Source organism: Pelodiscus sinensis, chromosome 12 (genome assembly GCF_052426305.1).
Source record: "Pelodiscus sinensis isolate ZL-2025 chromosome 12, ASM5242630v1, whole genome shotgun sequence".
NCBI lineage: Eukaryota > Metazoa > Chordata > Testudines > Trionychidae > Pelodiscus > Pelodiscus sinensis.
Genome location: NC_143063.1, coordinates 52,004,364 through 52,142,006, shown reverse-complemented (window position 1 = coordinate 52,142,006; position 137,643 = coordinate 52,004,364). Strand labels below are relative to the sequence as shown.

Sequence of the window (137,643 nt, the reverse complement as noted above, 5' to 3'; positions counted from 1 at the left end):
CCACGCACCCCCACGGACCCTCCTCTATGGACCGCCCCACGCACCCCCCTCTATGGACCGTCCCACGCACCCCCACGGACCCTCCTCTATGGACCGCTCCACGCACCCCCACGGGCCCTCCTCTATGGACCGCCCCACGCACCCCCACCGACCCTCCTCTATGGACCGCCCCACGGACCCCCACGCACCCTCTATGGACCGCCCCACGCACCTCCACGGACCCTCCTCTATGGACCGCCCCACGCACCCCCACGGACCCTCCTCTATGGGCCGCCCCAAGCACCCCCACGGACCCTCCTCTATGGACCGCTCCACGCACCCCCACGGGCCCTCCTCTATGGACCGCCCCACGCACCCCCACGGACCCTCCTCTATGGACCGCCCCACGGACCCCCACGCACCCTCTATGGACCGCCCCACGCACCTCCACGGACCCTCCTCTATGGACCGCCCCACGCACCCCCACGGACCCTCTATGGACCGCCCCACGCACCCCCCTCTATGGACTGCCCCACCCACCCCCACGGACCCTCCTCTATGGACCGCCCCACACACCCCCACAGACCCTCCTCAATGGACCGCCCCACGCACCCCCACGGACCCTCTATGGACCGCCCCACGCACCCCCCTCTATGGACCGCCCCACCCACCCCCATGGACCCTCCTCTATGGACCGCCCCACGCACCCCCACGGACCCTCTATGGACCGCCCCACGGACCCTCTATGGACCGCCCCACGTACCCCCACGGACCCTCTATGGACCACCCCACGCACCCCCACGGACCCTCCTCTATGGACCGCCCCACGCACCGCCACGGACCCTCCTCTATGGACCGCCCCACCCACCCCCACGGACCCTCCTCTATGGACCGCCCCACGCACCTCCACGGACCCTCCTCTATGGACCGCCCCACGCACCCTCACGCACCCTCTATGGAACGCTCCACGCACTCCAACACACCCTCTATGGACCGCCCCACGCACTCCCACGGACCCTCCTCTATGGACTGCCGCATGCACCCCCACGGACCCTCCTCTATGGACTGCCCCACGCACCCCCACGGACCCTCCTCTATGGACTGCCCCACGCACCCCCACGGACCCTCCTCTATGGACTGCCCCACGCACCCCCACGAACCCTCTATGGACCACCCCATGCCCCCCCACGGACCCTCCTCTATGGACCGCCCCACGCACCCCCACGGACCCTCTATGGACCGCCCCACGGACCCTCCTCTATGGACCGCCCCACGGACCCCCACGGACCCTCTATGGACCGCCCCACGGACCCTCTATGGACCGCCCCACGCACCCCCACAGACCCTCTATGGACCGCCCCACGCACCCCCACGGTCCCTCCTCTATGGACCGCCCCACGCACCCCCATGGACCCTCTGTGGACTGCCCCACGGACCCTCCTCTATGGACCGCCCCACGCACCCCCACGGTCCCTCCTCTATGGACCGCCCCACGCACCTCCACGGACCCTCCTCTATGGACCTCCCCATAGACCCTCTATGGACTGCCCCACGCAACCCTACAGACCCTCTTCTATGGACCGCCCCATGTACCCCCACGGACCCTCCCCTATGGACCACCCCATGTACCCCACAGACTCTCCTCTATGGACTGCCCCATGGTCCCCACCCCAACAGACCCTCTTCTATGGACCGCCCCACGCACCCCCACAGACCCTCCTCTATGGACTGCCCCACTTACTCCACCCCCACGGACCCTTCTCTATGGACCGCCCCACGTACCCCCACAGACCCTCCTCTATGGACTGTCCCACGTACCCTACCCCCACAGACCCTCCTCTATGGACCGCCCCACAGACCCTCCTCTATGGACTGTCCCATGTACCCCCACAGACCCTCCTCTATGGACTTTCCCGTGTACACGCACCCCCACGGACCCTCCTCTATGGACTGTCCCATGTACACCCACAGACCCTCCTCTATGGACTTTCCCGTGTCCATGCACCCCCATGGACCCTCCTCTATGAACTGCCCCACAAACCCACATCCCTATGCACTCTCCTCTATGGACTGCCCTACATACCCCACCCCCACGGACCCTCCTCTATGGACTGTCCCACGTACCCGCATCCCTATGCACCCTACTCTACCACATGTACCCCCACAGACCCTCCCCTATGAACTGCCCCACGTACCCCATTCCCATGTACACTTCACTATGGACCACCCCATGTACACCCACCCCCATGGACCCTTCTCTATGGACCACTCTATGGACCACTCTGTGGACCCCCACGCCACATACCCTCCTTTATGGACAGCCCCCACCCCATGGACCCTCCTAGATTGAGGTGTCATTAGGGGAGCTTTTGGAGCAAATTGATACACTTAACAGTAATAAGTCATTTGGACCACATGGCATTCATGCAAGAGTTCTGAAAGAACTCAAATGGGAAATTGCAGAACTATTGACCTTCGTTTGTAACCTACCCTTTAGATCAGCTTCCATGCCTATGACTGGAAGATAACTAATGTGACACCAATATTTAAAAGGGGCAATCCTGGTAATTACAGACTTGTAAGTCTAATGTCAATACCAGGCAAATTAGTTGAAACTATAGTAAAAAATAGACTTGTCAGACATACATATAAACATGATTTGTTGAGGAAAAGTTAACATAGTTTCTGTCAAGGGAAATCATGCCTTACTAATCTACTAGAATTTTTTGGAGGGTGGGGGTCAACAAACACGCGGACAAGAAAAATCCGTTGGATATAATATACTTAGATTTCCAGAAGACCTTTGGCAAGGTCTCTCACTAAAAGCTCTTAAGTAAAGTAAATTGTCATAGGATGAGAGGGAAGGTCCTTTCATGGATTGATTACTGGTTAAAAGACAGGAAACAAAGGCTAAGAATAAATAGTAAGTTTTCAGAATGGAGAGAGGTAACTAGTGGAGTCCCCCAAGTGTCTGTACTGGAACTAATCCTATTCAACTTATTTATAAATGAGCTAAAAAAGGGGTAAAGAGTGAGGTGGCAACATTTCACAGAATCATAGAGCTGGAAGAGACCTCACAAAGTCATCAAGTCCAGCCCCCTGCCCTAGGAAGGACCAATGCCAACTAAATCAACCCAGCCAGGGCTTTGTCAAGCCGAGACTTAAACACCTCTAAAGATAAAGATTCCACCACCTCCCTAGGTAACCCATTCCAGAGCTTCCCCACCCTGTTAATAAAATATTTTTTCCTGATATCCAAACTAGACCTCCCCCACTGTAACATAGACCACTGTTCCTTGTACTGCCATCTGTCACTACTGAGAACAGCCTCTCTCCATCCTCTTTGGAACCTCCCTTCAGGAAGTTGAAGGCTGCTCTCAAATCCCCCCTCACTCTTCTCTTCTGCAGACTAAACAGACCCAAGTCCCTCAGTCTCTCTTCATAGATCATGTGTTCCAGCCCCCTAATCATTTTGGTCGCCCTCTGCTGGACCCTCTCCAATGCGTCCACATCCTTTCTATAGTAGGGGACCAAGAACTGGACACAATACACCAAATGTGACTTCACCAGAGCTGAATAAAGGGGAATAATGACATCTCTGGATCTGCTGGCAATGCTCCTCTTAATGCAACCTAATATGCCATTAGCCTTCTTGGCCACAAGGGCACATTGTTGACTCATATCCAGCTTCTCATCCACTGTAACCCCCAGGTCCTTTTCTGCAGAACTGCTACTTAGCTGGTTGGTCCCCAGCCTGTAACAATGCTTGGGATTCTTCCGTCCCAAGGGCAGGACTCTCACTTGTCCTTGTTGAACCTCATCAGATTTCTTGTGACCCAATCCTCTAACCTGTCTAGGTCATTCTGGACCCTATCCCTGCCCTCCAGAGCATCTACCTCTCCCCCTAGCTTAGTGTCATCTGCAAACTTGCTGAGGGTGCAATCCATCCCCTCATCCAGGTCATTAATAAAGATATTGAACAAAATCGGCCCTAGAACCGAACCTTGGGGCACTTTGCTAAAAACTGACCACCAACCTGACATGGAGCTGTTGATCACTACCCGTTGGGCCCAACATTCTAGCCATCTTTCTATCCATCTTACCGTCCATTTTTCCAATCCATATTCCCTTAACTTGCTGGCAAGAATATTGTGGGAGACCGTATCAAAAGCCTTGCTAAAGTCAAGCTGTATCACATCCACTGACTTCCCCATGTCCACTGAGCCAGTTACCTCATCATAGAAGCTAGTCAGATTGGTCAGGCACGACTTGCCCTTTGTGAATCCATGCTGACTATTCCCGATCCCTTTCCTCTCTTTCAAGTGCTTCAAAATGGATTCCTTGAGGATCTCCTCCATGATTTTTCCAGGGACTAAGGTAAGGCTGACCGGTCTGTAGTTCCCTGGATTGTCCTTCCCTTTTTAAAAGATGGTGTTGGGGGCCACTTCCACCTGGCCCTCCTGCCAGACCTCTTAAGTCCAAGGCCCTCCGGCCTGAGTCCCAAAACACAGTTCAGAGTTGTAGCGGGGACACACCCCAGGTAGGGGGACCCGGGCCCACCCTATTCCACCGGGTCCCGGCCCAGAGCCCTGAGAGTGACCGGATAGTGGGTCACTCCCTTGGCGGGGGAATCTAACTTAAACGCACTGAGGTTCTTGGGGCGGGAGAGGCGCTTTCCACTTCTGCCCTGGGCCACTTCCTACCTGGTTCACTGGGGTTCCTTCCCATGAACTTGTCCAGCTTGCTGCGGCCTCTGGGCCGGCATCTCCTCAGTGGGCAGTCCCTGGGATGCACCAGCTTGCCTCTGCATCCTCACCGGCCCCTTCTAGAGTCTCTGGTGACAGCTGTGCGGGAACTCCCTTCCCAGGTCCTTCTCCGGTTGCCACCCCGACTGAGTCCTTCCGAGGCTTTTATAATGGAGCTACAACCCGGGCATGCTCGGTAGGGCTGTGGGGGAGGGGCCTCTGCAGCCAGGTAACCCTGGCTGGGCCCTGCAAGCTCAGTGCAGGGCTGCCTCGCCCCATCACATATGGGCACTACATTTGCCTTTTTCCAATCGTCCAGGATCTCTCCCAGTCACCTCTACTCCCCCTACTACTTCCTCCCTGTTTGTGAGCAGCAGGTCAAGCTGTGCACGGCCCCTGGTCGGTTCCTTCAGCACTTGTACCAAGAAGTTATCCCCAACATTCTCCAAAAACTTCCTGGATTGTCTGTGTACTGCTGTATATGTCTCCCAACAGATGTCAAGGTGATTAAAGTCCCCCAATTGAACCAGGACCTATGATCTGGAAGCTTCCCTCAGTTATCTGAAGAAAGCCTCATCTACCTCATCCACCTGATCCGGTGGTCTATAGCAGACACTGACCACAACATCACCCCTCTTGCTTCCACCTCTAAGCTTAACCCATAGACTCTCAGCAGGCTTTTCTCCCTCTATATATTGGAGCTCTGAGCAATCATACTGCTCTCTAACATACAATGCAACCCCTCCTCCTTTTCTTCCTGAACAGTTTATACCCTTCCATAACAGTGCTCCAGTCATGTGAGTCATCCCACCAAGTCTCTGTTATTCCAATCAAATCATAGTTCTTTACTGGGCCAGGGCTTCTAATTCTTCCTGTTTGTTGCCCAGGCCTCTTGCATTTGTGTACAAACACCTTAGATAACCAGTTGATTGCCCTACCCTCTCCATCCGAATCAAGGGTCCTCCTTTGTTGCTCGTTCCTCCTGGGGTTTCTTCCCGGTATCCAACTTCCTCACTTACCTCAGGGCTTTGGTCAGCATCCCCCTGTGAACCTAGTTTAAAGCCCTCTTCACTAGGTTTGCAAGCCTGCCCGTAAAGATGCTCTTTCTGCTCTTCGTTAGATGGATCCCATCTCTTCCTAGCAATCCTCGTGCCCAGAACAGAGTCCAACGGTCGAAGAAATCAAAGCCCTCCCTCTCACACCACCTGTGCAATCACTCATTTACTTCCTTAATTCGATGATCCCTACCCGGACCTTTTCTTTCAACCGGAAGGATGGACGAGAACACCACTTGCACTTCAAATTCCTTGATCCTTCTTCCCAGCGCTACATAATCTGCAGTGACCCACTCAAGGTCATTCTTGGCCGTACTGTTAGTTCCCACATGGAAAAGCAGGAAAGAGTAGTGATCCGAAGGTTTGATGAGGTTTGGAAGAGTCTCGATCATATCCTGAATTTGAGCTCCTGGTAAGCAGCACACTTCTTGAGATTGCAGGTCTGGTCAGCAGATGGATGACTCATTCCCTTAGGAGGGAGTCCCCAACCACCACCACCCGTCTTCTTCTTTTGGGGGTGGTGGTCGTGGAACCCCCATCCCTAGGACTATATATCCCATGCCTTCCGGTAGATGATGTTCCCTTCTGATTGCTTCCCCGAGAGGTCTCTGCCAAAGCATTCTCCACCGCAGTGCCTGTGCAGAGAGCCTGATAGCGATTACTTACCTCTACAAGAATGGGGGATACCCAAGTTGGATTTCTTCTTCTAGAGGTTACATGCTGCCAGTTCTCTTCCTTGTCCTGTACTGCCCTCACTGGCTTTTCAGCCTACTGTGCCTGCAGGATTAAACGCTGCCTTCTATCGAGGAAGTCTTCATCCTCTCTGATGGAACGTTGGGTTGATACTTGGGCCTCAAGTCCTCTAATTTTTTCTTCCAAAATGGCGACCAGCTTGCACTTGGTGCAGATGAAATCCCTTCGTTCTTCTGGGAGGAAGACAAACATGGTGCATGCTGTGCAGGTAACAACAGCAGGCTTATCACTATCCATACCTGCCTTCCTTCTGAGAGAGTCCTCAGATGTTTTTAAATGCCTCCTGAGCTCCTCTCGGACGTTTCCCAGGCAAACTCACTTGCTGGCTGCTGCTCTGTTTGCTGCTCTCTGCAGATGACACCAAACTGTTCAAGATAGTTAAGACCAAAGGAGACTTTGAAGAACTTCAAAAAGATCTCACCAAACTAAGTGATTGGGCAATAAAATGGCAAATGATATTTAATGTTAATAAATGTAAAGTAATGTACATTGGGGAAAAAATAATCCCAAGTATACATACAATATAACGGGGACTAAATTAGCTATTACTCAAGAAAGAGATCTTGAAGTCATTGTGGATAGTTCTCTGAAAACATCCATTCGGTATGCAGCAGCAAACAAAAGAGCAAATAATGTTATGAATTATTAGAAAAGGGATACAGGATAAGACATAGAATATCTTATTGCGTCTACATAAAACTATGGTACACCCACATTTTGAATTCTACTTATAGATGTAGTCACCTCATCTCAAAAAAAGATATATTGGCATTGGAAAATGGCAATAAAAATGATTAGGGACTTGAAACGGGTTGCATATAGACTTTTCAGCTTAGAAAAGAGGAGACTAAGGGAGGATATGATAGAGGTTTATAAAATCATGACTGGTGTGGAAAAAGTGAATAAGGAAAAGTTATTTACCTGTTCCCACAATATAAGAACTAGGGGTCACCAAATGAAATTAATGGGCAGCAGGTTTAAAACAAACAAAAAGAAGTTTTTCTTCACTCAGTGCACAGTCAACCTGTGGAACTCCTTGACAAAGGTTGTGGTGATGACTAGGACTTCAACAGGGTTCAAAAAAGAGCTAGATAGACTCATGGAGGTTGAGTCCATCCACAGCTATTAGCCAGGCTGGGTAGGAATGGTGTCCCTAGCCTCTGCTTGTCTGGAAATGGATGACATGAGAGGGATCACGTGAGGATTCCCTGTTGTGTTCCCTCCCTCTGGGATACCTGGCATTGGCCACTGTGGGCAGACAGAACACTGGGCTAGGGGGACCTTTGGTCTGACTCAGTCTGGCCGTTCTCATGTTCTTATGTTTTGTTTTTATTGGAATATTGGTATAGAAGGGTACAGCTTGTTCAGGAAGGATAGGCAGGAAAAACAGGGAGAAGGTGTTGCCTTATATATTAAAATGTGTGCATTTGGACTAAGGATGTTAAATATCGATTAATTTACTAGTCGAGTATTTGATGGAATTTCCATCAATCACTCAACTAGTCGATAGGCTCTTCCGCATTCCTCCTTTGAAATGTACAAGAGCCCCAACAGGGGCCCCTATGCATTTTAAAGTTGGAACTCTGCTTGCAGCCCAGGGCCAGCAGGAAGTCCCACTGAGTCCAGGCTCAATGCGCTTTGAAATGCACAAGAACCCAGGGGCTCTTGTGCATTTCAAAGCGGAAGCGCCCACATGGAGCCTGGGATAAGCGGGGGAATCAGAGTTTCCCACTGACTCCAGGCTCCATGCAGTGCTGCTACTTTGAAACGCCACCACAGAGTTTCAAAGGGGCAGATCCACATGGAGCCCAGGATCAACTCTATGCGGCGCTGCCCCTTTGAAAAACCGCATGGAGCCCCTAGCAGGCTCTGTGTGGTGTTGCCACTTTAAAGTACCCCCTCTTTCCCCCCCCCCCCCACTTTTCTGCCTCTATCTGATAGAGGCAGCAAGGGGGGGAACAACTAGTGGACTCAACTATCTGATAAGCATTTGCTTATTGGATAGTTGAATAGTCAACTAGTCCTTAACATCCTTAATTTGGACTGAAGTGGAGATGGACATAGGAGACAGACTTGTTGAGAGTGAGAAGGTTACTCACCTTGTGCAGTAACGGAAGTTTCTTTGAGGAGTGTCCCTGTGGGTGCTCCACCTTAGGTCTTTGGGGCACTGCTGTGCACCTAGTCAGAGATTTACAGTAGCAATCCCCTCTGGTGGGCCATGCATGCGAGGCAGATGGCGCACACAGTGCCGCTACCATGCATGCACGGCAACCGTCCCCTCAGTTCCTTCTCTGCCCTGTAAGGGAAACCGAAGAAGTCCAAAGCAGAGGGGAGGAAGGGTGGGTGGTGGAGCACCCAGAGGGACAACTAACTTGAAGAACTTCTGCTACTGCATAGGGTGAGTAACCTTCTCTTCCTCTCTGAGGAGTGTCCCGGAGGGTGCTCCACCTCAGTGACTATAGAGCAGTACCTGAAATATGGAAGGTGGGCGCTTCGGCTATTTCCTGTGTTGGACCTTGGTCAGTACCGAATGCCTGAACTCAGTGCCTCATTTTGGGTAAGTATCCAGGACATAATGTCTGGTGAAGGTGTGAGCAGATGGCCAAGTTGTGGCTCTGCGAATGTCTGTGATGAGAATGCTGCTAAGGTAGCCTGTAGTGGTTGCCATGGCTCCTGGGGAGTGTGCCCACAACTGAAATGGAGATTGCTGGTTAAAACTCATGTAAGCCAGGCACATGCAGTCCACAATCCATCTGAACAGTCCCTGGGTAGGTATTGGCATGCCCAGGGATGTTTTGGCAGTGGAAATTAAAAGTCTGTTTGTTTCTTTCCAAATAGAAGGCAATCGTTTGGCACACATTACGTGTGTGCCATTTTGTTTCTTCAGCGGTGGCCTGAGGCTTCGGACAGAAGACAGTTGCAATGAAAGGAGGTAGATATCTTCAGTAAGAACTCTGGGTGTTGTCGCAGAACCATTCTCTCCTTATGGAATATTGTGAATGGTGGGTCAACCCAGGGCCAGCTTTAAGAAGAGCAGGGCCTGATTCATGGGGTTGGCGCCACACATGCACCGTGCGCCCAGGGCGGCACCACGCATGCGTCTCGCACCCGGGGCCTGGGGCACCGCTCATGCACCACGCGCCCGGGAGCAGGGCCGTCTTAGGTGCGGGGCCCCCCTCTTAGGTGCAGGGCCCGATTCGGGGGAATCAGGGGAACCAGCCCAAAGCCAGTCCTGGGTCAACCGATTCACTCACCCTTCTGGCTGACGTATGAGCAACCAGCAAAGCCACCTTCATTGAGAGGTGAAGCAGCGAGCATGTAGCCATAGGCTTGAATGGTGCGTGGGTGAGAGCGCGTAGTACAAGGCTGAGGTCCCAGGCCAGAACTGGGACTTTGAGCGGTGGGAATGTGTTTGAACACCCTTTAAAAAGCACTTCATTGTTGGATGGGCGAATATGAATTTGTTTTTGATGGGCTGGTGGAAGGCTGTTATGGCGCGAGATGGACCTTTAATGAGCTAAATGAAAAACCCGAGTGGTTTAGGTTTAACAGGTACTCCAATATGTCAGCCAGTGGGATTGCTGCTGGATTTGTGGATTTTTGGCTCTCCCACAGGGAGAACCTGCGCCACTTGTGGAGATAAGACTTCCTTGCTGTCGGTCTGCTTCTCTTGATCTGTAAATGTCACTTCTATTGAGGAGAGCCACTGAGGAACCATGCCCAGAGGCGAAAGGTCTGGAGGGATGGATGGCAGATTTGACTTTGTTGCTGAGTTAGAAGATGGGGGACTATCAGGAGTCGCCGTGGGGTCTCATGGACATGTGGAGCAGGTAAGTGTACCACGTCTGATGTGGCCATGCTGGAGCGATAAGTATGACTGATGCTGCCTCTGCTTTTATTTTGTTGACCACCTGGTGAAGAAGCAGGAGTGGTGGGAAGGCATATAGAAGGAGTGCACTCCAAGGTATTGTGAAGGCGTCCCCCAGAGAGTGTGAGCCAATGCCGACATATGAACAGTATTGCAGACATTTCTTGTTTGCATTTGTGACGGGGCAAGCCCGCACCACGGGGGGACAGCCCCCCGGGAGGCGTTGTGGGGTGGGAGGCTAGGCAGCCCCCGGCGCTGCCCCGGTTGTTCGGCAGCCGCGCAAGCCGCCCCCAGCCCCAGCGCGGCGGGTGACGTCAGCGGGAGCGTGCCGCGGCGCCGGCCGCGTTTCCGGGGCAACGGACCGATGCTCGGGTGGAGCGTCGGGGACGCCGAGACGTGCTGGCGCCAGGACGTTGGCGCCAGATTCAAAAGGCCGGAGCAGGGAGAAGGAAAGGGGGAACGCACCGGGACGGAGGCAGGCAGCCCGTAAAGGAGTCGGCGGACCCATCCCCAGCAGTTCCTCCGAGCGGGCTCCGATCGGGGACGGAGTGTCACCCGGTGTCGGGGTTGCGGGAAGGGAAGGAAGTGGCCCAGGGCAGAGTCAGGAGCGACTGGTGGGCTGTCGAGTTAAGGGTGTACACCCCGTCAGCCGGGGCGGGTTGAGCCGAACCCGCACCCTTAGGGCCCTGGGCTGGAGCCCATGAGAGTGGGCGGGCCCGGGCCCCCCTTCCCCTCCTGCCTTGCCTGGGAGAGGGAAACCGAAGATAAAGCCAGCTAAACGAAAGACTAGTAGCACGGGTGTGGGTGCATAGGACCGCAAACCTTGGGGGCGACGCCACGGGGCGGCGGCAGGGCGTCACAGCATTGGTTGCAAATAAGTCCACTATGGAGAATCCCCACCGTGTGACTATCATATGTAATGTCCCATCATCCATATCCCATTCGTACCTGAAGGTGAATTTCCTGCTGAGGGTGTATATAGTAAAATTGTCCCTGCCCGGGAGGTAAGCGGCTTTATGTGGCCCTTGTGCTCTGTGCACCATGACCATAGGAGGACCACCTCTTTGCACAGGTGATGAGACCTGGCTCTGCCCTGTCAGTTTATGTAGTACCTTGTGGCTTGATTGTCCATAAAAATCTGAACGTGCTTGCCCTGTATCTGGTGTAGGAAGTGCTGGCATGCGTAGCGTACCACTCTGAGTTCTAACTCATTGATGCGCAGGGAACGTTTGTGAGGATTCCATCAGCCCTGGACTGCGAGGGGACTGGAGTGTGCCCCCCAGTCCAGGAGAGAGACATTCGTCATGATCGTGCCCGTCGGGGGACTTCAGTGGAAGGCTTCTCCAGCACACACATTTTTTAGGTCCATCCACCAATTTAATGAGTGTGTGATTCTGTTTGGAATTGTGCGCCTTTGAGCCACTGCTTCATCAGTCTCATGTGTAATCTGGCATGTGCCACCCCCGGGGTGGGCGCTGCCATGTGGCCTGGTAAGCAGGCTCTGGTGAGACTTGTGGACTGGTTTGTGTCAGCTCGATAAGGTGCTTGATAGACTGGAACCTCTGCTGCAGAAGGGAGGCTTCGCCTGATTGTGGTCGGGATAAGCGCCAATAAATTCTATGGTCTGCGCTGGTTAGAGTTTGCACTTGGAAAATTTATCTGAAGCCCCAGAGTGTGGAAAAGAGACCTGGCCAGGGAGACAGCGTTGTGGGCTTTTTGGATTATGCCCGCTCTGACCAGACAATTGTCAAGATAGGGAATATGGATACTCCACGTCTGCGAAGGTGCGCAGCCACCACTGCGATGATCTTTGAGAAGACCCTTGGAGCTGTGAAGAGTCCAAAGGGGAGCACTGTGTATTGGAAATGTGTGTTGCCCAGCATAAACCTCAGGTATTTCCAGCATACTGGATGGATGGATACATGAAAATAAGCATCTTGGAGGTCAAGTGTCAATAACCAGTCCCCGTTGTTTAAGGCTGGTATTATGGTAGTTAGGGTCACCATCTCGAAGCGTTGGAGTTGTATGTGATGGTTGAGTCTCCTGAGATTGAGGATTGGTCTTCACCCTCCTGATTTCCTTGTTCACAGTAGAATCTAAACATTACCTTAGTCCCTACCTCCCATCCTACATTATTTAAATGTCCCAACCTTTTAGCAATTGCTTGGTCTTCTTTAATATTTGGCCACCATGCTACCCTAAGAATTCTTTCCAAAGTTTTTGCAGATGCATAGTGGCCTTGGCTATGTGCCAATTCCACAAGCTCCTTCCATAAACTACCAGGCACCACCAGAACTGGCAACCTATTGTCCTAGGTCGTTGACTGAGCCAGAACTAATCTATCAGGATGTTTGAATATGGAGTACCCGGGGGAGTATTGTTCTCCTTCAGAGGAGCCTTTACTTCTGGGTCTTGATTCTGTAATGCCAGGATATCTGCGGCTATAGAAACATTTGGAAGGGGCATTTTGGTCAAAGTTGTTGCAACAGGGGTTTTGCCCCATACAGATTCAGGTCCCAGTTGTGCCGCTTGTTTGGCTAACATGTCTGTCTGCTTGATGACTGAGATGGGCCACTTCTGAGTGCTGTTTAGTGTGAGCCCTCACTTTTAGCAGTGATGTCGTACCTTCCCGGTCTGAGGCTAACTGCCAGGCTTAATTTAAATGAGCAGCATATTTTACAGGCTTCCCATCTGAGGTAGCCATCCCTTGCCTTTTCCAGACTGGCATCCGACTCGTTAAGGTCTGGACAACCCAACTGGAGTCTGAGCAGAGGCACAGGTTTTCATCTGGGTTACGTTGGTCAATGAGTTCTGCTGCCTGGGCCGAAGGAGGTTTAACTGATCCTTGCAGAACATTTCCAGTCCTCTCCTGGATAGCTGCATACCCTGCTACTGGATGACCATTCAGGTAGTATGCACTACCACCCACTGCCCAAATCTTAGCTGGCCTCCACTGGGCCTCTTCCCACGAAGTTTCCAAGGTGAATGGAGATAACAATTCAGGTTCTGGTGATGGCAATGGACACTCATGTGCCTGGCCTTTGGTGATCAAAGCATAAGCCAACACTTCAAGATGTGGAACCTTCTGTTTTAATCTCCCGATTAATAAAGCTCAGGTCCATCCTGCAAGTCTTGGTGATGAAACTCTACCCTCATGAATGTGACCAGAAATTACATATTTCACTGGCATGTGGCAAGTACGCACCACGATGGGAACCATACCTGTGAGGTACTCCCAGTGTGCTAGAGACCAGACCAACGCATTCACCTCCTGTTCGCATGGGGTAAAGTTGGTTTCTACCGCACTGAGTACCTTCAATCCGTAAGCAATTGGTCTCAGTTGCCCTCCCTGTTCTTGGAGAAGGACTGCCCCAATACAGTTGGAAGTGGTCGCTAACTGAAGATGGAATGGAACTCCTTCCTTCAGGTAAGCCAGTGCTGGTGCTACTGCTAATCCCTGTTTTAAAGCACAGAAAGCATCTTGTTCATCTGGTCCCCATTCCCAGGACTCTCCCTTGCAAAGTAGACAATAAAGGGACTTAGCAATTCCTGCATAATCCTGAACAAATTCTTGGCAGAATCCAGTCAGGCCTAAAAATGACTGAAGAGCTGATACATCTCTTGGCACCGGTAATTTCCCAATTAGCTTGACTCTATTTTTGTCTGGAGATCTTCCATCCTGACTCAAAGTAACTCCCAAATATGTCACAGACTGTTTGACTAACTGGGCCTTTTCAGGGTTGATTAAGAACCCTGTTTCCTGGATTGCTTGAATAACTTTATCTAAAACCCATAGATTTTGTTCCCGAGTGGCTGTGGCTATTAAAATATCATCCACATAGCTTAAAACCTCATGATGAAATCCCAATGCTTTACACACGGCATGCACTTGCTGATGGCAAAGTGTGGGGCTATTATGTAGGCCCTGTGGTGTCCGTGTAAATGTCAGTTGTCTTCCTTCAAATGTGAAGGCAAACTTGTACTGATCAGACTTTTGCACTTGGATACTAAAGAAAGCATTGGCCAGGTCTAAAACACTAAACCACCGGACTCCTCCATTTATGGCAGCCATCAAATCTTGATATTTAGCAACGACAGACGATATTCAGGGAGTGACTCTGTTGAGCTCTTGATAATCCACGGTGTCTCCCCAGGTGTGATCGTCGGCTTTTCTCACAGGCCATACTGGAGAATTGCAGGGTCTGCTTATGGGAGTTAGCACTTCTTGGTCTTCTAATGATGCAATAGCCCTTTTGACACTGGGAATTGCTTCTTCAGGGAATCTGTATTGCTTCAGCAGCCGAGGATCTGGTCCAGGTATGCTGATCTCTCCATGTACCAGGCCAAAATGCATTTTATGTTTGGCAAAAGCACTTGGGTATTTACAAAGGACTGCCTCGACCTCAGGCTCCTGAGGAGGTGTATGGTTTTCCTCTAGAGCTTTGATAGCAGCAACTCAGTGGGATGCTGGCATTACAGTTCCCACGTGGTCCATTGTAGAAAGGAGTCGTAGATTTGGCAAATCCACCATCACTTGGAGTCTTTGTATGATAGCAATACCCAATATCCCGGTTCCCTCAACTGGTGAATCCCAAAGGAAGCTTTTATTTCCCAAGTTCCAATTTTGCAATTCACTGGTTTAGTGAAAGGCATCGCTATGCCATCCCCTCCTGCATAGCCCTCCACACTTAGGTGGGAAGCCACAGGAAGAGCAGCTGCTTCACCATCCCCTTCACAGCAAAGTATAGATACTGTCACCCCAGTATTCGCAAACATGGTCTGCACAAATTTCCTAAACCTCCCAGTTATGGTCACCACTGCTACCTGCCGACCCCAGACGTCATTATGTAAATTGGCAGAACCCGGAGTGGCTGGGAAGTTAGGGGAAAGTCATAACAAATTTGGGGTACCATCCCCTGAAGATTTTCCAACCCGCTGTTGCTGGGACACCAACTGTCGGTTAAGTTCAGGGGTAGAAAGCCCGTCAATGTCTGATTTCTTTTCATAGACTAACAATCGGTTCCATATTGGCCTACGAAAGACCTTGCAGCCATTATCTGGCTTCTGGACAGATTGTTGATTTTGATTGGGCGGCACACCTCTGAACATGACCTGTTCCCTTGGAGCGGTTCTAGGACTTCCTTTGTGCTTCCCAGCTATAGGGTTGTTACCTCCCCCTTTGGCTGGGATTAAAGTTGCAACCTTCCTTCCCTTAGGACCAACTGGGAAGGCTCCCCTCTGAAGCTCATACCCCTCCCTGAGCTTTGCCTCCAGTTCACCCAGGGAAAGCATGAGGATCAAGGGGACCCATGGCAATCCAAAGGGGAGGGTTCAGCCCTTGAACTACTGATTCCTTAAAATCAGTGGAGTCCCAGCTTAGACCACCAGCCAGCACATACAAGATTTTCTTCCTTCCTACATATTACTCTGGACGTTCTTCCATTCGCTGTCTCTCAGAGTAGAATCTGCCGATTACGCTACTCCTGGGAAAGAACGTCTGACAGATACCCTGATACATTGCCACAGGAGATGGGGCACTAGCTGTTTTTATCTCAGCCGGGAGCCCAAGATACTCCTCTGTCCTAATGCATTCCCTGACCAGAGCAGCTATATCCCCCACCACTAAATTTGGGATGGCTGAAACCCTTGCTAGCCAATCCACAGCAGTCTCATGAGTCAGGGGGCCTACTGACTTCCCTAGAACCCGTGCCTGTTCAAGAGAAGATTCCTTGCTCTCATGCCTTGCTTCCGCCCCCTGCTGGTTGCCACCATCTCAAGTTACTACAGTGGTTGTAATAGTGCTAAGGGCCAAGAAGGGATTGCTACCACAGATCTCTCTGATCTACCCTCAACACGGGGAGCTGATGGTATGGATGCCCTATTTCCCCCCAGATTTACAGGAGTTGGACTGATGGCATTCCTGGTCCATGGGCATTCCACCCTCATCACTGTCACTCTCTGAGGAGCTGAGCTCCTGTGGGAAGGGTCAGACTGTAGGGCCCTCATTGTCCCTTTTGTACGGGCTAGCTTGGCTCGTAGCCATGCCTCTCGTCCCTGGCAGCCAGCATGATCTGCTGCCTCACTCAAACCAGCCTGCATAGTTTTGATTAGCTTACGCAATGCTGCGTGAGGTTCCTCAGGTTGGATATTTAGTGAGGCTATTATTCTGTCCTTTTCGGACACACAGTCAGTAAGGCCCTGAACCTGCACTGTGAGCCGACTAGATTGAGTAGCACATGCCATGGCTTGCTCCTGAAGAGCACTGATTTTAGAATGGAGCTTACCCAACTCAGCCTCTTTGGTGCTAACGTCTGGGTTGGCCTTTAATATGTGATGGTCCTGCTCAGCCACAGCTCCCACCAATTCCTCAGTGGCTGAAAGGAGGCCATATAATAAGGCTCTTTTCTGATCTTTCCTTGAGGGCCCTGGCTGTCCTGCCAGGACACACAGGAATGTCCCTGGGATGTCCCTGCTCTCCATGGCTCTTTGCCTTTTGCCAGCTTGTAAATCACGTGACGAATGGGATTTCCCCCTGGCCGTGCGCACATGGTCCCCCCCGGTGAGCAGCCCGCCAGCCGATGGGTGTTAGTGCCCCAGCAAGCTCAGCGCCTCTCCAGCCGGGAGCTCCCTGCCTCCCCGACCCCTTGCGCGGCGCTCCTGGGTTGCACGTGGGCGCCCTCTGCCGCTCTGCACTGGAACTGCAGCACTTCTGTCACCCTCTAGAGTCGGCTGCTGCTGCTCCAGTGTCAGAGCTGCCCGACCTCGCTAACCGGCGCTAGCTCTGCGAGAGGCCAGTTGCCCTAGAAAAGGCTCTGTACCGGTTAGCTAGGCCGGCTACCTGCCTTTCTGCTGACGGCTCCCCTCCTGGACCCCGGCCAACAAGAGGCTTGGAGCTACAACAGTTCCAGTGGGAGTTTGCTGCGCCTGCATCCCTTTGAGATCGTTGCAATAGGAACCCGGAGGTACAAGTCCTCTAGGGCAGTGGTCCCCAACGTGGTGCCCGTGGGTGCCATGATGCCCGCCGAGTGATCGGGGCTGGCCCTGCCCCTGGGCGTGCAGCACATGGGCGGTCCTGCCCCGGACACGCGGCGTATGCATATCCCTGCCTCTGGGCACGCAGCACAGGAGCAGCGCCAGCCCCGGGCATGCAGCACACGGGCTGTTCCGGCCCCGGGTACACAGTGTATGGGCATCCCCGCCCCGGGCGCACGGCACAGGATTGGTACTGGCCCCGGCCACGTGGCGTATGGGCATCCCCGCCCCAGGCGCACGGCACAGGATTGGTACCGGCCCCGGCCACGTGGCGTATGGGCATCCCCGCCCCGGGCGCACGGCACAGGATTGGTACTGGCCCCGGCCACGTGGCGTATGGGCATCCCCGCCCCAGGCGCACGGCACAGGATTGGTACCGGCCCCGGCCACGTGGCGTATGGGCATCCCCGCCCCGGGCGCACGGCACAGGATTGGTACCGGCCCCGGCCACGTGGCGTATGGGCATCCCCGCCCCAGGCGCACGGCACAGGATTGGTACCGGCCCCGGCCACGTGGCGTATGGGCATCCCCGCCCCAGGCGCACGGCACAGGATTGGTACCGGCCCCGGCCACGTGGCGTATGGGCATCCCCGCCCCGGGCGCACGGCACAGGATTGGTACCGGCCCCGGCCACGTGGCGTATGGGCATCCCCGCCCCGGGCGCACGGCACAGGATTGGTACCGGCCCCGGCCACGTGGCGTATGGGCATCCCCGCCCCAGGCGCACGGCACAGGATTGGTACCGGCCCCGGCCACGTGGCGTATGGGCATCCCCGCCCCGGGCGCACGGCACAGGATTGGTACCGGCCCCGGCCACGTGGCGTATGGGCATCACCGCCCCGGGCGCACGGCACAGGATTGGTACCGGCCCCGGCCACGTGGCGTATGGGCATCCCCGCCCCAGGCGCACGGCACAGGATTGGTACCGGCCCCAGCCACGTGGCGTATGGGCATCCCCGCCCCAGGCGCACGGCACAGGATTGGTGCCGGCCCCGGACGCGTGGCGTATGGGCATCCCCGCCCCAGGCGCACGGCACAGGATTGGTACTGGCCCCGGCCACGTGGCGTATGGGCATCCCCGCCCCAGGCGCACGGCACAGGATTGGTACTGGCCCCGGCCACGTGGCGTATGGGCATCCCCGCCCCGGGCGCACGGCACAGGATTGGTACTGGCCCCGGCCACGTGGCGTATGGGCATCCCCGCCCCAGGCGCACGGCACAGGATTGGTACCGGCCCCGGCCACGTGGCGTATGGGCATCCCCGCCCCGGGCGCACGGCACAGGATTGGTACTGGCCCCGGCCACGTGGCGTATGGGCATCCCCGCCCCAGGCGCACGGCACAGGATTGGTACCGGCCCCGGCCACGTGGCGTATGGGCAGCCCCATCACCGGGCGTGCGGCACAGGATTGGTGTCGGCCCCGGCCGCATGGCGTATGGGCATCCCCGCCCCGGGCGCACGGCACAGGATTGGTACCGGCCCCGGCCACGTGGCGTATGGGCAGCCCCATCACTGGGCGTGCAGCACAGGATTGGTGTCGGCCCCGGCCGCATGGCGTATGGGCAGCCCCATCACTGGGCGTGCAGCACAGGATTGGTGTCGGCCCCGGCCGCATGGCGTATGGGCAGCCCCATCACTGGGCGTGCAGCACAGGATTGGTGTCGGCCCCGGCCGCATGGCGTATGGGCAGCCCCACCACTGGGCGTGCAGCACAGGATTGGTGTCGGCCCCGGCCGCATGGCGTATGGGCAGCCCCACCACTGGGCGTGCAGCACAGGATTGGTGTCGGCCCCGGCCGCATGGCGTATGGGCAGCCCCATCACTGGGCGTGCAGCACAGGATTGGTGTCGGCCCCGGCCGCATGGCGTATGGGCAGCCCCATCACTGGGCGTGCAGCACAGGATTGCTGCCAGCCCCGGCCGCGTGGCATACGGGCAGCCCCATCACTGGGCGTGCAGCACAGGATTGGTGTCGGCCCCGGCCGCATGGCGTATGGGCAGCCCCATCACTGGGCGTGCAGCACAGGATTGCTGCCGGCCCCGGCCGCGTGGCATACGGGCAGCCCCATCACTGGGCGTGCAGCACAGGATTGGTGCCGGCCCCGGCCGCGTGGCATACGGGCAGCCCCATCACTGGGCGTGCAGCACAGGATTGGTGCCGGCCCCGGCCGCATGGCGTATGGGCAGCCCCACCACTGGGCGTGCAGCACAGGATTGGTGCCGGCCCCGGCCGCGTGGCATACGGGCAGCCCCACCACTGGGCGTGCAGCACAGGATTGGTGTCGGCCCCGGCCGCATGGCGTATGGGCAGCCCCATCACTGGGCGTGCAGCACAGGATTGGTGTCGGCCCCGGCCGCGTGGCATACGGGCAGCCCCATCACTGGGCGTGCAGCACAGGATTGCTGCCAGCCCCGGCCGCGTGGCATACGGGCAGCCCCATCACTGGGCGTGCAGCACAGGATTGGTGCCGGCCCCGGCCGCGTGGCATACGGGCAGCCCCATCACTGGGCGTGCAGCACAGGATTGGTGCCGGCCCCGGCCGCATGGCGTATGGGCAGCCCCACCACTGGGCGTGCAGCACAGGATTGGTGCCGGCCCCGGCCGCGTGGCGTATGGGCAGCCCCATCACTGGGCGTGCAGCACAGGATTGGTGTCGGCCCCGGCCGCATGGCGTATGGGCAGCCCCACCACTGGGCGTGCAGCACAGGATTGGTGCCGGCCCCGGCCGCGTGGCGTATGGGCAGCCCCATCACTGGGCGTGCAGCACAGGATTGGTGTCGGCCCCGGCCGCGTGGCGTATGGGCAGCCCCATCACTGGGCGTGCAGCACAGGATTGGTGTCGGCCCCGGCCGCGTGGCGTATGGGCAGCCCCACCACTGGGCGTGCAGCACAGGATTGGTGTCGGCCCCGGCCGCATGGCGTATGGGCAGCCCCATCACTGGGCGTGCAGCACAGGATTGGTGTCGGCCCCGGCCGCGTGGCATACGGGCAGCCCCACCACTGGGCGTGCAGCACAGGATTGGTGTCGGCCCCGGCCGCATGGCGTATGGGCAGCCCCATCACTGGGCGTGCAGCACAGGATTGGTGCCGGCCCCGGCCGCGTGGCGTACGGGCAGCCCCATCACTGGGCGTGCAGCACAGGATTGGTGCCGGCCCCGGCCGCGTGGCATACGGGCAGCCCCATCACTGGGCGTGCAGCACAGGATTGGTGCTGGCCCCGGCCGCATGGCGTATGGGCAGCCCCACCACTGGGCGTGCAGCACAGGATTGGTGCCGGCCCCAGCCGCGTGGCATACGGGCAGCCCCATCACTGGGCGTGCAGCACAGGATTGGTGCCGGCCCCGGCCGCGTGGCATACGGGCAGCCCCACCACTGGGCGTGCAGCACAGGATTGGTGCTGGCCCCGGCCGCATGGCGTATGGGCAGCCCCATCACTGGGCGTGCAGCACAGGATTGGTGCTGGCCCCGGCCGCGTGGCATACGGGCAGCCCCATCACTGGGCGTGCAGCACAGGATTGGTGCCGGCCCCGGCCGCGTGGCATACGGGCAGCCCCATCACTGGGCGTGCAGCACAGGATTGGTGCCGGCCCCGGCCGCGTGGCGTATGGGCAGCCCCATCACTGGGCGTGCAGCACAGGATTGGTGCCGGCCCCGGCCGCGTGGCATACGGGCAGCCCCATCACTGGGCGTGCAGCACAGGATTGGTGCCGGCCCCGGCCGCATGGCGTATGGGCAGCCCCACCACTGGGCGTGCAGCACAGGATTGGTGCCGGCCCCGGCCGCGTGGCATACGGGCAGCCCCATCACTGGGCGTGCAGCACAGGATTGGTGTCGGCCCCGGCCGCGTGGCATACGGGCAGCCCCACCACTGGGCGTGCAGCACAGGATTGGTGCCGGCCCCGGCCGCGTGGCGTATGGGCAGCCCCACCACTGGGCGTGCAGCACAGGAGAGGCGCTGGCCGCGGGAGTGCAGCGCATGGGTGGTGCTGGCACAGGGTATGCGGTGTATGGGTGGCCCCGCACCCAGGCGCATGTGCGGTCCTGCCCCCAGGTGCCTGGCGCGTGAGTGGTCCCACCCCCGGGCGCCCAGCAGCCCCAAAACGTTGGGGACCACTGCTCTATGGGGTCTCAAAAGCCCCAAAACAGTCTCCTGAGCAGCTAGCACAGAGACTCCTCTCTGCTTCTGGCACTCACTGTTTTGGTTTTTTGGCTGCTAGCCTCTGTGGCTTGCCCCAAATGGGTTTCAACAGTCTCCACACCACCAGCTGCTTGACCACCTTCCCCGCTACTCCCAAGTCCCGAGTGTGCTTTGGGACAGGCAGACACTCTTCCTCTCACACAGGTATTACACTCACAGCCTTAGTCCAGTGGGACTAAGACCAAATCAATCATAAAAGGAACCAACAACACAAAAAAGGAAACGCCTATAAGCACAGGGAAGGGGAACAGGAAAAGAACCCCACAAATGTGTTTTGGGGTCCTGCTGCAGTCGCCAAATTTGTAAGAGAAAGGAGGACTCCCGGGAGATCCACCTGAGCTTTTAATCTGGTTCCCACCCCCTTCACCCGTCTATCAGGGCACCAAATGAGGGGTCCACACACAAAATTATAAAGGAAATTAAACTTTATTACCTATAGGATAGGGAAGATAAAAAGGACTAGGGAAGGACAGAATAACTGGGTCTGGAAACTGCAGGAGTCACACACAACAGGCACACAGAGGAGGGTAGCCAGTGTTAGCCAGTGTTACCCAGCTCCAGGGAAAGCTGACTTCAAGTCTCCTCTCCGGATGGCAGGGATCGGGAATGACTCAGCGACAGTAGAAGCTTAGGCTGGGCCCTAACTCAGACCCCACCCTGGCCCCTTTGCACCGTCTCGGGTGTGGGCTAGCCCTGTCTGGTCCGACGAGCCGTGCGTGCGAGTGTGCTCCCCAGTAATCAAATACCCCGTCGGAGGTTACCCCGCCGAGCTCCTAGCTGACATGCCCAGCCAGGGAGCAGCTGTCTGAGCAGCACTCGCTGCACCCCTCGGTGAGCAGGCTGGAGGAAGAGAGCCCCAAGCACTCTGAGCACCCCTGCTTATGCACTCCTGTTGCCTAGCAACACTTTCCCTCTCTTTCCCTGTTTTCCCGCCTTCTCCATGAGCAAGGAAGAAGACTAATTGAAATGGAAACTCACCTGTTGTTCTAAACAGAACATGGTGAACCCACAACCAAACAACTGAAACCATTTCAACTTAACTGATTACTAACAAAGTCTAACATTTATAAAGAAGCCCACATCAGGGGCCTGCCTACGTCTAGTTTGCCGTTGTCTTCACCTGTTGTCAAAATGCCTCTGAGTCTGATTGAAGGGCGAAGATTTGGATCTGTAGTTAAAATACCTGTCTTGTTTGTGTCTGGCTGCAGGTATGCAAAGGGTTTTCAGTGTCATCCTGGGATCCTTGAGAGAATGGAGAAACGCGTCCGTGGTATCAGCAAACAGCTTTGATCCCTGGAAGATCTTCCACTGTGGCCTGAACCTCATGGGGAAAACCTGACAAGCGAAGCCAAGAAGACCTCATCACGATGGCCATGGCGATGGATCGTGATGTTGTGTCGGATGCATCAAGGGCAGCTTGTAGGGCCATCCAGGAGATCAGCGTTCCCTCATTCATGTTGGTGGAAAATCCTTCTTTTCTGTCATCTGATAGATTGTCAATAAAGAGTGAAAGCTGCTCAAAGACATGGTAGCTGTATTTTGCCAACATTGCTGTGTAATTTGATATATGGAGCTGAAGAGAGGCCAAGGAATAGGCCTTTCTCCCCATGAGGTCTAGCCACTTTCATTCCTTATCATATGGGGTATTGCATGTGGTGCTCTGTTTGCCCCTCTGATTAACTGCATCCTTCACTATTGAGTTGGGGGATGGATGGCAGAATAAGAAATCTATACCTTGTGGGGCCATGTAATATTTATGATCAGATCTATTGCAGACCAGTGGGATCGTGGCTGGTGTCTGCCATGTGACCCTGGCAGGATCTATAAGCGGGGGGGCATGTGTAAGGCCAGTTTGGAGGCCGGCGAGGCGTGGCGTATGCTGGTTAGTTTGTGTTGAATTTCAAGAAGGCTGACCAGGGAGACCTCAAGGACATCTGCAACCTGCTTGCAGAGTTCTTGGTAAGAACAGAAGTCGTCTCCTGCCGTAGGAGGTGGGGGTATGAGGGTGTCATCGGCAGAAGGGGAGGGTAAGTGTGTTGCAGGAAGGGAGGGAGCAGAAGACTCCTTGTCACTAGATGCTAATTTCTCTTCGTCTTGGCAGAGCGACTTGTCGAGTGATGGCAAGGATGCTGCTCTGGACAGAGGTGCAGTTGACATGTGTTGTTGCATCTGTTGTGGGTGTTGGGCTTGATATGGTGCCCATGGGTCCCAATAAGGCCAATTGGAAGGAAGTGGCATGGGAGGGTGTGACTATTGCAGTGGTTGTTGCTATACCACTGAATGGTGTAGTTGTGGTTGAGGTTGCTTCGGGGAGGAATGCCTTGGCCCCTGCTCTTTGGGCGCCCCATGCTGCTGAGTATTCACCAACCACTGTCCAGGTCCGGGGCCCCACTCCCAGCATCCTGCCTTGGGCCCCGCAAACCCTTTGGCCAGGCCTGGCCTTGGGGTATGGGTGCTGACCAAGGACTCCTCACCTTTATTGCTTGATAACGGCAGTGCCAACCCAGGAGTAACTGAATGTGAGAAGCTGCCCGACGCGGGCGTGCCAGCGGAGCCAAACAGTGGTGTTGTGAGCACCGAGCATACCCTGAGCTCTTCCGCAGTGGCGAATGGGTGGCCTGTATAGACGCAGGGTAGCTATTTTGGGATACTTCTGGTATCCCAAAATAGCCGTGCAGTGTAGACCTACCCATAGAGTTCGTGATTCTAAGGAACGGTAGAAGGGAGAACAGCACAATAGAGACAATGGATTTCAGGAAGGCGGATTTTAGTAAACACAGAGAGCTGCTAGGTAAGGTCCCATGGGAAGCAAGACTAAGAAGAAAAACAACTGAAGAGAATTGGCAGTTTTTCAAAGGGACATTATTAAGGGTCCAAAAGCAAACTATTCTGCTGTGTAGGAAAGATAGAAAGTCTGGCAAAACACCATCTTGGATCAACCAGGAGATCTTGCCTGATCTAAAAATCAAAAAGGAGTCATAGAAAAAGTGGAAACTAGGTCAAATTACAAAGAATGAATATAAGCAAACAACACGGGTATGCAGGGGCAAGGTTAGAAAGGCAAAGGCACAAAATGAGCTCAAACTATCTGAGAATAAAGGGAAACAAGAAGACCTTCTACAAATATATTAGAAGCATGAGGAAGACCAAGGATAGGACAGGACAGGCCCATTGCTAACCTAACCCAGAGACTCTCAACACGTCTGTCTCCTACATCCATCTCCACCTCAGTCCAAGTGTGTTCATTTTTAATATATAGGGCAACACCTCCTCCCTTTATTCCCTGCCTGTCCTCATTATTCACCAGCTTGGCACACAGAGATTTGAAAGGGAATGTCCAAGGCAGGTTATAATCCAAAACAGGCAGGTCATGCCCAAGATCAGGGCCATCCAGACTGGAGCTGCAGACCTCAGTATTGCTACTCAAATTTCCCCTGCCCAGGACCAGGTCATAGAGTTCCCTTATAGCTCTCTGGCAGGCTGCTGGACAGCATGGTAATGCGACAGCCCTTCCGTTTATCTACTGCACAGAGCTGCTTTGAAATAAAATTCCCGATTTCCTACGCGTACCCAGTGTGACAGACCGCTGGCTAAGCCAGAGCTCTGCTAGTAGAGCCTGGCTGATAAGGCTCATGGCAAACAGCTGAGCGAGCCCAGGCCTGAAGGGCTAATGGAAGCAGCTTTGGGTCTCATTAGCCAGAGGGCTAGATAAGCAGCCAGAGGGGATGTGAAGAGCCAGGGTGTGGCTGAGTGTGCTCCGGAGGCTGAAGGGGAGCTGGCTGAGTTTGCTGTTATCTAAAACTCTGTATATAGAAGCTGGTGTGAAGCTGACAACAAAAGGCACAAGTGACTGCACCAGAAGGGGTCTCTGGCTGATTTGTGGACCACAAGGTGTCCCAGGGCCAGGGGCCTGAGTGAGGACCTCTGGGTGCTGTACGCCCTCGCAGACTGTTTGGTCAGGCTCAGCTGGACCCTGACTGAGCTGGTCAGCTTCGGGTGGGGACTACGTCAGGGATGTCCACTGTCAGGCCAGCTGTACGCCCTGGCGATTGAGCCCTTCCTCTGTCTCCTCGCGGAGCCCCTGCTCCACAATCCAGCCTTGGGTGTGCTGGTGGCAGAGCCTCTCACAGTGCACAGGAGGCTGATCCTGGCAGAAACTACCTCCTGGACTATGACAGAGGGGGTTGGGTGGACTCCTGAGTACTCACTCAACGCATGGGGCTCTCCACCCCTCAAAGCACCTTGTGTGTCCAGAGGTGTCGCAGCTCGCTCTCGATTTCCTGCAGTGAGCCCTGCCCCCCTTCACTGCAAGCCCTCCAGCCCTTGTTATGAGGACCCTGTTCCACTGGCCCCCTGCTTCCCCATCCCTGGGCCCCCAGCTGAACCACGCCCAGGGACCCCCTGTACACGTTCGCACTCTACACATTGCATTTCCTCACCCTCCTGTCCCGCCCCAAGACCAAGTGGCAGGACTACCTCAGACCTGAGGAACCCCGATGGGCCAGTGTTTATTCCACCTTAATCCCACGGTCCATCGGGGCCAGCAGTTGGAGGCTCCTCCATGGAGCCGTGAGCACGGGCGTGTACCCGGCGCGGTTCACCCCCATCCCGGACACCTGCCCCTTCTGCGGCGTGAGGGAACACCTGGCGCACGCGTATCTGGAATGTGCCAGGTTGCAGCCCCTCTTCTGGCTCCTCCAGAACCTTTATTGAGGTTCTGGCCGCACTTCTCCCTCCCCTTTTTATTTACGCACACCCCATCTGCGGCCCCACAAAGTCACGAGACCTCGTCAACCTCCTCCTGGCCCTGGCGAAAGCCGCCAAACACAGCACCAGGAGGAGGATGCTGGATGAGGGGGGCTCTGCGACTGGGGGGCCCACTCCTGTTCCTCCCTGGTCACACATATCTGGGCAGCGTTCCTCTGGGCAGCGTCCACTGGCTCCATCAACAGCTTCGAGGAGCAGTGGGCGCTGGCCGGGATTCTCTGCTCGGTGTCCCTGTCCAGCTCTCTCATTTTAATCCTTTACCCACATCCCCTAACCGTGTCTTTCATCATTTGTCCCCCGGAATCAGTTGATCCCTAGGTTCAGTTGTCCCTCCCACGAGGCTGCGGGGGGGCCTTTAGAAGTGAGTGGGCTGATGCCTGCCCACCCCTGGGGTTTCAAATAGTGCCTCACTACAGGACGCTTCACACTAATTAAGGAAACCCTGACAAAGTGGGGGTTTGCCCATGAAAACTTATGTCAAACAAATCTGTTACGCTTTAAGGTGCCACAGAACTACTTATTTTTGAGGAAACCCTGGTAGATTGTGGATTTCAGTCAACTAGGACAGCTCAAAAGTGTCAAAGAAGGTAATACCTCTGGAATCAGAAAACCTCCATGTGTGTTAATACAAACTGTGGATTGTAGTTTTATAACTTCTATTTTGCATTTTACATTCTAACACACTTTTCTTTCGTTATGTTTTGAAAGATGTTTATACATGTTAGTTAATGTGCTTTGTATAGACTATTTGATAGATAAGGAGTCTTTAACTATAAATTGTAAAATATTAAAAATAATAGGGTGTGGATTTAGGAAACCTTTGATCAAAAGGGGCATACACACACATACACACATGCACATATTTGAGAAAAGGCCTGATTCTGTGTAAGGTTGCTCTATATTCAGGCTCTAAGAGGAATGATTTTTACAATGTGTTATTAAAGCTAAAACTCAGATAATCAAAAAAAAGCATCAAAGCATTCGTTCCATTATTGTATGGACGATGTCAGGGCTAATCTACACTGACATTTTACTGTGCTGGAACTTTCTCACTTGGGGATGTGAAAAAATGCCCCCCTGAGTGCAGCTAATTGCAGCGCTGTACAGTGCAAGCATGAGCGGGCTCCCCAGCCCTGGGAGTTACACCCCTCGTTCAGGCGGTTTACATAGAGCCAGCATTGGTGCCCTCGTCGGACTGTCACTTTACAGCACTGCTGCAGCACTGTTTTAACCCTTTGAGCACAGACTTACTTTCAGTAAGAGTCTTTTCTGCAATATCTTACACCTTTAGTCCTAAAGTTAACTGAACCAGCTGCAAGCATAATATAATATAATTAAGCCATCAAAATGAACTATCAGAGGGGTAGCCGTGTTAGTCTGAATCTGCAAAAGTGGCGAGGAGTCCTGTGGCACCTTATAGACTAACTGAAGTGTAGGAGCATAAGCTTTCGTGGGCAAAGACCCACTTCGTCACATGCATGTAGTGGAAATTTCCAGAGGCAGGAATAAATATGCAGGCCAGAATCAGGCTGGAGATGACCAGGTGGATCCAATCAGGGAGGATGAGGCCCACTTCTAGCAGCTGATCTGGAGGTGTGAATTCCAAGAGAGCAGAAGCTGCTTTTGTAGTTAGCAAGCCATTCACAGTCTTTGTTTAATTCTGAGTTGATTGTGTCAAACTTGAAGATGAACTGTAGCTCAGCAGTTTCTCTTTGAAGTCTGGTCCTGAAGTTTTTTTGCTGCAGGATGGCTCCCTTTAGATCTGCAATTGTGTGTCCAGGAAGATTGAAGTGTTCCCCTACAGGTTTTTGTATGTTGCCATTCCTAATATCAGATTTGTGTCCATTGATTCTTTTACGTAGGGACTGTCCAGTTTGGCCGATGTATATAGCAGTGGGGCATTGTTGGCACATGATGGCGTATATTACGTTAATAGATATGCAGGAGAATGTACCAGTGACAGTATGGCTGATCTGGTTAGGTCCTGTGATGGTGTTGCTGGTGTATATATGTGGGCAGAGTTGGCACCGAGGTTTGTTGCAAGGATTGGTTCCTGAGTTCGAGTTATTATGGTGCAGTGTGTAGTTGCTGGTGAGAATATGCTTCAGGTTGGCGGGTTGTCTGTGGGCAAGGACTGGCCTACCTCCCAAGGCCTGTGAAAGTGAGGGATCATTGTCCAGGATGGGTTGTAGATCACTAATGATGCGTTGGAGAGGTTTTAGCTGGGGACTGTAGGTGATGGCCAGTGGTGTTCTGTTAGTTTCTTTCTTAGGCTTGTCCCGTAGCAGGAGGCTTCTGGGTACATGTCTGGCTCTGTCAATCTGTCTCCTCACTTCCTTGTGTGTATTGTAGTATACAGAATGCTTGTTGAAGATCTTGTAGGTGTAGGTCTCTGTCTGAGGGTTTGGAGCATATGCGGTTTTACCTCAGTGCTTGGCTGTAAACAATGGATCGTGTGGTGTGTCCGGGATGGAAGTTGGAGGCATGCAGGTAAGTATAGCTCGGTAGGCTTTCGGTATAGGATAGTATTGATGTGACCGTCACTTATTTGCACCATGGTGTCCAGGAAATGGACCTCCCGTGTAGACTGGTCCATGCTGAGGTTGATGGTGGGGTGGAAGCTGTTGAAATCGTGGTGAAATTCTTCCAGAGTCTCCTTCCCATGGGTCCAGATGATGAAGATGTCATCGATGTAGCGTAGGTAGAGAAGGGGCGTAAGTAGACGAGAGCTGAGGAAGCATTGTTCCAGGTCAGCCATAAAAATGTTGGCGTATTGTGGGGCCATGTGGGTGCCCATAGCAGTGCCACTGGTCTGGAGGTATATATCGTCACCATCTGAAATAGTTGTGTGTGAGGATAAATTCACAGAGTTCAGCCACCAGTTGTGCTGTGGCATCATCAGGAATACTGTTCCTGACAGCTTGTACTCCATCTGCCTGTGGGATGTTTGTGTAGAGAGCCTCTACATCCACAGTGGCTAGGATGGTGTTTTCTGGAAGATCACCAATGCATTGTAGTTTTCTCAGGAAATCCGTAGTGTCACGGAGGTAACTGGGAGTGAACTAGTAGCTGCAACCTAATCTGGCTCCAGGGTTAACATTTGACTAGATGTAGGTAAACACACAAATACAATTGGTACTTACTCTTAATTCTCTAATACAGGGTTGAATTTCAAAGCTCTAATGACCTAACAGTGGTTGAAATGTAGCCATGTTAGTCTGGTGCAGCTGAAACAAAAAACAGGACTATGTAGCACTTTAAAGACTAACAAGATGGTTTATTAGATGATGAGCTTTCGTGGGCCAGACCCACTTCCTCAGATCAAATAGTGGAAGAAAATTGTCACAACCATATATACCAAAGGATACAATTAAAAAAAGATGAACACATATGAAAAGGACAAATCAAATTTCAGAACAGAAGGGGGATGGAGGAGGGGAAAGAGGGGGGAAGGTAAATGTCTGTGAGCTAACATTATTAGAGGTGATAATTGTGGAAACTATCTTTGTAATGGGTAAGATAATTAGCACCTTTATTCAAATTTGAGTGTAAAGTGTCGAATTTAAGCATGAATGACAGTTCAGAGGATTCTCTTTCAAGTGTATTCTTAAAAGGTCTTTGAAGCAGGATGCAGGTAATCAAGTCATTGAGACAATGTCCTTTCTGGTTGAACTGGCAAGAAACTGGTTTTTCTTTGTGATCCTGTCTAATGTCTGTTTTGTGGGCATTGATCCTTTGGCGAAGTGTCTGAGACGTTTGTCCAATGTACAAAGCAGACAGACACTTTCGGCACATGATAGCATAGATTATATTTCTGGATGCACAGGAATATGTGTTCTTGATCTTATAACTCACTTGGTTGGGTGAGTGTCATATTTTACAGTTCCCACATTTTGGGGTAACATGATTTGTGACCCCCCACAACAGCCCAAATTAGTTAGAATACACCACATTCCATTCTAACAACCGATCCTCCATCAGCCCTGGCTGAATTGGATTTACATAACCACACCTCGGATTCCTTCTCCATCTCGGTATGAGCTATATTTACATATCAATTATCTTGCAGAGCTAAACAATTAGAGTGAGCATACCCACCCCCAGGGCAGCTCTCTTCTTTTAGCTGGCTGATAGCAAGCAGTGGTTCAGCCCCTGCTTACATAGAAATGAGAAAATATAAATTATCCAGTATTTTCTAAATCAGATGTAATGTAGATTGTGATGTAATGTCAAGTGTGTCCGGGATTTTTGTTGAAACCATCAGGCGACCCTACAATTTAGGGAGAAGTAGCTAAGCCTTTTCTCTTCTTTTGAGTTTATAATCTACTTTCCTCTGCCTGTTCTCACCTATCACCACTTAAATCCTACTGCTTGTACTTCATAAAATCCTTTTTATTTTCTAACAAACCCGAGTCAATAATTATTCCCTGTGGGAGCAGTGAGTGTGCACATCCCCTCTTTCATTGCTAAAGGGGGCTTACCTACATAATTCATTTGGGGCTTTGATCCCATTTGGGGAGTGGGATCTCAGGAAGCTGGGCCCAAAACTGCATTTTCCTAGGACCTGAAGAGATTCAGTGTCTGCCCTGCTTCTCAGGGGGCTGTGAGTCTCAGCTCTGCGGTCCAGGGAGCTGGCCCAGCAGAAGCCCCAGAGAGCAAGAAGGAGGGTGGCAGTGGCCTTCTCATGGCCCTGGTAATCACCCCCAAGGGGTGGCCTGTTTGTCCCTGCAATACCCCGGCTCACAAGGACACCAGTCAATGCTGCCCCAGAGGCCGAGGGGGTTGTTTGCATGTTTGGCATTTTGCCAAGACGATTGTTACAGCTGCTGCACCAGCAGCTACGCGGCATCAGTCCTGGCAGTGCTGCCTTGTCGCTGGCCGGCGTGGCAAGAGCCATGACAGGCCAAGAAGAATTCTGGCGCTCCAAAGCCACGGACCTTCCACTGCCAGGCCCAAAAGCACTGCCGCCACCAGCCCACAAGGCCGCCCAGGGACCGCCCAGCCGCTCCCCAGAACCACCCCTGGCTGAAGCCACCGTGTATCCCCGATGCATAGCCTCCCTGGACACGGACACGCCCCGCCCCCTTTGGAACAGCCAAACACTAGCGGCCAGGTTGTGTGCTGGGGGCGAGCCTAAGGGCAGTACAGCGCTGGGGCAGAGCCCATAACGTGGGTGCTGGGAGCGGGACCAGGAGCAGTAGAGCGCTGGGGGTGGGGCCAGTAAGGTGGGCACTGGGGGCGGGGCCAGGAGCAATAAGACTCTGGGGGCAGGACCAATTGTGTGGGAGCTGGGGGTGGGGCCAGGAGTAGTACAGGGCTGGGGGTGGGACCAATACAGCGCTGGGGGCGGGGCAAGAAGCAGTTTGGAAGGGGGGAGGGGCATGGCCAATAGTCTGGGAGGTTCGGGAGCGGCAAAAGGCGGTTCGGTGCCGGGGGCGGGGCCAGGAGCAGTACAGCGCTGGGGGCGGTGCTAGTAAGGTGGGTGCTGGGGGTGGGGCCAGAGGTGGTTTGGTGCTGGGGGCGCGGCCAGTAGGGTGGGCACTGGGGGCGGAGCCTGGAGCAGTAAGACGCTGGGGGTGGAGTCAGGAGCGGTTCGGCACTGGGGGTGGGGCCAGGAGCAGTAAGACGTTCGGGGCGGGGCCAATAGGGTGGGAGCTGGGGGCGGGGCCAGGAGCAGTTCGGCACTGGGGGCGGGGCCAATGAGGGGCGGCTTGGCACTGGGGGCGGGGCCAGGAGCAGTTTGGCACTGGGGGCGGGGCCAATGGGGGGGCGGCTCGGCATTGGGGGCGGGGCCAGGAGCAGTTCGGCACTGGGGGCGGGGCCAATGAGGGGCGGCTCGGCACTGGGGGCGGGGCCAGGAGCAGTTCGGCACTGGGGGCGGGGCCAATGGGGGGCGGCTCGGCACTGGGGGCGGGGCCAGGAGCAGTTCGGCACTGGGGGCGGGGCCAATGGGGGGGCGGCTCGGCATTGGGGGCGGGGCCAGGAGCAGTTCGGCACTGGGGGCGGGGCCAATGGGGGGGCGGCTCGGCACTGGGGGTGGGGCCAGGAGCAGTAAGACGCTGGGGGCGGGGCCAATAGGGTGGGAGCTGGGGGTGGGGCCAGGAGCAGTAAGACGCTGGGGGCGGGGCCAATAGGGTGGGAGCTGGGGGCGGGGCCAGGAGCAGTACAGCACTGGGGGCGGGGCCAATGAGGGGGCGGCTCGGCACTGGGGGCGGGGCCAGGAGCAGTACAGCACTGGGGGCGGGGCCAATAGGGTGGGAGCTGGGGGCGGGGCCAGGAGCAGTTCGGCACTGGGGGCGGGGCCAATGAGGGGGCGGCTCGGCACTGGGGGCGGGCCTGGCCGGCGGCCGGGCAGCGCGAGGCGGGGCGCAGAGGGGCGGGGCCGCGCGGCCGAGTGACTCCGGCTGCGTGACTCCACGTAGGGTCAGACGGCTGCGCGCGGATCCCTCCACCAGGTAAAGTAGTGCCGGGGCGCGCCCCGCCCCCGCCCGCCTCAGGGGTCCGGCAGCCCCCGCGCGGGCCGGTGCGACATGGCGGCGAGCCCCGCTCCTGCGGATCGCTCCGCCGGCGGGAGGGGCTGAGGCTGCGCCGCCGCCGCCGCCATTTTGGCGCCTGGCTCCTGCTGCTGCCCGGCCGGTGAGTGGGGCGGCGGCGCTGCTGCCCGGAGGCCGCGGGGTGGCGGGCCCGGCCTGGGGCGGCTCCCTCACGGCGCTGGGCCCCGCGCGGCGCGGCCCGGGGGGGGCTGAGGCGAGCGGGCCGGGGGGGGGGCGCTGTGCCGGGCCCGGGGGGGGCTGAGGCGGGGCGGGGCCCGGGGGGGGGCGCTGTGCCGGGCCCGGGGGGGGCTGAGGCGGGGCGGGGCCCGGGGGGGGGCGCTGTGCCGGGCCCGGGGGGGGCTGAGGCGGGGCGGGGCCCGGGGGGGGGGCGCTGTGCCGGGCCCGGGGGGGGCTGAGGCGGGGCGGGGCCGGGGCGCCCGGGGGGGGGCGCTGTGCCGGGCCGGGGGGGGCGGGCGGGGCGGGGCCCGGGGGGGGGCGCTGTGCTGCCGGGCCCGGGGGGGGGGCTGAGGCGGGGCGGGGCCCGGGGGGGGGCTGTGCCGGGCGGGGGGGGGCTGAGGCGGGGCGGGGCCCGGGGGGGGGGCGCTGTGCCGGGCCCGGGGGGGGCTGAGGCGGGGCGGGGCCGGGGGGGGGCGCTGTGCCGGGCCCGGGGGGGGCTGAGGCGGGGCGGGGCTCGGGGGGGGGCGCTGCAGTGTGCCCCGAGCATCCCGCCAGCGCGTGTCCAGGGCGCTCGCAGCCCTGCGGGGCCGGGGCGGGGACGGGCGGGCGGACGCAAGCGCGGAGAGGGGTCGGGGCTACGGAGACCGGGGCAGACATGTTGACTGTGCTGTTGAGCGACGCTGAGCTGCGGGGAGTCCCCCCAGGGCAGCGCTCGGAGCCTAAATGCTCCCCGTATTTTAATCTGACATGGACAGTTCATCCAGCGCTTCCGAAATAAAGGGACCTGCCTGCACAGGTGGGGGGTGCACAAGAGGATTCACAGTAACTAACCTTGCTCGCTCCTGGCAGTCTATAGTATCTAGAGACTCTGGCAATTGAAACATTGCATCTGTCTGAATGTTTTTGCTACTATTTGTATAAGTAACATTGAGAGTACTGTGATACATTCAAAGATTCCCAAAGCTGAATAGCCTCTGGTTGAAACGTTGTGAAATTATTCAGGTATAGGAGTAATAGTAGGCAGGTGTTGTAGTCTAGCCAATTTCAAGTGTAGTGGAACAGCTGGAGACAAGAAGCTACCACTAAATGGCCTGCCAGCTGTCTGGGCCATCCACAACCTGTGATATAACTGAATAAGATTAGACAAAAAGTTAATTTGACATGTATTTGATAGCATTTTCAGGCTAGTCACTTTCATTGCTGCTCTTGTTCTCATGGACTTGTCACTCAGCATCAGGAAGAGAAGAATACCTTTAAGGATAAGAAAATATTTGCAAAATGACAGAATTTGGCAGGGGACTCATGCCTACGGGGAAGTTGTGGATCCTCCATTGCTGGAGGTTTTAAGGACAGGTTAAAAGAAACATCTGTCAGGAATGGCTTAGGTTTACTTTAACCTGCTTCTGCACATATAGGGCTTCTAGCTCTGCATTTCTATGAATATGAGCCTACCTGTAACTATTTCAATGGGATAATTTTCAATTTGGTATTGTCCCTGTAATAAGCCATTGCTGCTTACACAGTGTGGTGTGCCATATATACATATATCCTGTGTTGACAATGGAGGACGCTGAAGAGCGGCCATGGGTAAAATGGCTGAGGAACCAAGTTAATGGGACTTAAGATCTGTATTGTAAGGTTTAAAGTACAGGCAGGCCCTGGGTTATGTACAAGATAGGGACTGTAGGTTTGTTCTTAAGTTGAATTTGTATGTAAGTCGGAACTGGTACATATTGTAGGGGAAACTCTAGCCAAACATTTCTCCAGAGCTCAGTTTTATTCTCCCACACCTCACTTCCCTCAGTCCTTTATTCTCAAGCTGAGGTGTCTGCTGAGAAAAGTCGCTCTGCGTCTCCCTGGTCTGCTGGGGGGAAGCAGCTAGTGTGGGGTTGCCTCACCCCATTTGTAAGTAGCGATCCGATGTAAGTCGGATCCATGTAACCCGGGCTGTCTGTATAGCTAGTTGCTTTAGTCTAGTAACTGAGCACTTTCCACATAATACCAATAGCAAAGTCCTAGTGGACTGGTTCCTTCTTCCCCTGAGGTAAAAAAGCCTGCTCTGAATGCATAGCTTTTTTGGTTTGTCTGTTACAGGTTTTTGAGTGGTGGGGATGTTCAGTTAAAAGGAGGTAGCCCTGTTGCAAAGGTCTTTTTCAGAGGAAGATTTTTGCAGCATCTCCTAAAGATAGCCTAAATTGCATAGTTCATTTAAATAATGAAAATGTCTGTGCACTTTGCCTGTTAAACAGAGAGCTAGATAACTGAGTGAGTTTTACTAGGGATGCTAGCACATAGTTGTATAAACGATTAACCAATAAGCCTCTGCTTAATGGTTAATCCTAATGGCTGCATGCATATCCCTTCCCCCTGATGCTTCTACATCAGAGGCAGCAAGGATGGGGAGGCAGGAGCTGGTGTCTGTGGGGAGCTACCTTTTAAGCTGGCTCCCCATGAGCACAGTATCCTGTGGAGCTGCCTGCCCTCCCCACCCCTGTGTTCCTGCCTCTGATACTGATGCAGCTGTTGCTACACATCAGAGGCAAATGTGTTGCAGGGAGCATGGGGCCAGCAGGGGACTCAGCTATCCCCCACTGTCCTGTGCTCCCCATGACGTTTCAAAGTGGCAGCGCCGCATGGAGCCCAGAGTCAGTGGAGGAGTCCCCAGCTGACCCAGGCTCCACGTGGCACTGTCTCTTTGAAACACCTCCTACTCTCCCTTGCTGCCTCTTTCTGATAGAGGCAACAAGAGGGGGAAGTGACTAGTCAACTAGCCAGTTCACTATCCAATAAGTATTTGCTTATTGGATAGTGGACTAGACATTCACATATCTAACAGAGGGAGGGGGCAGCAGGTGGGAGCTGGCTTAAAAGCTGCCTACCCATGAGCCCCCTAGCTTCTATCAGAAACGGTAATGGGGGAGAGGTGCAATGATGGTGTAGCTTCTGTTGGCGAGAAGCTCGGGACCCACACAGACTGGCCGATGCTGCGCAACAGCCACTGTCTGCCGCAGGTCTGGGCTCGCTGTGGAGAGAGGCTGCTCCATGGGATAGCAGAGCAGCCTCTGTCTGTGGGAAGCTCAGTCCCTGGCAGACAGACTGCTGCCACCCTACACAGGCAGCAGCGTCTGTTGCAGGGTGTTCCCAGGCAGTGCAGCTGAGAGCTCACTGGCTGCTGGCTCCACCCCCAGGGACTATCGAATAATCGTGTAATAGCTAAGATTTGGTGTGGTTGCACAATTATTAAACAATAGCTAACATCCTTTGTGTAAACTTAAATTAACAATATCAAATGTAAAATATTCTTAAATGTTGCTTGGTATCTATTGTGGGAACTGTCCTGGTTACATAATAGGCAGATGCTAAAATAGGCGGAATTACCTTTGCCATTGCAGTGATAGTTTATTGCTCTGGTCCTTGAAATCTGACCCATGCCACACTTCTAAAAAAAGTCAATATTTGAAACTTTGGCAGTTGCCTCTGTATGAGAGGCAGAAGCATGGGATGAGAGGCAGCTGGTACTGGAGGAAAGCTGTTTCTTAAATTGGTTCCCCTCACAGACCAGCTCCCACCTGGTACCACACGCTGCTGCCTCTGATAGCAGCCATGTGGAATGGCAGGGTGCTCCTCATGAGTGGGGCCAGAGCACACTGACTGCTGTCCCCGTCCCCGGGGACTATAGAATAGTCGAGTAACCAATAAGAATTGTTGAGGTTAATCGACTCTTCAATTAATGGATATTTAACATCCCCATCAGGAATGTTTTAGGCTTACTTGGGCCTGCCTCAGCACAGGGGCTTCTTACCCTACATAGCTATGATTCTGTGATGTGTTCCCTTCCTTCCAAGGGTGCTGTGAAGATGATTTATTCTGATCGTGAGGTGCTTAGATAAGTATCTAAAGATAGATACAGATGGCTGTGGGCATTGCATCATAATTAAAAAATTTTCTTAAAGAAAGGAATATTTTTGTTTGCCTGTTCTTGAGGAAAGTATGTTCTCTGCTTCATCAAACATCTTACACTTTATAGGTGCCAGTGCTATGAATACAAAATTTATTTTTTGCATCCGAGTAGTGCTTGAGTCCCTTTGTACTAGACCAGGGGTCTCCAAACTTTTCAGCCCGAGGGCCGCATTAACTATCAAACAGCAGTTCGGGGGCCGACTACACACTTGAGGTCCAAATAAAAAACAATCAAAACATGGATGTTGTTTTTAATTATTTATTTAATATTATTTTATTCAGTTATTATTTAATAACACATTCATACACTACACATGAACACCTGTATTAGTGTGAATGGTGAAATTGTTTCCTGGATGCCAAAATAGCAGACATTTCTGGCTTTAGATTTGTTGTCCCTAACATCAACAGTGACCTGAGATTATCATCGGACAAGTTTGTTCTCAAATTGTTCTTCACGTATTTCATTCTTGAAAATGTTTGTTCACACAGGTATGTTGTTCCAAAGATTGAAAGGTACCTTGATGCAAAAGTTTTGACATTATGAAAGTCTTCCTTGGGCAAAAACTGGTAAAAACCCACCAGTCCTATTTTGAACTTGTCCCTAAGGAGGTCATTTGCTTGCAACTCAATGACTTCCAGCTGCAGTTCATCTGGGCAACTGGCCACATCTACTTCAAATGGGTTTTGAAACAATCTCACTTCTTCTGCCTTTGAATCCAAAAAGGTCTCCACGGGCCGGATGAGAGGGCCTCGCGGGCCGCATCCGGCCCCCGGGCCGTAGTTTGGAGACCCCTGTACTAGACAGTATAAACATGGAGTACGAGATAACCCTGGTCCAAAGGTTTACCATCTACTGAGTCAAGATGCAGGGGGAAGAAGTGATAAATCATTGGACGGTACTTTTGTTTTTAGGACTTTTCCTTATTTTTTATTTCTTTAGTGTCATGTGTGCAACCTTTTCCAGGCCACAAAAAGGCAAGTCCCTGGGAACTATAAATTAGATGTCATATAGCAAGGGGTTGTGGTAAGCCAGTGTTGAAGAGTGGGGTTGGGAGCACAAGACTTGTATACTGTCTGATGCGTAGTGACTCTATCTTTGTCTATGCTTTGGCATATGGCTAGTTGGACTCCTAGCTGAGTGGAGCACAGAGATACTATTGTGATGGGATGGCTGGGCTCCCAGGCACTTGTACTGCTTGATGTTCCTCTGACTTCTATCCCATGCAGAACCGTATGTTCATAGCACAGGGCCCCCTGCACTGCTTTCTTCCCCCTGCACTGCTTCCAGAGCAGAGTTCCTCCCCGGCCCTATAGGGAGAGGAACAGCAGTCCCTACTAGGGATAGAATCATAGAACACTAGGAGTGGAAGGGGCCTTGAGAGAGGGTCCAGTCCACTCCCCTGCCCTCGTGGCAGGACCAACCACTGTCTAGATCAGGGGTTGGCAACCTTTCAGAAGTGGCATGCCAAGATTTAACTTCTTCACTTCTATTTACTGATCTGTGTGCTGGAGGAGGAGGGAGGCAGGGTGGGGGCTGACTGTGTACAGTGACTGTATTTTCTGAACGAGCTACAGCTAGGGAGAATGGTTTAATTTCAGTTATTAAACACATTAAGCATTTTAACTTTCTCGTGTTATTTTATCAAACTTCATTTTAAATAAAGTAAAATATTAATTTGTGTGCCACACACAGATTCCCATGTTTTCTTTCTTTATGGCAGGGGTGGGGAACTTTTTTGGGTTGTGGGCACTGACCCACAGAAAAAATCAGTCAGGGACTACACAAGTGAGAGGCAAAAAACCCCAACCCTCACTGATGTGGCCCCCAACTGAGGCACTTCACTCTTCTGGCGCTTCAGTTCCATGGGGCAAGAGGAATGGACAGGGAAGACTGAGGCTTGGGGTTTCCCGTAGGCCAGGTTTACTTCCCTGGTGTTCTGGAGTTAATGGATTTTATGGACCCCCAAGTTTCTGGGGTGGGGACAAAAATGAGGGGTTGAGTGTGCTGCCAGTATGTAGGATAGGGATGGGGTGCATGAACTGGGTGGGAGTTGGGGTGCAGGAGGGGGAGAGGTTGCGATGTCTGGGTGGGAGGTAGGGTGCAGAAGCAAGCTGGGAGTAGGGTGTCTGGCAGGGGGAAGGAGAGGGTGCAGGAGCAGAGTGGGGGGTAAGTGTTTGGCAAGAGGTATGTACGGGACCAAGGAGCAAGGGAGGGATGCAGGAGGGGCAGGGTGTCTATCCAACAAGGAGGGTGCAGGAGCAAGGAAGAGTATCAGAGCAAGCTGGGGACATGGGGTCTTAGAGAGGGGAGGGGGTGAGGAGGATTAGAGTTTGGAGGTCTGGGCAAGAGGGGGATGCTTACCTGACTTTGTGCCCCCTTGCAGCAGGGAAAACCTGCAGATGGTGTGCTGCCATTCCCCCAGTGGGGTGGGAATGTGGAGGGATGTCAGCCCCCTCCCTCCTCCATGCAGTAAGGATCCTCCACAGTGGCCAGGGATGCAGAAACCCCTACCTTCCCTGCCAGACCCAGCTTGCTGCCACTCCCCCAGCAGGGTGGGGGGAGAGAATGTGGGTGGGCCCAAGCATGCCCTGCCTCTCTGCACCCCAGCCCAGCTCTGTGCTGCCCCTGCCAGTGCTGAAGTTTTACCTTAGATCTACTCAGGCCCCCCAGTGGCGGCAGCAGCTGCTGTACCAAAAAGCGACCTGGAGGAGGAGGTGATGGTACTGCTGCCACTGGTGGACTGGGGGCCACATGTGTCACAGGCAGTCCCAGGAGGAGGAGGGCTGTGCGGCATGCTGGGGTGGGACAGTGGATGATGGAGTCGCTGGAAAATACGCACCACTGTTAGCTGGCCTGGCTGCCTGCTGCCAAATCTCCAATGGAGCCGCCCACGTGCTGTGCAGGGGGTGAGGGAGAAGGTGCTGCTGCTGCTGCTCCGTGTGAGGAGCAGTGGCAGTTCATTGAATAATTTCTCTGTCACTTCTTCCCTGCAAGCTGGTGTCCTCATCAGATAGTGAAATGTCTAGCATGGCTTTCCAGGACAAGTTGATGGAGATTCTGGGACAGAGTATTTAAAAGCTAGGGATGTAATAGTACAGTCAATTAACCAATAAGCAAAATCTTATAGGTTAATGCTATAGACAACATGCATTTCCCTCTCTCCCTGCCAGTCAATTTTTTAGCAGCCTGGCCAGCAGCAGTAGGAATAAGACCCTCCGGAAAAGGGCACTTTTTCCAGAGGATCGGGGCCAGTGTAGACGCTCTTTTTTAAAAGCCGGAAAAAAGCGGCGGACACTTTTATTTAAATGCCGCGGGGGATATTTAAATCCCCCGCGGATTTCCCTACGACGACTGGTGAAATTTACATGCCCCTTCCGGAAAAGGGGCCAGTGTAGACGTAGCCCTCATGTCTTGCTCACAACACTCCTGTTAATGCATCCTAGAATCATGTGTGGTGGTGGGTGTTTTTTTGCAACAATGTCACACTGATTCATGTTTAATGTAGGGTCCATTGGTGCCCCTAAATCCCTTTAATCAGTACTCCTTCCTAGACAGTTGCTTCCCATTCTGTATATGTGAAACGGATTGTTCCTTCCTAAGTGGAGTACTTTGCATTTGTCCTTATTAAACTTCATCCTATTTACCTAAGACGATTTTTTTAGGTTACCTAGATAATTTTGAATGTTCACCCTATCCTCCAGAGCACTTGCATCCCCTCCCAGCTTGGTGGTATCTTCAAAAGTAATAAGCGTACTCTCTATGCCATCATCTAAATCATTGATGAAGATATTTAACAGAACTGGCCCCAGAACAGACCTCTGTGGAACCCCACTTGTTATGCCCTTCCAGCATAGAACCATAAAACTGGAAGAGACCTCAGAAGGCCATCAAGCATGATTGTGAACCGTTAATAACTAGCTTTGAGAACGGTTATCCAGCCAGTTATGCACCCACCTTACAGTAGCCCCATCTAAGGTGTATTTGCCTAGTTTATTGATAAGAAGATCACGAGAAACCGTATCAAATGCCTTACTAAAGTCTAGGTATACCATGTCCACCACTTCTCCCTTATCCGCTAGACTTCTTATCCTATCAAAGAAAGCTATCAGATTGGTTTGATGTGATTTGTTCTTTATAAATCCATGCTGGCTGTTACCTATCAGCTTATTTTCTTCCAGATGTTTGCAAATGAATTCCTTAATTATTTGTTCCATTATCTTCCCTGGCACAGAAATTATACTGACTGATCTGTCATTTCTTTGCCTTCCTAATCTTGCCCTGCATACTTGTGGTGGTTGCTTATATCCATGCTTTGTAATTAGACCTAGTTTCCGTTTTTTATACAACTCCTTATTGATTTTTAGATCTTTTAAGATCCCCTGGTTAAGCCAACGTAGTTTCTTGCCATAATTTCTGTCCTATGCAGCAGAATAGTTTGATTTAGGGCCCCTAATAATGTCCCTTTGAAAAAACTGACAACTATGTTCAGTTGTTTTTTCTTAGTCTTGCTTCCCATGGGACCTTACCTAGCAGCTCTCTGAGGATGTAATAGTGTAGTCAACCAGATGATTAATCGGTTCTCGGTTAATGCTATGGACTACATGCAACCCTCCCCTCCCCTCCCCTCCCCAAGTTCATTTTTAACTGGCTGGCTGACAGGCTGGCTCAGTCCTGCAGAGCTGCAGTAGGATTGATGCTGGGTCCAGGCATGAGCCAGGGCTGAGCCACAGTGGGGGTGTAATTGCTGGACCCGGCAGGATCCAGGATTGAGTGGTAGTAATGCCACCCCTTAACGATTAATCATGTAGTCGATGCAACTTTTGTTGACCACATGATCAATCAGTTACACACTTAACAACTCTAGTCCCTACCACTGCTCTACGTCTCCTGCTAGGGAACTGGTCATGAGGCCACTGGGTATAATAGGTATAAAACCAAGCTGATGTATTTGCCTGTAAAGTTTTCAAGCCCCGAGAATGGGCAAGGCGGCTAACTTATGATATCTCTGTGAACAATAACATTAGAACTTCTGACATCTGTGTTTGTACAAATCTCACCCATAATGTTGTTCTGTTCTAATTTAAGTTTTAGGTTTGAAAAAAGCAGAATGAGCTATCAAAACCTTATCACTCCCTGACAGCTTTACATGAAAGTATTTGCATAGCTGCTCACAATATAGTCCTTAAATCAGGAAGATAAATGGTGTTCATTTTGTTCTGGACACTGTTTTTGCTTGGCTAAGCCACATTCCGCATAGTAGGGAGGGGCAGGCAAACTCTGAACCTCTTAAAAATAACTTGTTATCCAAGTTCAAAATGAGGTTGAAGTGTCTTATGTGAAAATTGATTCCCAAGTTGACCACCTAAATAACAGCACAGAAGCTGTACCAGCTCTTCTGAACAAATTTCCTTCTGCCCAGAAACACAGTATAGGAAATCTCAGCCCAAAGAGTAGGTTTTTCTGGCAAATTGTTTGCCTGAAAATGGGTGCTTAGACTCCTTACTCAGGTCCTTAATTCAATTAAATTTCTAAAAAACAATTTAAATGACAATGTACATGCTTCATTTAAGGCATTGCTTTGGGGATGAGGAGTTGAGGATGCAGGCTGCCTCAGGGAAAGAGGACTACCCCAGCCCTCTCTTACTGCAGCAGCTTGATAAATGCCTCTTATTGCAGCCAGATAAGTGCCTCATGAGGGCAAGTAAGTGCCCTCCACGCATCATGCCCAGACCCTGCAACCACCCACGCAGCCCTTCATGCACCCCCTCCACCGAGACCCTGCACCTTCAGCCTGCTCATTCACTCTCCCCTCTTGCCAGACACCTTTCCCCCAGCCTGCTCTTGCACCTTCCCTTGCTCCTGCGTCCTCCCCCCAATGGACACCCTGCACCCTCCCTTGCTCCTACACCCTCCCCCCCCGGCCAGAAATCCTACTCCCAGCCTACTCCTGCACCCCCATTCCTCTCATTGGCAGCCCTGTCCCTCACACTGAGCTCCTCCCCAACTCCAGAGCCTAGGGGCATCCACCAGAGGAGTAAAGCTGACCCATGGGGACCCATTTCCGTGGTATTGGAGCACCAAAGGAGTGTGGTGTCTTGGTTGGGGGCCACATCAGTGAGGATTGGGGGTTTTTTGCTTCTCACTTGTGTGGCCTCTGACTGATTTTTCTGTGGGTTGGTGGCCCTGACTCAAAAAAGGTTCCCCAGCCCTGCCATAAGTAAAGAAAACATGGGAACCTTTTGTGTTGGACACAAATTAATATTTTACTTAAACTAACTTCATCTTAAATAATCAAACATGAAAAAATTAGAGCTTTAACCAGCTCTCCATGGTTAAACATATTGTTTAATTGGTTGACTTTTTAAATGAGTATCTAAAAGGGTGTCACAGGAAGGAGGGGTGAAAATTGTTCTCCTTGGCCCCTGAGGACAGGACAAGAAGCAATGGGCTTAAACTGCAGCAAGGGAGGTTTAGGTTGGACATTAGGAAAAACTGTGTCAGGATGACAAGTATCAGAGGGTAGTCATGTTAGTCTGAATCTGCAAGAATGATAAGTCCCATGGCACCTTATAGACTAACAGATTTATTGGAGCATAAGCTTTTGTGGGCAAAGACCCACTTCGTCAAGAGGAAGGCTAGAGATAACGAGGTCAATTCAGTCAAGGAGGAAGAGGCCCACTTCTAGCAGCTGATATGGAGGTGTGAACACCGAGAGGAGAAACTGCTTTTGGAGTTAGCTAGCCATTCACAGTCTTTGTTTAATCCTAAACTGATAGTATCAAATTTGCAGATGAATTGTGAACCAAAAGCAGTGGTGACAGACCCCGGTGAGAGCCACTCGCCAGACCCGCACCGCGCATGCGCCAAGCACTGGTGATTGGGACACATGGAGCGACCGGCTGAAATCTTCTCACCACGGGTGAGTAGATTCAGCGGTTTGTCGAGCCCTGCTTATGCCTATATATTTGTCTGGAATTCCCACTCCATGCATCTGACAAAGTGGGTCTTTGCCCACGAAAGCTTATGCTCCAGTAAATCTGTTAATCTGTAAGGTGCCACAGGACTCCTAGTCGTTTTTGTCAGGATGGTTTAAACACTGGAATAAATTGCCTAGGGAGGTTATATAATCTCCATCGCTGGAGATATTTAAGAGCAAGTTAGACATCTATCCGGGGTGATATAGACTGTGCTTGGCCCTGCCGAGAGGGCAGGGGACTGGACTGGATGATCTCTCAAGGTCCCTTCCAGATCTAATATTCTATGATTTACATCTCGAATGTGAGATCAGATTTTCTGATGCTAAAATCTTGAATGACATGTTGACCTGAAACAATGAGTTCACTGGCTGCAGATACTTCCTTTGCTTAATATCATCTAATTTTAAATAAAAAATGTGTTCTGATAAATATGCTAGATATATAGAAAGCAAGGTGGATAAAAATTGATTTAAAAAAAGTAAAAATAAAATAAAATACTGCATTTCCCATTTAAAAATAGTTACATCTCATCACAGACATGCTATACATACACATTTATAGTCTCATGAAAATGAATGAATGACTCTGGTCTGTCCTGCCTAACTACTAGGTTTTGCTTCTTCAAAGTTATGGGCTTTCAATTTCTGTTGCTCTGCAGACTGAAAAAAGTAACCCATGCAAAGACAGACACCAGTTGGGTAGGATTGTTTTTGTTCTGTGCTTGTGTGGTGGTAGGACCTTGGCCAAACACAGCAGAGGAGTTAGTGAAGGCATTGTCTGAAAGACAGAGACAATATGTAGGGAAGGATGGGGACAAGACAGGAAGGAACAGTAGGGTGGACTGGAAAGAATAAAGGAAGACCTTATTCAGCACACACAGCACTTTCTATATTCCCCCCTATGCTTTTGCCACAGAAAAATGGTCATGTTATCTGGGTGTAAGGGTATGTCTACTCTAGTTTGAACTAGTTATTTTCCAGACATATCCACATCTTCATTCACATAATTTTCTCCAAATGCAGGGTTTTCGTTATGTTTCATTCTTGCAATTAAGCCCTGCATCATCTACTTGCACTGTTTACATTTGATACATTTTCCATTTTTACCTATCAAATGTAAACAGTGCAAGTAGATGATGCAGGGCTTAATTGCAAGAATGAAACATAACGAAAACCCTGCATTTGAAGAAAATTATGTGAATGAAGATGTGGATATGTCTGGAAAATAATTCACTTTGCAATTCATCATTCTTCAACACACTCTCTCTGCCTTTTAGTACACGTGTGATTTGACAAGTGAATTCCCAAGCTATTTGCTATGTTAGATTGGTGCTAGGAAAAAAAAGGCTTAACTAATTAAACAAGCCATAAGGATTAGCTAACTAGGTTTAGAATCTATGAAGCATACAATACAGAAAGCTGCAGTAAGAGAGATCTAAACTTTCCAGAGAGTGTCACTTTCTTATTTTATATTACATAATACATACCCCTTATCTTGGAACATCATGACCACAGACCATAATGGTGATGTCATAAATCTTCTACCTATTTTATTTCAGCGTAACTCAGTTTTTCCAAGGTAACCCCATTCTGTATTTGTGTTCTCAAAAATCAGTCCTCCCTGAATAAGTATAAGGTACTCTTACTGAACTAATGAAAAATCCCATTTTAAATTAATGAAGAGTCCTATGGCACCTTAAAGACCAGCAGATTTATTTGTGCATAAGCTTTCTGCATCTGTCTAAATGGCTTTTACCCAGCAAAGCTTATGCCCAAATAAACCTGTTAGTCTTTAAGGTGCTACAGGATCGTTGTTGCTTTTGCAGATAGAAACTAATACAGCTATCCCTCTGAGACCTGTCATCAATTTTAAAATGAAATTGGGCTCATCAGGTAATGAGCATGGTTACAAGCAGCTCCCCCTCCCACCAGCTTCATCTCTGCTGCAGCCTCTGCTAGATGGGGGAGGGTGGCGGCAGGTGGGAGCAGCCTAGACTCCCTGAGTGTAAATGCTGAAATTTTCAGTGGTAACACACATACATACCTAAATGAATTTTAACATCCCTATTTTGTGCCATTTGGCTTGAATCCCAGTTTGTCCAAACAGAGCGTGACACATCACACAGACAAAATTAACCTAATAAATAAGAAAAGTGGTATTCACCATTTCCTAATGAAGTAAAAATTATGGATCAGAATGTTTATTAATACAGCTTGTTCTCCTGGTTAGCAGAAATTATCACCAAACTGAATTGTAAACTAGCATGTTTTAATGGCTACCAAATAAATCAGATTTACCTTTGGAAAATAACTAAAATGCAAAACAAGATTAAAAGGTATAATTTACATAATTTGCATGGTTACTGATTTTTTTTTAATTAAGGCCCTACTTCACTTGCAACATTGTGGATCGCACAGTTATTAAACTTTAACCAAAGCCAGAGCATGGCGGAGAGCACTGTAGCGGGATGTTCTGCACTGATATTCGGTGACCGTGCATGGAAAAGCCTGAAGGGACAGCCTTGATTTCTAGAGCAGTTAAGACATTTAGTTTTCTGAATTTTGTATTGTACCGATCTCTTTTTTGACTAATGTTGTTGCAGCAAAATGTCTGGTTCTCAAAACATCCTCAGGTTTACCATAAGACTCGAATGCTTCTGTTGTTCAAGAAAATGTTTGGTGCACAAATAGGTACGCGCCAGCTTTTCCAAATTCCTGCCAGGCAAGGCCCATTATTCCTTTTCTGTGGTTTGCCAAGTCTTGCCTGCCTCTGAGCTGCAATTGTTTGGCAGTCGTCCCGCGATCCAAGTAGGGCCTCACTCGTGACTGAAACAGGTGGCTTAAGCCAGGCCACTCGGAAGCGGCTCTTGCTCCCCGACCTGTGGAGGGCGTATCCCGCTTGAGGTGGAGTGTGGGAGTGCCCTGAAAAGGAAGGGTTTGTGGCTCCAGGGGGTTGCAAGACGAACAGAGGCTTTTGGCCTGATGGCGCCTTTCAGACACGTGAGTGGGTGGTTGGCATCCGTGTGTGGCTAGAGGAGATGAAGGTGGTGGCGGGACAGCTGAGGGCTGCAGGAGGCCCAGTGACGCTCCTTTCTTCTTCCTGCAGGAACTGGACGTCATGCTGGGCTCCGGGTTCAAGGCCGAGCGCTTGCGAGTCAACCTGCGCCTGGTTATCAATCGCCTCAAATTGCTGGAGAAAAAGAAAAGTGAGTGTCTGGTGGCGGTAGCTGCCGGGCCAGCTCCACGGTGCTCTCTGCCCACCCCCAGCACTCGCTGCTTTTGCTAGCTGTGACCTGCTGATTGCGCCAGCCCCGCTCTCCCGGTTGGTGTTTCCATCTGGTGGTAAAAGTTCCGGTGCTTGAGAGGCTGAGGACTGGGGCAGGGAAGACACAGGCAGCTGTAGAGCCGTGTCTGTGGGCCCTCTGATTTCCCTGGGAATAGAATTGGCTCAGAGCTTAAAACCTGCCCTGTTCCCAGGGTCTCCTAGACCAGTGTTTCTCAACCATTTTTATAAAGTACCTCCTTTTAAAAAGAAAATTACAAGTACCCCCAGTACCTACAGTTTTCAGACACACAACATGTTTTTCTACCATTGCAACATATTTGTTTAAACAACTTAATCCTAGGCGGGCGGGTGACCAAATTTTTGGGTGTAAAAAGTACAAAAATAATAACGTGCTGTAAAACTTAAAACACAAATTCAGTTTTCTCTGAATTTCAGTTGTGTGGCTGTAACCCCCAGACTTCTCTCACGTAGCCCTGAGGGTACTCGTACCGCTGGTGGAGAAACACTGAACTAGATTAGAACAGAAGTCAGACTGGGTCAAGCCAAAGGTCCCTCCAGCTCAGTGTCCTGTCTGCCGACAGTGGCCAATGCCAAGTGCTCCAGAGGGAGGGAACACAACAGGGAATCAAGTGATCCCTCCCCTGTCGCCCATTCCCAGCTTCTGGCAGACAGAGGCTAGGGACACTATTCCTGCCCATCCTGGCTAACGTAAGGATCAGGCCTCCTCTTTGTGCTCATTGGGTGGTAGTGGAAAACAGAGGCACCTGGCCACAGCCCGCTCTTCTGGCTTCTAAGCACCCTGCTCTATTTCCTGCCACCAGTGAGTGCAGGGAGCTGGGGGAGTAGAGTGGGCTGGGGCTGCTTGCTCCATTTCCTGCCGCTGCTTGTGAGTATGGCGACCCGACCCTTGCTGCCTGCCTGCCCACCCACCCTCCCTGAGACCTGCCCCCTGCAGCTCTGGGCCTGTCCCACCCTCCCCTGCAGTCCTGAGTACGATCCCCCTTTAGAGTGGCGCACCCCCCCATGGTGTGCTGCATAGGGCTGCATGATTCTGGGGGCTATGACCACTTTGGGGAGCAGGCTTAGCACTACAAATAACTGAGACAAATTGGAGAGTTGAAATCAGTAAGATACAGTTCAGTAAAGAGAAATACTGAATCCTTAGGAAGAAAAACTAACCGAGTAGGTGGTGGTACTGCTGAAAAGGATCTGGGGTTACAGAGAATCTCCAACTGAACGTGAATGAACAGTATGATGGAGGAGGGAGGGAAGGAGAAAGGGGGAGAGGGAGAGGGAGAGAGGGGGAGAGGGGGAGGGGGAGGGAGGGAGGGAGAGAGAGACTAATATTCTGAGGTGTAGAGTACGAAGCAACTTTCCCTCTCTGTGTGGCACTGTGAGGGCTTCAGCTGGAGTACTGTATCCAGTTCTTCCTGCCTCTGTTGAGGAAGACTAAGGAGGGACCTGTTCACAGTCTTTAAATTAGGGATGTTAAATATTGGTTAATTGAATATCCAATTAAACACACAAATTCTTATCCATTAGTCGACTATTCTATAGTCCCTAGGCAGCTCCTGTCTGGGAAGGGGGGGCCGGGAATCTGAGCTCCCAGACCTGGCATGAGCCAGGCTGCTGCCTGCTTGGCTGTTAATACACTTTAAATGGAGAACCGCTGCAGTGGTAGGTCCAGGACCCAGTGCAAACTGGGACTGAGCTGCGCTGTTGGCCAGCCTGCTAAAAAAAAAAAGTACTGACAAAGGTTGGGGGGAAATGTGTGTAGCCTATAGCATTAACCTATAAGCTTTTGCTAATCGGTTTGTTGACTAAACTATTACATCCCTCTTTTAAATATGTGCAGGTCTGTTCTAGAGAACAGAGAGCAAAGGTGGAAGTAAGCCGGTACACCCTGATGCCATGTACCGGTAAGACTGGCCGGTTTGGGGCAGGCTTTGGATGCTGCCAGCAGCCTAGGCCACATGATCCTGGCACATCCATGCTCTAGCATTGGTACTTGGGCAGCGTGGTTCCCACCACCAGCAATCCAGTAGCCAGGCAGTGTGGTCCCTGCCACCTAGTGTTCATGTGGCTTGGCAGCACGGTCCTTGCTGCCCCAGGGATCTAGCAGCTGGGCAGCATGGTGGCCACACGCCCAGCCGCAAGTCCCCTCCTCCCCCCCCCCCCACACCCCTGCCCTGACTCCTGCACCTCCCACACCTGTCAGCCTCCCACCGCTACCTGGACTCCTGCACCCTCCACCTGCTGCCTTGAACCCCTACACCTTCCAACCCCCTGCCCTGACTGTCGCGGCTCTTGTACGATTCAAAGGGACAGAGGTGGCATGGGTTCCCCTTGGTGCCTCCCCCTTTGAAATGTACAAGAGCTACAGGTGACTCGTACATTTCAAGGGGAGAGGAGCAGCAATTGGGACCTGTGTGTCCAATCCCTACTCGTGCTGTTTACCTCCTGCCCTCTGCCTCCTGTCCCCTTGCAGAGATGGTTCTGGGGAAGTGACTGGTCGAGTTGCTACCTGATTGCTTATTGGGTAGTCAACTAATCACTTCCATCCCTAATTGCAACCCTCACACTCTGACCACCCCCTAAGGGAAGGCTGCAATAGGTCAGTACCTGTAAGAAATTGACATTACTTTCACCACAACAATAAATTATTCTCCATGTCCGCTGAAGGCACAATAAGAAATAATGGGCTTAATCTGCAGCAAGGAAGATTTAGGTTAGATATTAGGAAAGGTATTGTAACCATAAAGATAGTTAATCTGTGGAATAGGCATCCAAGGGATGTGATGGAGATTCCACAACTGGAGTTTTTTAATAAGTGGTTAGACACTCACCTGCAAGGGGTGGTCTAGATCAGGGGTCTCCAGCCTTTTTAACCACAAGATCACTCTTTTAGTGTAAATGCAGTGTAAGATCTACCTCAAACCCAAACACCCTTGCCCCGTTTCCTTCCCAGCTCTTCTCTGAGGCGTCACCTCTGCTACACCCTTTCTCCGAGGCCTCACTCTGCTCACTCCATCCTCCTCCTTCCCCCAGCCTCACTCACTTGCGCCAGGCTGGGGTAGGAGATTAGGGTGCAGGCTCTGGTTGAGAGTGTGGGAGGGGCTTAGCCCAGGGTGGAGGAGTGGGATCCAGGAGGGGTTTCAGGGTGCAAGCTCTAGGAAGGAGTTTGGGGGCAGGAGGAGGTTCAGGGCAGGTTCTGAGACTGCTTCCGGGTGGTGGAGCAGTGGGGTTAAGGCGGCTCACTCCTGAAAGCAGCTGACATGTACCAGCAATGGCTCTGTTGCACCAGGTGCTGCCCCTCATCTACAGGCACCGAGCCCACAGGTTCTACTGGCCACGGTTCCCCATTACTGATCAATGGAGCTGCAGGAACGGTGTCTGCAGGCAAGGACAGCATGTGGAGCCCCCCTGCTCTGCCTTTCTCAGGGGCCGCAGGGACACGCCAGCCACCTCCCGGAGCAGCATTTACCAGAGGGAGAATGACTCCAGTTAAGCATGTGAGCACTCACTACTCCAAGAATTACATGGAAGCATAAGAGAGAACTGAAAATGCTGAAATGCACAGACCAGTCAAACCCCCCAAGCAGTACAAGATGGAACAGCAGCCGCCCGTGTGTGTGGAGTCGGAGATGAGAGAGGAGGACAGTGTGCCTGTTGGTGAGAATGGCAGATGCTGTGTGTGACAAACAATTGCTAAGCTCCCTCCGTCACCTTCTCTGTGTGGAGCTAGCGTACAGAAATGGGGGTGGGAGGGACACCCTGACATCAGCACCTCCCCTTTTCCTTCCCACACCTTCACAGCAAGCAGGAGGCTCCCAGGGGGTAGCTCCAAGGCAGAGAGCAAGAGCAACATGACTGGAGATGGGGAGGGGTAACTGAAGTGCCAGCTTTTGATAGCTTCCAGGCCAAACCAATCAGGATCACCAAGATCTATTGGTTGATCCCAATCTACTGGTTGGTGACCACTGCTCTAGATTTATTTCCTCCTCCCTCAGCAGGGAGGAATGAACTAACAACGGGCCTGTTGAGGTCCCTTTCAGCCCTATACATTTGTGACCCAGTGTAGCCTGCAAACAGTCACTGCCATCACTGCTCATCTTAGTACTACCCTTTTACCCAGTATGCCAAGGAAGACTCCAGACCAGATCCACATCCACATATCTAGGGCTGCTGGCTCAAACCAGATATGTCAGTTTTCTCTCCGCGTTTCCCAGAAACTCACCTACTCCACACAGATCAAACCCCTGGAAACAAACCAGGCTATTAGGAGCAATACACTGGCAACAGCAGTGTCTGTGTGGGGGCACATGAGAGACTGAGAGTGGGGAAACAGCACCAAAGGCAGAGGCTGGGGTAGAGATAAGGAAGTTGAGCCTCAAGGGAGAAAACAGGTTGCTCTGATTCTAATGCTCCAAACAGTTATCCGCCACTATCTTTGGCTTTCTTTTGTGGCTCTGGGTGCAGATACCAGTTCTGTATCTACTCAGGGCTCTCGTTATTTGTTCCAGATAGTTATTTGCTTAAGAAAGGGTACTAAGAAGATGATTGCCCAGCATGAAAGGTCTGACTTCAGCACAGCAACTAGATGATTTCCTGCATAGAGAATCAACCCAGGAAATAGCTGGAGTGAGCAGCTGAGGCAGGCTCTGGCCAAAATAGATATAACCTATTCCCAGGGTTCAAAGGTAGCCAGCCATGTTAGTTTGTTAATTTTATTATGACATAAGATTTCATAGGTTTCAGCTCACTTTACCAGATGCATGAAGGTGGGAAAAAGCAACAGATAGTAGGAGTACAGAGTAGGAATGTTCAAGAGTACTTATTTTTGTAAACATGTAACTGCTGAAATGTTCAGTGGTTACACGTTTACACTGGGGAAGGTAGGCTGGAGCTGGCGAGCACTGGCTCCCACCTCCTCCTCCACCCCACTACTTCTGTGGGAAGCAGCGGTGGGGTAGGGAGCTCTGCTGGAGCCAGCTTAAAAGCAGATTGTACATGTGCCCCATGCACCGACTTCCAACTCTGCCCCATCCTCTCCACTGATTCTGATAGAGGCCTTAGAGGGATGTGTGCATAACCATGCAGGTTAATCAGTGAACCCAGGCTTATCAGTTAACCGTGTACATGATTACACACTAACATACTAAAGAATTCCTGCTCAGCAGTGTCACGGTGCAGCCTGATTTTGCTTGAGGATGGCAACTTTCAAGTCTGTAACTGTATGTCCAGGGAGGTTAAGATATTCTCCCCCTGGTGTTTGTCACCATTCTCGTTTTCTGATTTGTGTCTCTTTATTTGTTGTGCAGAGACAGTCTGGTTTGTCAAATGTTCATGGCACTTGATAGCGCACATCAAGTTAGTACCTGTGCAGGTAAATGAGCCTTTGGTATGTCTGATGTGTTTAGGTCCTGTGATGGTGTTGCTAGGGAAGATGCGTGGACTGTGTTGGCAATGGGGTTTGTGGCAGTGCTTGGTTCCTGGATTAGTATGCTTGCTGTGGGGTGTATGGCTGGTGGGGAGTGCTGTTACAGGTTGGGGTGGATGTCTGAGAACTGGCCTGCTTTCCAGGGTCTGTGCGAGGGATTACACTGGACCTGTCAGCTTGGCTTAGGTACGCAACTCCAGCTACACAGAATATATAACTGGAGTTGGCTTACTATAAGCGAGCTTGGCGCTGTCCCGACAGTGGGAGGCTGACAGGAGTAAACACTCCCATTGGCTTCCCTTACTCCTCGCAAAAGCAGGAGCAGCAGACACTGGCAGGGACACCATCTGAATTGGATTTAATGAGTCTTAACTAGACTCGCTGAATCAAGCTCTGGAAAATCGATTGCTGTAGCGGCGATCTTTCATTGAGTGTAGACAACTTTTTCAAGGGATTTCTCGACACATAAATTGGATAAATGCTGCAAAATATTTAGTGATCATAAGACTCTTTTTGGAGGCCCTACAGAGTGCTTGGTGCTAGATAGATAGGTTCCTTTCCTGGAGAGCTCACGTGAACAAGATGCTTCAGATTATCTTGGAATGCTGCCATGGCGTAGGGAAGGGGAGTTTAGATGTTCTGGGAACTGGGGAAACTTTTGGGATAGGGGGAGCCTATAAAGGAAGGATGGGCTCCACCTAAACCAAAATGGCACCAGTTGATGGCACTTAAAATTAGAGGTCATAGAGCAGTTTTTAAACAAAGGACTGGGAAAAAGCTGACAGGTGCAGAGAAGCACATGGATGGGACTGACATTCCTTAGGAGAGGGTGTATATATAGTACAGAGGAGAGGATGGAAGACAAGATATGGGTAAGATCTGATGAGAAACAGTCAAATGAAAAAGAAACCCGTTCAATCAGTTTAGGTAATGGCAGACAGCTAAATAATGGCAAGTTTTTCAAGTGCTTGTATACAAAAGTCAGTAGCCTAAATAATAAAATAGGTGAACTAGAGTTTCTTGCATTGAGTAAGGTTATTGATAACAGGCATCACAGAAATTTGGTGGAATGAGGATGAACAATGGAACAGTCATACCAGAATACAAAATGTATCAGAAGGACAGAACAGGTCGTGCTGGTGGAGGATTAGCACTATACATGAAAGAAAACGGTAGATTCAAATAAAGTAAAAATCTTAAATGAACCAGACTCTTCCATAGAATCTCTATGGATAGTAGTAATTCCATGCTCTTATATGACTATAGCAGTAGGAATATATTACCGACCACCTGGCCAGGATGGTGACAGTGACTATGAAATGCCAAAGGTGATTAGTGAGGTTATAAAGATGATAAACTCAATGGGGGATTTCAGTTATCGCTATATTGACTGGGTACACATCACTTCAGGATGGGATGCAGAGAGAAAGTTTCTTGACACCTTAAATGATTGTTTCTTGGAGCAGCTAGTTCTGCAACTCACAAGGAGAGGCAATTCTTGATTTAGTCTTAACTGGAGCACAGGATCTGGTTCAAGAGGTGAATATAGCTGGACCGCTTGGAAATAGTGCCCATAATATAATAAAATTAAACATCCATTTGGTGGAAAAAACACCTAAACAGACCAACAGGGTGGCATAATTTCTGAAAGGTAACTACACAAAAAACAAGGAGGTTAGTTAAACAAATTCAAAGGTACAGTGCCAAAAGTAAAATTCCTGCAAGCTGCATGGAAATTTTACAAGGACGCCATAATATAAGCTTAATTTAAATGTATATCCCAAATTTAAAAAACACAGTAGGAGAACCAAAAAAGTGCCTTCGTGGCTTAAATAGCCAAGTAAATGAAGCAGTGAGAGAGCACTGTTTAAAAAGTAGAAGTTAAATCCTACTGAGGAAAATAAAGAGATCTTGGAGTCATTGTTGATAGTTGTTTGAAAACTTCCACTCACTTTGCAGCAGCAGTCAAAAAAGCAAACAGTGTTATGAATCATTTAAAAAAAGGGATAGAGAATAAGACAGAATATCTTATTCTCTCTCTAAAGCCGTGGTATGCGCACATCTTGAATACTGTGTACAGATGTTGTCACCTCATCTCAAAAAGATATCTTGGCATTGGAAAAAGTTCAGAAAAGGGCAACAAAAATGATGAGGTGGTTTAGAACAGGCATCACATGAAGAGATACAGGCAGTCCCCGGGTTACGTACAAGATAGGGACTGTAGGTTTGTTCAGTTGAATCTGTATGTAAGTCGGAACTGGCGTCAGCCGCTGCTGAAACTGATCAGTTTCAACCGCGGCTGAATCTAGATGCCAGTTCTGACTTACATACAGATTCAACTTAAGAAACCCAGGTATCCCCAAGTCAGCTGCTGCTAAAATTGATCAGCGGCTGATTCCAGGAAGCCTGGGGCAGAGCAACTCTGCCTTGGGCTTCCTGTAGTCAGCCACTGGTCAGTTTCAGCAGCGGCTGACTTGGGGACGCCTGGGGCAGAGCAGCTGGGGTGGTGCTGGGTTGCTCCAGTAGCGTGGCTCCTCAGCGCTACTGGAGCAACCCAGCAGCACCCCAGCTGCTCTGCCCCAGGCGTCCTGATTCAGCCGCTGCTGAAACTGACCAGCAGCGGCTGAATCAGATGCCTGGGGCAGAGCAGCTGGGGTGCTGCCGGGTTGGTCCAGAGCGGCGCTGCGGGGCCAACCCGGCAGCCCCCAGCTGCTCTACCTCAGGGGTAGGCAAGAAAAGCCTGGTCTGCTGGGGGGGGGCACTAGCTGCACACCCCCCCCAGCAGACCAGGGAGACGGGGAGCAAAGCCACGGAGCACGCCTGCAGCGGGACAGCCCAAGTGCGCCCGGGCTGTCCCGCTGTGGGTGTGCTCCAAGGCTTTGCTCCCCGTCTCCCTGCAGACCAGGGAGACGGGGAGCAGCTTTTCTCGCCCCGGAGGACGGGGGCGATGGACCGCGGCGCATCTGGGCGTCCGCCGCTCCCGTCCTCCGGGGCAAGAAAAGCCCCGTTCGTAACTGCGGATCCGACATAAGTCGGATCCGCGTAACTCGGGGACTGCCTGTATTAAAAACTCAGACATTTCAGTTTAAAAAAGAGGAGACGGGGAGAGGATATGATAGAATTCTCTAAAATCATGACTGGTATGGAGGAAGTAAATAAATAAAAGTCAAGTATTTGTTCCCATAACATAAGAACGAGGGGTCACCAAATGAAATTAATAGGTAGCAGGTTTAAAATAAACAAAAGGAAGTATTTCTTCATGCAACACACAGTCAACCTGTGGAACTCGCTGCTGGAGGATGTGGTGAAGGTCAGCACTTTAACAGGGTTTTAAAAAGATCTGGATAAATTCATGAAAGTTAGGTCCATCAGTACTTATTAGCCAGGAAGGAGAGGGATGGTGTCCCTAGCCTGTGTTTGTCAGAGGCTGGGGGGAATGGGTGACTGGGGAGGTATCACTATATGTTTGCCTGTTCTGTTCATTCCCTCTGGGGCACCTGCACTGGCCGCTGGCCGTAGACAGGACACTGGGCTAGATGAGGATTTAGTCTGACCCAGTGTGGCCCCTCTCATGTTCATGGTGAAAAAGCTCTGGAGAAGAAATGTTTGCTATGGCACTTTAGGCATTTGATTTGCTGAACAGAGTCTCTTCCAGGGATGGGAGTGAGAACAGTACCAGAGAGAGGCTGTTCTGGTAGTGGGTCCTGTGTACCTTAACCCAGCTCCAGAGCATGAAGCTCTGCTCCCCCTCCCTGCGGGCTGTCTGTGCTGAGAGGGCACTTCCCCCTCCCTGCGGGCTGTCTGTGCTGGGAGGGGGGCTTCCGCCTTTCCCCTCCCTGCGGGCTGTCTGTGCTGAGGGGATGCTTCCCTCCTCCCTGCGGGCTGTCTGTGCTGGGAGGGGGGCTTCCCCCTTGCCCTCCCTGCGGGCTGTCTGTGCTGAGGGCACTTTCCCCCATTGCTTCCCCCCATTTCTCCCTCTCATGGGCTGTCTGTGCTGGGGGGTGCTTTTCACAATGGGCTGTCTGTGCTGGTGGGGCACTTCCCCCCCACCCCTCCTCCCGCTTGGGCTGTCCGTGCTAGGGGATATTCCCCCACCCCCCCATGGGCTGTCTGCCCTGGCATGGGGGTACACACTTCCCCTTTCCACTCTGTGAGGAAGGGGAGTTTTTTTCCCCTGTCTGGATGACTCTGGTGTTGTCCTCAGTCTGCTTTCTCCTAGCCTTTGCTCCGCTCCGCTTTCTCCTCCCCTTTCACTTCTGGTTTCTGTGCTGTCAGAAGGAGGCTCCCTAGCCACTCTGCCTTACTTGGACACTTGCGGCGTGGGCCCTGCTGGCTTCTCACTTCTCCCTTTGTTCCTCAGCAGATGAGGCTGTGGCAGCCAGCGCAGAGCAGCCCTTGCTGATGCCCACATGAGGAAGCAGTGCCATTTAGTCCTCCTGGGACGCCGCAAAGCAATATGAAACCTGTTCATGAGAGAAGCCAGGAATGCCTTCCCCCAAAGAAACGAGACCTCCCTGTCACCAGCGAGGATGTGGGGAGGGTAGCCGGCTGCTCTACCAACCACACGCCGGTGAGCGATGCCCCCGAGTGGTGCAGGGGTGTCGTGGTGACTGGGCAGAGCCCGACACCGTTACGCTACGGCCTTGGCAGTGATGGTGCTGAAGCCGTAGCTGGCCTGACTGTGGATCAATATGGCATGCTGTACAAAGTGGCTGTGCCTCCAGCCACCTTCTCTCCCACTGGCCTCCACCCAGTTGTGAACATGAGTCCTCTGCCCCCGAGCTTTAATGTAACCTCTTCCCTGATCCAGCATCCAGGGATTCCATATCCTCCCATCCACTATGCTCAGATTCCCTCTACATCGCTGCAGTTCATAGGGTCCCACTACACAGTGCCCTATGCTGTCCCCCCCAGCTTCCTCCCTAGCCCTCTTCTATCCCCATCTGCCAGCCTCCCCACCTCCCATGTTCCCCGCTTTGTGCCATATGCCTCTCTCTTGGCAGAGGAAAGCCCTCCTTCCCCACAGACTACCTCTCCTGCCCACACTTTCAGCAAAGCTGCCTCTGCCCTCTCCCCTCCCGGCCACATGCAGCACCATGCTGGAGTCCAGCCGCTGGACATCACACAGAGCAGAGTTCCTGTCTATTACCAGATGTCTCGGCTCCCACCAGGCTATTCACCATACGAGGCCTCCGCTGTGGAGGGGAGCCCAGAGCCGCCTCTGCAAGAGAGTCCCCTGAGCTCAGAGGTTGCCTCTGCCAATGGGGGACAGGGACATCTGGAGCCCAGTGTGGTGAGGCGGACCAGTGAGGCATTGGCCTCTGCCAGCAATAAAGCTGCCGGCCCGCTGCCGGGGGCTGCAGTGCAGTGTGTGGTGGACGGGCAGCTCCTTTCTGGTTATCAGACTCGGAGGACAGAGGACTCTGTGCCGGCTCACAGAAACACGCCAGACACGGACTTGGAGGTGCAGAGAGTGGTTGGCGTGCTGGCGGCTCAGGATTATTCCATTCTGACCGCCCGGAGGAAGGATGGCCCGAGCCCCTTGAACCTCTGCCATACTGTCCCTGGTCAGCAGGGGGAGCCACGGGGCTTGCTGAGAGAGCCAGTGGAAACAGCTGAGAAAAGTCAGGCCAGGTGTCCATACGTGGTGGCCCCTGAGGAGCTAGGGAGAGACAGGCCGTTACCCAAAGGAATGGTGATAGCCAATGGCAGGCCAGTCTTGGTGCGTATTGGCTCTGAGCCCATCAGGTCTTCTGCTTCAGAACCCCTGATGAGCCAGAGTCCAGATGCACAGGCTTGCGGAAGCTCCCGGGGCAAGGACTCAGCCCCGTTGCAGCCCCCCAGCGCCTCAAATCTGCCCTCCCATTTCATGAAAGGAGCCATCATCCAGCTGGCCACAGGGGAGCTGAAGAGGGTGGAAGACCTGCAGACACAGGACTTTGTGCGGAGCGCGGAGGTGAGCGGGGGCCTGAAGATTGACTCCAGCACAGTGGTGGATATCCAGGAGAGCCAGTGGCCCGGGTTTGTCACCTTGCATTTTGTGGTTGGGGAGCAGCAGAGTAAAGTGAGCATTGACGTCCCCCCCGAGCATCCCTTCTTCGTGTATGGCCAGGGCTGGTCCTCTTGTAGCCCAGGGCGGGCCGCTCAGCTCTTTGCTCTGCCATGTCACAGGCTGCAGGTGGGTGATGTCTGCATATCAATCAGCTTGCAGAGCTTGAATGGCAGCTCGGTGTCTCAGGCTAACTGCCCTCTTGCAGGCCAGCTGGTGCCTGCCAGAGAGAGGCCTGAGAGAACAGTTCAGGGACCCAGAGAGCCGCCTCCATCTGACAGAGCCAGTGAGAGGAAGAATCAGACAGAAAGGGAGAGTGCAGCCCAAGTGTCCTGTGCCGAGTCCTCCCAGCCTGCCCCAGGGGCTCAGCACTGCTGGACAGCCCCAGGCTTCCAAAGATACAGTGTGCAGGGGGAGGAGTCTCGGCCCTCCCTGCTCCGCCCCTCTTTCATTCCACAGGAGGTCAAGCTGTCTATCGAAGGGCGCTCTAATGCAGGGAAGTGATCTCTGTGAGGCCATGACCTGGGACGTCACCTGTGAGTGAGCCTCACCTTTATCAGGTGGAAAATTTGCACAGACTGGGTGGTGGGTTCACCAGCGAGGCTGCTCTTTGCCATGTTGAGCTGGGTTTGCTCTAGTTGGTCACCAAGGAATCTAGAGGGCTCCAGTCCTCAGGGAGCAGCAGCAGTGAGCTAGGTAAGGATGTGGTGGTGAAGCGTGGCTCTAGACGCATTCCAGGGGTTGGAACTCAGTGCCTGAGTTTCCTGCAGGGCAGGGTCAGAGCATTCAGGATGAGTGGGGAAGCCAAAAAGGGCAGACCCCAAAAGCCACAGCTTAAGGTAGCAGATAAAATCTCTCAAGTTCTTATTCCTCTTTTCGTGGTGGGCAGGGGGGAGTTCCCACTGGGATTCAGGGGACACTGCTCCCAGCACCCCCTTTCTTCACACATGCACTTTAAAAGGTAACTTCTTCACAAATGGAGCTGTTTGTGAGGTGGGGGGAGATGCAGGTGCTGCTCTGGTGGCCTCTGCTTGATGTGTCTCCTCCACTGAATCCTATTGAGCTTTCTACTAGCAAAGCAGCTGTAGAAAATGAGACTGCCGTGAATACTAGAAATTGGAGCGGAAGGTCCTAGAGGATGGGTAGCAAGTATTGAACAGGGAACTGGGGAAGGGCCTATGGCAGCTTGGATGGGATATGAGTTGTAGTTAATTCTCATCTATACAGATACCTACATAACTATTTGTCACCAAAGCAAAGTTTAATTACAGCATGTCCTAGTGGGGTGATACTCAGACTGAAGCATGAGTATCTGTCAGCTCTTTGCAGCACATGATATTTAAAAAGTGTGATGTAATTATTAGCCAATCAGGATATTTTTACTGTACTAACCAATTGTAGAATACTTGGTCAGTCATTTTGCTGTGAGAGAAAACTATACAAGTATATTTTATACGCATACACACACACACACGCAGACATTTATGAAGAATAATATGAATAACGAATCAGTGAGTTCACACTAGAGTGGCTCTTTTGGGTAACATTGATCGCTAATTTAGCTCCTGGACTGCTGAGGTCTGAGTATCGCTCTCCTAGTTGCAATTGCTGTAATAAAGGTTATATGAAGACTACGTTTTAAAGTGTTCTTTGCATGGTTATAACTTGCTAAAATAATTTCCTTTTGGATTTAAACCTTCCATTCCCGGATTCAGCCTATATCTGAATTGTGGAGGTAGAGGGGAATGCTTTTAAGTTGTCCTTTAGACGTGGATGAAAGTATATTCTTCCACCTTGAAAATCCTGACACTTGCGTGCATCAGTAAATCAAAATCGGCTGAATGGTACCAGACAAATTTCCTGGTGGCTAATCCCTCCTTCCAGGGTAACTTGTTAACTATGACAATTATACACAATAGAAAAATGAGTGTGGAGGCATGATACGAAAGTTTCACTAAGTGTAGCATCTCTACTAATTGCAGGATGGTGGCAGGCATAGCGTGCTATATCTTTGGACAGCTTTGTAGGTGTTCTTTTACACTGGATGTTCTGGTGCTTCATTGTGGAGTTGCACTGAAATCGAGAGATGACTCTCTTAAAGGAGGGTGTGTGGAAGTATTTCGTATTTGACTCTGGTAGTAACACTCCGTCCACGTGAAGGTACTTGTACTCCTGTTAACTTGCTCACTCTGGGCATCGACAGCACAGGAAGAAACTGACTAGGCCAGCCAGGCAGTGAGAATAAGAGCACGTTCACTTTGGCACATCCAGACTTTTGTGTATTCATCATTGTATCCCAGCCAACAGCTGGTGTCCTGGGAACATGCCTGTGTGGGGGTTAGTGTGTACAAGGAGTGCATGCACCTCAGGCTGCTGGCTGGGTTCCTGATGCTTGTTTCACATCTTGCTTTCTCCTTTTTTCCTCAGTCTCCACCTTCCCAAGCATGGCTGCCTGCTGCTATTAGGTGCGATTTTTATACTGCCTCCCTGAATAGCGTGGGGTCACCTTCAGCTGCTGAACAGTCCCTACACCGTTCGTCTTCCTCCCCAGCAGTCACTGTTCTGCTGAGCCTGCTGTAGCCGTAGCCACTAACAGATCTGTGTCCACATTCCCCTGGACGTGCCCCCGAGCAAGTTGGCACTGGCACATGTGCACTTTGTGGAACTCGGCGAGGCAATAAGAAGGGTAGAGGCTCTGCAGAATGTTCCTTCACCTGGCATCTCTGCCCGTGTCCCTAGAACACCCCATGCCTGCCCTTGTGTCTCTCCCCAAGGCAAGCAGGTGCTTTCCCTGCCTTGCTCCTGAGTTGGGCTGATGTCCGGAAGGTGCCCTAGACCTGCGGCAGTGTAGCCTCACCCAAGACCCCCCAGAGCACAGATCCAAGCTGTCTTCCCTTTTCTCTGGGCCCTGGCTGTACAGGCTGCAGCTCCCTCTGACCAATATGCCTAAAACCAAAATAACACTTTCTTCCTGGGAAACTTTGGCTTCCCTTGGCAGCGGCAGAGAGGACCGGTGTTTGCACAGCACCTTTGGGCTGTGACACAGATGGGCCACTCCTCAGGTGCTGGGCTTCTCATCACACTTCTTCCCTGGCATTTCACTTACATGTCACCCTCTTGAGTCTCCTGCAGGAAAATCCTGGTGGTGACACTGGCTTGTCCCGAGTCGCCTGCATGTTGCATGTGGCCCAGGCCCCGTGGGCTGAGGTCAGAGGTACAGGAAATGCAAATGGGCTGGTGGTGTGCAGAGGGAGGCGATGTGAGCAGTGGAGCAGCTGTGTGTGTACTAAATACAGAAGCCCCTTTGGCCCTCTTGGATAGGGCTTTGAAGAGTGTGCTTCATGCACCCGTCTCCTTCGCTGTGCTCTGTCAGACGCCGACTCCTTCGAAGCCAACTACAGCCAGGCTAATCGGTTGGCTGTGGGGTGGACCATCTGTCCCACAGTTTGCTCTTCACCTTTTGCCACCTGACCACCAGTCTGTCCTGCCGCCTGCTGGCGTATCTCGGCCAAGCACAGCTGCCCTGAACGAAGCCAGTGACCTTTCTCAGTGCTTTCCTCTTCTGCCTAGTTCAGCAAGTCCAATCTACCTGGCACTCTTCTACCCTGGATCCTTATGCCCCATGGAGGCCACATCCCAAGGAGAGGACTAGCTAGGACACTGCACTTGCTCCGGAAGCAGGGAAGGGAAAGGGAACACGGGAGCTGCCTTGGCCCTGGCTGGTGAGGTGCCCGGACAGTCAGCAGTCTCTCCTCACTGGTTCTGGGCTGCCGGCGGGTTTCAGGAAAGTCTGGAGGTGGTAAGTGTGGGAGAAGCTGAGAGGAGTGCGTGTGGAGGAGCCCAGGGCAGAGCCTGCTGGGATTCTGTGGTTTGCAGGATGGGATGACCTGCACGAGGTTCCAGCCTGAGCTGTCTGCAGGGCTTCTGTCTTGGTGGGGGAAAGGGGGAGAGTTGCCAGAGCAATAAGGTGTTTCTGCTGTTACACTACAGAGGGAAGGAGAGCTGGTAGCCTCAGCCTCCCCTGGGTTCCTCAGGCACATCTTCCCTGCCGGGCTCACAGGGAAACTCTGGGAAGATTCCAGAATATGCAATAACGGGGCTCTGCAGCCAGCTGTTCCATCTCCTGACTCGGTCCAGGGGAGCGCTGCTCAGCAGAGACCAGGCTGGCTGCTAGGGTGTCCGCTGTTTCCCCAGGGGCAGGGGACAAGGTCTGAGTGACAACTCCCCGTACTCCCAGACTATGCAGAGGGGGCCCTGGCGACACAGGAGGGGTGCTGCAGAGGGAGCCCTTCCTAGCAGGGGCACTGGTGAAAAGCACTTTTCACATTGAGCGGTTGTTCCATTCCATCCCTTTCGTTCCCTGGTAGAGACGTACAAGTCCCACGCGCTTCACAGGGTTCTGTGTGCTAGGTGCAGCAGCGCTCGTCAGACTCTGTCTCTTGGCGGTGCAGGGCCTGGCATGGGAAGGGGGCTGCTCAGATGGCTCCGAAGCATGTTGTGTACAGGGCATGCTCTTGCTGCCAGGAATGTGTGCACGGAGGGCGCCCCCCCGGCCGCATTCAATATCTGTGCATAGTGAGGTGCAGCCCCTACAACCCTTGCCTTGCATGCTAGACACAGGGTATAACCCAGTTTGTTGCCATGTGCTTAGCACCTTACGGTCCAGGGCAGGACCGTGCGTACATTGGGCTTTGGGGTCTCCAAGTAGGGAAGTGCCACACTGGGGAAATGGGCTGGGCTGGCCCACAGCTAGGTAGTGTAGATAAGTACTCAACCCGCAGCTATAATCCCCAGTTATGTAATGGCTGTATTGACATGTAACCAGCTGCATTGTATCTAAAGCCTTAGAACTAGGCAGGTGCTCCCCTCCAGCCCTGTCCCATCTTTAACAAAGCATTAATAATTCGAAGGATAATCTCTATTTTGTTGTGCTTTTTTGTAACTGTTTGAAATAAATCAATTTGTACTGTATATTTGTACTCTTGGTGAGATCCTTTCCTGTTTTCCCCTTGGAAGTCTGTACTTGGCTACACACAGATTGTATTTTTATTGTTAATGCTCTTCTTATGAATATTGCATTTAACTCGTTGACTATGTAAACACAGTATATATCTATATATCTATATATAAACCAATAGCTTTTCCTTCTGTGTTTGCGCCTTGCTTCTCTGTGGCACCGATGCTTCTGTGCGCATTTGAGTGCAGGCGCCTCAGCTACGAGGTGATCTGGGAGCTGACAATGCAAGGGGAAGAGGCTGGAGCCAGCTGGTAAACATGGCTTACGATTAGCGTGTGTTCAGACCCTCTGCACCGTACACCCAGTTCCTGCAGCCATTCCTCTAGGCTAGCCCTGATCAGTGGCAATGCCATATGCACCGTGGGGCAGCAGGAATAACCCTAGTTGCCTCCAGTTCAGAACCAAATTAGCCAGGACGTTTACAGAGCATGTACACGCAGGCAGCAGCATGTTTTTCTAGTGGTGGTGCACATCTGTGTGTGCCTTGGTGAATATAGCAAACTTTATTCCTCACAGGGAGACAATACAGGACAAAATGGATCTGAGCGGGCCCAGAGAGGCAGGGTTTGCTCCTGGAGCAGTGACCTGCTGGGGCAAAGAAGTGTATCTCAACTGAAGGTAACAGTGTCACTCACAGGGCCATGGCCAAACAGAACAATGTATTCACTTCGCAACAGAGTCGATCAGGGCTAGGTTCTTTTCTTAATCATACGTCACTGCTCTGAGCTAGTACTGCCCAACGGTTACACAGCTACTGCAAACCGACACCATAGGCAAGGCAGAGCAATGCATAAGAGAGTCACAGGCACTTAGAAATGCTTCAGTCTGCGGGGAGTCCTGGTCCTGCCACCTTGTACCAGGCCGCAGTAGACGTGGCTCCAGCCGGGGGAATCCAAGGCACCCTCTGAGGTCTAGGTCCTTTTTGAGCCTGACTGGGCACAGGACTCCCTATGCTCCAGGGCTATGTCTTCACTTGTGGCTTCTTGTGCAAGTATGGCCGTTCTTGCGCAAGAAACCGCAGAGCATCTACACTGCTCGCCCGCTCTTGCGCAAGGAAATTTACAGTGCGGCGTGGCGAGAGAGGGCTCCTTGCGCAAGAGCTATGCTCTTTTTTTGACAGGTGTAAGCCCTCCTGCGCAGGAGGGCAGTGTGGACACTCAGCAGGGGTTTCTTGCGCAAGAAAGCCCTGGGGCTAAAATGGCCATCAGAGCTTTTTTGTGCAAGAGAGCGTCCACACTGCCATGGGCGCTCTTGCGCAAAAGCACAGCACGTACATGGCAGTGTGGACGTGTTCTTGCACAAGAAACCGCGAGTGTAAACATAGCCCAGTTGTTTAGTGGGTGTGCACACTGGTTCAGTGCCACTCAACATTCTCCTGAGCTGAGCCTGAGGTCAGGCTTGTTCACTGGTTAGTAGTTTCCCAGCTCAAGTGCGTGGGTTAGAGCTGCTAAGGGCCAGCTGCTGTTTGCACTTGCCGGGTCCCAGGCTATGTACTTCAAGGATGGAACGGTTCATCCCGGGCCTGCTCAGCTGCAGGACCCACGTGACAAACAGGAGTTTTGGCAGGCTGCCACACCCATGATTAGTGCAGAAAGGAAGCATTAAATCAATGGTTCTCAATGCACTCTGAACCACTCCTGTCCACAGCTGCCTCCCAGGTGGGCTGCAGCTCGAGCTCAGCCCCCCATCCTCCTCCACGCAGCAGGGAGCCAGTGCTGCTGTGAGACTTGGAGGTGGGGGCATGGAGATCCAGCAAGCCCTGGCTGGGATGATGGAGTTAGGGTTGGTCCTGCTTCAGGCAGGCAGCTGGACTCGATGACCTGAGATCTCTCCCAGCCCTGGATTCTATGGTTCTGTGACCTGGTTCCCCACTCAAGTGCCCTCGGTGCCCCCCAAGAGCTGTCCTGGCTCCTCGCCTGCCACCACTGGATAACAGAGGGAGGCTGTGCAGAGTCAGCATGTGTCCTCCCCAGTGGGATTGGGCCCCTGCATGCACATGTGCTGCTGCTGCTCCGTCCACCCCTGCCAACATACAGGGACTGCCTGGAAGCAGCCACCACTGTGCAAAATGGGCAGGAGGGATCTGGCTTGTCGGGGGCTGGGGGCTGATGAGGGGGCTGGGTCCAAGGAGACAGTAGGGCTATGTCTATACTGGTGGCTTCTCGCACAAGAAGGCTTGCACAAGAACACGTCCACACTACCATGTGTGCACTGTGCTTTTGCGCAAAAGCGCCCATGGCAGTGTGGACGCTCTCTTGCGCAAGAAATCCCTGCCGAGCGTCCGCACTGCCCTCTTGCGCAAGAGCTTACACCTGATAAAAAGTAACTCTTGCCCAAGGAGCCTTCTCTTATCACACCGTACTGTAAATTTACTTGCACAAGAGCGGGTGGGTGGGCAGTGTAGATGCTCTGCAGATTCTTGCACAAGAACGGCTGTACTTGTGCAATAACCTGCCAGTGTAGACCTAGCCTAGGGAGGGGAAGACTGTGGGGGAGCTATGTGGGGGGGCTGGGGCAGGGGGAAGCAATGGGGTAGGGGTGGGAGCTAGGGTGAGGAGGCAATGGGAGACTTGAGGACTGGGTTGTGATGGGGTCAGGTTCAGAGATTGTAGGACCTGGGGCTACATGGTAAAGTGACCCCTCCTCACAGGCAAGGCTGTGCAAGGAGCAGACCCTGGGAACTGCCCACAGCTTGACCCATGCCAGAAAGCGGAGCACAGATGGACAGAGCGCAAGCCCTGGACTGATGCAGGGGGAGAGCAGGCCTGGCCTGCTCTCAGGGAGGACAAGGATGCCCAGGTCAGTCTGTTGCTCTGAAATCACCCCCTGCTCTAACTAACTAGTTTCTCTCCCCCCCCCCCCACCGGGGACAGACCATCAACCCCTTTGCATCATGTCAGGGAACTGAGGTCAGCACCAACCAACAGTCCTTCCTGACACCCATTGAACGACTGTGCAGTGCTGCTTTTACACAGTTCCACCCCAGAGGTGGCTGTATCTCAGCACTCAGCAGGGGAGCCTGCTTAAACAACTCCCTTCCCCCTCCCCAGACCCACTGCTTCTCTGCATCAAAAAACAGGACTATGTAGCACTTTAAAGACTAACAAGATGGTTTATTAGATTATGAGCTTTCGTGGACCAGACCCACTTCCTCAGATCAAATAATGGAAGAAAATAGTCACAACCATATATACCAAAGGATACAATTTAAAAAAATGAACACATATGAAAAGGACAAACCAAATTTCAGAACAGAAGGGAGATTTGGGGGGGGGGGGGGGGAGGCAAATGTCTGTGAGCTAATGATATTAGAGGTGATAATTGGGGAAGCTATCTTTGTAATGGGTAAGATAATTAGAGTCTTTATTCAAACTTAGGCGTAAAGTATCGAATTTAAGCATGAATGACAGTTCAGAGGATTCTCTGCATCAAGTGAGAGATCCCTGTGTCACCAGCCCTAGTGCAGTGTTTCTCAACCTTTTTTTATATAAAGTACCCTCCTTTTAAAAACAAAATTACAAGTACCCCCAGTACCTACAGTTTTCAGACTCTCAACATGTTTTTCTACCATTGCAGCACATTTGTTTAAACAACTTAATCCTAGGCAGGCGGGCAATGACATTTTTGGGTGTAAAAAGGACAAAAACAATAAAGCGCTGTAAAATGTAAACCAAAAATTCAGTTTTCTCCACATCAGTTGTTGTCGTACCCCCTAAGGGTACTCGTGTCACTGGTCGAGAAACGCTGCCCTAGTGTCAATGCTGCACAGTCCCTGGCTGTCTCATAGCCTGTGACGCGTCCCGGAGAGTCCTGCCGTGGAGGGGACCCTGGGAGCCAACATCTCTGGCAGAGTAAATGAGCTGGACAGTCATGGGAGTGGGGAGCCCAGGAGGGAGCTGAGCTCCCTCCCCGCCCACTGAGGGAACAGCAGTGCCGGGACGTGGTGTCTGAAGGCTTCCTCCGCTGCAATGGGGCATGAAGTCAGGTAATCGTCCTCCCACTCATGCCCAATCCCCCTCACTTTCCTCTCCCCGCCAAGACCCCACACCCCCAGATTGCTCTGCACCTACCCCCACCCTGCTCCTGGATCCACCTTTACTCCTGCACCCTCCCTTTTCTTGCTCCTTCCCCTTGGCCAGACGCCCTACACCCAGCCTGCTTCTGCAGCCTACCTCCCATCCAGACCTAGCACCCTCATCCACTCCTGCACCCCCATCCCTATCCCACTAGCTGGCAGCCCTGTCCCACACACTGAATCCCTCATTTTTGCCCCCACCCCAGAGCCTAAAGTGGTCCTCAAAATCCACTAACTCCAGAACCCCAGAAAATAAATCTGGCCTATGAGAAGTCCTGAACCTCAGTCCTCCCTGTTCCTTCCCCTTGCCCCGTGGGACTAGAGTGCCAGAGGAGGGAGGTATCTCAGTCGGGGCTACATCAGTGGGGGCTGGGATTTTTGCTTCTTACTTGTGTAGTCCTCAACTGAGTTTCCTGTGGGTCAGTGGCCCTTGACCCAAAATGAGGTTCCCCACCCCTGCCATAAATAAAGAAAACATTGGAACCTTTTGGGTTGGACATAAATTAATATTTTACTTTATTTAAAATTAAGTTTGATAAGCATGAAAAAGTTAAAAAAGTTAATCTGTGTAATAATTTAAATTAACCCATTTTCCTTAGCTGCAGCAATAGCAACATGGCTTGGGCTAATGATGTAATTAGCAACTGGTGGTCTGCTGAAAGGTTTGCATTGAGCCAGGTGGTCCATTGACCAAAAAGTTAGAGAATCACTGGTTTAGGTGATTTCAACCATGAAATTCATGAAGTGGTGTGCCTCGGTGTCCTTCTAATACAGCAGACCAGGTTTGTAGTAGTTTCTCTGCTGCACTAACTTTTATTCGCAGATAATGACTGAGAAGCATTAGTGCTATAGTGCTCTGTGTTTAGCATCAGGTATGTTTTCAATTACCATTTGTAGCACGCTTAATGGTTTTTCTTTTTCCAAAAATCACATACATTATACATTCTTACAGGGTCACTTATTAGCATCAATTGGTGTTTATAAGTATTGTACTATACTATGCCATTTGTGTAGACAAATTGTCTTTGAGGTTAACAAGCATTCATTACCCTCTTGAAATCTTTGCATAGGCTTTAATTTATCCTTGGGGGTTGGGTGAATTAAAAGATAGGGGTATCCTGCATATAAGCAATCCCCCTTCTGGAGTCCCAATAGGATTTTAATTAAGTAGCAGGTTTTGTTAACTGGTGTAATAAGATGCAGGCCTAAAACAAAAGCCCATGTAGCACAGGCCTGGTCTGCGGCCTAGCTCCAGTGGACAAAACATGGCTAACATACAGCAAAGCTAAGCTGCTCATAGAAGTTGGCATGAACAGGGTGAGAGTGTAAAGCACTAATTGGCAATAGGCCCAGATGTAGAATAGTGACTGGCATGAGGTGCCGACTATAAAACAGTCATTGGTACTGGCATAAGTTGAAAGCACATGGTACCATCAACTTGTTAGAAAAAACCTTGGTACCCACTCCCCACAGATACTGACCCAGGTTCAGGAAAGGCTCTAAAACAACAGCATGTTGGATAGAGATGAACTAATCATACCATTAGGTGCAGGGTGTATCTAAGTAGTATCAGCTCAGGGGTGGACAATAATTTTTTACCAGGGAAATTTTTGAATTGGCCCGGGACTGAGCCAGAACGGGCAGGGCCAGGATACTTCCCTGCTTCCCCACCCCGAAACCATGATTGGTCCGGGGGTGAGGGAGCAGAGAAGTCTTTGCCCCTCCTAAGGGTTTCCCCATGCCACTCATACCCCTGGCAGTGGGCGGAAACTTCATGTGCTCCCCCAGACCAATCAGGGCTTGGGGGCGGAGGTGCATGCAAAGTCTCCTCCTGCCCTGCCAGGAGCAAGCAGTACCACATGCTATTGGCAGAGCCGAGGAAACTTTGTACGCTCCCCCCTCCCCCCCATCCGAGGCCCTAATTGGCCGGGGGGAGTGGCAGGGCCTCCATGGGCCAGATCAACCCAGTTGGAGGGCTGGATCCGGTCTGCGGAGGGCCTGTTGTCCAGCCCGGTGTCAAAGGGTGGCAACCTGACAATGTCAGGAGTGATGTGTAACTTGTTTGTACTTGTACATAAATTGGTGTCTTGGGGGACAGTCTGTCTGATTGGGGGCAGTGGGGGTCTCCCACTGATTGAGGCGGCCATTGTTAGGGGTACATGTGCTAGTGGTTCAGTAGACGCTGGCAGCCGTTACTGTACATCGCTTAACAATAAACCTGGCCAGGAGCCTTCGCTCCTTATCTGATTTGAGGTCTTTGGGGGCCCTCTCGGGGTCTGTCTGCTGTGTTAATTAACCCGCAAATCGACACAGCACACACAAGCAGCCTTCTGGTTACCACTGTCGGTGGAGCTAGAGACCTTCAGGAACTCGTCGGCAGGACCCTCCTGACTGACAACTGGTTAAGGGACAAACCAGGCTTTCCATCCCTGATGAGCGGCCCTGGGGGTGCTTCGCTTCCCACCTTCCGCATGGCGCCTTGCTCTCTTGTGGAGCAGTAACGGGGGAGCCCTGCGCCGAGCGCGCTACTCAGCTTGTGGGGCGGCAGGGCAGGGAACGCGGCTGTAAAATCTCCACTCGAGGGGCGGGGACACGGGACGGTGAGGGGGGCAGCCACAGGGATGCTCATCGCCAAGAACATCCGTTCCCGCCCAGGGGAGTCCTCTGCCGATGGCTCGGCAGTGGGGGTCAGTCTGTGCTGATGCAGGGCAGCCCTTCGGTTCGGCCCCTCCTTGCACCGCGAACATGGCCCACCGCCCAGGCCGGGCTCCGCTCTGTGCAGCCTGTGCGCCGAGGGGGGATGAGCAAAGGCCGGACCCGAGGCGGGAGCGTCCCCAGGGACGAACGATTAAATCCGCTTAGGTCGGGCAGCCGCCCGGCGCAGAGCCGGGACACCCACCCGCGTGACGTGCAAACCGGCTGCGAATCTGGAGCGACACTAGGCGCCCGTCGGTAGGCGCCCGGCCGGCCCCCGCCCAGCCCGAAGAGCCGGGGGCACTGTGCCAGGAGCAAACGGACCCAGGCCAGCTGGAGCAAGACGGGGCGGGGCCCGGAGCAGTACGGCCCTGGGGGCGGGGCCAATAGGGTGGGAGCTGGGGGCGGGGCCATGATCAGTACGGCGCTGGGGGCAGGGCCAATAGGGTGGGAGCTGGGGGCGGGGCCATGATCAGTACGGCCCTGGGGGCGGGGCCAATAGGGTGGGAGCTGGGGGCGGGGCCATGATCAGTACGGCGCTGGGGGCAGGGCCAATAAGGTGGGAGCTGGCGGCGGGGCCAGGAGCAGTAAGACGCTGGGGGCGGGGCCCGGAGCAATACGGCGCTGGGGGCGGGGCCCGGAGCAATACGGCGCTGGGGGCGGGGCCAGTAGGTTGGGAGCTGGGGGCGGGGCCAATGGGGGGCGGCTCGGCACTGGGGGCGGGGCCAGGAGCAGTTCGGCACTGGGGGCGGGGCCAATGGGGGGGCGGCTCGGCACTGGGGGTGGGGCCAGGAGCAGTAAGACGCTGGGGGCAGGGCCAATAGGGTGGGAGCTGGGGGTGGGGCCAGGAGCAGTAAGACGCTGGGGGCGGGGCCAATAGGGTGGGAGCTGGGGGTGGGGCCAGGAGCAGTAAGACGCTGGGGGCGGGGCCAATAGGGTGGGAGCTGGGGGCGGGGCCAGGAGCAGTACAGCACTGGGGGCGGGGCCAATGAGGGGGCGGCTCGGCACTGGGGGCGGGGCCAGGAGCAGTACAGCACTGGGGGCGGGGCCAATAGGGTGGGAGCTGGGGGCGGGGCCAGGAGCAGTTCGGCACTGGGGGCGGGGCCAATGAGGGGGCGGCTCGGCACTGGGGGCGGGCCTGGCCGGCGGCCGGGCAGCGCGAGGCGGGGCGCAGAGGGGCGGGGCCGCGCGGCCGAGTGACTCCGGCTGCGTGACTCCACGTAGGGTCAGACGGCTGCGCGCGGATCCCTCCACCAGGTAAAGTAGTGCCGGGGCGCGCCCCGCCCCCGCCCGCCTCAGGGGTCCGGCAGCCCCCGCGCGGGCCGGTGCGACATGGCGGCGAGCCCCGCTCCTGCGGATCGCTCCGCCGGCGGGAGGGGCTGAGGCTGCGCCGCCGCCGCCGCCATTTTGGCGCCTGGCTCCTGCTGCTGCCCGGCCGGTGAGTGGGGCGGCGGCGCTGCTGCCCGGAGGCCGCGGGGTGGCGGGCCCGGCCTGGGGCGGCTCCCTCACGGCGCTGGGCCCCGCGCGGCGCGGCCCGGGGGGGGCTGAGGCGAGCGGGCCGGGGGGGGGCGCTGTGCCGGGCCCGGGGGGGGCTGAGGCGGGGCGGGGCCCGGGGCGCTGAGGCGAGCGGGCCGGGGGGGGGCGGGGGGCGCTGAGGCGAGCGGGCCGGGGGGGGGGGGCTGAGGCGAGCGGGCCGGGGGGGGGCGCTGAGGCGAGCGGGCCGGGGGGGGGGGCGGGGGGCGCTGAGGCGAGCGGGCCGGGGGGGGCGGGGGGCGCTGAGGCGAGCGGGCCGGGGGGCTGAGGCGAGCGGGCCGGGGGGGGGCGGGGGGCGCTGAGGCGAGCGGGCCGGGGGGGGGGGGCTGAGGCGAGCGGGCCGGGGGGGGGCGCTGAGGCGAGCGGGCCGGGGGGGGGGGCGGGGGGCGCTGAGGCGAGCGGGCCGGGGGGGGCGGGGGGCGCTGAGGCGAGCGGGCCGGGGGGCTGAGGCGAGCGGGCCGGGGGGGGCGAGGGGCGCTGAGGCGAGCGGGCCGGGGGGCTGAGGCGAGCGGGCCGGGGGGCTGAGGCGAGCGGGCCGGGGGGGGGCGGGGGGCGCTGAGGCGAGCGGGCCGGGGGGGGGCGGGGGGCGCTGAGGCGAGCGGGCCGGGGGGGGGCGGGGGGCGCTGAGGCGAGCGGGCCGGGGGGGGCGGGGGGCGCTGAGGCGAGCGGGCCGGGGGGGGGCGGGGGGCGCTGAGGCGAGCGGGCCGGGGGGCTGAGGCGAGTGGTCCTTCTCCCGCGGGCCGGCCCCACTTGTCCCCGCTGCGCTCCCGCCCCTGCTCCCGGTTGAGAGGCCGGGCTGGGCCGCGCTCCGAGGCTGGCAGGGCGGTTGGTAGGCGAGGCGCTCTCGTGGGCGGGGAGAATTGGCCGAGCGTATGGACCGGCGGGCCAGTCCCCAGCGCACTACAGTCAGGTGTTCGTGGGGGTCAGTGTCTGAGATAGTGACGCGAGGGGGCGCTGGCTTTGTAATGGGTGAGATAATTAGCATCTTTGTTAAGGCCCATTTGTAAAGTGTCAGGTTTAAGCACGAAGGACGGTTCTGAGACGTCCCTTTGTAGTCTGCTGTTAGTCTCTTTGAAGCAGGATGCATCTAGTAAGGTTGGTGAGACAGTGCCCAGTCTGGTTGAAATGGCAAGAAACTGTTCCTTCTTTGTGAAACTGGTATCTGTTTTGTGGGATTGATCCTTTGGCGAAGTGTCTGAGACGTTTGACCAATGTACATAGCAGACGGACACTCTTGGCACATGACGGTGTAAATTATATTTCTGGAGGAACAGGAATATGTGTTCTTGATCTTGTAACTGTCATGGTTAGGTCCAATGGTGGTGTCAGTAGAGTGAATATGTGGACAAAGCTGGCAACGGGGTTCGTTGCAAGGGAAAGTTCCAGGGTTGGTATTAGTGTGGTATGTCCTGTGGTGGTTGGTAAGAATCCTCCTGAGGTTTGTTGGTTGTCTATAGGAGACTATGGGTCTGTCACCCAGAGTCTCTTGGAGTGTAGTATCCTGTTCCAGTATAGGCTGTAGTTTATTGATAATGCGTTGGACAGGTTTAAGTTGGGGGCTGTAGGTGATGACAAGTGGTGTTCTATTGTTGGTTTTCTTGGGTCTGTCTTGAAGTAGATAGTTTCTGGGTATTCATCTGGCTCTTTCAATTTGTTTTTTTATTTCTCCGGGTGGGTAATTGAGGTTTATAAATGCTTGGTAGAGATCCTGAAGCTTCTGGTCTCTGTCAGTAGGATTAGAGCAGATGCGATTGTATCTAAGGGCTTGGCTATAAACAATGGATCGTATGGTGTGTTCTGGATGGGAGCTGGAGGCATGTAGGTAACCGTATGAGTCAGTGGGTTTTCTGTAGAGATTGGTATCTAATTTACCATTGGTGATTTGTACTGTGATGTCCAGGAAATGGATCTCTCATGTAGAATGGTCCAGGCTGAGATTGACGGTGGGGTGTAGGTTGTTAAAGTCTCTATGGAATGCATCCAATGTTTCTTGGCCATGGGTCCAGATCATAAAGTTGTCATCGATGTAGCGTAAGTAGAGAAGGGGCAAAAGGGGACGGGATCTGAGGAAATGTTGTTCTAAGTCAGCCATAAAGATGTTAACGTACTGTGGGGCCATGCGTGTACCCATGGCTGTGCCGCTGATCTGGAGGTATAAGTTATCCCCAAATTGAAAATAATTGTGGGTGAGAATAAAGTTACATAGGTCTGCTATCAGGTCGGCAGTGGTGTCCTCTGGGATAGTGTTTCTAATTGCTTGTAATCAGTCTTCGTGTGAGATGTTGGTGTAGAGAGCTTCTACATCCATGGTAGCAAGGATGGTGTTATCAGGGAGATTATCGATGTTTTGTAGTTTTCTCAGGAAGTCAGTGGTATCTCAGAGAGAGCTGAGAGTGTTGGTTGCATAGGGTTTGAGAAGAGTCTACATAGCTGGATAATCCGGTAGTGAGCGTGCCGATACCTGAGATGATGGGACATCCGGGGTGTCCAGGTTTATGGATTTTGGGACACAGATAGAACAATCCTGGTCAGGATTCAGAAGGTGTTTCTGTGTGGATTTGGTCCTGAGTAGAGGTAGGGAGTTCTTTAAGGAGACAGAGTAGTTTCTTTTGGTATTGTGAAGTGGGATCAGAGCAGAGAGGTCTGTAAACTGTTGTCTAGTTACCTCTGGTCATAGTCGGACTTATTCATAATGACCACAGCACCCCCTTTGTCAGCTGGTTTGATTATAACATCTGGATTGTTTTTGAGACTCTGGAGAGCATAGTGTTCAGCGCGGCTGAGATTGTATGTCGCTTGTTGTTGTCTGTGAATAATGTCAGTCTGCGCATTGTTGCGGAAGCATTGTATATAGAAATACAGATTGTAATTCCAACCATCAGGGGGAGTCCATATAGAATTATTTTTCTTTTGGTATTGATTGATGTTCATTGGTAGTTTGGAAATATTCTCGTAGGCGGCGGCGGTGAAAAAGCCCCACGGTCACCACAAAATTGAATCCAGTTCATGGAGAAGGTGGTGCAGAAAGAGAAACCGTGGGATAAGACAGACTCGCGTTCCCTTTCCCTTGTGTTCCTGTGGTAGATATGGTCCTGCCGATGCTCTTCCAGGATTTGGTCTGAGGAAGTGGGTCTAGCCACGATCACCTGTTAAACCATCTTGGTAGTCTTTTAAAGTGTTACATAGTTTTTCCTTTTGTAATAGGCTAATAGTGTCTTTCACACTGGCGGACATGAATACAAAGCATTCGCACAATGCCCCAGCGCTCCTGGCACCGCCTCGCTGGGGGCTAGAGTGCTACCAGACCATTTGTTGTTTTTCTCCCCTTTGTGGAGCACATTTCCAGTTCAAAGGATCCCACCCACGGGCCAGTATTGAGCCCCACGTAAACACAAATTGCACCGCGGGCCACGGGTTGGTGTTGAGTAGCTCTGCTTTAGACACTAGCCCCAATGTACATCGGTGCCAGGAGCTGTCGTAAGCAGAGAATTGTGAGTTACCTTGGCTGCTGGGTATAAGTGCAGGGAGGGAATATGAGCCTACAAGCATGTGACAAGGGTAAACATGGAGGAGGAAATAAAATGATTTAAAGCACTAAAAAGGGATTAATGAGTGACGTAATGAAACTGAAAAACTTGACTGTATTGTTGACAGTAACACTAAGGTTGTGGGTAGTCTACCAAGGGAAGTGGTTGAAGCCTAAATGCTTCCCATATTTTAATCTGACATGGACAGTTAATCCAGAATTTCATAAATGGAGTGAACCTGTCTTGCATAAATTGAGTGGGCAAGATGACTTTCAGTAATTAATTATTGCTTATTCCTAGCAGTCCATAGTGTTTAAAGACCCTGTCAACTGAAACATTGCATCTGTCTGAATAATTTTGCTGCTATTCATGTAAGTAATATTGGGAATAATATAATTCAAGGATTCCTAAGCTTTAATAGTAGAAATCACCTCTTGGTTGCAACTTTGTGAAGTTGTTCACATATAAGAGTAATAATAGGCAGATGTTGTAGTATAACCATCTTTTAGTGTAGGGAAGCAGCTGGAGATGACAAGCTAGCACCAAGTGGCCTGTCAGCTGTCGGGGCCATCAGCAACCTGTGCTATAACTGAAAAAGATTAGACAAAAAGTTAATTTGATGTTGTGTATTTGATAGTGTTTTCTAGATAGTCACTTTTATTGCTTCCCTGCCAAGGAATTGGTCATGAGGCCACTGGGTGCAATAGGTATAAAACCAAGCTCATGTACTTGCCTGTTAAAAGTTTTCAAGCCCCAAGAATGGACAAGGTGTCTAACTTATGATATTTCTGTGAATAATAACGTTAGAACTTCTGACACATGTGCTTGTACAGATTTCACCCCAATGTTGTTCTGTTCTAATGTATGTTTTATGTTTGGGGGAAATCAGAATGAACGATCAAAACCTTAACACTCCCTGGCAGCTTTACATGAAAGCATATGGAAAGCCGCACCCAATGCAGTCCTTAAATCAGGAAGATAAGGGGTGTTCATTTTGTTCTGGACATTGGTTTTGCTTGTCAGTAAACTCATTTTGCAACCATTTTTTCCCCTGCATGACTAAGCCACATTCCTCAGAGCAGGGAGAGGCAGGCAAACTTTGAACTTCTTAAAATAACTTATCTAAGTGCAAAATCAGGTTGAAATGTCTTGTGGAAATTGATTCCCAAGTTGACCACCGAAATAACAGCACAAAAGCTGTACCAACTCTTCTGAACAAATTTCCTTCTGCCCAGACACAGTGAAGGAAAGCTCAACCCAGAGTCAGTTTTTCTGACAAGTTGTTTGCCTGAAAATTACTTCACACCCACAGTACTGTTCCCATCCAGAAACACTTCCAATGTAAGTTATGGTTCTGACACATCATGAAGTATGAATACTCATAGGCACATGTTTGTAGATCCATCTGCATGTTCCGTGCCCCTCGTCCCCCAGGTCCCCATCCTGTTTCGTTGCCTGCATCTGTTGTTCCCTGCACATTGCGCTATCATTTTTGGCCAGCAGCTCATATCTGTGTGGTGTTCCTATTAGGGATGTAAGCGACTAGTTGACTGTCTGATAAGCAAATGTCGATTAGTTGGCTTCCCCACCCTTTGCTGCCTGTATCAGAAAGAGGCAGGGAAGGGGAGTGCTGGGGTAAGCCTGCTTAAAAGCCAGTTCCCTCCAGCTCTGTGGGAGAGGGCCTGGCACAGCAGCAGTGTTCCATGTACAAGAGTCCCTACTAGGGCCCTTGTATATTTCAAAGTGGAAGCGCTGCATGGAGCTTGAAGGGCTCTTGCTACCTTTCAAAGCGGAAGCGCCCTTATCAGCTAATCGAATAGTCGATGGAAATTCCATCGACTATTTGATTAATCTAATTTTAACATCCCTAGTTTCTATTTCTTCTCTTCCTCTTCTGTAGCTGTGACCACTAGTGAAGACAGCCACATTGGCTTTTCCTTGCTTACAGTTGATTCTACAGATACTCATTTTCTTCTACTGAGGTGTCTGTTCGTCAGTAGAAGCAGCTGGAAATGAAGGCACTGGTTGCATGTGACCCTCCACCCCTGTGAGCTGACAGCGATGGCTTTGTGTGTGCGCCTTTGAGACCGGGACTGATTATTCCCATACTTCTCAGAGCCTCAATGTTGTTGACAGGCATGGTGGTGAATTGCATTTTTTACTAATGTAGCTTCACTACAGAACATTTTCTTGGAGCTTCCTTTATTGAATTATACGTACTTTATATCGAAGGCCAGGTGCTTCTTCCGGAGGTCTCTGTGGATGCTCCACCCTTGGTCTTGATGCCGTCCTGGAACCTGGATTGGAGATGCACAGCATGAACCAGTGCACTCTGTGCCAATGGGCAGCCCATATTCCCCATCTCGACGACTGCTTCCTTAAGACGTTGTTGCAGACGGAATGGGCATGCATAACAGCAAGGACCCACATGGACCTTTCAATATCCAGGCCTTTGCACAAACTAGGAAAAGTTTTCGGTTTACCCTTCCCAAAACATGCAGTTCATCAGAGTGCGCCTAGATTCCATGGCTGCTCGGGCCTGTGTACCTCATGAAAGATTCCTCGCCATTCAGACTCTGGCCACGGTGATCTACCTCACCTCTTGCACCCCAGCCAGAGATTGCCTGCAACTTCTTGGCCACATGGCAGCCACCACATTCGGAGTACCGCATGCTCGACTTCACATGTGCTGCATGCAAGTTTGGTTCTCCAGAGCTTATAAACCTCAAACACTTCATGTAACTCTCACAATACCACACAAGGGCAAAAAATCGCTCCCTTGGTGGACCGAATCAGCCAAACTTTGCACAGGCATCCCCTTCCCCCTTGTGCACGATTACAGCCGATGTCTCCCTCAGTGGATGGGACGCTGATTTCTGAGATCAGACTGCCCAAGGACTCTGGTCAACCCGAGAGATGTCTGTTAATTTATTAGAATTGCGCGCCGTACACAACGCTTGCAGACATTTCCTGCCTTCTGTAGCCAACAAGCATGTCCGTGTCCTCCCAGACAACACTGTCTGTGCCTTCTATATCAACAGACAGGGAGGGGCCAGATCTTCATCCCTTTACACTGAAGCTATAAAACTGTGGAATTTTTGTGCAACATCCACCTCTCCACAATCCACATACCAGGCATCTCTAACATGACGGCTGATGCTCTCAGCGGACTCTTCCCCCAACATCGCAAATGGGTCCTCAACCGCTCAATAGCATGCTCCCTCTTTTACAGATGTGGCCGACCATCAATAGATCTGTTTGCAATGTCACACGATACCAAATGCACTCAGGTTTGCTCAAGAGCGGGCATAGGGACAGGATCTCTCAGGAATGCCTTCCTCATTCAATGGGATCACAACCTTGCTTATGCCTTCCCCCCCCATACCACTTCTGGCCAGTGTCGATCAGGACGGAAGGCTCCACAGTCATCCTGATAGCCCCCGCCTGGCCCAGATGACTGTGGTATCCCTTCCTGCTAAGGATGTCGATCCTCACCCTATCGTTGGGGGAGGCATAGCTCAGTGGTTTGAGCATTGGCCTGCTAAACCCAGGGTTGTGAGTTCAGTCCTTGCGGAGGCTATTCAGGGATTTGGGGCAAAAATTTGTCTGGGTTGGTACTTGGTCCTGCTGTGAAGGCAGGGGACTGGACTCAATGACCTTTCAAGGTCCCTTCCAGTTCTAGGAGATAGGCATCTCCATTCATTTAATTTAATTTAATCATTCTCCTTCTCCAGCACAATCTAAACACTCTGGGGCAGACAGTGCAAACCTACCTGGATCTGCCCAAGTTACATCTAACAGCCTGGCTCCTCTGTGGATCTCCCACATAGAACTAGCCCTCCCAGAAGAGATCTGTGTAATTCTCATCCACAGTCGTAGGGACTCCACCCGCACCTCCTGCACGTACAAATGAAAGCGGTTCTCAACATGGTGTACATCAAACAGGCAGGACCCAACCTTGACACCCCTGTCCTTCATCCTTGATTATCTACTTACCTTAAAACAATCATTCTCTCCTGTAGTTCCATCAAGGTACACCTAGCACCCATTACAGCCTTCCATTGCAAGATTGATGGCCACTCTGTTTACACTCACCTGATCACCAAAGGATTTCTCAAAGGTTTGCATCTTTCACATCCCGATATTATACAACTGGTGCCTGCCTGGGATCCCAGGCTAGTGCTGCAAGCCTTGACCAGGCCGCCCTTCGAGCCCCTCGCCTTTTGCTCCCTTTCACACCTTTCTATGAAGGTTGCATTCCTGGTCACTGCGTTGGTGACATGGCTGCACTCATGGCCGACCAACCCTTCACAGTATTCCACAGAGGTAGGGTTACCCTTCGTACATCCTAAATACCTACCAAAGGTTGCATCATCATTCCATATAAACAAACTGGTAAACCTGCCTGTGTTCTTCCCAAAACCACATGCAAACTCCTGAGTCTGCCATGCATGTCCTCAGTGTTCGCCATGCATTGGTCCGCATATCTAGACAGAACTAGACCCTTCATACAATCGCCTCGCCTTCGCCGATCAAGTGACGGGACACCCCATATCAAAACAGAGGTTGTCAAAATGGATTAGACTGCATAAAAACTGCTTACACGCTTAAGGGCCTACAGCCACCATTATTCTTGACAGCTCATTCCACCAGGGCCATATCTGCTTCCATAGTGTTCCTTCTCAACGTGCCACTAATGGGCATTGCAAGGCAGCCCCTTGGGCATCGCAACTTACCTTTCCCAAGCACTCCGCACTTTCGTTTGCTGGTGACACCCCGGTGGACTCAGCAGTACTATCATCTGCCTACCGTAACATCCCAAAGCTCCTGCCACCAGTGCGCAAAACTGCTTATTAGCCACCATGTGTGGAGCCTCCATGGGGACCTCTTGAAGAAGAAACAAAGGTTACTCACCTTGTGCAGCGACTGGAATTCTTCAAGATGGTGTCCCCGTGGATGCTGCACGACCCACCCTCCTCCCCTCTGCTTTGGACCTGGGGCCTCCAGGGTAAAGAAGAAGTGGAGGATTTGGGCCATGCATGCGCGGTGCAGACTGGCATGGCGCGCGTGGTTCGTGTTGTGTGTATGTGGCCTGGCAGGGACTGCTGCATAATCTCCAATCCAGGTGCAGGGACGGCACCAAGACCAAGCATGGAGCATCCATAGGGACATCATCTTGAAGAACTCCAGTCACTGCACAAGGTGAGTAACCATCGTTACTCTTCCGAGCATGGCCGTTAAATCGAAAACTCTTGTCTGCCTACAGGCTGACAAGCTATAAGGAGTGGCTTAGTTAAGAGCTGGGAGAGCTGGGAAAGGGCAAAGAGAGAGGTCTTTCTTCATGCCAGGGGTTGTCAAGCAGGGATATGCATATCCCTGAGGGTATCCAGATGTCTTCTGGGGGTACATCAACTCATCTAGATATTGGCCTAGTTTTACAACAGGCTGCACAAAAACCGCTAGTGAAGTCAGCACCACCTGAGGATGTTAAAATGTGTTTAATCAAGTCAATGTGTAACTACCCCCCCCCCCAAACACACACAGGCAGCAGCGTGGCTGGGGGCTGTCTAGGACCTGGCTTTGAAGCTGGCTCCCTGTTCGTTAGGGATGTGAATGTGTACACAGGTACAGGGTTACATGCAGCCCCCGCTCTGTTGCTTTGAGACGGTGGGGACCAGGGAGGTGGGAACCAGTGCATGTAGGGAGCCTCTGTATCTGGCAGCAGCATGAGGGGGAAGGGAGATGGGCGCGGGGGGGGGGGGGGGGAAATGAGTGGGGGAGCTGACTTTTAAGCCACCTTCCCCCTCCTCCCCTGGGCTCTCACCTGCCCCCTGCATGTAAACATTGGAAAAATCAATGGTTACATATTTACAAAATACACACGTTTTAACATCCCTACTGCGCACACCGGGAACCTGCATTAACCTCAGCTCATTGCTCAATCGTGTACACGGTTACGCGGTCCCATTCCTAGTACGTAGCTATATGCAAATTGCTTGTACTGCTCTGTGTATGGTAGAATGAAATACAAGTACAATATTTGTATTCCAGGGGATTTTACCATATGTTAATAAACTAAATGAGAGCAAGCGAGTATTCGGTGCTTGTGTGCTTGGCAAGTCTGTGTTAATGGCTGATTTTGTAAGGAAGTAGTGTGAAACTTGGGTGTGCAAGACCCATCAGACTCCTGGGAAAGTAAGCAGCCTGGAAAGATACAGGCCACTGGGTGGTGGTGAAGCTAGTCCTGAATCGGGTCCATGAAGAGCCCCTCTCTTGTGCACTTCATAAGGTGCTTAGGAAGGCTGTCGCTCTACTGACCCACACCTGGCTCTGGTTTCCTGGCCGGCTGTATTTCTCTCCCTCTCCAGGGACTTAGTACGGCCAGCTAAAGCGCTCCCTTCTGGCCTGGGAAGTGCCAGTGGTGACAAGGTTTTCCTTCTGGTGTAATTTGATACAGGGATGTTCATAGGGCCTAAGAGGGAGGTGCCCAGCTCCTGTTACAATTCAGTGGAAGTTAGGAATCCCACAACTGTCAGTACTTCTGAGAACACCACCCTCAATCCCTAGCAAAGTTACTGAACCCTCCTGTTCAGTAACTCAGGGCTGTCTTACCTGCTGCTAGTGATTTCGTAATCAAACCTGCCAAGCACTGGGCAGAGGCTTTTCCTTTCATTCACCGACTGGCGGGACTGCATGTGTCTGAGGCATCGCGGCACCTGATCGTCCTAGCTAAGTGGAGTTTGTTCTCCATCGTTCACTTGGTTTGCAGAGCAAGTGGGATTTGTCGTCCCTGGATGTCAGGTGATTGGCTGGGACTCAGATGGGAGGAGCTACACCTAAACCAAGAGGGTTTTTTCAAAAATAGATTTAAAAAATCAAATACATTTTTCTATTAAAAATCAAATTGGAAATTAAATTCGAAGTTGACTGCCTAGAAAGTTTGAACTACATGCTGAATGGCCCTCGTCCAGCACACTGGTCCGACAACATCCATCCGCGGTCCGTATGCAGTGAAAGTGTGGGTGTGCTGCAAGGCGATATTCATCTCCAGGCCGATCCTGAGTGTGCCAGTCTAAAGGGCTGTAGCCTGTAGTTGAAAGCAGGAAGGTGACACAAGTCTGGTAAGACTAAGGAAAGGTACTTGGGAGAGGATTGGAAATTGGAGCATGTGTAAGATTAGTCGGTCATACGCACAAGGAGGAGAATCTACTCTGCATTTTAGCTCTCTACACAGATGCGAGGAGTGTAGCAAATAGGAAGAAGGGGAAGTCTTAGTAGAGAAGCTAAATTATTAGTTGGCACCGCAGGACTTTGTGGGATAAATCTTCTGACTGGACTAAGGGTAGAGGGGATGGTCTTGTTCGGAAGAAAGGCAATATCAACTATCTGTTTGAGAGCCTGTCCGTCTGTCTGCTCAAGAACTCCTCCTAAACGGTAAGAGCTAGGACCGCCACGCTCGGTACGCCAGTTCCTCTTATCTGACTTCAAACAAGGTCAGGGCTGGATGTTCCAGGACAATGGGCTGTGCCCAAGTGGGATTGTTTCTCAAACCACACAGAAGAGACAATCACCGGGCAAGGGAACGGGCTGGCAGAGGGCGATTGTGGAAGTTTGCATTTTGTTCTATGCACTGAGGCATGCGTGGCACCAGGAGAAACACCTGCTGATCAGCGGAGCGGCATTGGAATCTCTCCTGAGTGGCCCCGAGGGCTCAGCTTCCAGGGAGCGCTGGCTCCCACGCGGTTCTGATTGCCGTGGGCGTACGTTTTGAGCTTCTCTTCCCCACCTTTGCTACGGATGCTTTGGCCGTACAGCATGCCCAGCTCTGTCGCCCTCCAGCAGTGAGACTCGGGAGGTACCGCCCCCTCTCCCTGGGGCCAGGCAGGAAGGCTTTGGAGATGGGCTCTCTAGCCGTCGGTCAGCCAGCGCTGTCGTGGGTTCGACACACCGGGCAGCTTCCGCAGAAAGGCGTTTCAGGAGGTGCCGAAGGCAGCGGCAGACAGGCTGAAGCAACGCCGAGGAGCGCCAGGCCTAGGCTGTCCTTTATGGCATGATTCCCAGTCTTTTTTATACAGGGGACTGGCAAACCCATTCACAAACTTTTGGCAGACTGGCAACTTTGTATTTGTCCAATTGTATATTCATTATCTGAATTATGAATATGCAAACATGAACATGCAAATAGGCCAAAACAAATGTTGCTGGTCACCCTAAGCTCCGCCCCCAGTGCCAGCCCTAACCCCTAGAGCCCTCCACTCCCCCAGCACCAACCACTGACCCCAGAGTCCCCTGCACCCAGCCGCCCATCCCAAATGCCTCAGTGCCAGCCCCCACCCCATAGAGCTTCCCCACCATCAGACCTCCCAGAGCCAGCCTCCTATTTCCAGAGCGCCACTGCACCCAACCTCCCAGTGCGCATCAGTGCCAGCCGCCCACCCCTTAGAACTCCCCAGTACTACCCCACCCCCAGAGCCTCCCAGTATTAGCTTCATCCCCAGAGGCCTCCAGTGCTGCCCCCCTGGAGCCCCCACTTCCTGTCCTGCCCCCCTCGCCTAGCCCTGTGCTGCCTCCCAGGTTGCTGCTACTTTAAGGCGACTGTGCCAGGCTCCTGTGGTCTTCCTGCCATGCAGCAAAGTGCTCTTCCATGCCCAGGATAGGGATGTAAGCGCCTAGTCAACTACCTGACAAGCAAATGCTTATTATGTAGTCGAGCAGTGACTCGACAACTCACCCCCATCATTCTCCCCCCCACCTCCCAGCCTCTATCAGAGAGAGTCAGCAAGGGAGGGAGCCGGAGCCGTCTTAAAAGCAGGTTCTCCCCAGGACCATCTCCGTGGGGGGAGGCGGAGGCGCAGCAGGGAAATGACGTGAGCAGGGACTGAAGCAGGCCTGACTGCTGTGCCTTTTCCTTTGAAATGTACAAGAGCTGCCTGTGGGTCCTGTCCATTTGAGAGGCAGAGGTGCTGGGGGATCGTGAGTGCCCCCCCATCAGCTAATCAAGTATCAACTTGATTAGTTCATTAATCGAAGTTTAGCATCCCTAGTTTGGGAAGAGACCCCGCCCTGCCTGGCGCTGGCTGGCTGAGAGGTAGGGCAGGACACAACTGCTCCCAACAGCTGCGGTGTGTCCCAGCCCCAGTGTGTGATGTGAAACAGGTCAGTGTGTCCCTAATGCAGTGGCACCCCTTGGAGGCAGTCCCTACGTCCGCCTGTGAAGCTAACGATGTTTTTTTGAGTGAATGTGACTTAAATGATTCTGGAGAGTTGTAGGTGCAGTTCTACCGGCTTTGCCACAATTAGCAAAGCAAACATGGTCCGTCTTGCATAACACTGCACGCCAGCATCCACAGAATCTCAGCACAGACGGGTCTTTCAAAGCCAAGCGGAGACCGTTGTAGCGGGATGTTCTGCACTGATATTCGGTGACCGTGCATGGAAAAGCCTGAAGGGACAGCCTTGATTTCTAGAGCAGTTAAGACATTTAGTTTTCTGAATTTTGTATTGTACCGATCTCTTTTTTGACTAATGTTGTTGCAGCAAAATGTCTGGTTCTCAAAACATCCTCAGGTTTACCATAAGACTCGAATGCTTCTGTTGTTCAAGAAAATGTTTGGTGCACAAATAGGTACGCGCCAGCTTTTCCAAATTCCTGCCAGGCAAGGCCCATTATTCCTTTTCTGTGGTTTGCCAAGTCTTGCCTGCCTCTGAGCTGCAATTGTTTGGCAGTCGTCCCGCGATCCAAGTAGGGCCTCACTCGTGACTGAAACAGGTGGCTTAAGCCAGGCCACTCGGAAGCGGCTCTTGCTCCCCGACCTGTGGAGGGCGTATCCCGCTTGAGGTGGAGTGTGGGAGTGCCCTGAAAAGGAAGGGTTTGTGGCTCCAGGGGGTTGCAAGACGAACAGAGGCTTTTGGCCTGATGGCGCCTTTCAGACACGTGAGTGGGTGGTTGGCATCCGTGTGTGGCTAGAGGAGATGAAGGTGGTGGCGGGACAGCTGAGGGCTGCAGGAGGCCCAGTGACGCTCCTTTCTTCTTCCTGCAGGAACTGGACGTCATGCTGGGCTCCGGGTTCAAGGCCGAGCGCTTGCGAGTCAACCTGCGCCTGGTTATCAATCGCCTCAAATTGCTGGAGAAAAAGAAAAGTGAGTGTCTGGTGGCGGTAGCTGCCGGGCCAGCTCCACGGTGCTCTCTGCCCACCCCCAGCACTCGCTGCTTTTGCTAGCTGTGACCTGCTGATTGCGCCAGCCCCGCTCTCCCGGTTGGTGTTTCCATCTGGTGGTAAAAGTTCCGGTGCTTGAGAGGCTGAGGACTGGGGCAGGGAAGACACAGGCAGCTGTAGAGCCGTGTCTGTGGGCCCTCTGATTTCCCTGGGAATAGAATTGGCTCAGAGCTTAAAACCTGCCCTGTTCCCAGGGTCTCCTAGACCAGACCAGCCAGACGGGGTCAGACCAAAGGTCCCTTTAGCCCAGTGTCCTGCCTGCTGACTGGCCAATGCCGGTGCCCAGAGAGGGTGAACAGAACAGGGAATCCTCACATGTTCCCTCCCCTGTCGCCCATTCCCAGGCAAACAGAGGCCAGCGGCACTATTCCTGCCCGTTCTGGTTAACAGCCATTGATGGGCCTGTCCTCCAAAAATGTATCTAGCTTTTTTTGAACACTGTTATAGTATTGGCCTTCACAACGCCCTCTGGCGAGGAGTTCCACAGGTTGACTGCATTGTGTAGTAAAACTTCCTTTTGTTTGAAATCTGCTACCTATTAATTTTATTTGTCGACCCCGTGTGTGTGTGTGTTATGGGAAGGAGGAAATGAGTAAATAGCACTTTCTTATCTACTTTCGCCCCACCAGTCATGATTTTATAGACCTTTATCATAATGTCCCCCCCAGTCATATTTTCCAAGCTGAAAGTCCCAGTCTTAATAATCTTTTCTCGTGCTGCAGCCATTTCATACCCCAGTCTGTTTTGCTTCCCTTTTCTGACCCTTTTCCAATAGACCCGTTTTGAGATGGGGCGACCACATGTAGGAGGGTGCAGACTGCCTTAGCGTTTCCTTGCTAAATCCACCCAGTGTGTGACCAGGCCCTTGAGCTGATGGGAGGTAGGGGGCTGGTGCTTCGGTGGCTTTAGTAAAGCTGTAGCCGAAGCTTTGAAGGCAGGTTCCAGGGCTGGGTGAGTAGCAACAGCCTTGAACCCATGCCCGGGGCTTGCAGTGCAGGGGCGCTTCCTGTGCCCTGTGGTGCGCACTCAGGTGTCCAGGCAGAGGGATACCCAGCGCCCCCAGATGTGTGATTGCCACAGTGCCCCGGCCCCTGCCCAAAGGAACCGGGGCTCCGGCAGGGGAGGCAGGCCACAGTCGAGGGCTCCGGCTCCGGAGGAGGGGAGGAAGCTAGCGAATAGGGGGAGGGCAGGGCGTGGCCCCTGGGTAACCGCGCTCGTGCCTTGTCCTGTAGCCGAGCTGGCCCAGAAGGCCCGGAAGGAGATCGCAGATTACCTGGCAGCAGGCAAGGATGAGCGGGCGCGGATCCGCGTGGAGCACATCATCCGAGAAGACTACCTGGTGGAGGCCATGGAGATCCTGGAGCTCTACTGCGACCTGCTCTTGGCCCGTTTCGGCTTGATTCAGTCCATGAAGTGAGCCCTGACTCCAAGGGTCCCTTGGGGGTGGGGTGAAGGAGCTGCTGGGCCCTGGGGAAGGGTTGGTTTGGAAGGGGGCTGCTTCATTGCAGTGCAGATGTACAGGCTTGGTGGAGCCTGGGCTCTGAGACCCTCCCCCTTGCAGCGCCTGAGCCTGACCCCGACACCCACCAGCCCAGTGCAGCCAGAGCGCTGCAGGCCTGCCCCGGCTCCTTGGGGCGCCTCACGCCCTCCATGCGGCGGTGCTGGGACGTAACCTCCGACTCATGCATCTGCAGGGACCTGGACTCCGGCCTGGCGGAAGCCGTCTCCACGCTCATCTGGGCTGCCCCCCGCCTGCAGGCTGAGGTGGCAGAGCTGAAAATTGTGAGTTGAGCTGGGTGCGCAGTGTTGGCCGCAGGGCAGCCTGCCCGGGCTTCCGGGCCTGCTGTTGGCAGCAGGGCTGTCGGGGCACCTGGAGCCACCAGGGGCAGAAGTTGAGGGCGTGGATTTGGCTGTGGTGTTCAGCCAGGCCTCGGTACATCAGCACCTGGGGCAGGACAGCCTGGGCGTTGGGCCAGCCCTCCAAGCTCACGCCTGGATGGTGTGTCCTGGTCACGTGCTCAGGGCCAGCTGATCACCAGACTTGGGGGCAGGAAGGAACTTCCTTCCAAATCTGATTGGCAAGGACCATTCTGGGCTTTTGCCCCACTGTGCGCTGTGGGGTCCCAGCAGAGCTGGCAGCCTTAGGGGCGGGGCCAATGCAGAGTGCGGCTCTGGGCTGCGGGTCCGCCTCCCTCTCCTGCGCTCTGTGGCACGAGAGGGAGTGAGACGCCGCTCGCTGGCTCTGTAGCGGGACCTGGGGGCCTCCTGGCCTGTGGGAGACAGGTGCTAAACTCTGAAACTGCTGCTCTGCCCAAATTCTCTCCACTCTTCCGCTCAGGTCGCGGACCAGCTGTGCGCCAAGTACAGCAAGGAGTATGGCAAGCTGTGCAGGACCAACCAGATCGGGACCGTCAATGACAGGGTAACGGTCTGGCGGGGAAGGCCAAGTGGCTGGGGCGCCTTGCGTCAGGGCAGCCCCGGCCCGGGTGCCTGGTGCAGAGCGCGCTGGGCTGGGAGCTCGCGCAGCTCCCCTTACGGAGACGTGGCTCGGGGCAGTCCTGAGTGCAGACCTGCAGAGGCGCAAGGCACGCAGCAGGGCCGGCAGCGGTGCTGAGTGCTCCTTCCCACAGCCCTGCCCTGGGCGCCCCAGGGATGCTAGCTCCTGGCCCTGCCTTGCCGGCTGATGGCCCTGTCCCTCTGTTCCAGCTGATGCACAAGCTGAGCGTGGAGGCGCCTCCCAAAATCCTGGTGGAGAGGTACCTGATTGAGATTGCGAAAAACTACAACGTGCCCTACGAGCCTGACTCGGTGGTGATGGTGAGTGGGGCAGAGCTGGCGCCAGAGCCAAACTCTCCAGCGTTCCTCGGGCCCGGCACCGAGCGGGGCAGCACCCTCCCCCGGGCAGCGGAGTAGCCGCCAGTGCTCTGGTCTCCCCCGCTCCATGTGGACGCTGCCTCTTGAGCCCCCTCCCCACGTGTTGCTGTGGCAGGCAGAGCGCCTCCCCGGGGGTCCTCTGGCTCTCTGGGCTAGCGACACGAGCCCTCTCTCCCTGCAGGCTGAAGCCCCGACTGGCGTGGAGGCGGATCTGATTGACGTCGGGTTCACAGACGAGATGAAGAGAGGTGGCCGTGGAGGCGGGGGCGGTGGGTTCACAGCCCCGCTGGTTGGGCCTGATGGCTTAGTGCCCATGCCTATGCCCATGCCCTCGCCCTACCCGCCTGTAAATGGACCGGTGAGTGAGTGTCGCCGCCAGCACCGGGCACTGTGTGCGGGGAGGCGAACGTGGCAGGGAGCAGCCCGCTAGCAGTGGTCTCCGAGGGTGTCGGGGGGGCTCTGCCTTGTCTGCCCACATGGGCAGTGGGGAGGAGGCTGCCCACTGCCTCCACAGGCTCCAGCCACCTTCCTTTGTCTTGAATGAATGCGCAACTCCTGTGGGAAGAGAGCTCCTCGGCCTGCAGCGTGGCCTCCCCAGGGCACCGGCTGCTGGCAGCTCTCCGCCCCGGGGGGAACGGGCAGGAACTCTGTCAGTGGGGGAGGGCCCGAGGCCTCCAGGGGAAGCGCCTCCTTGCCAGGCCAATGGAGGGGAAAGACCTTCCAGGAAGGGCAGCCGGGGCCGGTTCTGTCTCTGGCCGCAGAGCCTGGTGGGCGGTTCTGTGCCAAGCTGGCTCTGGGCAGTAGCTGTTTGTATGAGCCTGGAAGGGGCTCTGCCCAGTCCTGTGCCACGTCCCCTGCGGATGGCTGGAAAGCTCCAGGAGCTGGGGCCTGCATAGGCTGGTCCCTGGGTGCTGAGCGTTAGCACCAGGAGGCATTGGCCCTCCTGGTGCCGAGAGCCATTTCCGGTGGCCCAGGCTGGCTGCCCCTGCAGTGCCAGGGCCTGAGGCGCGTTTGAGACGCCTTCGTGGCTGACAGACGTGCAGGCACGGTGCTGATTCCTGCTGCTACGGTGGCACCCGTCCCGGCTGTGCTGTCCCACAGGCACCGCCCTTGGCAGTGCTGACTTCCCCCTCTCCCCTTACAGGAGATCTTCAATGGAGTCCCGGTGGGGACGTACCAGCCTTTTACCAACATCCATCCACCGCCCATCCCGGCAGCTCCGCCCACCTACGAGTCTGTAAGTGCCTGAGCCGCCTTGATGAGCAGCAGCGAGAGTCTGGGAAGGCAACAGAGCCGTAGCCGCAGGGAAGGCAGCTTTTCACTGAGCGGCTGGCTCTGGCGCTGCTTGCGTTGCAAACTCCCAACGCCCGCTCTGCGGGGGCCCGATTCGGCCCCTCTGCACAGGCTGGGCAGAGAACCGGCCTCCACTGAGCCTGTTTTACTTCATGGCCTGAGTGACAACAGGGCTGTAGCAAACTCTCGTGTGCGGGCCGTGGACAGGCGGGGCCTGCGTCTGCTCACCTAACACGGTTGCCATCTGCAGCTGCCTTTGGATCACTTTATATCTAACCTTAAAGGAGACTTGTGGCTGGCCCCAGCTGACGTGCTTTATACCCAACCAGCTCTGCTCTCCCCTCACCGAGTCGTGGCGGGGACAGCGAGGGATTTCAGCCTGGCCTCTTGGGAGTGTCTGCGCTGTGGCTAGCAGCCGTGGCTCTGCCGTCGGCTCTTACTGGGAGGCCTTGCCCTTGTCTCTGGAAGGGAAACGTCTGGTGTGCGGGGCTGCGGTCGGAGAGGCGCACAGGCCGAGCCTGCTCGCTGTGTAGTGACACTGTGTCTGTTTCAGGTGGACGACCTCAGTGCTGACAAGGCTGTGCCTTCTGCACAGGTGGCTGGTGAGTATGCCAGGGAGGCCCTGGGGGCTGTCGGCTGCCTGGGGCGTGCGTTCCTGGCAGCCCTGAGAGCAGGCCCCTCTCGGGAGGGGACACTGCCTGCGGGTACACCCGCCCAGACATGGGGCATGAGCACGAGGTGGCAGTGAAGGGAGCAGGGCGGCATCACTGGGATGGGGCGGGCAGGGCCACGTGCCCTCGGGACTCTGGGCCGCGCCTGGAAGCCAGGTGCAGGCGCTGAGCGGGGAGCAAGTGTGTGGCCCAGGGCTCTGCTGGGTGCCCAGCATTGCCCGTTTGGGAACGGAGAAGCCGTTGTGCTGACCGCTCTGCTCTAGGAGTCCCCGGGGGTAGGCGGCTCGGTTCCCAGGCGGAGAGAGCGAGAAGCCCCATCCATCGTGGGGTCTGGGTAACCGGGCCCCTGTCTGCTCCAGCCTGCTGGTTCCAGCCATGTGATGGAGTCCTCTGTACTGAGGACAGCCCAGATTGGGGGGGAGGGCCCCTAGGAGCTCTGGTTGGGCTTGGGCACCTCTGCTCCTTGGAGCCGCTAGCGAGGGGTGACACCAAGCGCTCCAGGCCTGTGGGCTGGGGCTGGGCTGGGCTGAGCTGGAATTCACTCGCCCCAGGGGCTCGCAGAAGGGCCCAGTCAGGTCAGACCAATATGTTGTCTCCCAGCTGTGGCCAGTGCCAGGACTTCTCCCCAGGGCTCAGGGCAGGCGGAGCAGCAGAGCTGCTGGTGCTAGCGCCTCATGTCCGCTGTTGGCTAGGGACTGCCCTGCCTCACTGGCTCAGCCCACCCGTGACCAGAGGAGAGTGCAGATTCCTTCAGGTGTCTTCGGTGGGCTCCTCATTACCTGACATCCTTGGGGTCCCCGGGCGGCCAAATGCTCAGCTGAGCGCTGGCCGGGCTGGTGCCGGGAGCCTGGGTGCCAAGTGTTCTCTGGGAATGGGTTGTGCTGCCTTTCCAGTTGCTGTCCTGGTTTGCTTGGCCTTGGCTTGCCCTGGAGCGGGGGTCCAGGCCGCAGGCACTCGGCCGCAGCGTGGAACTCTGGCTTTCTCCTCGTAAATAGGTCCTGGGCCCAAGCCAGAAGCCTCTGCAAAGCCGGGGACTGGTGCTCCGGATACCTACGATAACTTTGTGCTGCCCGAATTGCCATCTGTGCCAGACACACTGCCCACGGCCGGGGCCGGCGCCAACTCCTCTGCATCGGAAGACATTGATTTCGACGACCTCTCTCGGAGATTTGAGGAGCTGAAGAAGAAGACCTAAGACTGACTTGGCTACGCCAGCGTGTGCCCGGGCAGCCGGGACTGAGCTGCTTCCCTGTGAAACACCCCCTGGAAATGCGTTTCCTGCGCTAACCCCTTTCTCTGGCCTCTCTCCCTGCTGTGCTTGGCCAAATGCTGCTGTGGGCGGCCCTGTAGGACTGGAGCAGGGAACTGCTCTGCAAGAAAGCCTGGTTATCCCTGGTTCTCCGGGGGCAGGGCGAGGCCCAGTGACGGGTAGCTAGCATGTCCCAGGGGTGCAGGCCCAGGGGGAGTTGCCACAGAGAGCCCTTCCCAAAGGGTCGAGAGTGGCTGTGGTGGGGGTAGAATAGGTGCTTCCTTGAGGCTTGCCGAGGCTGCTGGCTCCGTGGTGGGGCCACTTGCAGAGTCGATCTAGGAAGCCGATGGCCTTGTGGAGTTCCACGGGATTCTCAGGGAGCCCTCTGTGGCCTTCGCTGCACTGTGGGGGGGTGTTTCCTTTTTGCACCAGCACGCTCAGCCTGGCTCGGGAGTGCACACTGGCAGAGCAGCGCAGGAGTGGCCAGGTCAGTGGGCGGAGCCGCACCATGGTGGGTCTGCGGTCGCCAGGCAGGGCGGTGCCCGCTGCTGCGTGAAACCCTTCTGTCCAGACACATTACAAGCAGCTTTTCCTTCACGGCTTTGCGTTGCTTTGTGGATTAGGCCGTCTGTCTGCCAGGCTGCAGCCCGGGGGGAGCAGTGGCTGGGCAGCCCTGGGAAGGGCTCAGCCCTCTCCAGCCAGGTGACTGACTGCGGGTGCAACCCCAGCCCTGCAGAGCCAGCTGCCAGCGGCTCTTGTCAGCTAAGCGCCTTGGGGGCAGTAGCAGGCACCCTGGCCCCTGCCGTCCCCCTGGCAAGTGCAGGGCAGCTCTGCCAGGCTCAGCAAACCAACCTCTTGGCCTCCTCGTGTAAGAGCTGCCCGTATCCCCTGCTTATCCTGGCAGTCCTCTGCCCCCCTTCAAGGCCTCTCCCTTGGCCCACGTGCCCAGAGCTCGGCCCCCGCTACAGGAAGTGCCTTACCTGACGCACTGCGACCTTTCTAGCAGCTGCCTTGGAGCTACCCCCTGGGAGCCTCCTGCTTGCTGTGAAGGTGTGGGAAGGAAAAGGGGAGGTGCTGATGTCAGGGTGTCCCTCCCACCCCCATTTCTGTACGCTAGCTCCACACAGAGAAGGTGACGGAGGGAGCTTAGCAATTGTTTGTCACACACAGCATCTGCCATTCTCACCAACAGGCACACTGTCCTCCTCTCTCATCTCCGACTCCACACACACGGGCGGCTGCTGTTCCATCTTGTACTGCTTGGGGGGTTTGACTGGTCTGTGCATTTCAGCATTTTCAGTTCTCTCTTATGCTTCCATGTAATTCTTGGAGTAGTGAGTGCTCACATGCTTAACTGGAGTCATTCTCCCTCTGGTAAATGCTGCTCCGGGAGGTGGCTGGCGTGTCCCTGCGGCCCCTGAGAAAGGCAGAGCAGGGGGGCTCCACATGCTGTCCTTGCCTGCAGACACCGTTCCTGCAGCTCCATTGATCAGTAATGGGGAACCGTGGCCAGTAGAACCTGTGGGCTCGGTGCCTGTAGATGAGGGGCAGCACCTGGTGCAACAGAGCCATTGCTGGTACATGTCAGCTGCTTTCAGGAGTGAGCCGCCTTAACCCCACTGCTCCACCACCCGGAAGCAGTCTCAGAACCTGCCCTGAACCTCTTCCTGCCCCCAAACTCCTTCCTAGAGCTTGCACCCTGAAACCCCTCCTGGATCCCACTCCTCCACCCTGGGCTAAGCCCCTCCCACACTCTCAACCAGAGCCTGCACCCTAACCTCCTACCCCAGCCTGGCGCAAGTGAGTGAGGCTGGGGGAAGGAGGAGGATGGAGTGAGCAGAGTGAGGCCTTGGGGCAGGAAGGAAACGGGCCTGGGAGGGCGCTCACAGCGCACACATTGAAAGGGATTTTGTGGGGAAGAAGGGGAGACCCCCCCTGCTGTAGAGAGCACTGCTGCAGCATTCAGCCAGCTGGGGAAGCCATGGCCTCTGCACCAGAGCGGGGCGCTGTCGGGGGGCACAGTCACTTTCACACACGATTTATTGGAACCAGAACAGGCCCCCTACTCCTGCCCCCAGGCCTGGGGGGGGGGGGGGGAAGAAGCAGGAAGAGCTGAAGTTCTTAGCAGAAACAGGCAGGGGGTGGGGATGGCAGCTGGGTCTCCAGGGTCAGCCAGGCCCAGCTCTCTGCGCTGCTCCGCCCTGCAGGGGCTCCAGCCAGGGCTGCTGCTTCAGTCCGAGCAAGGCCGCCAGCTTGCGGCGCATCAGCTGGATCATGGACTCCTCCTGGCTTGCCTGCGGAGGAGAGAGGACAAGCAGAAGGGCCAGTTCCCGGCGTGCAGGCAGCGCGTCCCCACTGAAGGAGCCGGGGCCCTGTGTGCTGTTGCCCTTCCCCCACCATGCAGCCACACACGCCTGCCTCCCCCCCCACCGCCTGGGGAGCCGGGGCAAGGCCACGGTGCCTACCATGGCCGCTGCCCGCTCCTCGCCGAAGGTGGTCAGCAGGGCGGAGACCAGCAGGTTTGTGAGCACGTACAGCATGGAGACTATGCTTGTGGGGATCAGCAGGGCAGCCAAGACGGGGTCCAAGTTGAGAACCTGGAAGGCAGCAGCCCCCGCCCAGCCCGGCATGTGGGGCAGGAGGCCCGTCAAGCATCCAGCCAGAGGCAGCTTTGACCTCCAGGCAGGTGCCTGCCAGCAATCCGCCCGAGCAGCTGGGCCGCGGGCCCCTCCCCCTGGCTGGGCTGCAGGCGAGCCCCCAGCAGCGCCCAGTCTGTGTTGGGGCAGAAGGGTCTGGCCCCAAAGCTGGGGGAGGAGCTGCACAGCTCCACTGGCGTGGGCCCCCCTCGTTTCTCCTGCTCCCCCGCAGCAGTTCCCCGCTGGGCCGGACTGGGGGAACCAGCTGGCAGCTGGCTCGGCACGCTCACCGTGTCGTAGTTGAAGTCCCCCACCAGGAGCCCCACAATGGTCACTGCCGCGCTGCAGAGTGTCCGGTAGCTGCGGATGCTCCAGCCAAACAGGAGGTTACACTGGAGCCGGGGCGGGGACGCAAAGGGGAGCGAAGGTGAGAATGGCCCAAAGGTCATCGCGCCCAGAGAACAGGGAACCGCCCAGGGATCCCTCCCACCACCTGCTCCCAGCTCCTGGCACGGGCCAGGGACACCCTCCCTGCTCAGCAGCCACTGACGGACCCAGTCTCCATGGACGTCTGGCCCGTTGACGTGGGGAATCCCTGGCCTGGCTGCTTCTGCCCAGGAATGTGCAGGGCGCCCCGCAGAGCGACTTACCGCCATGGCGTAGCCCAGGAGCAGCACCAGCAGCACCAGCAGCAGCCCCAGCATCTCCCGGCAGGCGCGGCGCAGGGTGCGGCTGGCCAGGCGCATGCGGGGACTGAGCTGCAGCAGGCTGCACAGCTTGCACGTGGCCAGGGCCAGCAGGCAGGCCAGCAGGCAGGTGAGTGCGGAGGCCGCTTGCGCTGGCCCGTAGAAGCTGACAAACCTGCCCCGGAGAGAAGCACAGCCCGTCGGCCCCTGCCCCCAAGCACATTCCCCGCCCCCGAGCGCCTCCCCCGCGGCCCCGGCCACCGAGCAGCAGAGCTGGAGCCTCGTCGCCCAGCAGAAGCATCTGTTCCCCACCCAGCAGCCCCTGTTGCTGGCCCGCACTGGGCCTCCCGACAACCCCTCAGGCCAGGGTGGGGCCTGGCTGTAGGGCAGTTGAGGCAGCTGATGTGGGGCCCCCAAAGTGCAGGGCCTCGGGCAGCTGCCGCGAACCCCCCTCTACACAGAGGGCTCTGGCGTCAGCAGCGTGACTGACCTTTGTCATGCCACCCGCTAAATCCCACAGGCAAAGCTCCGTCTCCCTCCAGCTGCTGGCCGGCCAGGGCCTGCGCTGTGGGCAGGGAGCCCCGCTTGCCTGGGCGGGGCCTGCTCCACCCCCAGCAGAAACATGCTGCCTCTCCCCGCTGGGAGCCCTAGGTGGAAACCGCGCCTGCCCGGGCGGCCGGAGGGAGGAAGGGGCACAGTTCATTCGTAGCTAAACTTCACAGTTTGCTCAGCGGCCGGCAGTCTGTGGCCTGGCCCCTGCCCAGCTCTTGGGCCTGGCCTGGCCCTGGAGGCCGGGGGAGGGCCGAGACGTGTCTGGCTGCTGCTCGTGCCAGCCTGGCCATGGGCGCTCCTGGGGCCTTGCTCACCGCCGGCGGTCCTGGCGGTGCTGCTCCAGCGCGCTCTGCTGCAGCAAGTGGCACTCGACGGCGACTCCGCCAGCCGCCAGGCCCAGGAGAACGATGCTCCCGTCCAGCACGTTGCTCGGGCTGCGGAAGTATCCCCAGCGCTGCTGCCTCAGTCGCCGCCCCTGGGTACAGGCGAGGTCACCGCGGGCCTCACGCATCGTGGCCCGGCCGGGCAGTGGGGCCCACGGCGGGCGCAGGACACGGTGCCCTGGCCCCAGCAGAGCGACCGGCCAGGGAGGGGCCAGCGCCCGCGCGGAGGGGAGCCCTGGGCGTGTGGGGGCCAGGCCGGGGAGGGGCCGCGCGGAGGGGACCCCTGGGTGCAGCGGGGGAGCGAGGGGGCCAGGCCGGGGAGGGGCCGCGCGGAGGGGACCCCTGGGTGCAGCGGGGGAGCGAGGGGGCCAGGCCGGGGAGGGGCCGCGCGGAAGGGACCCCTGGGTGCAGCGGGGGAGCCAGGCCGGGGAGGGGCCACGCGGAAGGGACCCCTGGGTGCAGCGGGGGAGCGAGGGGGCCAGGCCGGGGAGGGGCCGCGCGGAGGGGACCCCTGGGCGCAGCGGGGGCTGTTGGGGAGCGGGGGCCAGGCTCGTGGCAGCGCTGGGGGGAGCAGCAGGGGGCGGGGGTCTCACGCCCGCCGGGAGGGGCTGGGCAGGGCGGGGGGGCTCACCTGCAGCCAGATGTGGAGCAGCAGCAGCAGGAGGCAGGCGGCTCGCGCGCAGGCCGCAGGGGTGAGGCCGGGGCTGCCGTCCAGCCGGATGCTCTGCAGCTGGGCCGAGGGGAGGAAGGCGCCTGGGAGGACAAAGGCAGCGGAGCGGAGCGGTCGGCTCTGGAGCCCCGGCCCCAAGGCGGCTGCGGGTGGAAGGGGCCCAGGCACCGGAGCCTCCCTCGAGGGGCCCCAGAGCAGGGACCCGGCTTCCGCCGCCGCGTAGCAACCCCCCTCGGGTTAGGGTGGGGGCTGAGCGGTTTGGGGGTTCGGGGCGGCTCGGGGCGGGGCTGAGCGGTTTGGGGGTGCGGGGAGGCTCGGGGCGGGGCTGAGCGGTTTGGGGAGGCTCTGGGTGGGCCGGGGGTGGGGCTGAGCAGCTGCCAGGCCCCCGCCGTCCCCAGGGAGGCTCCGCCCCCCCCCCCCCCCCCTCTTGGCGAAGCCCAGTGGGGAACCTCCCGGTGCCTCGGGGGCCTGGCAGCGAGGGGGAGCCAGGGCAGGTGGGAGCCTCAGCCCCGGCCCCGCTGGGCTCCCAGCCCGGCGAAGCCCCTACCCGTCCCGGCGCTCTCCAGGAGCAGGGTGGCCACGCACAGCAGGTTGGCGCTGGCGCTGTAGACGCTGAACTCCACGAAGACGGCGCAGCTGCACCCGTCCAGCCAGCGGCTCCGCTCCAGGGACTGCAGGACGCTGCGGGCGCCACTGGCCGTTAGCGGAGCGGGGCGGGGGCCCCCCGCTCTGCCGCCCCCAGGCCAGCCCCCTCCAGAGCCCCAAGCCCCGGCCCCGGCCCCACAGCCCGCGCCCCGCTGCCCCAGGGCCCGGCCCCACCTGTGCGCGCTGCTGGCGTTGGTGCCCAGGGACGCCAGGTAGCCTGCTCCGGGGTACAGGGCCAGCTGCCCCCACACGGGCTGCTCCCGCAGGCTCTCGGCGCCCTGCAGCTCCCACACGCTGTCCCGCGGCCCCCTGCCCTGGCCGGCGGGGCCCCAGGCTGGCCCGGCGCCGCGGCAGGAGCAGAGCGGGGCCCGAGGCTGGGGCCGGAGCTGCCGCAGGCGCACGCTGCCGAGGAGGAAGCCGGTCCCGTCCGCGGTGAGCCCTGCGGCACAAGAGGGGCCGAGGGGCGGGGCTGAGTGGGGGGGCGCCCGGGGTCCGGCAGCACCGCTCGCTGGACACGGCACCGGCCGCCGCCCCCGGGCCACGCGGGAGCCCGGCAGACTCCTCTGGCCAGGGGACCAGGCTGGTGGCACCGAGCCCGAGGGCTCTTCACCGTCCAGCTGCTCTGGAGCCCTAAAGGGGCACGGGCAGGGGGCAAGCGGGTCGGGAGGGCTCAGGCAGGTCCTGGGGGCGCAGGTGGGGCCGGGCGGGGGGCAGGCAGGGCTCAGGCAGGGCCCGGGGGCGCAGGTGGGGCCGGACGGGGGGCAGGCAGGGCTCAGGCAGGTCCTGGGGGCGCAGGTGGGGCTGGGCGGGGGGCAGGCAGGGCTCAGGCGGGGCCCCGGGGCTCAGGTGGGGCCGGGCGGGGGGCAGGCAGGGCTCAGGCAGGCCCCGGGGCGCAGGTGGGGCCGGGCGGGGGGCAGGCAGGGCTCAGGCGGGGCCCCGGGGCTCAGGTGGGGCCGGGCGGGGGGCAGGCAGGGCTCAGGCAGGCCCCGGGGGCGCAGGTGGGGCCGGGCGGGGGGCAGGCAGGACTCAGGCAGGGCCCGGGGGCGCAGGTGGGGCCGGGCGGGGGGCAGGCAGGGCTCAGGCAGGCCCCGGGGGTGCAGGTGGGGCCGGGCGGGGGGCAGGCAGGACTCAGGCAGGCCCCGGGGGCGCAGGTGGGGCCGGGCGGGGGGCAGGCAGGGCTCAGGCAGGCCCCGGGGGCGCAGGTGGGGCCGGGCGGGGGGCAGGCAGGGCTCAGGCAGGGCCCGGGGGCGCAGGTGGGGCCGGGCGGGGGGCAGGCAGGGCTCAGGCAGGCCCCGGGGGCGCAGGTGGGGCCGGGCGGGGGGCAGGCAGGACTCAGGCAGGCCCCGGGGGCGCAGGTGGGGCCGGGCGGGGGGCAGGCAGGGCTCAGGCAGGCCCCGGGGGTGCAGGTGGGGCCCGGCGGGGGGCAGGCAGGGCTCAGGCAGGCCCCGGGGCGCAGGTGGGGCCGGGCGGGGGGCAGGCAGGGCTCAGGCAGGCCCCGGGGCGCAGGTGGGGCCGGGCGGGGGGCAGGCAGGGCTCAGGCAGGCCCCGGGGCGCAGGTGGGGCCGGGCGGGGGCAGGCAGGGCTCAGGCAGGCCCCGGGGCGCAGGTAGGGCCGGGCGGGGGGCAGGCAGGGCTCAGGCAGGCCCTGGGGCGGGAGTGGGCGGGTCCTGGGGTTCTCACCAGGCTCTGGCCCATGGAGGCCCGGCAGGAAGGTGCTGCGGGCCCAGCTGTAGAAGTGGGCCGGGCTGCGGACGCGCTGGAAGTGGCGCGCCAGGCTCCTGCCAATGGCCTGGTTGAGGTGCAGCTGGTCGGGGCTCCGCTCCGTGTAGCACATGCCCAGCAGGGCCGCCAGCAGCACCAGCTGCGCTGTGGGCAGACAGTGGCCACTCGGACCTGGAGTATTTGGGGGACGGGCGCCCGCAGGGCCAGGCCACCCTCATGGCCGTTAGCAGCCTGGCCCAGCCTTGGCCCCGCTGGTGGGGCAGGACCCCAGCTCCTGTGGGCCAGGTCTGGGCCCCGAGGTTCCTCCCAGCCTCCCTTAGCCCCGCGGGAGCCCAACAAGGTAGTTCAGAGCCCCTGCCAGGTCCTGCTGTATGTGCTTGGCGGGTACCCTGCGCCCGGCTCGCCCGACGGGGCCTTGGCGGGTACCCTGCGGCCGGCTCGCCCGACGGGGCCTTGGCGGGTACCCTGCGCCCGGCTCGCCCGACGGGGCCTTGGCGGGTACCCTGCGGCCGGCTCGCCCGACGGGGCCTTGGCGGGTACCCTGCGGCCGGCTCGCCCGACGGGGCCTTGGCCGGGTACCCTGCGGCCGGCTCGCCCGACGGGGCCTTGGCCGGGTACCCTGCGGCCGGCTCGCCCGACGGGGCCTTGGCCGGGTACCCTGCGGCCGGCTCGCCCGACGGGGCCTTGGCGGGTACCCTGCGCCCGGCTCGCCCGACGGGGCCTTGGCGGGTACCCTGCGCCCGGCTCGCCCGACGGGGCCTTGGCCGGGTACCCAGCGGCCGGCTCGCCCGACGGGGCCTTGGCGGGTACCCTGCGCCCGGCTCGCCCGACGGGGCCTTGGCGGGTACCCTGCGCCCGGCTCGCCCGACGGGGCCTTGGCCGGGTACCCTGCGGCCGGCTCGCCCGACGGGGCCTTGGCCGGGTACCCTGCGGCCGGCTCGCCCGACGGGGCCTTGGCGGGTACCCTGCGGCCGGCTCGCCCGACGGGGCCTTGGCCGGGTACCCTGCGGCCGGCTCGCCCGACGGGGCCTTGGCCGGGTACCCTGCGGCCGGCTCGCCCGACGGGGCCTTGGCGGGTACCCTGCGGCCGGCTCGCCCGACGGGGCCTTGGCGGCCGGCTCGCCCGACGGGGCCTTGGCGGGTACCCTGCGCCCGGCTCGCCCGACGGGGCCTTGGCGGGTACCCTGCGGCCGGCTCGCCCGACGGGGCCTTGGCCGGGTACCCTGCGGCCGGCTCGCCCGACGGGGCCTTGGCCGGGTACCCTGCGGCCGGCTCGCCCGACGGGGCCTTGGCCGGGTACCCTGCGGCCGGCTCGCCCGACGGGGCCTTGGCCGGGTACCCTGCGCCCGGCTCGCCCGACGGGGCCTTGGCCGGGTACCCTGCGCCCGGCTCGCCCGACGGGGCCTTGGCGGGTACCCTGCGCCCGGCTCGCCCGACGGGGCCTTGGCGGGTACCCTGCGCCCGGCTCGCCCGACGGGGCCTTGGCGGGTACCCTGCGCCCGGCTCGCCCGACGGGGCCTTGGCGGGTACCCTGCGCCCGGCTCGCCCGACGGGGCCTTGGCCGGGTACCCTGCGGCCGGCTCGCCCGACGGGGCCTTGGCGGGTACCCTGCGGCCGGCTCGCCCGACGGGGCCTTGGCCGGGTACCCTGCGGCCGGCTCGCCCGACGGGGCCTTGGCGGGTACCCTGCGGCCGGCTCGCCCGACGGGGCCTTGGCCGGGTACCCTGCGGCCGGCTCGCCCGACGGGGCCTTGGCCGGGTACCCTGCGGCCGGCTCGCCCGACGGGGCCTTGGCCGGGTACCCTGCGGCCGGCTCGCCCGACGGGGCCTTGGCCGGGTACCCTGCGGCCGGCTCGCCCGACGGGGCCTTGGCGGGTACCCTGCGGCCGGCTCGCCCGACGGGGCCTTGGCGGGTACCCTGCGGCCGGCTCGCCCGACGGGGCCTTGGCCGGGTACCCTGCGGCCGGCTCGCCCGACGGGGCCTTGGCCGGGTACCCTGCGGCCGGCTCGCCCGACGGGGCCTTGGCCGGGTACCCTGCGCCCGGCTCGCCCGACGGGGCCTTGGCCGGGTACCCTGCGCCCGGCTCGCCCGACGGGGCCTTGGCCGGGTACCCTGCGCCCGGCTCGCCCGACGGGGCCTTGGCCGGGTACCCTGCGGCCGGCTCGCCCGACGGGGCCTTGGCGGGTACCCTGCGGCCGGCTCGCCCGACGGGGCCTTGGCGGGTACCCTGCGGCCGGCTCGCCCGACGGGGCCTTGGCGGGTACCCTGCGGCCGGCTCGCCCGACGGGGCCTTGGCGGGTACCCTGCGGCCGGCTCGCCCGACGGGGCCTTGGCGGGTACCCTGCGGCCGGCTCGCCCGACGGGGCCTTGGCCGGGTACCCTGCGGCCGGCTCGCCCGACGGGGCCTTGGCCGGGTACCCTGCGGCCGGCTCGCCCGACGGGGCCTTGGCCGGGTACCCTGCGCCCGGCTCGCCCGACGGGGCCTTGGCCGGGTACCCTGCGCCCGGCTCGCCCGACGGGGCCTTGGCCGGGTACCCTGCGGCCGGCTCGCCCGACGGGGCCTTGGCGGGTACCCTGCGGCCGGCTCGCCCGACGGGGCCTTGGCGGGTACCCTGCGGCCGGCTCGCCCGACGGGGCCTTGGCGGGTACCCTGCGGCCGGCTCGCCCGACGGGGCCTTGGCGGGTACCCTGCGGCCGGCTCGCCCGACGGGGCCTTGGCGGGTACCCTGCGGCCGGCTCGCCCGACGGGGCCTTGGCGGGTACCCTGCGCCCGGCTCGCCCGACGGGGCCTTGGCGGGTACCCTGCGCCCGGCTCGCCCGACGGGGCCTTGGCGGGTACCCTGTGTCACGTTACTGGATTTTAAGGGGAGCAGCCAGGTCACTGCTGCCCCCGGGGGGGGTTGCCCCCAAAGTGTATACAAAGGGGGCCATGTGAGGTGTCACATGAAAGCTCCTGTTCTACTGGTTCTGCGTGTGCTATTCATGTGCTTGTGTGATGTCTGTGTGTGGAGTTACAAACATGGACGCTGTGTTGATGCTGGAAAATTCTCAGGCCGAGGCAGAGCGCTGGCAAGGAACGCTCAGCCAGTGGCTATGCTAATGAGTGAGGCTCCATGGACAATAGATCTAAGTGCCAGAGACCCACCTGGGCTGTGTCTAGACTGGCAAGTTTTTCTGCAAAAGCAGCTGCTTTTCTGGAAAAACTTGCCAGCTGTCTACACTGGCTGCTTGAATTTCCGCAAGAACACTGACTTCCTACTGTAAGAAATCAGTTCTTCCTGCGGAAATACTGTGCTGCTCCCGTTCGGGCAAAAGTCCTTTTGCGCAAAAGCTTTTGCGCAACATGGCCAGTGTAGACAGCTCAGATTTGTTTTCTGCAAAAAAGCTCAGATCGCGAAAATGGCAATCGGGGCTTTTTTGTGGAAAAGCGCGTCTAGATTGGCACGGACGCTTTTCTGCAAAAAGGGCTTTGGCTGAAAAGCGTCCTGCCAATCTAGACGCTCTTTTCCACAAATGCTTTTAATGGAAAACTTTTCCGTTAAAAGCGTTTGCAGAAAATCATGCCAGTCTAGACGTAGCTCCAGGGAATGTCTGGAGACCTGCGAGCCAGCCAGGATAACGGTTGCTGACTTGGGACACAGGGCTAGGTCAATGGACCATGTGACCTGCAGTGACCTGCTCTGGCCAGGAAGATGCCAGGACTCAGGAGAGGTCTATAAGCGCCATGTGCACCCTCCATCTTGTCTTGAGTTTTGTTTCTGATCCCAGATGCAGCCTCGCAGGAACCACGAGCCGGGAAGAACCGTGGACCCGTGTTGACATAGGATGTAACCAGAGACTTGTAAGCCAGGAGCTAGAACGTCCCTGCTACGAGCCTGTGTCGAGAACTGGGAGAGTCGATGCAGGTGACGGATTCTCCTCAACCTCACTCTCAGGCTTTTCTTTCTTCGTAATAAAGCTCTAGGTGGTAGATGCTGAAGGACTGGCCCAGCGTGGTGTGTGGGTGGGATCCAGAGTGTAAATGGACCTGCGACCTGTGGCTGGCTTCTTGGCACTGGAAGAACCCGTCTGGGGTAGGTGCGATTGGGTTCTATAACCCTCGCCTGTGTGTTAGGCCCGGGGCTGATTGGGGCCAGAGCCAGCCCAAGGTACAAGCCAGCTGGGCTACCGCCCAGGGTGCCCCATTGTAGGGGCGCCGTGTGGGGCTCCTGGGCGGGGACGGGGCCACGCTTGTGTCGCACTCCCTGGGGCGGCACCATGCTCCCGGGGTCCCGGGGGTGCAAATGGCTCAGGCCGGCCCTGATTGGGGCACAGGGAGAGCTGGGGTGTCGGGGGGGTTTTGCTCGTGAGGCTTCAGGCAGGCAGCTGCAGCGCTCGGTGAGACCGGTGTGTGGCCTGTTTAGGAAGGTCTCCAGTCTGGGGGCTGTGAGGAGCCCCGAGTTTGAGCAACTCGCCCTCAGTGGTGCCCAGACCCGGCCTGGCCCGTTGGCACCGGCTCTGTGTGTGAGCTGCTAGGGCAGGGCCGGGGGATCGCGTCACCCAGCACCAGTGCTGCTGGCGGGGGCAGCTCCAAAGCTGGGGACAGGAGCCTGCAGGAGCTGCCATCGCCCGGGGCCGTGAGCAGCGCCGCCCGCTACCTGCGATCTCGCCCAGCTGAGAGTACAGCTGCTTCGCCCTCCCGCGCCTGCCCCTGCTGGGTGGCGCTGGCCTCGGGGGCGGGGGCTGGTAGACGGGGTCAGTCCAGTCTCTTGACCCGGGCAGCTCCATGTAGGGGCACCTGGCTGCAGAAAGAGACGTGTCAGGGCTGCAGCACCCGTAGTGGCCTAAGGGCCTGCCCCGCCCCTCCCCCGGCCTGGCCCCACCCCATCACGCCCCCTCCCCTGGCCTGGCCCTCCCTGCGCCTCCCTCGGCCTGGCCTGACCCTGTCACGCCCCCTCCTCCGGCCTGGCTCTACCCCACCCCATCACGCCCCCTCCCCTGGCCTGGCCCTCCCTGCCCCTCCCTCGGCCTGGCCCGACCCTGTCACGCCCCCTCCCCAGCCTGGCCCTCCCCATCGCTCCCCCGGCCTGGTCCGACCCTGTCACACCCCTCCCCCGGCCTGCCCCTCCCCCGGCCTGGCCCTACCCCTTCACGCCCCTCCCCAGCCCTGCCATCCCGTCATGCCCCCTCCCTGGCCTGGCCCTTCCCAGCCTGACCTCCATCACACCCCTCCCAGTCCTACCCCGGCCTGGCCTGGCATAACCATGAGGGATGGTCAGCAGCCTGGAGACTAAGGGGTTAAAGATGTCCCTGTACCTAGCCAGGTATCTGGTCAGCCAATAGCAATTCAGGTAGGGATTTCAAACTGGGACAAAGGATTTTTAACTTTTCCTTCCTTTGTCTCTGAGCCAGTTTGCTCGCTAGCTACTGTGGGAGACAACAGACATGTCTCTCTCCAAGAAAAACTCTCTTCATAATGTGTAAGTAGGGTAAAGTCGAGATAAATGCGTCAGGTTTTATTGTTTTCTGGTTTGGGAATTTGGATCTGATGGCTGTGCTGTTAGAAATGGGGTTTCCTCTTTTGTAACCAAGTCCTGGGCCCATGGGGGTCCCCCATGCATATATTAATTGGTGACTTTTTCCATCTAGTCGTTATGCTTGCAACAGGAGTACTGTTTTGGATAATAAAAGTTATTTCTTTTTTTTTTTAACCCGGTATTGGTTCATTCTGTGTCCTGGAAAACCTGTCTGTGGGACCTGCAGGCCTCTGGCTAGGGGGCAGCAGCCACAGCCGGCAGCTGGTATTTTCTCTTTTCTTTTCAAGCTCTTTGGGGAAAAGCCGTTGGGGGGCCCGGGCTGGGTTCCAGTGCCCACCCCGCGTGTGGGTTCAACAGCACTTGATGGGGGCAGCGGATTCCCAAGATCCGGGGATTAGGATTTTGAGGGGAGGTTTTGTACCAAAGCCTGGAGAGATCAGATTTGGGGGCCCCCACTTCTGTGTTCATCGTGCCAGAGTGGGGAATTAGCCTTGACCCCTCCCCCATCACGCCCCTCCCTGACCCTTCCCCAGACCGGCCCTCCCCCATCACGCCCCTCCCTGACCCTTCCCCAGACCGGCCCTCCCCCATCACGCCCCTCCCTGACCCTTCCCCAGACCGGCCCTCCCCCATCACGCCCCTCCCTGACCCTTCCCCAGACCGGCCCTCCCCCATCACGCACCTCCCTGACCCTTCCCCAGACCGGCCCTCCCCCATCACGCCCCTCCCTGACCCTTCCCCAGACCGGCCCTCCCCCATCATGCCCCTCCCTGACCCTTCCCCAGACCGGCCCTCCCCCATCACGCCCCTCCCTGACCCTTCCCCAGACCGGCCCTCCCCCATCATGCCCCTCCCTGACCCTTCCCCAGACCGGCCCTCCCCCATCATGCCCCTCCCTGACCCTTCCCCAGACCGGCCCTCCCCCATCACGCCCCTCCCCAAGGCATTCCAGAGTGCAGGCCCCTGGACATCTCCTAGCAGGGAAAGCAAAGGGCTGAGCCCAGGGCTGACTGTGGCCTGCCAAGAGCTGAGCAGCAGGTGCCAGGGCCGAGGACGGGCCCCACACCCAGTGCCTGCCTGGGGGAGGGGCAGAGGTCACCTGGCTCACACGTCTGCTGTGAAGGGTGCTGGGGGCTGTGAATCAGGCAGGCACCCTGGGGGCTGCCACCGGGTCTGTGTCTGGCTGGGAGGGCCCCGGGCCCCGCAGACAGAACTCACAGTCAGACTGCAACTGGCTGGCAGGGCCACGTTTCACTCAGTCGCGCGTGGGCCTGCGGAACTCTCTGCCACAGGATGGGAGGGCAACCACTCAGGGAGGTTCCAGGAAGTCTCTCCCTGCCCGTGTGGAGCAGCGGGTGTGTCTCTGTGCACCCCCAGGGCAGCGTGTGGTGCCCTCCCTCTGGCCTGATTGGGCAGCTGCTCTTCAGGGGCGTGACGCACGTGTGGGTCTGCAGAGCGCCTGGGGCAGCCTGGCGTGTCTGCCTGGTGCTCTGACCGGCTCTGGGCCGCCGTGCCAGCGGGTGGCAGGCGCTGAGCCTGGCCGGGGGGCCGAGGTGCTCTGTGGTAGCCATGCGCAGCCTGGGGGGGCAGCTTGTGCCAGAGCCCGGGACGGACCCTCCTGCCTGGGAGCCGCCTCTGGGTTTGTGATGCAAACGGGCCAGCACAAGTCGGACCTCGGCTAGGCCACTGTGCTGTAGTGTGGGGCGCCCCCGAACCCGGCCGAGCCCCCCTCCCTGACCCCTGCTGAGCCCTCCCCTCTGAGCCCAGCTGTGCCCCCCCCCTCTGAGCCTGGCCGAGCCCCCCTCCCTGACCCCTGCTGAGCCGCCCCTCTGAGCCCAGCTGTGCCCCCCCCCCTCTGAGCCTGGCCGAGCCCCCCTCCCTGACCCCTGCTGAGCCCTCCCCTCTGAGCCCAGCTGTGCCCCCCGCCCCTCTGAGCCTCCCTGACCCCTGCTGAGCCCTCCCCTCTGAGCCCAGCTGTGCCCCCCGCCCCTCTGAGCCTGGCCGAGCCCCCCTCCCTGACCCCTGCTGAGCCGCCCCTCTGAGCCCAGCTGTGCCCCCCGCCCCTCTGAGCCTGGCCGAGCCCCCCTCCCTGACCCCTGCTGAGCCGCCCCTCTGAGCCCAGCTGTGCCCCCCCCCCTCTGAGCCTGGCCGAGCCCCCCTCCCTGACCCCTGCTGAGCCCTCCCCTCTGAGCCCAGCTGTGCCCCCCGCCCCTCTGAGCCTCCCTGACCCCTGCTGAGCCCTCCCCTCTGAGCCCAGCTGTGCCCCCCTCCCCCCGAGCCCGGCCGAGCCCCCCTCCCTGACCCCTGCTGAGCCCTCCCCTCTGAGCCCAGCTGTGCCCCCCGCCCCTCTGAGCCTGGCCGAGCCCCCCTCCCTGACCCCTGCTGAGCCGCCCCTCTGAGCCCAGCTGTGCCCCCCGCCCCTCTGAGCCTGGCCGAGCCCCCCTCCCTGACCCCTGCTGAGCCCTCCCCTCTGAGCCCAGCTGTGCCCCCCCCCTCTGAGCCTGGCCGAGCCCCCCTCCCTGACCCCTGCTGAGCCCTCCCCTCTGAGCCCAGCTGTGCCCCCCGCCCCCCTCCCCCCAAGCCCGGCCCCGCCCCCCGCCCCCCTCCCTGACCCCTGCTGAGCCCTCCCCTCTGAGCCCAGCTGTGCCCCCCCCCTCTGAGCCTGGCCGAGCCCCCCTCCCTGACCCCTGCTGAGCCCTCCCCTCTGAGCCCAGCTGTGCCCCCCGCCCCTCTGAGCCTGGCCGAGCCCCCCTCCCTGACCCCTGCTGAGCCCTCCCCTCTGAGCCCAGCTGTGCCCCCCGCCCCTCTGAGCCTGGCCGAGCCCCCCTCCCTGACCCCTGCTGAGCCCTCCCCTCTGAGCCCAGCTGTGCCCCCCGCCCCTCTGAGCCTCCCTGACCCCTGCTGAGCCCTCCCCTCTGAGCCCAGCTGTGCCCCCCGCCCCTCTGAGCCTGGCCGAGCCCCCCTCCCCCCCCTCCCCCCGAGCCCGGCCGAGCCCCCCTCCCTGACCCCTGCTGAGCCCTCCCCTCTGAGCCCAGCTGTGCCCCCCGCCCCTCTGAGCCCAGCCGTGCCCCCCTCCCTGACCCCTGCTGAGCCCTCCCCTCTGAGCCCAGCTGTGCCCCCCCCGCCCCTGTGCCCCCCTCCCCCCGAGCCCGGCCGTGCCCCCCTCCCTGACCCCTGCTGAGCCCTCCCCTCTGAGCCCAGCTGTGCCCCCCGCCCCTCTGAGCCTGGCCGAGCCCCCCTCCCTGACCCCTGCTGAGCCCTCCCCTCTGAGCCCAGCTGTGCCCCCCGCCCCTCTGAGCCTGGCCGAGCCCCCCTCCCTGACCCCTGCTGAGCCCTCCCCTCTGAGCCCAGCTGTGCCCCCCCCGCCCCTCCCCCCTCCCCCCGAGCCCGGCCGAGCCCCCCTCCCTGACCCCTGCTGAGCCCTCCCCTCTGAGCCCAGCTGTGCCCCCAGCCCCTCTGAGCCCCCCTCCCTGACCCCTGCTGAGCCCTCCCCTCTGAGCCCAGCTGTGCCCCCCGCCCCTCTGAGCCTCCCTGACCCCTGCTGAGCCCTCCCCTCTGAGCCCAGCTGTGCCCCCCTCCCCCCGAGCCCGGCCGAGCCCCCCTCCCTGACCCCTGCTGAGCCCTCCCCTCTGAGCTCAGCTGTGCCCCCCGCCCCTCTGAGCCTGGCCGAGCCCCCCTCCCTGACCCCTGCTGAGCCCTCCCCTCTGAGCCCAGCTGTGCCCCCCGCCCCTCTGAGCCTCCCTGACCCCTGCTGAGCCCTCCCCTCTGAGCCCAGCTGTGCCCCCCGCCCCCTCGAGCCCGGCCGAGCCCCCCTCCCTGACCCCTGCTGAGCCCTCCCCTCTGAGCCCAGCTGTGCCCCCCGCCCCCTCGAGCCCGGCCGAGCCCTCCCCCGAACCCGGTCAAGGCCTCTCTGCTGCCAAGGCTCAGGCAGCTCCGGCCCAGCCGCAGCCCCTACCCAGGAGAGCCAGGACCCTCTGCAGCTGCTCCTCCTTCCGCGGGTCCGGCCACAGCAGCCTCTTCAGCACCAGCGAGAAGAGCAGGGTGAGCCCGGCCACCTGCGGCAGAGGCACCGGCTGAGGCTGGGCCATGGGGGAGACGAACCCGCGCGGCCGGTCCGCTGTGTCGGAGGGGCTGTTTGGGGGGGGCTGTGTCGGGGGGGGGAGCTGGCAGGACTCAGCCGGCTGCGGGGAGACGGCCGTGGGGGCGGGGGCCCTGGCGACTGGCCTGAGGATCCCTTCGCTGGATTCACAGCCCCATAGCCCCTACTGCTGGGCACTGGCTGGGGGTCGCTCTGGGCTGGGGAGCAGGGGGGCGCTGTCCCCTCTAGGAGGGGGGCCCCAGGGAGAGGGGCCCCTGAGGGGCTCACGGCAGAGGCGGGTGGCTGGAGGCCCTGAGAGGCGCCGTCCCGGAGGCGGAGGGGGGGCCCCAGGTGAGAGAGGCCCCGCGAGGGGGTCGCCGCACTGGAGGGGGGGGGCCTGCCCGGGAACAGATGGGCTGAGCGTGGGCACCACCTGTGAGTCGTGAGGCTGGGACCGGTGGCCGTGGCTGCGCTGTGGCTGGGGCCTTTGGCTCTCCTGGGGCTGTGACCCACGGCCGGGGGCCGTGGCTGGGGCCCGCGGCCGTGGTTATACTGTGGCCGGGGCCCGCGGCCGTGGTTATACTGTGGCCGGGGCCCGCGGCCGTGGTTATACCGTGACTGGGGCCCGTGGCCGGGGCCTGTGGCCGTGGTTATACCGGGGCTGGAGCCCGTGGCCGTGGTTATACCGGGGCCGGGGCCCGTGGCCGTGGTTATACCGTGACTGGGGCCCGTGGCCGGGGCCTGTGGCCGTGGTTATACCGGGGCTGGAGCCCGTGGCCGTGGTTATACCGTGACTGGGGCCCGTGGCCGTGGTTATACCGGGGCTGGAGCCCGTGGCCGTGGTTATACCGTGACTGGGGACTGGGGCCCGTGGCCGGGGCCTGTGGCCGTGGTTATACCGGGGCTGGAGCCCGTGGCCGTGGTTATACCGGGGCTGGAGCCCGTGGCCGTGGTTATACCGGGGCTGGAGCCCGTGGCCGTGGTTATACCGTGACTGGGGCCCGTGGCCGTGGTTATACCGGGGCTGGGCCCGTGGCTGTGGTTATACCGTGACTGGGGCCCACGGCCGTGGTTATACCGGGGCTGGAGCCCGTGGCCGTGGTTATACCGGGGCCGGGGCCCGTGGCCGTGGTTATACCGGGGCTGGGCCTGTGGCCGTGGTTATACCGGGCCGTGGTTATACCGGGGCTGGGCCCGTGGCCGTGGTTATACCGGGGCTGGAGCCCGTGGCCGTGGTTATACCGGGGCTGGAGCCCGTGGCCGTGGTTATACCGGGGCCGGGGCCCGTGGCCGTGGTTATACCGGGGCGGGGCCTGTGGCCGTGGTTATACTGGGCCGTGGTTATACCGGGGCTGGGCTCGTGGCCGTGGTTATACCGGGGCGGGGCCTGTGGCCGTGGTTATACCGGGCCGTGGTTATACCGGGGCCGGGGCCCGTGGCCGTGGTTATACCGGGGCCCGTGGCCGTGGTTATACCGGGGCGGGGCCTGTGGCCGTGGTTATACCGGGGCTGGGCCCGTGGCCGTGGTTATACCGGGGCTGAGCTGTGCTTTGCACGTGGGTCTCTCTTTACCTTCAGTGGCTGCATTAGGAAGATGCTCTGGAGCAGAGAGAGCAGCATGGAGACGACCCAGCTGGTGGCCTGCTGCCTGTCCAGCTGCAGGCTGAGGAGCACGGTGAAGTAGGCGGAGGCCAGGCAGGCCCCAGCCAGGGTGAGCCAGCAGAGGAACAGCGCCTCTCTGGGGCGCCGGCAGGGGAGGCCGGGCTGGCACGCGCGGGGCTCCGCGATGGGGAAGCTCCTCCCGCCCCTGGAAGGAGGAGAGGCGGTCAGGGGCGCGCCAGCCCTCGCCGGCAGCGCAAGGAAAGCGGCCGCGGCGCCTGGTACCTGGCCGACCCGGGCTCCTGCTGCGGGCGGGGCTGCTCCAGCTGCTCCAGCTGCTCCACAAGGCTCTGCAGCTGCCTGGCAGCCTGCGCGTGGCCGTCCAGCGCTCGGAGCTGGCCCGGCAGTGGCCCCAGCACGTGGCTCAGGTAGCTGCTGAGGTGGCCCCAGCTCTCTGAAAGAGCAGGTGCCGCAGCGTCACTCCTGTTTGCCAGGCCCCTTGCTCCCCCGCTCGGTGGGGGATTGGTGGGGTCAGGGGGCCAAGGCGCTGGGGGTCAGGGCGCTGGGGGGTTGGTGGGGTCAGGGGGCCAAGGCGCTGGGGGTCGGCGGGGTCAGGGCGCTGGGGGTTTGGTGGGGTCAGGGGGCCAGGGCGCTGGGGGGTTGGTGGGGTCAGGGGGCCAAGGCGCTGGGGGTCGGCGGGGTCAGGGCGCTGGGGGGTTGGTGGGGTCAGGGGGCCAGGGCGCTGGGGGGTTGGTGGGGTCAGGGGGCCAAGGCGCTGGGGGTCGGCGGGGTCAGGGCGCTGGGGGGTTGGTGGGGTCAGGGGGCCAAGGCGCTGGGGGTCGGCGGGGTCAGGGCGCTGGGGGGTTGGTGGGGTCAGGGGGCCAAGGCGCTGGGGGTCGGCGGGGTCAGGGCGCTGGGGGGTTGGTGGGGTCAGGGGGCCAGGGCGCTGGGGGGTTGGTGGGGTCAGGGCGCTGGGGGGTTGGTGGGGTCAGGGGGCCAAGGCGCTGGGGGTCGGCGGGGTCAGGGCGCTGGGGGGTTGGTGGGGTCAGGGCGCTGGGGGGTTGGTGGGGTCAGGGGGCCAAGGCGCTGGGGGTCGGCGGGGTCAGGGCGCTGGGGGGTTGGTGGGGTCAGGGGGCCAGGGCGCTGGGGGGTTGGTGGGGTCAGGGGGCCAAGGCGCTGGGGGTCGGCGGGGTCAGGGCGCTGGGGGGTTGGTGGGGTCAGGGGGCCAAGGCGCTGGGGGTCGGCGGGGTCAGGGCGCTGGGGGGTTGGTGGGGTCAGGGGGCCAAGGCGCTGGGGGTCGGCGGGGTCAGGGCGCTGGGGGGTTGGTGGGGTCAGGGGGCGAAGGCGCTGGGGGTTGGTGGGGTCAGTGGGGCCAAGGTGCGGGGGGCTCTGTGGGGTGACCCACTGGGAAGGTGAAGAGCTGGGCCAGTCCCGGAGGCTGCCAGCCGCTGGGCTGGGAACTGCCCCAGCGCCCCAGGTGGGAGCTGCCGCACGGGAGGGCGAGGGCCAGGCAGGCGTGGCAGGGGCGGCTGGCTGCGCGCCGGGGCAGGGCTCGGGCTGGCGGGCAGCAGGGCGACCGAGGCCGGTGTCCGTACCGGTGACCAGGCAGGGCTGGCCCGGCTCCCCGTCCCGGCGGCTGGCCCTCTGGAGCTCCGAGCCCACCCGGCGGCAGAGGCTGTGCACGAGCTGGGGGACGCTGTCCATCTCCTGGGGTAGAGCCTCCGGCTCCAGGCCGGGCTGGGTCCTGGACAGAAGGCCCAGCGTGTCCTGCAGCTCCTGCAAGGGACAGACGCCGGGACGTGGCCGCCCTGCCCAGTGCCACCGCGTCCGGCGGGGCCCTTCCCCGTCGCCAAGGGGCCAGGCTGGGCAGGCGGCTGGAACCGGCGGGTGAGTTCGGAGCCGGCTCCCTGCCTGGCCCCTGGGAGCACGCTGCCCCCCGCGCAGGACCTGCTACCACACGGGGCAACCCCCAGCTGGGGGTCCGGGGAGGCGTTCCTGCAGCGTGGGGCAGCAGCCCAGCATGAGGGACCTGGGGGGGCGGCTCTGGGGGCCACAGGGGAGGAGGCCCCACTCCGGGCTCACCTGCCTGATGCGTGTCAGGGGGGCGGCGTGGCGCGGGGGGGCCGAGGCCCGCGGCAGCTGGCCAGTGGCGGGGGGCAGCGGCAGCCCCTGGGGCGGGAGCAGCTGGAAGAGGCGCACGACGGCCAGGTTCACGGGGAGCAGGATGAGCGCGGTCTGCAGGCTGGCCAGCAGCTCCCTCCAGCTCAGTGCCACAGGCCCTGCCACAGGGAGAGGCGCCGTCAGGGAGAAACTGAGGCACCGCCAGGGCCACAGCAGCTGTGGGGCCCGGTGTGGCATGAGGGGTTTGAATGGGAGCACGGCCCCACAGCTGGGGCAGGGATGTGAGGAGCCGTGCTGGAGCCGGGCCTGCGCTGGTGGGTCGCCTGCCCAGGGAGAGGGGTGGGACCCAGCCTCTAGGGCGCCACAAGGGCCCCAAGCGCTGCCAGGTGCCCCCGCGGGGCGGCCGGTCCCCGCAGGTCCCTTGGGCGTGTCGTCGGCCCCAGCGTCTGCCTGGTTGGTCCTGGTGCATCGGGCCCCGGCTTGGGCTGCTTCGGACCCCCTGGCCTAGTGCGCTAGGCCCCGAAGGCCCCCCCTGCAGCCAGCACAGAGGGGCAGGGCCCGGCGGGGGGTTAAGGACGAGTCGATACCCCCCCTTGCTCTCTCTACCGGATAGAGGCAGCCTAAGGCGGGGAGAGGGGGAGCTTCAAGGGGCAAAGCTGCAGGGAGCCGGGATCAGCTGGGGGGGCTCCGCGTGGCATTGCAAAGTGGCCCCGCAGCATGGAGCCCGGAGTCCCCCGCTGCCCCAGCTCCGTGACAGCACATCCACCTGGAAATGCACTAGAGCCCCCATCCTTGCCCCCCGCTCCTGCCCCCGCCCCACCCTCACGGGAGCGCCCCCAGCCCTGCCCCCCGCTCCTGCCCCCGGCCCCGCCCTCATGGGAGCCCCCAGCCCTGCCCCCGCTCCTGCCCCCGCCCCACCCTCATGGGAGCGCCCCCAGCCCTGCCCCCCGCTCCTGCCCCCGGCCCCGCCCTCATGGGAGCCCCCAGCCCTGCCCCCGCTCCTGCCCCCGGCCCGCCCTCATGGGAGCCCCCAGCCCTGCCCCCGCTCCTGCCCCCGGCCCGCCCTCATGGGAGCCCCCAGCCCCGCCCCCGCTCCTGCCCCCGGCCCCACCCTCATGGGAGCCCCCAGCCCCGCCCCCGCTCCTGCCCCCGGCCCGCCCTCATGGGAGCCCCCAGCCCTGCCCCCGCTCCTGCCCCCGGCCCCACCCTCATGGGAGCCCCCAGCCCTGCCCCCGCTCCTGCCCCCGGCCCCACCCTCATGGGAGCCCCCAGCCCTGCCCCCGCTCCTGCCCCCGGCCCGCCCTCATGGGAGCGCCCCCAGCCCTGCCCCCGCTCCTGCCCCCGGCCCGCCCTCATGGGAGCCCCCAGCCCTGCCCCCGCTCCTGCCCCCGGCCCCACCCTCATGGGAGCCCCCAGCCCTGCCCCCGCTCCTGCCCCCGGCCCCACCCTCATGGGAGCCCCCAGCCCTGCCCCCGCTCCTGCCCCCGGCCCCACCCTCATGGGAGCCCCCAGCCCTGCCCCCGCTCCTGCCCCCGGCCCGCCCTCATGGGAGCGCCCCCAGCCCTGCCCCCGCTCCTGCCCCCGGCCCGCCCTCATGGGAGCGCCCCCCGCCCTGCCCCCGCTCCTGCCCCCGGCCCGCCCTCATGGGAGCGCCCCCCGCCCTGCCCCCGGCCCGCCCTCATGGGAGCCCCCGGCCCTGCCCCCGCTCCTACCCCCGGCCCCGCCCTCATGGGAGCCCCCGCCCCTGCCCCCCGCCCCTGCCCCCGGCCCCGCCCTCATGGGAGCCCCCGGCCCTGCCCCCGCTCCTGCCCCCGGCCCCGCCCTCATGGGAGCCCCCGCCCCTGCCCCCCGCCCCTACCCCCGCCCCGCCCTCATGGGAGCCCCCGGCCCTGTCCCCGCCCCTACCCCCGCTCCGCCCTCATGGGAGCCCCCGGCCCTGTCCCCGCCCCTACCCCCGCCCCGCCCTCATGGGAGCCCCCGCCCCTGCCCCCCGCCCCTACCCCCGCCCCGCCCTCATGGGAGCCCCCGGCCCTGTCCCCGCCCCTACCCCCGCTCCGCCCTCATGGGAGCCCCCGGCCCTGTCCCCGCCCCTACCCCCGCCCCGCCCTCATGGGAGCCCCCGCCCCTGCCCCCCGCCCCTACCCCCGCCCCGCCCTCATGGGAGCCCCCGGCCCTGTCCCCGCCCCTACCCCCGCTCCGCCCTTATGGGAGCCCCCGTCTCACCTGGCTCCAGGGCCCCCTGGCTGCCGGCCCCAGGGGGGTCCCTCCAGAACAGGATGTTGATGAGCATGGTGCACAGCAGGAGGGTCAGGCAGCAGGCCAGGCGCTGGAGCCGCGTGAAGGGATCCCAGGGGCAGCGGGTCAGCACCGACAGCCACAGGTGCTCCTGCGTCACCTTGTCCACCAGCGCCGACCAGAACAGCCGCCTGGGGGGGGGAAGGGAGAGGCACTGGCTGTGGCTGCTCGCAGGCAGGAGCTAAGGGGGGGCAGGAGTCGGGGGGCTGAGTGGAGACACAGGAGCTGGGCAGGAGGCTGGGGAGCTGGGGGGGCGGGGAGGGCGGAGGCGGGGGGGCTGGGGGGCGGAGGCGGGGGCCCGGGAGCGGGGGGGCGGAGGCCCGGGAGCGGGGGGGCGGAGGCTGGGGGGCGGAGGCCCGGGAGCGGGGGGGGGGGGCGGGCGGAGGCGCTCACCTGGCGCAGAGCAGCTGGCTGCGGGAGGCGGCGGGGAAGAGCCGGTCGCGCTGGCAGTCGCCCAGGTCTGCAGCCAGCCAGGTGCTGCAGAGGAAATGCCACTTCCTCCGCGCGGCCACCTCGCTGACCACCACCTGCCGCACGTACCTGCGCGGGCAGCAGCCCCGTCAGGGCCCCGCCCGGGTACCCGCCGCCCCTCCCCCACTGCCCCCCCGCGCCCGGGCCCCGCCGCCCCTCCCCCACTGCCCCCCCCCGCCCGGGGCCCCGCCGCCCCTCCCCCACTGCCCCCCCGCGCCCGGGGCCCCGCCGCCCCTCCCCCACTGCCCCCCCCGCGCCCGGGGCCCCGCCGCCCCTCCCCCACTGCCCCCCCGCGCCCGGGGCCCCGCCGCCCCTCCCCCACTGCCCCCCCCCGCCCGGGGCCCCGCCGCCCCTCCCCCACTGCCCCCCCCGCGCCCGGGGCCCCGCCGCCCCTCCCCCACTGGCCCCGCCCGGGCCCCGCCGCCCCTCCCCCACTGCCCCCCCCGCGCCCGGGTACCCGCCGCCCCTCCCCCACTGCCCCCCCCCGCGCCCGGGGCCCCGCCGCCCCTCCCCCACTGCCCCCCCCGCGCCCGGGTACCCGCCGCCCCTCCCCCACTGCCCCCCCCCGCGCCCGGGGCCCCGCCGCCCCTCCCCCACTGCCCCCCCCGCGCCCGGGGCCCCGCCGCCCCTCCCCCACTGCCCCCCCCCGCGCCCGGGTACCCGCCGCCCCTCCCCCACGAAGTGTCTCGCTCGGTTCCGTACCAGGAGGGGCTGGGCCCGGCGTTGTCGTGCCAGAGCCGCACGTGGTGCAGCTCCCCCAGGGCGCGCCGGGTGCGGACCAGGAAGACATCGGCCCCCCCGCGCTCCAACACGGGCTTGTGGGGGTCCCGCAGGCAGCACGGCTCGCTCCGGCCCTCGCTCCCGTACAGCGTCAGCACCACCTGCGCCGAGAGCCCAGCGCTGCAGCCCCCCGGCCCCCCCCGGGGCGCAGGGCCCCCCCGGCCCCCCCCCGGGGCGCAGAGCCCCCCCGGCCCCTCCGGCCCCCCCGGGGCGCAGAGCCCCCCCGACCCCCCCCGGGGCGCAGAGCCCCCCCGGCCCCCCGGCCCCTCCCGGGGCGCAGAGCCCCCCGACCCCCCCCGGGGTGCAGAGCCCCCCCGGCCCCCCCCCGGGGCGCAGAGCCCCCCCGGCCCCCCGTCCCTCGCTCCCGTACAGCGTCAGCACCACCTGCGCCCGAGAGCCCAGTGCTGCAGCCCCCCGGCCCCCCCCGGGGCGCAGGGCCCCCCCGGCCCCCCCCCGGGGCGCAGAGCCCCCCCGGCCCCTCCGGCCCCTCCCGGGGCGCAGAGCCCCCCCGACCCCCCCCGGGGTGCAGAGCCCCCCCGGCCCCCCCCCGGGGCGCAGAGCCCCCCCGGCCCCCCGTCCCTCGCTCCCGTACAGCGTCAGCACCACCTGCGCCCGAGAGCCCAGTGCTGCAGCCCCCCCGGCCCCCCCCGGGGCGCAGAGCCCCCCCGGCCCCCGCCCGGCCCCCGCCCCTCCGGCCCCTCCCGGGGCGCAGAGCCCCCCCGACCCCCCCCGGGGTGCAGAGCCCCCCGGGGCGCAGAGCCCCCCACCGGCCCCGCTCCCGGGGCGCAGACACCCCCGGCCCTGCCCCCCCGGCCCCGCTCCCAGGGTGCAGACCCCCCCGGCCCTGCCCCCCCTGGCCCCGCTCCCGGGGCGCAGACCCCCCCCGGCCCTGCCCCCCTGGCCCCGCTCCTGGGGCGCAGACCCCCCCCAGCCCTGCCCCATCCTGCACAGCGACCCGCCTGGCACACACCCTGGTGCACCCCTCCCCTTGCCACACAGAACTCGCCCCGCCCCCTGCAGTCACCCCCCAGCTGGTGGCACGAGCCGCCTCTGGCGCGGCCCTGGCCGGGGCTGTGTTGGCAGGACCCCCTGGCCCCGTGGGCACCAGCCCCCCGAGCTGCCTGGCGGGAGCGGTGGAGACGGGGCCCGCAGCGCCCGGCCTACCTTGGCCGTCGTGGCTGCTGCCCGGCGGTAGCCAGTGAAGACCTGCACCACGTACCGGATGGGAGCCCCGGGGTCGCTGTCTGCCAGGACCGTGACCTTCACCTGGAGCCCCGGGAAAGCGGCCTGAGCAAGAGCCTGGCAGGCCAGGAGCAGCGCGGCGCAGCCTCTGGCCGTGGGCACTGGGCCTGTTAGCCCTGCCAGCCGGGGTGCAGCGCCCTGGGCCCCTAACTGTGTGCTGTGCCGCAGGCAGCCCGTGGGCAGGGCCCCCGCCAGACACCCCCGCTCGGGCTCCAGCCAGGGCCAAGCTGGGCCGCAGGGCCCTTGCACCCGTGTGCAGCGGCTCTTTGCCCGGCTCCCCTCCATAAGCCCATGAGAATGGGCCCCGCCCTGGTTCTGCAAGGGATAACCAGCCCTGGGGGAGGGCTGGGCCAGGAGCCAGCAGGTAACAGCCAATCAGGGCCCAGCTGGCTGGGGGGGCAGCAGGGGAGGGGAGGACAGAGGGTACCTGAGAGGGGCGGGGCTGGGGAGCGCTGGCCAGGTGAGGCCCAGAGGCAGGCACCTGAGGCTACCAGGGCTGCAGGGAGGCCCCAGGCAGGTCCACCCCCCGCCAGTGCTGAGTGGCCAGATGACGCTGGGCAGGGTCACTGAGGCACGGTGGGCACAGGGGCTTTGGGGCTCACTGCGGGGGCTGCGGCAGGGCACCGCCCTCTGGGCGGGTGGGGGTCCAAACGCAAGGGGGCGGTGCTGTTCACAGGGAGGAGCAGGCATGACACCAGCCAGAAGGGGGCGCTCCAGCACTGATTCCCTGCGTGAACAGCAGGCGTTGGGACCGCCCAGCGTCCTGTCGGCCCACAGCGGCCAAGAGGGGTGAACAGAGCAGGGAACCATCCAGTGATCATCTCCCGTCGCCCATCCCCAGCCCTGACAAACACCATCCTGCCCATCCTGCCCAGCGGCCATTGATGGACCCAACCTCCATGAATTTATCTAACACTGTTAAAGTCCTGGCCTTCTTATGATCCTCTGGCAAGGAGTTCCACAGGTTGACTGTGCCTGCTCCCTATTAATTTCATGTGGTGACCCCTAGTTCTTATATTGCCGTAACAAGTAAATAACTTTTCCTTATTCCCTTTTCCCACACCTCTCATGATTTTATAGCCCTCTATCATATCCCCCCTCAGTCTCCTCTTTTCTGAGCTGAAAAGTCCCCGTCCTTTTAATCTCTCTTCACATGGGACCTGTTCCAAACCCCTTGTCCTTTTTGTTGCCCTTTCTGCACCTTTTCCAATGCCCGTATTTGTTTTTTGCGATGAGGTGACCACATCTGCAGGCAGGGTTCCAGCTGTGGGCATCCCATGGTTTCCATAGAGGCAGTAGGCTAGTCTCTGCCCCTTTGCTAATGGTTCCTAGCAGTCTCGCTGCGGCGCGCGCGTGCCTGTCTCCACAGCGCCCCTGACACTCGAGGGGCTGGAGCTCTGCGTGCCTGGCTGGTTCCCAGTGGGCGCTGCTCAGCGCGTCACCCGCACCGGGTCGTGTTCGGTACCTTTCTCCCATCCGCCTGGTCTCTCCTCCAGGCCCACACGGCAGCCAGTCCGTGCAGCAGCAGCAGGCTGGCCAGCAGGGCCACCCCCACGGGGTTGCTGGCCACCTTGCGGAGCAGCCTGCCCGTGTCCTGCACCCTCACGGTCCTGGGCACCACGAAGAAGGAGCTGCCAAAGGCGCTGAGGTGGCTGCACAGACACTGGGTGCTGCTGACGGTGCTCCGAGGCCCCACCTGCAGAACAGGCCCCTTGACTCCTGGCCCTGCCCTGGCTGAGCCGGAGCCCCAAGCCACTGGGGCTCAGCAGGCGCGGCTGCCGTCTGGCCATGGCTCCGCACTGGACAGCCTGGAAGGGCTTTGGCTGCTCCACCCTGGGGCTGTGCCAGCTCCTCTCCCAACGCCTGCGGCTCCAGCGCCCTGCCTGCAGCCCTCGGCTGCCAGGACCCTCCACCAGGGCCAGGGAGGCAGGTCCCGGCGGCTCCCTTCCCTCCGGCAGCGCCAGGCGGGGCCACTGGGTCTCCTGCTGTCCCGCACAAGCCCCAGTGCTCAGAGCTCGCACGCCCGGCTCCGCTCCTGGGGGCAGAGCTGCTGGGACGCCTGCCCACACAGCGGCAATTCCCAGACTGCCCCCTTCCCTGCCCTGCTCCCACTCCCAGCCCTGGCCCCGCTCCTGGCCCCCTCCCAGCCCCATCCCCACCCCCACCCCGCTCCCAGCCCCGCGCCCTGGCCCCACTCCCCAGCCCTGGTGTCGGAGTGGGCTTTTATATTTCTATTTCAGGTTTAGTATGTAGTAATGTCTGACTTCATTTCATCCTGCCGGACCGGTGTCAAGGCAGGGACAGGCCCGCTAGGTAAATGCACACGTCCGTGTTTTAAGGGTTAGTAAGTAGAAGGCAGGCCCTTGTACTGTGTCTCTGTTACTAAGATTAGAGGAATGTTGAAGGCCTGAGCCACATGTGAACTGTTCTGGTGACAAGAGTCAGTAAGGTTCAATTTCCAATGCTTTTTGCTTTTCCCCAATATAAAACACTGCTGGCTGCATACCTTAGAGGGGCTCTGTGAAAGGCTGTTTGTGTGCATGAGAGCTGTATGCATCAGGAAGAGCGAGGGCGAGAAGGCTGTCATTAAAGCCAGATGGTCAAGAGAGAAGCGGGAGAACACGGGGTGAAGACAGACTCATCAGCGTCAGAAAATCATCAGTGCGCATCAAGGAAGGGGGCAGATTGACGGCTCTGAAGGTGAAGGCTGGCACCCCCAAAGACAACTGATTAACAGGCCAGGACAGGCCGACCTCTCGGGGGTGTTTTGGAATGTTAATTTCAAAAGCTAACACCGATTAAGGAGCAAGCGGTCACAGACTGACAGCAGAACCCACAGCCTTCAACAGGGAAAGGGGACTATAAAAGCAGGCTGCTTTGCCATGGAACTTTGGGTTCGTCTTGCCACAACTCCAGGAGCATCAGCTCGCGACCGCCAGAGCCCGGCTCCCCTCTGCGATCAATGTGGCCACTGGATTGGTCCAGACTTGGACTGGTAACTATGGCGGCGACTGGCGGGACGGTGTGCACGGGGCGTGAGTGACTGACTGACCCGCAGATGCTACTGTTGGATTCTCAGGAAATGCGGCCTGCTGCCTTCCCCCCTTGAAAAGATCTCGTGTGCTTTGAATGGCCGTAGCACCAGCCCCACGCCCAGCCCTGGCTCCGCTCTCTGGCCCCAGGCTGCCCACTCCTCACCTGGCAGCCGTCCTGCCTCCAGGCCTGCTGGCGGGGGTCCCAGAAGTGGCACTGTGTGGCCAGCGTGGTGATGGTGTAGGTCACGGGGCCTGGCAGCTCTTGCGCTGGGCTCTGCTGTACCACGGCCCGGATGTGGTAGGGCCCTGGGCCACCCTGCAGCCTTGCGGGAGGCACTACCCACGTGTAGTTGTCACCTGCGGGCAAAGCACCAATCGCCCGGCTGGGTGGGGAAGCATCAGGGCTGGGGTGAAAGAGGGAGAGTGGGGGGGTAGGAGAGGGGGAGTGGCGGGGGGCCCAGGATGGGGCGGGAGGAGGGGAGAGTGGGGGGGCAGGAGAGGGTGATTGGTGGGGGCCCAGGATGGGGCGGGAGGAGGGGAGAGTGGGGGGGCAGGAGAGGGTGATTGGTGGGGGCCCAGGATGGGGCGGGAGGAGGGGAGAGTGGGGGGGCAGGAGAGGGTGATTGGTGGGGGCCCAGGATGGGGCGGGAGGAGGGGAGAGTGGGGGGGCAGGAGAGGGGGAGTGGCGGGGGGGCCCAGGCTGGGGCGGGAGGGGAGCAGCGGGGGGCCCAGCCTGGGCAGGAGGGGAGAGCGGGGAGGCAGGCTGGGGCGGGAGGGGAGTGGTGGGGGGGGACCAGGCTGGGGCGGGAGGGGAAAGCGGGGGGGGCCCAGCCTGGGGTGGGAGGGGAGCAGTGGGGGGGCCCAGCCTGGGCAGGAGGAGAGAGCGGGGGGGCAGGCCGGGGCGGGAGGGAAGCGGCGGGGGGACCAGGCTGGGGCGGGAGGGGAGCGGCGGGGGGACCAGGCTGGGGCGGGAGGGGGGAGCAGCAGGGGGGCCCAGCCTGGGAAGAAGGGGAGACCGGGGGGGGGCAGGCTGGGCAGGAGGGGAGAGCGGGGGGGCAGGCTGGGGCGGGAGGGGAGCGGCGGGGGACCAGGCTGGGGCGGGAGGGGGGAGCAGCAGGGGGGGCCCAGGCTGGGGCAGGAGGGGAAAGCGGGGGGGGGACCAGGCTGGGGCGGGAGAGGAGCAGTGGGGGGCCCAGCCTGGGCAGGAGGAGAGAGCGGGGGGCAGGCGGGGGGGACCAGGCTGGGGCGGGAGCGAAGCAGCGGGGGGGACCAGGCTGGGGCGGGAGGGGAGAGCGGGGGGGGGCAGGCTGGGCAGGAGGGGAGAGCGGGGGGGGCAGGAGGGGAGAGCGGGGGGGGACCAGGCTGGGGCGGGAGAGGAGCAGTGGGGGGCCCAGCCTGGGCAGGAGGAGAGAGCGGGGGGCAGGCGGGGGGGACCAGGCTGGGGCGGGAGGGGAGCAGCGGGGGGGGCAGGCTGGGCAGGAGGGGAGAGCGGGGGGTGCAGGCTGGGGCGGGAGGGGAGCAGCGGGGGGCAGGCTGGGGCAGGAGGGGAGAGCGGGGGGGCGCAGGCTGGGGCGGGAGGGGAGAGCGGGGGGGCCCAGCCTGGGGTGGGAGGGGAGCAGTGGGCGGGCCCAGCCTGGGCAGGAGGGGAGAGCGGGGGGGACCAGGCTGGGGCGGGAGGGGAGAGCAGGGGGGGGCAGGCTGGGCAGGAGGGGAGCGGCGGGGGGGCAGGCTGGGGTGGGAGGGGAGCAGCGGGGGGGCCCAGTCTGGGCAGGAGGGGAGAGCAGGGGGGGGCAGGCTGGGCAGGAGGGGAGCGGCGGGGGGGCAGGGGGAGGGGAGCGGGGGGGCCCAGTCTGGGCAGGAGGGGAGAGCGGGGGGGCAGGCTGGGGCGGGAGGGGAGCAGCGGGGGGGCCCAGCCTGGGCAGGAGGGGAGAGCGGGGGGGCCCAGCCTGGGGTGGGAGGGGAGCAGTGGGCGGGCCCAGCCTGGGCAGGAGGGGAGAGCGGGGGGGCAGGCTGGGGCGGGAGGGGAGTGGCGGGGGGGGCCAGGCTGGGCAGCGAGGGGAGAGCGGGGGGGGGGCGGGCAGGCCGGGGGGGGAGGGAAGCAGGCGGGGGGGGGCAGGCCGGGGCGGGAGGGAAGCGGCGGGGGGGCAGGCCGGGGCGGGAGGGAAGCGGCGGGGGGGCAGGCTGGGGCGGGAGGGGAGCGGGGGATGCTCCCGGGGGTTGGCTGCTGGGCCTTACCCGGGTGCTGCCCGTGGGCCGTAGGCAGGGTGGTGCTGAGGAGGGTGCCGGTGCCGTTGGGCGGGTGCAGGAGGCCCAGGTGCAGCCGGAGGAGCAGGGGGGCGTCGGGCAGCACTCGGACGACCAGGGCTGCCTCGGGGGATGTGACGTTCACCTGGATCACAAACTCCCCGGTGCCGGTGCTGAGGCCGGTGGAGCTCGTCTCGGGGGGCTCCTCTCGCCACAGCCCGATCTGCCAGGGCACAGGGCCTCAGGTGCTTGCCCCACGGCACCGGCCTGGGCTCCCAGGCGCCAGGGGGTGCTGGGCCTGGCGCCGGTGCCCGGAGACTGGCCGGGGCGGGGCAGGGCGCTGGAGATGGGAGGCCCAGGCTCACATGGCCCCGTCCATTCGGCGACGAGGCAGAGCTGGGTCGGCACCGTCCCTCTCTACTTCCCACCACTGCCCAAGGCCCAGTCGCCTGGCGAGACCCCTGATCTGACACCCAACATCCAGCGGGACCCTCCTAGGGGCGCCAGGTGTCCGGTTCTCTACCGCACAGGCCGGTACTTGCGCCCTCTGGCCGGTGGAAACAGTCAGAAAATACGGGACACGTGCAATGCGCAAAGTCGGTATTTTCTGAATTCCCGGCTGGGCACCGGAGGGAAGCCTAGCGGGGGCGGGGCCGCGATTGGTGCTAGGAGCCTGTGGTCGTGTGCAAAAGGGGGGGGGGGTCCGGGACTCCCAGCCACTCCCCCCACCCGGCTTTTGCACGCGACCAGAGGCTCCCAGCGCCAATCGCGGCCCCGCCTCCCAGCTGGGAGCCTCTGGTTGGTGCAGAAGCCGGGCGGGGGGAGTGGCTCCCAGACCCGCCCCCACCCGTCCAGCTTCTACTAGCAACTCGAGGGAGTGCCTGCCGGGGGCGCGGCCCCTTGGAGTCCAGCTGCGGCCAGTGGCTGCACCCCCCCCGCCAGCTCCGCTTCCCGCCCCCCTTCCTCCGCCCCCCCTCCTGTCCAGCCCCACGGCCCCCAACCCACCCCAGTTCTGCTTCCCGTCCTCCCTTCCTCCGCCCCCCCCTCCTGTCCAGCCCCACGGCCCCCAACCCACCCCAGTTCTGCTTCCCGTCCTCCCTTCCTCCGCCCCCCCCTCCTGTCCAGCCCCCCGCCCCCGATCAAGTGTGTCCAGTATTTTGGGGGGAGGGTCTACCCGGTAACCCTACATGGGTCTGTCTACACTAGGCCCCTAGTTCGAACTAGGGAGGCTAATGGAGGCATTCGAACTTGCAAATGAAGCCCGGGATTTAAATATTCCGTGCTTGATTTGCATCTTCCCGGCCGGTCGCCATTTTAGAAATGTACAAGTCCGGACTGCGAGCCCGCGGCTACACGCGGCAGGGACCCGGAACTGCCAATTACAGCCCTAAGTCGAAATACTGTTCACCCCATTCCGGGAGAGATAACAGGGAGTGCGAACTGGGGGCTAGTGTAGACGTGCCCCACGCCTGGCCTGTGCTCAGCAACGGGACTGCTGGAAGACCTGCCACCCGGAAGCACTTCCCAGGTGGCCCCACACTCTAGCCCGGCTCCGCGTGCCCCACTCCCGGCCCCACTCCCGGCTCCCCGTGCCCCACTCCCGGCCCTGCGTGCCCCACTCCCGGCTCTGCGTGCCCCACTCCCGGCTCCCCGTGCCCCACTCCCGGCCCCACTCCCGGCTCCCCGTGCCCCAGTCCCGGCCCCACTCCCGGCCCCACTCCCAGCTCCGCGTGCCCCACTCCCGACCCCACTTCCGGCTCCCCGTGCCCCACTCCCGGCCCCACTCCCGGCCCCACTCCCGGCTCCGCGTGCCCCACTCCCGGCTCCCCGTGCCCCACTCCCGGCCCCACTCCCGGCCCCACTCCCGGCTCTGCGTGCCCCACTCCCGGCCCCACTCCCGGCTCCCCGTGCCCCACTCCCGGCCCCACTCCCGGCTCCGCGTGCCCCACTCCCGGCTCCCCGTGCCCCACTCCCGGCCCCACTCCCGGCTCCCCGTGCCCCACTCCCGGCTCCCCGTGCCCCACTCCCGGCCCCACTCCCGGCCCCACTCCCAGCTCCGCGTGCCCCACTCCCGACCCCACTTCCGGCTCCCCGTGCCCCACTCCCGGCCCCACTCCCGGCCCCACTCCCGGCTCCGCGTGCCCCACTCCCGGCCCCACTCCCGGCTCTGCGTGCCCCACTCCCGACCCCACTTCCGGCTCCCGGTGCCCCACTCCCGGCCCCACTCCCGGCTCCGCGTGCCCCACTCCCGGCTCCGCGTGCCCCACTCCCGGCCCCACTCCCGGCTCTGCGTGCCCCACTCCCGGCCCCACTCCCGGCTCCCCGTGCCCCACTCCCAGCCCCACTCCTGGCTCCCCAGGCCCCACTCCCGGCTCCCCGTGCCCCACTCCCGGCTCCCCGTGCCCCACTCCCGGCCCCACTCCCGGCTCCCCGTGCCCCACTCCCCATGCCCCACTCCCGACCCCACTTCTGGCTCCCCGTGCCCCACTTCCGGATCCCCATGCCCCACTCCCGGCCCCACTCCCAGCTCCGCGTGCCACACTCCCGACCCCAGTCCCGGCTCCCCGTGCCCCAGTCCCAGCCCCACTCCCGGCCCCAGTCCTGGCTCCCTGTGCCCCACTCCTGGTTCCCCGTGCCCCAGTCCCAGCTCCCCGGGCCCCACTCCCGGCTCCCCGTGCCCCACTCCCAGCCCCACTCCTGGCTCCCCGGGCCCCACTCCCGGCTCCCCGTGCCCCACTCCCGGCCCCACTCCTGGCTCCCCGTGCCCCATTCCCGGCCCCACTCCTGGCTCCCCGTGCCCCACTCCCGGCCCCACTCCTGGCTCCCCGTGCCCCACTCCCGGCCCCACTCCTGGCTCCCCGTGCCCCATTCCCGGCCCCACTCCTGGCTCCCCGTGCCCCATTCCCGGCCCCACTCCTGGCTCCCCGTGCCCCACTCCCGGCCCCACTCCTGGCTCCCCGTGCCCCACTCCCGGCCCCACTCCTGGCTCCCCAGGCCCCACTCCCGGCCCCACTCCTGGCTCCCCAGGCCCCACTCCCGGCCCCACTCCTGGCTCCCCGTGCCCCACTCCCGGCCCCACTCCTGGCTCCCCATGCCCCACTCCCGGCCCCACTCCTGGCTCCCCAGGCCCCACTCCCGGCCCCACTCCCGGCTCCCCGGGCCCCACTCCCGGCCCCACTCCCGGCTCCCTGTGCCCCAGCTCCCAGCCCTGCAGAGGTGCCTGGCTGCCCAGCGGACGCACCTCTATGTGCTCAGCCAAGCCCTGCACCCTGATGGGCTCCGCGCCGGCCGTGAGGACGACGTCCCCGACGCTCCCGACCTGCGTCCTGTCCAGGTGCTTGAAGGGGTTGACGGCCAGGACTGTCACCTAGAGCAGCGAGAGCCTGAGCTGCAGGTCGGCCGAGCGCTGCCTCTGAAGTGCCCTCCCCTGGGCTAGGCGCAATGGGCCCCAGCGGGACTCGGCGGGTCAGCAGGCGGGGCCCTGCCGGGGGGTGTCCCTGGCACTGGCCACTGTCCGGAGGCAGGACGCCCGCAGAGGCCTTGGGCCCAGCGCTTGGGAGATGGGCTGTGACACGGGCAGGCCAGGGGCCAGCTCTCGCCACGGTCCCGGGCCGGGTGGAATCCTGGCGGGTCCTGAGCGGGGCAGCCTGGCCCCCAGGGCCGTGTAGGGACCGGACGGATCAGCGCTTCGGCCTCACCAGTGCGCCTGAGCGGCCCTGCCCTGGGCTCCCCTGTCCCCCCGCGCCGACCGGCCAGCTCCCCCCCGAGGGGCACGGCCGCCGCGCCAGGACCCCTGCCCTGCCCCCCCCTGCGCCGACCGGCCAGCTCCCCCCGAGGGGCACGGCCACTGTGCCAGGACCCCCTGCACCCTCCTGCGCCGACCGGCCAGCTCCCCCCTGAGGGGCACGGCCCCTGTGCCAGGACCCCCTGCACCCTCCTGCGCCGACCGGCCAGCTCCCCCCCGAGGGGCACGGCCACCGCGCCAGGACCCCTGCCCTGCCCCCCCCTACGCCGACCGGCCAGCTCCCCCCCGAGGGGCACGGCCACTGTGCCAGGACCCCCTGCACCCTCCTGCGCCGACCGGCCAGCTCCCCCCTGAGGGGCACGGCCCCTGTGCCAGGACCCCCTGCACCCTCCTGCGCCGACCGGCCAGCTCCCCCCCGAGGGGCACGGCCACTGTGCCAGGACCCCCTGCACCCTCCTGCGCCGACCGGCCAGCTCCCCCCCGAGGGGCACGGCCACTGTGCCAGGACCCCTGCCCTGCCCCCCCCCGCGCCGACCGGCCAGCTCCCCCCCCCCCACTGCCAGGGGCACGGCCACCCCCCCAGGGGACCCCCTGCCCTGCCCCCTGCCCTGCCCCCCCCTGCGCCGACCGGCCAACTCCCCCCTGAGGGGCACGGCCACCGCGCCAGGACCCCTGCCCTGCCCCCCCCTGCGCCGACCGGCCAGCTCCCCCCCGAGGGGCACGGCCGCCGCGCCAGGACCCCCTGCACCCTCCTGCGCCCCCCTGCGCCAGGCTCCCCTGCCCCTGCCTGTGTCAACTGCCCCCCACCCTTGGCCAGGAGAAATGCATCCCGGCCCCTGACCTCCGGCCCTTCGTGGCCTCGTGTCCTGGCTCGCGGGTGGGAGGGGAGAGCAGCGTTTCCCGCTGGTGCGCGGGGGCTGCGCTATCGCCCCTTCCAGCTGCGCTGCCTCGTGGCTGGGCGCCCCGCCCTGCCTGCAGAGCCGCCACCCGCAGCAGCACAGAGGAGCGGAGGGGCTGCGCCCTCCACTTGCCGGACCCTGCGGTTCCAGCTGGCGCTAGCTGAGGCCGGGAAGTGCCCAGCGGAGGAGGCCTGGGCCGGCCCTGGGGGCGTAATGCCCGGGGGGCTGACTCCCCTGCACCCCACCCAGCGCGGCGCCGGAGAGAGGGGCCTGAGGCCTGGGACCGTCAGCAAGAGGGTGTCCTGCCAGCGGGGCGGGGCAGCCAAAGCCTGTGGCCCCGGAGCGAGGGCTGAGCAGCGAGCGGTTCCCAGGCCCGGGCTGGCTGAGCCCTGCGGACGCGCGGGCCCGTCTCGGCCGACGCCAGGCCTGGCCGCAGGCGCCGAGGTGCAGACCCTGCAGCCTAGCGCTGGCAGGGCCCTCGGGCGTCACGGAGGCCAGGCCAGTCCCCCGGCCGCACGGCAGAGCTCGGCACCTGGCGGGCGGCTGCCCGGCCTGCTCTTCAGTGTCGCCAGCCCCCGGCAATGTGCGTGACGGCCCCCGGGGCCCGGCCACAGGCTGCGCATCGCCCGGCGCAGCCCACGAAGGCGAGCCGGAGCGGAGGCCGGGGACGGCGGGGCTGAGTCCCGCGATGGAGGGTGACGTAGTGGGGGGCTGTTTACGCTAGTGGCCCTGGGCCCACGCTGGGGGCACCCCTGGGCGCTGTGTGGGCTGTGGGCGACCCCTACTGGCCTGCGTCTGTAGCACTGCCCAGACGGCTCTCGCCCAGCCAGGGCAGGGTCTGAACACAGGGAGGGGGTGGCTTGGAAAACATGCAAAGAAGGTACCAAGCAGAGTCCTGGGGGAGCCGGTGGACCCCCCCTACCCCAAGGGGGCTGAGGCTGCCTGGTCTGACTCCTGTAACCTCATCCCGGCTGTGCTGGGCTGCGTCCCAGAGAAGCAATAACCCCCCCCCCCCCCGGCCTGGCGCCAGAGCTGGGAGGGTGCTGATGCAGAGGCGCCCGTCCCCAGCCCGCACTGGAGCCGGCTGTTTGCAGGAGGCTTGCAGCGCTTGGGAGGCGTTTTGCAGGTGGGCGGCTTTCGGCTCCCGGGCTGAGCGCGGCAGGTCCTGGGCTCCCTCTCCCGCTGGCGGACTGGCGCCCCGGGCAGAGACGGCCGCTTTGCCAGTGCACGCGGCGGGGGTGGCTGGCCCGCGATGGCAGACCCGCAGTGGAGGACGCGCCCCTGTTGCGCTGGCTGAGGCGTCGCTAGTGTAGATGTGTGGGCAGGCCGGGGTCCCGGGGGAGTGTGTCTGAGCCGTGGCGCGGGGCTGCTAGGGGCTGTCTGTCCAGGCCTGGGGGGCTCGTTTTGCAGCCCAGGCTGGCTGGAGGGGCTGAGCTGGGGGGTAGGCGTAACCAGCGGGGTGAAATCCGAGGGCAGAGCTGGCCGGTGCCCTGCGGTTGCCCACGCCCTGTGGCACGGCTGCACCGTGCAGTGAAGCGCCAGGCGCTCAGCCCCGGGCAGGGGAGGGCACCACGGCACCTCTCCGGAGCTGCCCCAGGCAGGTGGCGTTGCTGGGGCTGTGAGGCCGGGAGGGGCTTTGTGCACCAAGCTGCCTGCCCTGAGCCCAGCAGGCGGGGCCCGAGGAGCCCACGGGACGGCAGCCGGCAGCGCTGTGGGCCCACTTACCCGGACCTGCAGGCGGGAGCGGTTGGCGAGCAGGGCGCCCCAGGCGGCGGTGGCTGGGAAGGCCAGCGTCAGAGGCACCGGCTGGGCCAGGCGGTAGGAGCTCTGGGGCAGGGCGGAGGCGTTGAGGCTGGGACAGGGAGGGGCAGAGTTAACAGGCTGCAGCTCCCTCACCCCAGCCAGACCCCCGGCCCCTCACCTGCTCAGCATGGTGCTGGCCACGGGAGAGGCCACGGCCACGGACCCCTCTGCTGCGCCGCTGTCCTCCCAGAGCACCGTCTGTATGGCCGGGAGCGAGGCCAGCGTGTCCTCCAGCGCCTCCGCCAGCTGCAGCAAACAGCCCACGTCACCAGGGCCCCGGACAAGGGGCAAAGGCGAGCAGCCCAGGGAGGGGCAGGAGGTGGGGGGGAGAGGCAGGAGGCGGGGGGGGAGCGGCAGGAGGCGAGCGGGCCCTGGGAGGGGCAGGAGGCAGGGGGGGGAAGCAGGAGGAGAGCGGGCCCAGGGAGGGACAGGAGGCGGGGGGGAGGCAGGGGGGGGAAGAGGAGGCGAGCGGGCCCAGGGAGGGGCAGGAGGCGGGGGGCGGGGGGAGGCGGGGGAGGCGGAGGCGGGGGCCCAGGGAGGGGCAGGAGTCGGGGGGGGAGGCAGGAGGCGAGCGGGCCCAGGGAGGGGCAGAAGGCAGGGGGGGGAAGCAGGAGGCGAGCGGGCCCAGGGAGGGGCAGGAGGCGGGGGGGGGAGGCAGGAGGCGAGCGGGCCCAGGGAGGGGCAGGAGTCGGGGGGGGGAAGCAGGAGGCGAGTGGGCCCAGGGAGGAGCAGGAGTCGGGGGGGGGGGAGGCAGGAGGCGAGCGGGCCCAGGGAGGGGCAGGAGTCGGGGGGGGAGGCAGGAGGCGAGCGGGCCCAGGGAGGGGCAGGAGTCGGGGGGGGAAGCAGGAGGCGAGTGGGCCCAGGGAGGAGCAGGAGTCGGGGGGGGGGAGGCAGGAGGCGAGCGGGCCCAGGGAGGGGCAGGAGTCGGGGGGGGAGGCAGGAGGCGAGCGGGCCCAGGGAGGGGCAGAAGGCGGAGGGGGGAGAGGCAGGAGGCGAGCGGGCCCAGGGAGGGGCAGAAGGCGGAGGGGGGAGAGGCAGGAGGCGAGCGGGCCCAGGCGGGGCAGAAGGCGGAGGGGGGAGAGGCAGGAGGCGAGCGGGCCCAGGGAGGGGCAGGAGGCGGAGGGGGGAGAGGCAGGAGGCGAGCGGGCCCAGGGAGGGGCAGAAGGCGGAGGGGGGAGAGGCAGGAGGCGAGCGGGCCCAGGGAGGGGCAGAAGGCGGAGGGGGGAGAGGCAGGAGGCGAGCGGGCCCAGGGAGGGGCAGAAGGCGGAGGGGGGAGAGGCAGGAGGCGAGCGGGCCCAGGGAGGGGCAGAAGGCGGAGGGGGGAGAGGCAGGAGGCGAGCGGGCCCAGGGAGGGGCAGGAGGCGGAGGGGGGAGAGGCAGGAGGCGAGCGGGCCCAGGCGGGGCAGAAGGTCGCTGGGCGGGGGAGGCAGGCGGCGAGCGGGCCCAGGCGGGGCAGCAGGTGCTGGCTGGCGCCGTGGGGTGCGGACTGCCCCCCATGCGGGGTGGGGAGCCAGGGCGCCGGGCCGGATCCGCAGGCAGCCGTGTGGCTGGGCTCAGCCCCGCCCCGTGCTGGGCCCACCTGGCGCCGGGCTGTGGGCGAGGCGGGCGAGCTGCTGGCCGCGGCTCTCAGCAGGTGGCCGAAGGCCTGGAAGAGCGAGCGGGCGGCGGAGCCCCTGGCGCCGAGGAGCGGTGCCCGCAGGAGCTGGGTGCTCAGGAACAGCAGCGCCTGGCTGGCGTCTCTCTGCGGACAGAGCGGGGCTCAGAGCCGTGCAGCCCGCGGTGTCGCCGGGCCTGGCCCGGGCAGCAGGGAGAGGGGCCAGTGACACCGCGGCGCTAGAGCCCTTCCGGCGCTCAGCCGCCCCCGCTCCCGCCTGCCCCGCGGCTACCTGGGCTGGCTCGGAGAGCAGGTGGGTGGGCTCCGTGAGGCGCTGGAGGGTGGGGCAGGCTCCCGGCAGCGCGGCCGGGTGGGGCAGGCTGCGGATGGCCTGGTTGAATCGTCTCATGACGTCCTCCGTGGCCTGCGAGGAAGTGAGCGTGATGACAGCGGGCCCGGCTCTGCCCCCGGGGACACGCAGGCCGGGGGTGGGAATTTCCCACGGGGCCAGGGGGTGCAAACAGGGATCAAATGGCCCGGGGGGGCCCTGGGCTGGGAGGGGGGCAGGGCAGAGGGGCTGGGGGGGGGGCTGTGGGCTGGGAGGGGGGCAGGGCAGAGGGGCCAAGGGGGCTCTGGGCCGGGAGGGGGGCAGGGCAGGGGGGCTGTGGGCCGGGAGGGGGGCAGGGCAGAGGAGCCAGGGGGGCTCTGGGCCGGGAGGGGGGCAGGGCAGAGGGGCAGGGGGGCTCTGGGCCGGGAGAGGGGCGGGGCAGAGGGGCCGGGGCAGGTTCCTGGCCAAGGCACCACAGCTGCCCCTTCAGTGCCAGCATCCCCCACACCTCAGGCCATGTCTCCCTTCCAGAGCCCCGTGCAGCTGAGGCCTGGTCGCTGGGGGCCCCCCCTTCCCAGTGCCCGATAGCGACAGGCAGCCTGCCAGGGCCCCCGCCAGGAGAGGCATAAACCCACCCCCCTGGGGCCACAGGAGCAGAGCATGCACCTCCGGAGCCCTGCTTGGCCTCTGACCTGTATGGCCCCCTCTGAGGAGGCTTCCTGGAGCAGAGGCCAAGGGGTCGCAGTAAATGAGTCCAGGCTAGGCTCCTGCAGGGCGGTGGCTGTCCCGGGGGAGAGTGGCTGCAGAGGGGACCCCAGCATAGCTTGCTGCGTGGCTTGCTGGGCGGCTGGGTCCCGTGTGGCAGGCTGGGCGGCTGGGCCCCGCGTGGCTGGCTGGGCGGCTGGGCCCCGCGTGGCAGGCTGGGCGGCTGGGCCCCGCGTGGCTGACTGGGCGGCTGGGCCCCGCGTGGCTGGCTGGGCGGCTGGGCCCCGTGTGGCTGGCTGGGCGGCTGGGCCCCGCGTGGCTGGCTGGGCGGCTGGGCCCCGCGTGGCTGGCTGGGCGGCAGGGTCCCGCGTGGCAGGCTGGGCGGCAGGGTCCCGCGTGGCTGGCTGGGCGGCAGGGTCCCGTGTGGCTGGCTGGGCGGCAGGGTCCCGCGTGGCTGGCTGGGCGGCAGGGTCCCGTGTGGCAGGCTGGGCGGCAGGGTCCCGTGTGGCTGGCTGGGCGGCAGGGTCCCGCGTGGCTGGCTGGGCGGCAGGGTCCCGTGTGGCTGGCTGGGCGGCAGGGTCCCGCGTGGCAGGCTGGGCGGCAGGGTCCCGCGTGGCTGGCTGGGCGGCAGGGTCCCGTGTGGCTGGCTGGGCGGCTGGGCCCCGCGTGGCTGGCTGGGCGGCAGGGTCCCGTGTGGCTGGCTGGGCGGCTGGGCCCCGCGTGGCTGGCTGGGCGGCTGGGTCCCGCGTGGCTGGCTGGGCGGCTGGGCCCCGCGTGGCAGGCTGGGCGGCTGGGCCCCGCGTGGCAGGCTGGGCGGCTGGGCCCCGCGTGGCTGGCTGGGCGGCTGGGCCCCGCGTGGCAGGCTGGGCGGCTGGGCCCCGCGTGGCAGGCTGGGCGGCTGGGCCCCGCGTGGCAGGCTGGGCGGCAGGGGCTGCTGTAACAGCTGTAGTCGGGGTTCTGTGGCACATCTGTTTCCTGCAGGAATGCGCCTGCGCGAAGGCAGAGAAGAGGTTAATGGTGACCAGCAGCGTTGTCACGGCCGCCCCACGCGTAGGGAAACCGGCTCGGGCGCGTGCCCAGCTCCCAGCCCTGGCGGGCCGCACAGAGGCCAAGGCGAGTGTCTCCCTGGGCCGGGCGGGTCCGTGCGACCTGGCTGGGCAATCAGAGATCCGAGCGCTAACGAGGCCCCCCCAATTCCTGGAACATGGATCCCGTCGCCGCCCCGAGAACAGGCTAGTTTGTCCTGCCAGCCCGGCTGTGGGTGGCCTCCCGACGCTCGTTAGCACCCTCGCCGTGGCCTCCGTGCGGCTCTGGCGCGCCAGGGCGTGAGCCGGCCACACCCCTGGGCCAGCTGCCCTAAAGCTGGGGGGCGTAACAACCGGGTCTCCTCTTGCAAAGCCAATGCTGCCTCCTTCGGCCGCCATCGGCAAAGCCACCATCCCCGGCCCGCAGCAGCCCAGGGGAGCCACGCACGAGCGTGAACCCTGCGCACACCAGCCCCTCCACGGACTCCACTGCCACTCACCGGCCAGGCCACGGCGGCAGCCCTGCGCCGCACCAGCAGCCCTGCTGAGGAAAGGAGACAGGATCAGGCCAGGTTCCTCCAGCGAGCCCCCCGGCCCCACCTGAAAGCAGGCGGAGGGGCCTCATGTCCCAGGCCACGCTGTGGGGCGGGAGCACAGGCCGGGGGCTCAGCTGGGGCAGCCCAGGACTGTGTAGGGCAGAGGGAGAGGCCTGCCTAGCCCCGCTGGCTTTCAGCCCCTCTCCGCGAGCTGGGCCTGGCTGCGAGCCGGGAGGACGCTGTGACGTAGTGGGGGTACTTGCTGGGCTGTGGTGACCCCTGCTGTCTGGAGCAAGACCCAGCAGGGAAAACCTCGCTAGGCAGAGGTAAGGCCAAACTTGTTGAGCCAGTGGCCAGACACCCCCCATGGAGAGGAACAAAGGGAGGTGGATGCGGCCCTGACTGGGGGGCAGGGCTAGAAGGGAATTTAGTTAGTTACTGTGGGAGAGCATGGAGGAGAGCCTAGGAGAAGGGGCTGGAGTTTAGGGGCCCAGTCTCCCCCATCTCAAGGGGGCCTGAGGCATCCTAGCCCAGCTCTGTGGCCAGACTACATCTGTGCTGGGCTGTATCCTGGAGAGGCAATAAACTTCCTCTATTCCACCGGCTGGTGCAGTCTGTTTGTGCCATTTCGGGGTGCAGGAGACGGGGAACCCCCAACGCGCCGTCACACTGGTGTCAGAAGTGGGATGCACGGCACCCCGTGGATGAAGCTTCCAGCGGCGAGCGACAAGGCGCAGTAGAAGCAAGAGCCCTGGAGCCAGGCGTGCTGGAGACAGAGCGAAGCGGTTCCTGGGAATCGTGGGGCGCTGCAGCACTAGACTGGTGAGTCTGCACCGAGGGGCCCAGCGGGCAGATGGCCTACGCCCGACTCTTGAAGGCAGAGCTGGTGGGGCTGTGCAGAGAGAGGGGCTTGCCTGTGCGGAAAGCAACCAAGGCCCAGCTGATTGCCCAGCTAGAAGAGAATGACCAGCCACAGGGCCAGGATCTTGTCCCCAGGGGAAGCAGCCGGACACCCCCTGAGAGTGTGTCAGGCTCAGAGAGGGGGAGGAGCGCTGGAACCCACCGGAGAGATGAGACAGCGTCTCCCGGGAGGCCTGCAAGCCGTAGCCCATCTAGGGCAGGGGCCAGCCCAGCGGAGCTGCGGCGGCTGGAGATCCAGCTGCGGGTCAAGGAATTGGAAGTAGAGGACCGAGAGAAGGACCGCCAGGACCGAGAGAAGGACCGCCAGGATCGAGAGAGGCAGCGACAGCATGAGCTGGCCATGGCAGAGCGGAGAACCGGCGGGGCACCGGCTGCGCCAAGTGCGGATGGGCCCCAGGGTCCCAGGACTGCCAGACGCTTGGAGAGGCTCGTGGTGGCCCAATTGAAGGACATGGGCGACATAGACGGGTTCCTCAGTACCTTTGAGAGGGCCTGTGGACTGCAACGGGTCCCCCCAGCTGACTGGCTGCAGGAGCTCGTCCCCGCACTGAGCCAGGAGGCGGCCGGAGTGCTCAGTCAGCTGGAGGACCTACAGCCAGGGGATTACAACCGAGTCAAGGAGGCCCTGCTGCACAAGTTCGGGCTGACCCCCGAGATGTACAGGAAGAAGTTCCGGGGGGTACAGAAAGGGCCACGGGAGACCTATGTGGACCTGGCCTCCCGCCTGGCGCAATACTGCCGCAAGTGGGTGTCTGGAGTCGGAGCCCAGACCGCAGAGGAGCTGCTCAAGCTGGTCATGATGGAGCAGTTCTATGAAGCGTGCCCACCCAAACTGAGGCTGTGGCTCAAGGACCAGAGACCAGAGAACCCCCAGGAGGCCGGGAGACTGGCGGATGAGTTCGCGGAGAGCCGGTCCGGGTGTGAACGGGAGTCCCGGAGAGAAAGGGAACCGCGCAGAGACCGGATCTCGGCTGAGCAATGGAGGGAGTCAACTACGGGGCGAGACCAAGGAACAGGTCATCTGCGCCCCAGAGAACCAGCCAGGGCCTGGACAGAGACAGCCCAAAGCCTAACTTGCCAGCGCTGTGGGCAAAAAGGCCACAAGAGGGCTCAGTGCACCAGGTCCCGGGACCGGGGACTTTCCAGGGTTAACTGGCTGGGGCGGGAGGAAGGGCAGGCTGCCCCAGAGGCAGGGGCTGGCAAGCAAACCTCAGCTCAGAGAGAGGGGAAGGATGCTCAGTGCACCTCCCCTGGGAGGTCTGATTCTCAGGAGGCGGATTTCTCCGTGTACCGGGTGGGGGCAGGACGGCCCCTGCGGAGCGAGTGCCTCATACACCTGGAGGTGGATGGTAGGAAGGTGACGGGCTTCTGGGACACGGGGGCGGAGGTGACGCTGGCCCGATCCGACATAGTGGCCCCAGACCGGATACTACCCCACCCCCAGCTGGCCCTGAAGGGCATAGACGGGTCCCCGTTTAAGGTGCCTGTAGCCAGGGTGCATCTGAAATGGGGGGCGAAGGAAGGTCTCAAGGAAGTGGGGGTGCACCCGCACTTGCCCACCGACGTGCTGATGGGGAATGACCTAGAGGAGTGGCCCCATGAATCCCAGCGGGCTCTAGTCACTACCCGGAGCCAGAGCCAGCGGGGGGCTGACAACGTGGGTCCAGGGAAGGACTCCTGGCAGCGTCCTCAGGGTCCCATCCCAGTGGACACGGGGTCCAGCCGGGCTGGGACTCCGGACCTAGGCAGAGGTGGGGGACAGGTCCCGATCCCTGCCTCAGCAGCTGAATTCCAGGCTGAGGTGCAGGCAGACCCCTCCTTGCAGAGGCTGAGGGACCAGGCTGGCCTCCATGCAGCTCAGCCCCGGGGGAGAGGTGGCCAGGAGAGATTCCTGCGGGAGCGTGGGCTCCTGTTCCGTGAGTGGCTCCCCCCCAGGAAGGCGAGGGCATGGGGTGTCCAGCGGCAGCTGGTCGTCCCCCGAAAGTATCGCCTCAAGCTGCTGTATTTGGCCCACGATGTCCCCGTTGGGGGCCACCGGGGGATCCGGCGCATGCGGCTGAGGCTGCTCCAGCACTTCTATTGGCCGGGAATCTTTACAGCCGTGCAGCGGTACTGCCGGTCCTGTGACTCCTGCCAGAGGGGCGGGAAGGCCCAAGACAGGAGGAAAGCGGCTTGGGGGTCTCTACCCCAGATAGACCCTCTGGGCTTGCTGAGAGAGTTATGGGAGGGGAAGTCCTCCCTGGATGGAGCTTCAGGGGTGGAAGCCGCCCTGGCTGTCCAGAGAAGGCTCGCTGGGCTCATGGCCCCGGCCCGAGAGACCCTGGCCAGAGATCAAGGCCAGCGGAAGGGTGGGTGTGACCCCCGAGGACAGGCCTGTGCCAGTCGCCCTGGAGCGGGGCGGCGAGTGGACAGAGGGAAGCCAGCTCATGTGGGGCCTCGCCACGGCCGGCCTGAGTCAAGGGGAGCACCCATGTCCCCAGGGCGGGTTCCCACGCAGAGGACCCGAACTTCCCCAGGTCACGAGCGGAGTGACCCTGCTCAGTTCGCTCTCGGAGGGGGGAGAACTGTGACGTAGTGGGGGTACTTGCTGGGCTGTGGTGACCCCTGCTGTCTGGAGCAAGACCCAGCAGGGAAAACCTCGCTAGGCAGAGGTAAGGCCAAACTTGTTGAACCAGTGGCCAGACACCCCCCATGGAGAGGAACAAAGGAAGGTGGAATGCGGCCCTGACTGGGGGGGCAGGGCTAGAAGGGAATTGAGTTAGATGGTGGGAGAGCATGGAGGAGAGCCTAGGAGAAGGGGCTGGAGTTTAGGGGCCCAGTCTCCCCCATCTCAAGGGGGCCTGAGGCATCCTAGCCCAGCTCTGTGGCCAGACTACATCTGTGCTGGGCTGTATCCTGGAGAGGCAATAAACTTCCTCTATTCCACCGGCTGGTGCAGTCTGTTTGTGCCATTTCGGGATGCAGGAGACGGGGAACCCCCAACGCGCCGTCACAGACACTCAGTGGCAAGGGCCCTGGGGGGCTCTGAACAGGGTGGGTGTGCTCCCCTGCCAGGCCTGCCACAAGAGGGACAAGGTCTCCTGCTGGGCGCTGGCCAGGCCCGGTGCACATGGCGCTGTCGGGTCGCCAGGTGTCCGGTATTTGAGCTTTCTGTTCGGAGGAACCAATGGAGCCTGTAGCAATGGCCGGTGTGCTCCAAGGCGGACGCAGTGTCGACGGTGGTGCGATGGCAGGCGTGGCCGGGATTCGTGTGGAAACCATCGGGCAACCCTCACCCGCGGCCGGCCCGGTGGCCCTGTCGGTCTCTCACCCGCGGCCGGCCCGGTGGCCCTGTCGGTCCCTCACCCGCGGCCGGCCCGGTGGCCATGTCGGTGCCTCACCCGCGGCCGGCCCGGTGGCCCTGTCGGTCCCTCACCCGCGGCCGGACCGGTGGCCCTGTCG

At 59.6% G+C, this 137,643-nt stretch overlaps 3 protein-coding genes and 1 long non-coding RNA gene across 32 annotated transcripts; 2 read left to right on the top strand and 2 right to left on the bottom strand.

Annotated features, from left to right (window-relative positions):
• Window positions 1-32,698: 32,698 nt before the first annotated feature.
• On the top strand, window positions 32,699-63,966 carry ATXN1L (ataxin 1 like). Of its 18 annotated transcripts, none has more exons than XR_016350531.1 (6): window positions 32,859-33,033; window positions 43,862-43,990; window positions 47,154-47,253; window positions 52,655-52,719; window positions 57,134-57,343; window positions 61,250-61,370. XR_016350531.1 is itself a non-coding variant. In XM_075918226.2 (6 exons), exon 6 carries the CDS (start codon window positions 57,230-57,232, stop codon window positions 59,324-59,326), a length of 2,097 nt encoding a protein of 698 aa, XP_075774341.2. In that variant the 5' UTR covers window positions 32,859-33,033; window positions 43,862-43,990; window positions 46,431-46,584; window positions 47,154-47,253; window positions 52,655-52,719; window positions 57,137-57,229; the 3' UTR covers window positions 59,327-60,456. The 18 variants fall into 18 exon arrangements, 17 of the variants coding, with proteins under 17 accessions (XP_075774342.2, XP_075774332.2, XP_075774336.2 ...); XM_075918226.2 differs by lacking the exon at window positions 61,250-61,370 and adding an exon at window positions 46,431-46,584 and having other exon boundaries at window positions 57,137-60,456; XM_075918218.2 differs by lacking the exons at window positions 32,859-33,033; window positions 52,655-52,719; window positions 61,250-61,370 and adding exons at window positions 32,717-32,852; window positions 46,431-46,584 and having other exon boundaries at window positions 57,137-60,456.
• Window positions 37,061-37,991, bottom strand: LOC149523759 (uncharacterized). Its single transcript, XR_016350532.1, has 2 exons — window positions 37,861-37,991; window positions 37,061-37,190 (listed from the first exon to the last, which is right to left on the bottom strand). It is a non-coding gene; the product is annotated as an uncharacterized LOC149523759 (long non-coding RNA).
• A 7,750-nt stretch (window positions 63,967-71,716) lies between the features above and the next one.
• IST1 (IST1 factor associated with ESCRT-III) lies at window positions 71,717-92,569 on the top strand. Of its 2 annotated transcripts, none has more exons than XM_075918232.1 (10): window positions 71,717-71,865; window positions 85,709-85,808; window positions 87,118-87,298; window positions 87,580-87,667; window positions 88,224-88,307; window positions 88,592-88,702; window positions 88,941-89,117; window positions 89,904-89,996; window positions 90,606-90,654; window positions 91,719-92,569. In XM_075918232.1, exons 2-10 carry the CDS (start codon window positions 85,721-85,723, stop codon window positions 91,916-91,918), a joined length of 1,071 nt encoding a protein of 356 aa, XP_075774347.1. In that variant the 5' UTR covers window positions 71,717-71,865; window positions 85,709-85,720; the 3' UTR covers window positions 91,919-92,569. The 2 variants fall into 2 exon arrangements, with proteins under 2 accessions (XP_075774347.1, XP_075774346.1); XM_075918231.1 differs by lacking the exon at window positions 71,717-71,865 and adding an exon at window positions 71,883-72,046.
• A 1,425-nt stretch (window positions 92,570-93,994) lies between these two features.
• PKD1L3 (polycystin 1 like 3, transient receptor potential channel interacting) lies at window positions 93,995-133,381 on the bottom strand. 11 transcript variants are annotated; one of them, XM_089781590.1, is made up of 28 exons: window positions 133,246-133,381; window positions 131,708-132,709; window positions 130,980-131,111; window positions 129,212-129,339; window positions 129,016-129,142; window positions 125,888-126,013; window positions 122,638-122,869; window positions 120,566-120,759; window positions 118,833-119,063; window positions 117,290-117,391; window positions 116,048-116,226; window positions 115,268-115,414; window positions 114,803-115,005; window positions 112,541-112,737; window positions 112,054-112,234; window positions 110,744-110,912; window positions 110,432-110,666; window positions 108,737-108,836; window positions 103,903-104,046; window positions 99,224-99,409; window positions 97,719-97,983; window positions 97,447-97,580; window positions 96,861-96,982; window positions 96,161-96,321; window positions 95,259-95,469; window positions 94,899-95,000; window positions 94,438-94,569; window positions 93,995-94,266 (listed from the first exon to the last, which is right to left on the bottom strand). In XM_089781590.1, the coding sequence occupies exons 2-28, from the start codon at window positions 132,686-132,688 to the stop codon at window positions 94,141-94,143; spliced, it is 5,247 nt and encodes a 1,748-aa protein (XP_089637716.1). In that variant the 5' UTR covers window positions 132,689-132,709; window positions 133,246-133,381; the 3' UTR covers window positions 93,995-94,140. The 11 variants fall into 11 exon arrangements, 7 of the variants coding, with proteins under 7 accessions (XP_089637716.1, XP_089637713.1, XP_089637714.1 ...); XM_089781587.1 differs by lacking the exons at window positions 94,438-94,569; window positions 133,246-133,381 and having other exon boundaries at window positions 131,708-133,099; XM_089781588.1 differs by lacking the exons at window positions 115,268-115,414; window positions 133,246-133,381 and having other exon boundaries at window positions 131,708-133,085.
• Window positions 133,382-137,643: the final 4,262 nt, after the last annotated feature.

Bases quoted from the DNA above. Each gene is read 5' to 3' on its own strand.
- ATXN1L (XM_075918217.2), top strand. From the start codon at position 57,230: ATGAAACCTGTTCATGAGAGAAGCCAGGAATGCCTTCCCCCAAAGAAA.
- IST1 (XM_075918232.1), top strand. From the start codon at position 85,721: ATGCTGGGCTCCGGGTTCAAGGCCGAGCGCTTGCGAGTCAACCTGCGC. The intron at 87,299-87,579 runs GTGAGCCCTGAC...ATGCATCTGCAG, and splicing joins GGCTTGATTCAGTCCATGAA to GGACCTGGACTCCGGCCTGG. The intron at 89,118-89,903 runs GTGAGTGAGTGT...CTCCCCTTACAG, and splicing joins ACCCGCCTGTAAATGGACCG to GAGATCTTCAATGGAGTCCC.
- PKD1L3 (XM_089781590.1), bottom strand. From the start codon at position 132,688: ATGTGCCACAGAACCCCGACTACAGCTGTTACAGCAGCCCCTGCCGCC. The intron at 131,112-131,707 runs GTCAGAGGCCAA...ACTTCCTCGCAG, and splicing joins CCTCAGAGGGGGCCATACAG to GCCACGGAGGACGTCATGAG. The intron at 112,235-112,540 runs GTGAGCCCGGAG...TGTCCCTTGCAG, and splicing joins CCCTGACACGCATCAGGCAG to GAGCTGCAGGACACGCTGGG.